Genomic DNA, 144,179 nt, shown 5'->3' on the forward strand with positions numbered 1-144,179 from the left:
GCTGCAAATTTGAGTGTGCTTGTGTGTGGCGCGAGTGGAAGCCTTTTTTTTTTTTTTTTAAAGGGGAGAAAGGGCTGAGAAAAGAACACACGGTGCACCCCGCGGCGTGACCTGTCGAGAGGCCATGAGTCGGTTGGGCTCCACAAAACACTGGATAATTATCAAAGACTCAAAGCCAGCCAAAGAAACGGCTTGTTTTAGCACGACGTTTTACTGCGTGTATTTATTTATCCAAGTGATTTGTAGAATATCAGCACATTTGAATTGAGTTTTAATCCCAAACTTTTTAATGGAATTTTATGGAACCATGAATGAGTGGGAGAAGTAGACTAGGGCCCTAAATAAAATAACCAACTACATTTGACGATTGCATTGGTTGTTCTAATTAAATAATTATTTCTTATTACCATTTTTTTTTTTTATCAGTTGATTGTGTTAAAGCCTTTATGGATGGATTATTCTAAATGTAAGAGGAAACGGGATTTTTTGGATTCCTTGCATAAGCCTGGTCTATATGTGAGGTGATTTTTATATTTCAATTGCTTTATCTCCATAAACGAGCTTTTCACACCTTTCCAGTTATGCACCGTTTCCCAAACTCGGCGTGAACGTTTGGTTTTTGCCCCAGCACTACGCAGCTGATTCAAATAATTATCTAATCATCAAGCTTTGATCATTTGATTCAGCTGTGTGTGGTGTCAGGGTGAAAACCAAAACGTGCACTGCTTGGGGTCCCGAGGACCGAGTTTGGAAAACGCTGCATTTATGGAAGGTGAATAGGGTTAGGTTTAGAAATATAAATCCATTTTAAATGTCAGTCTTCATAAGGAACTTACGCACGTTTTTTTGTTTTAGTATTTAGACCTATACGCCCCCCCCCCCCCCCCCCCCCCCCAAAAAAAAGAAAAATCTGTTCCCTGCGTTTTATTGGCTAAATTAAAAAATATATATAAAGCATTTATTTAGTTACCTCCTTGCGTCGTTTTTAGTTGACAGCTAAAATAACACTCCCAAACCAACCATAATAGCAGGTGAATGGTGGGGCCTTAATTTACATCAATGCACCCTCGGTCTGAGGATACAGGGGATCGGGGGGATGTGAGATGATGCCCTGCACCCTGCGTTGACCAGCAAAGTTAAGAATCAAGGTTGTAGGCCTCTCCTATGTTTTATGGTTAGAAAACGACCCCAATTCTACCACATTACTCAAGTCTTTGGCTAAGATGATATAATATTGTCTATTATAAATATAAGCGTATTACTAACACTATTTGAACGTTACAATACATAGCCTAATATTTATAGTTGTATGAAATTACTATTATATTTGCATGATTTTTATTATTAATAATGTTATGGTTCGTTTTTTTTTTTTTTTACCAATGTGTAAAACACAAAAACGTATTTCTCAAGTCTACTAAATATTACATAACAAAAAACCAAATATCTCAGAAAAAAATATTCAATTGTTTTTAAATTCACAACCATTAAATTTGTATTTCAGCCAAACTGCAGGCAAAGCTGGGTGATGGGGCTGGAGAAATATAACCACAATTCATAAATGGGCCTGTTGTCTGTCGGATATTTGTTAAGCTATACATCGTTGTACAAAAACATTGTTTAATCTTGTGTGTGTGCGTGCCTGTGTGACAGAGAGACCTCAAAAATGTTGATCTTCATATACAATCAAACAGGCATTGTGCAACTTATGAAGGCATGCTTATTTACCAGTTTTCTCATACACATTCAGCACTTCTCAGGATGTTGATAATAATAATTTATTTAAACGGATCTAAAACATCTTTAAATATACTTTTTTAACCAAACGTTTAATTTAGAAACTACAACTGACCGCCAAATTACGCCAAGGACTGTTTTACGTGATTCAAGTGTCATGCAACTAAATTCAGGCCAAGTGTTCTGGCCCCTAACGTCATCAAACGGTCCCTAATACTGGCATTCTACTGCTTTCTATCCAGCCAAACTCTCTTGACACCTAGTGTACTGCAAATCCATGGGTTTACAGTTGTGCAATCAACTATTATGTAAAGATTACAGGTCAGATTTGTTAGGTTTTAGGCCTATAGTTATATTTCAAACCAAATGAAAATAAGATATTCTACGATAATTAAAATAGGCTATATACCTATAAATCCTAGGCCTGCCCTAAAATATCGGAATTTATTTTGTAATTAGCGGTATCATTAAAAACACGATCATCCCTCTTGTAAAATGAGATCGTTTATGTTTACATAGTAGTTCGACAGTTCTGTAAATTATGCAAATAGCTACATAAACAAGACTGATACTTTGATACTAAATCATGTTTGATATTGCCATGATCAAAGACAACATTTTACTAGACTTTATTATGAGGATTATTATCTCAAAGATAATGGTTAAACCAATAGATTATTTTTTTAACTATAAAATAAATCAGGCCTGTTTCCTTGATTTACAGCAAACCGAAACCGTCGAAAGGTCAGGTTGCCCAGTGGCATAGTGAAGAAATAACTAATATCCAAACATTTTAGATGCAAGACCTTAGGATGGCTTGATCGTTTTAGCCATTTAATGATGTAGAGCCCTAAAGTCACCGTTCATTATTTTGATAACTTTTGTCCTTTGAATAGGCTAATTTTACAGATGACACGAATCTCTCGGAAGGCTTATGTGGCTAGTCAAGTAACTGCATTGTACAAATGGCCAAAGCACTCGATATATCCATGACTCCAATCGATAGTTGCCATTTAAAACAAACCGATTTAATTAGATTTTCGACTAAGTGTAACACCAATTGGTGGATCCATCGGGCCTACACAAAACATACACCAGGAAACATACAGTACATTAGTCAGTCATATTGGTTTTCTTCCCTTTATTGGCCCAACATAATCTCATATGTTTATATCGAATCAAACTCATATTAATCAGCTGAAAAATGGTGGATTATTCTTACCTGCAAATGAGACATTTTTATAAAATGGTTATATTTTGTTTCTTGAATGTTCTGGATTTTTCGTTTGGATAAAGCCGGGATGAATTTGAGTTTTCAGCAACAGATGTCCATGCACAATTCTTGGGGTTTCGTTTGATTTTGCACAAGAATTGCGTTTGGACAATCAGTCGCTAACACTCTAAAATGGCCTTCTTGGAAAAAACACATCCAGACGTTAATTCGATTCAACACAAATGCATATATTAGTATTAGGCCTACAGAATGCACATACTTCCATTTCAAAATGATTTGCTAAATGTATACATTCATTGTTGGAAAACAACCCATCATTTTCTAAAGACAAACGAGATAGAGGGAGAGTGGTTAAAAGAAAAGTTGCACTTGTGCATATTTTTGTTCCATTCCTTTCGCTGCGTTGTATATGGTCACATGCTTCCATGGTCCTGCCATGTTCAACCATCGGAGCCACAGATGAGCCCGAATTCAAGTTATAAATGTGTATTTCCAAACATTCAATAACAAATACAGTAGCCTGTAGCCAACTAAAAGCCTTCTAACTGAGCAAGTGTCTCGTTTCGATGGAAAATGTATATAGAAAGAAATACACATTATGGCATCAAAAGTTGAATGCACTTGCTGTTTTCATTCATTAATTCATTCCCATCGGTTGGAAAAGTAGGCTTCACAATTCAATGTTATGTGGTGGCCTAGGCCTAAAACTGTCACTACTCATATTTACCAGTCTACCACAGTTCAAACCCTCAAATACTTGCAGGTTGATTTTTCTTTCCTCGCAAAAAGGAGATTTGTGCGAGGCAATGTAAACGCACTTTGCCTTTCACTGATATTTTTTATGTGTCCCTAAACTGATAGAAACATCATTTACGAAATATCGCATATTCTCAATTAATTATATAATGAGTCATGTAAAATAGTTTTAAATTAACCAAGACACCATTCTACAAAGTCCGGGCTGTGTTGATACAACAAAAACGTTTTCGCCATCTCTGCTGCACCTGTTAAGGGCGCACATCCACGTAGTTTCCACACCGCGTCAGGAAAGAGTCCGAATCTTGATGGTCATCTTAAAAACAAATCTGCTGCAAACAAACCATTTCCAAAAATTCAAAATAATGAACAATATGAGGATTTGGAGTTGTAGTGTTTCTGTCCTCTGGCGATTGTGAGACGAGGTGATGAAATCGAGAAAACCACTCAGTCCTGCGTGCGTTCTCTCCTCTATTCCCACGACGTGCGCAGCCCAGCCTGGATCATCATTCCTAACGCTCTAGGCAAGATGGGAACGCGTGCAGAGGAAGAATGATGCTCCGAGCGGGTTTGCTGGTTGCATTAAGCTCGAGTCTCGGCTTGCAGTACCTCCGCAGCAATTGACTTTCTGGAACCGTTGCTCCTCTCCTGGCTCTTTTCTTAGACTGGCGTAACAATACGGACGGCGAGAGAGAGTGGGGATGCTCTTCGCTTGGTACTGAATTTGAATAACACCACAGGGTGGACGATAAATGTCCATTGTGCTGTAGAAGTAATGAATCTCAACCGTCTTCTATGGGCACACACACAAGCCAGCAGCTGCGAGCGAGGGGACCAGCAAGCTCTTAAAGACACAACAGCCCTATTTTCTAGCCAAAAGGGATTACAATTCGTACACTGTTTATTCAGCGCCAAACCACTCTGACAACTCTGCACGACGCTTGTTTGCTCTGTGCTCTCTGTTTTTTTTGTAAGAACACAAGTGCAATGCAGTATCCAGGCACTTGGACATAAAGCAGTCCCTTGAACGCATTTTGTAGCGTTTTGTTAAAGTGTAGAAGGCCAATATGAAGAATGGCATGCAAATGTATGAAAGGATGTGAATTAGTACAATTATTGGCTTTTAAATGTGACAACATTTACAAACAAAGTCAACTAGTTAAATACATATATTATAGATCACCCATAATCACATTCTGATTGCATTGTGAATGGGTTACGCCTTCATATTTAGTTTAAATCTTATATTATGAGTTATTTCAAAGGTTATTTGGAATAAAATCTGTTTTTTTTCAACTAGGTCTATGGTGTACCTCTAAGCCTATAGACTGACAGGGGTAGGTGAATCAATGAATAACATTCTATTATTGAATCTGAAAACATGTAGTAAAGTACTCTTCTACTTTTGACAAAGGATATAGATTTTACATGGGTAGCACTACAGTTATAGCATATTGTTTTACGGTAGTAATCGTGTAGAATTTAGATAGTACTGTTACGTAAACTTAAACCTTCATGACATTTAGCATAAGAGCCGTCTTAGCTGGTCCTTTCAAGTTGATCCAACTGAAACGCTTTCACATAATAATAGCAAGCAACACACAGTTAACCCTTATAGGTAGGCCTTCCACCTGCACCCCCTTCACCCGTGACAACTATTCCATCCACTTGTTCTAAACATCACCACATTAGCCAGGGGCGCGTTCAGGAGAATGCAACGTTACGGAACGTTCAGAAAGAAATGAGTTATGTAGAACAAACACGCCTCTCCTACACGTAGAACAAGGAATAATGTCGTCTCTATTCATGGCATTTCTATCTGTAACGCTCAACAACGTTTGTCAACTGAATGTGGCCCTGTGTGTGTGTGTGCGTGCAGCATATATGCTCAGTAACATGCTAGAGAAGGAACCCCAGCCAGCGCATAGCCACTCTCCTCTAGCAGATAAATCACTGGGCAGAACCTGCCCTCAGGCATGGGGGTCCTCCTCCTTAAAGTAAACCCTCTTCCTTTTCATTCGTCTCAAGGAGGAGAGTTAACCTCTCCTGATCGGCTGCTTGGTGGGCTCTCCTCTCTCTCTAACACACACACACACACACACACACACACACACACACACACACACACACACACACACACACACACACACACACACACACACACACACACACACACACACACACACACACACACACACACACACACACACACACACACACACACACACACACACACACACACACACACACACACACACACACACACACACACTCCCTGGACAAAGAGCTTGGGCCATTCCTACAGCATGTTCTCTCTGATCCATACCAGCAGCTGCTTCATGCCCCCCCATTTTCATGTTCTGACTAGAGAGAAGGAATCCTGAGAGGAAGTAGGCTAACAGTGGAGCCTCCTCAGGCCTGGTCCCAGATCTGTGTGTGCTGTCTGCAGTTGTCAAGTCATCACACAGATCTGGGACCAGTCTACCTCAGGCCTTGTTTATCACAACCATCTATCCTCTTTCAGAGACTAGTCTGTAAATAAATGTGACATTTTCCTCAATTCTCTTTTCTACTGAAAGGATGATTGGGTGGCTGAAGAGGTCAACTTCTATAGAAATGGAGTAAGCCCAGATGTGGTAGGACAGTTTCTGTCTGATATGAGGAGGGTTTTAATAAAGAATATGAACTGCTCCAGATTATCCTGTTTTAAACATCAGAGTTTTGAGGATTCATTTAGCCCTCTCATTGTTACCCTTCAGAAGTAGCCGACAACTTAGATCACAGACAATCCCTTATATGGTGGTTCATTTCCTTTTAATAATACAAAACAAATACCTAAAGGGACACAGATTAGGCCTAGTGTTTAGTGGGGGGACATCCCTTCCTCAGTGCCACTGGGCTCCTCTCCATTCACAAATGAATGTTCAGCTCACTGGCAGAAAGGAGCAGTGGGGGGGCTGAAGCAACAGGGTGGCCAATGAACTCATCCCTGGGGGAGATGGAGAGGAGGAAGGTAAAAGTGGAGGAGCGGAATCCTCTAATATTTTACTGAGAACATATTCTCATTTACAGCAACAACCATGATGGTATGAGGGACAGCTTGGGAATTTAGCAAAGGCACCAGGGTTAACACCCCTACTCTTACAATAACTGCCATGGAATCTTTAATGACCTCAGAGAGCCAGGACACCCATTTAATGTCCCATCCGAAAGACAGCACCCTACACAGGGCAATGTCCCCAATCACTGCCCTGGGGCATTGGGATATTTTTTTAGACCTGAGGATAGAGTGCCTCCTACTGGCCCTCCAACACCACTTCCAACAGCATCTGGTCTCCCATCCAGGGACTGAGCAGGACCAACCCTGCTTAGCTTCAGAAGCAAGCCAGCAGTGGGATGCAGGGTGGTATGCTGCTGGCTACTAATAATAATAAGCCTTTTCAGATGAAGGCATCTCTACCCTGCTGCTAACGCAATGTGATGCTAGTGCTATGTGCTGCTAGAACAATGTGCTGGTAGTGAAATGTGCATGGGGCAGACTGCAGTTTGAAACGTCTCTGCTCCTTTGCTGACCTGGTAGTTACTAGTAGTCAAGTAGTCTGATCTTTCTCAGCCCTGCTGCTAGTGCAATGTACTGCTAGTGCGATGTGCCGCTAGGGAAATGTGCTGTTAGAGTATTGCTCTGCTAGAGCAGGGGTACTCCAGTACTATTTGAGAAGGTCCAGTCACACATTTCCTAGGTGGCAAAGGTCCGGATGGATATTGTCATTTATCGGTGTATTAACAAACCCCCATCTCACAACCCATGCAGCACCAAACTGTTCATACCCTTCGAGTTGGCGGAGAGAAAATGTTGCTAATTTCCTATATTTCTACACATTTTGCAAGGGGCAGCTCATTGTTTTGCTGTTTTACAGCTAATCTACTACAATCCTACAAAGTCTTCTATGTCTTATTTGTGTTTACATGATACCACGACTGAGTCCCCCCCCCCCCCCCCCCCCCCCCGCCTGATGTCCACTAGTTGAGTGTGAGGGTTCTAGAGCTAGTAAAATGTGCCGCTAGTGAATGTACTGCTAGTAAATGTGCCCCTAGGAAAATGTGCTGTTAGAGCTATGTGCCGCTAGGCAAATGAGCCACTAGGTCTATGTGCCGCTAGTTCAATGTGCTATGTGTTGCTAGTGCTATGTGCCGCTAGTTAAATGTGCCGCTAGTGCTATGTGCCGCTAGTGCTATGTGCCGCTAGTTAAATGTGCCGCTAGTGCTATGTGCCGCTAGTTAAATGTGCCGCTAGTGCTAAGTGCCGCTAGTTAAATGTGCCGCTAGTGCTATGTGCCGCTAGTTAAATGTGCTGCTAGTTCTATGTGCCGCTAGGGCTATGTGCCGCTAGTTCTATGTGCCGCTAGGGCTATGTGCCGCTAGTTCTATGTGCCGCTAGTTCTATGTGCCGCTAGGGCTATGTGCCGCTAGTTCTATGTGCCGCTAGGGCTATGTGCCGCTAGTTCTATGTGCCGCTAGGGCTATGTGCCGCTAGTTCTATGTGCCGCTAGGGCTATGGTGCAACCAAATACCTTCAGAAGTCACATAATTAGTTAAATACAGTCCACCTGTGTGCAATCTAAGTGTCACATGATCTGTCACATGATCTAAGTATATATGCACCTGTTCTGAAAGGCCCCAGAGTCTGCAACACCATTAAGCAAGGGGCACCACCAAGCAAGGGACGCCAAGAACACCAAGGAGCTCTCCAAACAGGTCAGGGACAAAGTTGTAGAGAAGTACAGATCAGGATTGGGTTATAAAAAAACATCCAATACTTTGAACATCCCACGGAGCACCATTAAATCCATTATTAAAAAATTGAAAGAATATGACACCACAACAAACCTGCCAAGAGAGGGCCGCCCACCAAAACTCATGTACCAGGCAAGGAGGGCATTAATCAGAGACGCAACAAAGAGACCAAAGGTAGCCCTGAAGGAGCTGCAAAGCTCCACAGCTGAGATTGGAGAATTTGTCCATAGGACCATTTTAAGCCGTACACTCCACAGAGATGGGCTTTAAGGAAGAGTAGCCAGAAAAAAGCCATTGCTTAATGAAAAAAATAAGCAGACACATTTAGTGTTCGCCAAAAGGCACGTGGGAGACTCTCCAAACATATGGAAGAAGGTACTCTGGTCAGATGAGACTAAAATGTAGCTTTTTGGCCATCAAGGAAAACGCTATGTCTGGTGCAAACCCAACACCTCTCATCACCCCGAGAACGCCATCCCCACAGTGAAGCATGGTGGTGGCAGCATCATGCTGTGGGAAAACTGGTCAGAATTGAAGGAATGATGGACGGCGCTAAATACATGGAAATTCTTGAGGGAAACCTGTTTAAGTCTTCCAGAGATTTGAGACTGGGACGGAGGTTCAACTTCCAGCAGGACAATGACCCTACGAATACTGCTAAAGCAACACTTGAGTGGTTTAAGGGGAAACATTTCAATGTCTTGGAATGGCCTGCGGAGCCCATCCAACTTGAAGAAGCTGGAGAAGTTTTGCCTTGAAGAATGGGCAAAAATCCAAATGGCTAGATGTATCAAGCTTATAGAGACATACCCCCAAGAGACTTGCAGCTGTAATTGCTGCATCTTTAAAGTGGTAGGCATGTTGTGTAAATCAAATGATACAAAACCCCCAAAACAATTTTAATTTCAGGTTGTAAGGTAACAAAATAGGAAAAATGCCAAAGGGGTGAATACTTTCGCAAGCCACTGTACATACAGTACAGTGTGTGACATACATTAGTGTCCGTGTCTTTACATAGTAGGTGTTTGATTGCAGGATTGTGGTTGTTTTGCTTTGCCCTCAGGACTCTAAAAGACTCACTTCCTGTTCCCAAAGTGGTAACTTCATAGAATGTTTTGGGGACCTTGTCTTCAGTCCTTTTGGTCTCCTGCACTCCTAACCCCTGTACCCCAAATACCCCCCCCCCCACCCCCAACCATGCCACTGCCTAAATGTCTCTTGGAATACGTTGACATCACTGCTGAGTAAGAATGTAGGTGCCAGCCGTGGGAGTGTGAATGACAGTTATTGACCCAGCGAGCCCTGAGTCGTCAGTGTGAGAACGAGGTTATTGATTGTCGCCACGGCAATAAAGATTCCAGAGGATTTTCAGAGCATCCCGACTGGGGCCACCTGGAGGGATTGTGACTTGGGGTTGAAAAGAGAGAGAAGGAGATTGGTAGACAGTGATGGGGGGTGGGGGGCAGTATGTATCAGTAGGGGCCCTGGCTGGCAGACCCCCCACTACGTGTCACGTGTGTGTGTGTGTTGCGTGCTGGGTGCGTGTGTGTGAGCACATTTGTCTGTGAGTGAGGGACAAGGGCCCCTCAACCGAGTTCTCCCCTTTCCCCTCCACCCCTTCCATTCACTGAATAAATATTTAGTCTCTCTCCATCTAGCTCGGCTGTGAACCTATTGGCCCGGGACCCCTCGGCCCTCTCTCCACACCCTGCCACCCCACCACACCACATTACTGACCCTTAACCCTGACCTCTAACCCAGCAGTGAAAAGTTACTGAACTCTTCCAGACCTGCTACTGCAGAGGGTGCTGGGAAAGTGGCCACCGGGTCATGGGGGGTCAGGGGGTGTGACAGGGTGTCATGAATAGAGGTCCCTTTGACCTTCTTGGTCCCCTGTCCAGAGAGCAGGGCAACACTCGATTGTCCCTCCAAACAACCTGAGTGCTGTGCCTGGCCCTCCCAAAGCTTCCTAAATTCATTTTAGGTCGCTGTCATCCTTCCTTTCTTCTTCTCCTCTGATCTGTGCCATGGCGTTCTCTCTTTCTTTCTGTCTGTCTTTCACTCTCTGGCTCTGTTTTCTTTCCTGATTATACCTTCTTTCACGGTGTTGCTTGGTCTCTCTTCCTGTCCTTGAATAACTAACTGTTCATTGATTAACTGATTTTGGAATGTTAACTCAATGCTTCCCTCTACAGGCAATAAGCTGACATTTATAGAAACAAATATTGTTCTAAATTTGTAAATATAATTTCTCCCACATAGACAATAAGGAGTGTGTGCTGCTAGATTATGCCGACTATTCGGCTGTTAAATAATTCATATTCATACATTGTGTGTTGTAGCCTAAATTGTAAAGCTATAAAAATATGAAAGTGTGTATTCTTATTTAAAATGTATGTAATTCTGTACCTGTCTATTAATGCTATGTATTGTTATTTCATGTTTTTTTTTTCATTTGTCTTTATTCATGTAGATCTTTACTTGTGTATTCATGTATCGTGTGTTCATGTCATTTGATGTTGTTCTGTCCACCAGTTGTAAATGGTGGAGGCAAAATGGTGAACAAACATGTAAAGTATGATTTGCACATGTCAAACATGAGTTATGTAGTTGCAAAAGATATTTGCAAACGTGTAACTTCTTTGGAGAATAAATGCATCAACACTTGACAGCACATAGCGTGATGTGTGAATAAGTACAACACTTGACAGCACATTACGTGATGTGTGAATAAGTACAGCAACACTTGACAGCACATAACGTGATGTGTGAATAAGTACAACAACAATTGCAAACATGTAAGCTGATTTGGCAAAACACTCAGCCATTCGGCTGCATCTTCATCTAGCTCTTCAACAGCATCAGGTAAGATCGAGGGTCAAGTCTGCCACTCAACCATGACCCTGAATTAGCCTAGTGGTGCTTGTATAATGACTCACAAAGAAACACAAGTAATTCATTGATTATTAATGTGTAATTAACATTTATAACGAACAAGTAAATACCTACTAATTTCTTTAAACCAAGGTCAACTCGGCCTCTAAGCAAGGAGATGTAATCTGATTGATTGTTGAGTATTTTCTAAACATTTTATCGCACCAGACGTACTACATGTTTGGTTTCCTGTTCCTGGTGTTCATCATTTCCCTCCTCACCTGTTCCAAGGCCACCATGCGGCTGTGCTAGTTCCACTTGTGTGCACCCATACGTACACAGATCACAATAATGGCATGCTGTGCTCTCTCTCTCTCTTTGTATGTAAATGCGTTGTGTAATATTTGTAACACGTATTTCCAACATTTCCAGATTATCTGTGTCGGTATGTTTAACCACCAATTGTGAAGTCTTCGCGTCAACAGTAAATCTGTTTTAAGTTCTATGAAAACATTCTGAATGATGCAAATGCTTCTTTCCCATATCACTCAATTTATCTCTGCTCGTCGATCCAAAGCACTTAACACTGTGTTAACAAAATTGTATTGAGCCGAACCTAAAAGAGTGTTCTTTGCTTTGCATATAGGACTCGCTGGTGGTGGCACTCCTTCCTGCCCAGCCTCTTCATGGCGGTCTACCAGTTTGTCTACGACATGCGCTACTCCTTCTTCAAGCTGCCGGTCATCAGTGTGACCACTACCATCCTCTACTTCACCATGATCATGGTGCTCATATTCTTCCTCTTCACAAGGGAGCCAACAACAATGCCACACTACGCAAGGCTAGACTCTGTAACAGCTTTTTTTTGCAGAGGAGCTTAATTAAACAAATAGGGTATCACCTGATTTTCACTTTAAATCAAATCAAATCAAAATGTATTTGTCACATACACATGGTTAGCAGATGTTAATGCGAGTGTAGCGAAATGCTTGTGCTTCTAGTTCCGACAATGCAGTAATAACCAACAAGTAATCTAGCTAACAATTCCAAAACTACTACCTTATAGACACAAGTGTAAGGGGATAAAGAATATGTACATAAAGATATATGAATGAGTGATGGTACAGAACGGCATAGGCAAGATACAGTAGATGGTATAGAGTACAGTATATACATATGAGATGAGTATGTAAACAAAGTGGCATAGTTAAAGTGGCTAGTGATACATGTATTACATAAAGGTGCAGTAGATGATATAGAGTACAGTATATACGTATACATATGAGATTAATAATGTAGGGTGTGTAAACATTATATTAGGTAGCATTGTTTAAAGTGGCTAGTGATACATTTATTACATAATTTTTTCATTATTAAAGTGGCTAGAGATTTGAGTCAGTATGTTGGCAGCAGCCACTCAATGTTAGTGATGGCTGTTTAACAGTCTGATGGCCTTGAGATAGAAGCTGTTTTTCAGTCTCTCGGTCCCTGCTTTGATGCACCTGTACTGACCTCGCCTTCTGGATGATAGCGGGGTGAACAGGCAGTGGCTCGGTGGTTGTTGTCCTTGATGATCTTCATGGCCTTCCTGTGACATCGGGTGGGGTAGGTGTCCTGGAGGGCAGGTAGTTTGCCCCCGGTGATGCGTTGTGCGGACCTCACTACCCTCTGGAGAGCCTTACGGTTGTGGGCGGAGCAGTTGCCGTACCAGGCGGTGATACAGCCCGACAGGATGCTCTCGATTGTGCATCTGTAGAAGTTTGTGAGTGCTTTTGGTGACAAGCCAAATTTCTTCAGCCTCCTGAGGTTGAAGAGGCGCTGCTGCTCCTTCTTCACGATGCTGTCTGTGTGGGTGGACCAATTCAGTTTGTCTGTGATGTGTACGCCGAGGAACTTAAAACTTACTACCCTCTCCACTACTGTTCCATCAATGTGGATAGGGGGGTGTTCCCTCTGCTGTTTCCTGAAGTCCACAATCATCTCTAACAAACAGTGCTGGAGTTTTCGGCAGATTCATTGGCTGTTTCCAGCCACCCCTCTCAATAGGAATTTTATCCGTCTTTAATGGACAGATAAAATAGCGAGCCGAGTCAGTTGAGCCAGTTGAAAATATTGATGCCAGAGATATTTTTGGTGTCTGTGTGCTCTTTCATTCGTTTTGTGTTTCTATTCATTTATTTCCAGAACCCTCTTACCTGAGTTGCATGAGTCCTGTGTGGCATCGCACCGTTTCCATAGCTAGGACTAAAAGGGAGGACTTGTGAAGAGCAGAATCGACAACCTCTGCATAATCGAAACAGTTGCTTTGTGAGGTGTTAAAGTTCACAGTTGTTATGGAAACGCAGGCTAAAATGTACCGGTGGCCTGGCTTTGGCCCCAAGGGACAGCAGGTCCGCCGGAGCCATGGCCCAGTGAGACACTGAAATGTCTGAGCCTTTTGGGTTAAACACTGATGTACGGTCAGGTGGTCCCACCAGTCAATATAATTTGATTCATTATTGATCTCAAAGTAAAAAAGAAAAGTAAAAAACGAATCCTAGATCAGCAGTACTCTAAGATGCTTTATGAATATGGGTCCAGATAAGACAAGTTGACCTTAGCCCTCCCCCCGGCACATAAGCTATTGCAGAATACAAAAGTATGTGGACACCTGCACGTCAAACATCGCATTCCAAAATCATGGGAATTAATATGGAGTTGGTCTCCCCCTTTGCTGCTATAACAGCCTTCGCTCTTCTGGGAAGGCTTTCCACTTGATGTTGGAACATTGCTGCTGGGACTTGCTTCCATTCAGCCACAAGAGCATTGGTGAAGTCGAGCTCGGATGTTGGGCGATTAGGGTTGGCTCGCTGTCGGCGTTCCAATCCATTCCAAAGGTTTTCGATGGGGTTGAGGTCAGGGCTCTGTGCAGGCCAGTCAAGTTCTTCCACACCGATCTCAACAAACCATTTCTGTATGGACCTTGCTTTGTGCATGGGGGCATTGTCATGCTGAAACAGAAAAGGGCCTTCTCCAAACTACTGTCACAAATTTGGAAGCACAGAATCGTCTAGAATGTCATTGAATGCTGTAGCTTAAAGATTTCCCTTCACTGGAACTAAGGGGCCTAGTCCGAACCATAAAAAGCAGGTCCAGACGATTTCTCCTCCTCCACCAAACTTTACAGTTGGCACTATGCATTCGGGCAGGTAGCGTTCTCCTGGCATCCACCAAATCCAGATTCTTCCGTCGGACTGCCAGATGGTGAAGTGTGATTCATCACTTCAGAGAATGCGTTTCCACTGCTCCAGAGTCCAATGGTGGTGAGCTTCACACCACTCCAGCCGACGCTTGTCATTCCATTGGTGATCTTAGGCTTGTGTGCGGCTGCTCGGCCATGGAAAGCCATTTCATGAAGCTCCCGACGGACAGTTCTTGTGCTGACGTTGTTTCCAGAGGCAGTTTGGGACTTGGTAGTGAGTGTTGCAACTGAGACAGACGATTTTTACACGCTACGCGGTTCAGTACTCGGCGGTCCTGTTCTGTGAGCTTGTTTGGCCTACCACTTTGCGGCTGAGCTGTTGTTGCTCCTAGACGTTTCCACTTTAACAGCACTTACAGTTCACCGGGGCATCTCGAACAGGGCAGAAATGACTTGTTGGAAAGGTGGCATCCTATGACGGTGCCACGTTGAAAGTCATTGAGATCTTTAGCACGGGCCATTCTACTGCCAATGTTTGTGTATGGAAATTGCATGACTGTGTGCTCGATTTTATACACCTGTCAGTGTGGTTAAAATAGACAAATCCACTCATTTGAAGGGGTGTCCACATAGTTACTGGGGACTGAGACAAGGTGGTTGGGAGACACTGTGGCCCCGTCCAATGTCACCGCTGGACTGGGCCAGCCCGGAAGGCGGTCACCCAACCACTGAGGCAGTGGTGTGCTTAGCACATCCGAAAGAGAGGCACAACATTATTTGAATGGCAATTCAGTCGACTTGACAATTCAAACTGAATTCAGTATTCTTCATGCTGATGATTTCTACAACTTGAGACAGATAGCAATACGGTTTTAAAAAAATGTAATAAAACATAATACGGAATGTAACACAGGTACAGATGACGTGCGTGTGGCGGTTTCAAATAATATAATCACTACAGATAGCTAGAGCTCCATGCTTTTCCTGAAAATGGGTATCTGATATTATTGCTAGCTAGTTGATGTTGTTCTAGCTAGCTCACCCAAAAGCAGGCTTTTCCCCTCCTCGCTGGGATGGGCAACTTTGATGGGGCTGGGGGCCACAAAAAAAGTAACTCATCATGAGGGGCCACAGTGGCTCGTGGGTCTGCGTACACACAACTATACAATTTCCTGCAATTCTACACATTTTACCATGGGGTGGAGGCAAATGTTTGCAGTTTTTAATATGATTACTGATGAACAAACGGGCCTCACCCCAATCGGTAATTCGACCATGCTTACTACAAGTTTAGATAGCTGTCCGCTAGACTAATTTACTAATCTATTTTATTTTAGCTGACATGTGCTGATTGAGTGACTGCTGATGCACAACTACATTTCGAAATCGCACCTTGTATATTCTATTATTCTAATTCTCAACAGTAAGTTGAGACCACGACAGAGTTCCAAAAATGAAAACATTATTTACATGTTTTTTTTTTATTGGTCCACGGTCCAGTTGCCCATCCTAATCCATCTCTCAATTCAATTCAATTCAATTCAAGGGGCTTTATTGGCATGGGAAACATGTGTTACCATTGCCAAAGCAAGTGAGGTAGGTAATATACAAAAGTGAAATAAACAATAAAAATGAACAATAAACATTACACATACAGAAGTTTCAAAACAATAAAGACATTACAAATGTCATATTATATATATACAGTGTTGTAACAATGTACATAATGGTTAAAGCACACAAGGGAAAATAAATAAGCATAAATATGGGTTGTATTTACAATGGTGTTTGTTCTTCACTGGTTGCCCTTTTCTCGTGGCAACAGGTCACACATCTTGCTGCTGTAATGGCACACTGTGGAATTTCACCCAGTAGATATGGGAGTTTATCAAAATTGGGTTTGTTTTCGAATTCTTTGTGGATCTGTGTAATCTGAGGGAAATATGTGTCTCTAATATGGTCATAAATTCGGCAGGAGGTTAGGAAGTGCAGCTCAGTTTCCACCTGGTTTTGTGGGCAGTGTGCACATAGCCTGTCTTCTCTTGAGAACCATGTCTGCCTACGGCGGCCTTTCTCAATAGCAAGACTATGCTCACTGAGTCTGTATATAGTAAAAGCTTTCCTTAAGTTTGGGTCAGTCACAGTGGTCAGGTATTCTGCCACTGTGTGCTCTCTGTTTAGGGCCAAGTAGCATTCTAGTTTGCTCAGTTTTTTTGTTAATTCTTTCCAATGTGTCAAATAATTATCTTTTTGTTTTCTCATGATTTGGTTGGGTCTAATTGTGCTGCTGTCCTGGGGCTCTGTGGGGTGTGTTTGTGAACAGAGCCCCAGGACCAGCTTGCTTAGGGGGCTCTTCTCCAGGTTCATCTCTCTGTAGGTGATGGCTTTGTTATGGAAGGTTTGGGAATCGCTTCCTTTTAGGTGGTTATAGAATTTAACGGCTCTCTTCTGGATTTTGATAATTAGCGGGCATCTGCCTAATTCTGCTCTGCATGCATTATTTGGTGTTCTACGTTGTACACGGAGGATATTTTTGAAGAATTCTGCATGCAGTCTCAATTTGGTGTTTGTCCCATTTTGTGAAATCTTGGTTGGTGAGCGGACCCCAGACCTCACAACCATAAAGGGCAATGGGCTCTATGACTGATTCAAGTATTTTTAGCCAGATCCTAATTGGTATGTTGAATTGTATGTTCCTTTTGATGGCATAGAATGCCCTTCTTGCCACTCAGATCGTTCACAGATTTGTGGAAGTTACCTGTGGCGCTGATGTTTAGGCCAAGGTGTGTGTAGTTTTTTTGTGTGCTCTAGGGCAATGGTGTCTAGATGGAATTTGTATTTGTGGTCCTGACGACTGGACCTTTTTTGGAACACCATTATTTTGCTCTTACTGAGATTTACTGTCAGGGCCCAGGTCTGGCAGAATCTGTGCAGAATATCTAGGTGCTGCTGTAGGCCCTCCTTGGTTGGTGACAGAAGCACCAGATCATCAGCAAACAGCAGACATTTGAATTCAGATTCTAGTATGGTGAGGCCGGGTGCTGCAGACTTTTCTAATGCCCGCGCCACTTCGTTGATATATATGTTGAAGAGGGTGGGGTTTAAGTTGCATCCCTGTCTCACAGGTTTGTTTGATTGTCAATTAGGTTGTGCAGGGTGAATACATGGTCTGTTGTACGGTAATTTGGTAAAAAGCCAATTTGGCATTTGCTCCGTACATTGTTTTCATTATAATTATAAAATAATACTTATTTTCCACCATAATTTGCAAATAAATTCATTAAAAATCCTACAATGTGATTTTCTGGATTTTTTTTCTCATTTTGTTTGTCTTTTACCAAAAATATCTATTTTGGTTTCATCTGACCTGATCTGATCTGATCTGATGATATGACATTCTCCCGATCTTCTTCTGGATCATCCAAATGCTCTCTAGCAAACTTCAGACGGGCCTGGACATGTACTGGCTTAAGCAGGGGGACACGTCAGGCACTGCAGGATTTGAGTCCCTGGCGGCGTAGTGTGTTACTGATGGTAGGCTTTGTTACTTTGGTCCCAGCTCTCTGCAGGTCATTCACTAGGTCCCCCCGTGTGGTTCTGGGATTTTTGCTCACCGTTCTTGTGATCATTTTGACCCCACAGGGTGAGATCTTGCGTGGAGCCCCAGATCGAGGGAGATTATCAGTGGTCTTGTATGTCTTCCATTTCCTAATAATTTCTCCCACAGTTGATTTCTTCAAACCAAGCTGCTTACCTATTGCAGATTCAGTCTTCCCAGCCTGGTGCAGGTCTACAATTTTGTTTCTGGTGTCCTTTGACAGCTCTTTGGTCTTGGCCATAGTGGAGTTTGGAGTGTGACTGTTTGAGGTTGTGGACAGGTGTATTTTATACTGATAACAAGTTCAAACAGGTGTCATTAATACAGGTAACAAGTGGAGGACAGAGAAGTTAAAGAAAGAAGTTGTTACAGGTCTGTGAGAGCCAGAAATCTTGCTTGTTTGTAGGTGAACAAATACTTATTTTCCACCATAATTTGCAAATAAATTCATTAAAAATCCTACAATGTGATTTTCTGGAATTTTTTTCAAATTTTGTCTGTCATAATTGAAGTGTACCTATGATGAAAATGTACAGGCCTCTCTCGTCTTTTTAAGTGGGAGAACTTGCACAATTGGTGGCTGACTAAATACTTTTTTTCCCCACTGTATATAGTCTCTAAAAAATATATATAATTTACTATCATATTAAGGCTCACTATGCTTGTTTTGTGGCTCTTTTACTTGTTTTGGGCTTACATCTTATTGAGGTGCTTTTTAAATAAAATGTTTACTCAAAATCTCATTACCGTAATGTGCCCGGGTCAATTTTGTAGGACTTTACATGCATTTCATTTATGAAATTATGCTGAGTCATAATGGCTTCTGCTTTTATTAGCTACATTTGCTAAGGGCTTTTCATTACTGTAATGTCCAATTCTCATTACCATATGGTTGTTTGTTACTGTAATTGGAAGTTCAGTTACAGTAATCATAAAAACTTTCTGATGCATGTACAATCTAACTCCATCACACTATGTGCACAACAGACAACACCGCTAACCAATCATTGCTAGGTGCATGGACACTTGAATTAAAGGGTAACAACATTCAAAATGGTCTCCTGCTGTGGTTTAAGCCTTGTTAACACATCCAATTGTCTTGTTTTTCTAATAGAGAAGTGAGATTTTTCTCCCCCACAAGACATGCAATAAGGGGTCTCTTCACAGTCTCCAAGTCCAGAACAGTGGCTGGGAGGCGCACAGTATTGTATAGAGCAATGACTACATGGAATTCTCTTCCGCCTCAGGTAATTTAGACAAGCAATAAAATCTGTTTAATAAAACAACACCTCAAGGAACAATGCGGACAAACATACACACACACACACACACACGCACACATTCTTATTGTTATTTATGATTGTTTTCCTTTATTTTCTCTTGTTATTGCTTTTTAAAATAGTTGTATTGTTCTTTAGTGTTCTTAGTTAAAATGTTTGTTGCCGTTCCTGTCCATTAGTGTTCTGTATTTTTTCATGTTTTATGTTTTGTGTTGACCCCAGGAAGAATAGCTGCTGCTTCTTCAACAGCTAATGGGGCTCCCAACAAAATAATTTAAAAAAAAACTAAAAACCATTTAAGGTTCAGAAAGTATTCATGTCCCTTGACTTATTTCCACATTTTGCTGTGTTACAGTCAGAATTGAAAATGTATTAAATAGATATGGCCTTTCACCCATCTACACATTTTTTTATTTAACCTTTATTTGACTGGTGCAGCAGGTAGCCTAGTGGTTAGCGTGTTGGGCCAGTAACCGAAAGGTTGCTGGATTGAATCCCTGAACTGACAAGGTAAAAAGCTGTCGTTCTGCCCCTGAACAAGGCAGTTAACCCACTATTCCCTGGTAGGCCGTCATTGTAAATAAGAATTTGTTCTTAACTGACTTGCCTACTTAAATAAAGGTTAAAAACCTTTATAATTAACTAGGCAAGTCAGTTAAGAACAAATTGTTATTGACAATGATGGCCTACCCTGGCCAAGCCCTAACCTGGACAATTGTGTGAACCAGGGTCTGTAGTGACACATCTAGCACTGAGATGCAGTGCCTTAGACCGCTGTGCCACCCAGGAGACAAAGTGACAAAGTGAAAACATGTTTTAATTTATTGTAAATTAAATACAGAAATATGTAATTTACATAATCTACAAAACTTTGTAGAAGTACATTACAGCTGTGAGTCTTTCTGGGTAAGTCTCGAAGAGCTTTCCACACCTGGATTATACAATATTTGCCCATTATGCTTTAAGAAATTCTTCAAGCTCTGTCAAATGGGTTGTTCATCATTGCTAGACAACCATTTTCAGGTCTTGCCATAGACGTTCAAGTATATTTAAATCCAAACTGTAACTTGGCCACTTGGGAACATTCACTGTCTACTTGGTAAGCAACTCCAGTGTAGATTTGGCTGTGTGTTTTAGGTTATTGTCCTGCTGAAAATGGAATTCCTCTCCCAGTGTCGTGGAAAGCAGACTGAACCAGATTTTCCTCTAGGATTTTGCCTGTGCCATTCAGTTTATTTTTTTATCCTGAAAAACTCCCCAGTCCTTAACGATTACAAGCATACCCATAACATGATACAGCCACCTCTATGCTTGAAAATATGGAGATTGGTACTCAGTAATGTGTTGTATTTGCTCCAAATATAACACTTTGTATTCAGAATGTCAACGACTTCGCCAGTTTTTTTGTAGTATTACTTTAGTGCCTTGTTGCAAACCTGGAATATGTTTTATTCTGTACAGGCTTCCTTCTTTTCAGACTGTCAATTAGGTTAGTATTATGGAGGAATTACAATGCTGTTGATCCATCCTCAGTTTTCTCCTATCACAGCCATTAAACTCTGTAATTGTTTTAAAGTCACCATTGGCCTCAAGGATGAAATCCCTGAGTAGTTTCCTTCCTCTTCTGCAACTGAGTTAGGAAGGACTCCTGTGTCTTTGTAGTGACTGGGTCTCTTGATACACCACCCAAAGTGTAATGAATAACTTCACCATGTTCAAAGGGATATTCAATGTCTGCTTTTTATTTTACCCATCTACCAATAGGTGCCCTTCTTTGCGAGGCATTGGAAAACCTCCCTGGTCTTTGAGGTTGAATCTGTGTTTGAAATTCACTGTTCGACTGAGGGACCTTACAGATAATTAATTGTATGTGTGGGGTAGAGAGATGAGATCGTGTTTAACATGATTTATTTACGACTATTATTGTACACAGAGTCCATGCAACTTATTATGTGTCTTGTTAAGCAGGTTTTTATTCCTTATATAGGCTTGCCATAACAAAGGGTTTAATACTGGACTCAATATATTTAAGATTTTCATTTTTTATGAATTAGTAAAAATTCCCCTTTGACATTATGGGAAATTGTGTGTAGGCCAGTGACAAAAAAATGTACATTTAATACATTTTAAATATAGGCTGTAACACAACAAAACATGGAAAAAGTCAATGGGTGTGAATACTTTATGAAGGCACTGTAGCATGATGTTCTAATTGTTAGCATGCGATGTGGACATTACTTTTGAGGTCTGAAAACATCTGACAAACTTTGATATAAGCTGTATACCTCAACACCATCAGGAAAAGATTAACACCATATAATTTCCAGATCTTATTTGGTGCTTATTTTTTGGGGGGTGAACTGTTAGAATCGTAGATATAGAATGATTATTCTAATTCTATGGTTGGTGTTGTTTGGCATGATGATAAATTAAAATCCAGGTAGGATTTATGACAGGGTAGGAACCAAAGTGTTTCCCAGGGGACCCTAATCATATTTTAATAGCATTTAGACCAAGATTTTAGAATAGCCTATCTGATTCAGAACATGCTGTTGCCCAAACAACATGCTGATCTTCACCACCACTGTTAGAGCTAACATTTGCTTTGCCCTAGCTAGTGCATTTAGCATTATTGATTCATATTATTTTAGACAGGGGTTGTAAAACTGTAGTTAGCCTGAAGTAGTAACACTGTAATCATATTATTGCATTGTAATTGCATACTAATGCAGTTTAGCTGTTTAAGTAATTACATAAGAAGATCAAAAAAGACTGGCTATCATGAAATGTAATTTTATTAATTTCCAAATTTCACAGGTACCAAAAACGAAAGAGAAAGTCTGACAGACTTAACTCCTAAAGAACACAAAATAAACATGATTCAGTGGGAGGGAGGGGGAGATGTGGTGGAGCTGGGCAGTGGTGGGGAGTTAATGATTCATTTGTTGTTCTTAATGCTTCAGATGGTTAATATGTTTCAAATGATATGTTTTGCTCTTGATGAAGTACGTAACGCGGTCTCGCATCTACCAAAACATGTATCTAATTACCGAAATGCAGCAATGATAAAATATTCCTTGAATAATATTACAGAATTTAAAATATTTCAGCTGTGCATAAAATTTCGCTGTGCATAAAAATGTTATAACTTCTGTATTTTAGGCAATTCAAAACATTTGCAACATTTTCACGATGTTAAGTTTTTTTTCCCTTCTAACTTTATAAGTGTTATGGTAATTTGAGTTTTTTGTGCATGGTCTTGGGAAATACTTTTAAAAAATCATAAAATCTGAAAGGTTAAGATGATTGATTTAACAGTCAAAAATTTGAGATAGTATTTTATCCGTTACAAAATTGAAAAAAAGTGTGTCTTTTCAGTCTTTACCAAGAGCAATACCAAGTACGTTAGAATCACGGATGCGGATCTTATAACAAAATATTAAATGCACTTGTTACAATGGCAGTAATCATACACCACAGCTACTATTTCTACATTTTTAAATGCACACCAGTAGGCTATCAATTCCATTACATCTCAACATAAATAGTATAGTAGCAAATAGTTAGATTGTAACATGCCGTTCATTTCCAGTGTTGGGGAAGCTACTCTGAAAATATAGGTTACCAAGCTACCAATTACTTCACACTGGAAGAAGTTAAGATACACTAAAGCTACCCTTAAAGCTGCAATATGTAACTTTTGGGGCGACCTGACAAAATTCACATCTACATTTCTGTTATAGAGCTGTCATTTTCATTGAAAGGAAGTCTAAGAAGTGGTAGATCTGTTCTATGTGCGCTATTTCCATGCTTAATGTTTTTAAGTTTCGTTTTTGCACCTATTATTTTTTTTATTTTTTATACACCAAATCAAATTGTGTTAGTCACATGCACCGAATACAACAGCTGTAGGACCTTACAGTGAAATGCTTACTTACGAGCTCCTAACTAACAATGCAGTTTGAAAAAATTACGGACAAGAGATAAAAGTAACAAGTAATTAAAGAGCAGCAGTAAAATAACAATAGCGAGACTATATACAGGGGGGTACCGAAAATGACTATGCATAGATGACAACAGAGAGTAGCAGAGAGTAGTCTGGGTAGCCATTTGACTAGATGTTAGGGAGTCTTACGGCTTGGAGGCAGAAGCTGTTTTAGAAGCCTCTTGGACCTAGACTTGGCACTCCAGCACCGCTTGCCGCGCGGTAGCCGGAAAAACAGTCTATGACTAGGGTGGCTGGAATCTTTAACAATTTTTAGGGCCTTCCTCTGACACCGCCTGGTATAGAGGTCCTGGATGGCAAGAAACTTGGCCCCAGTGTTGTGCTGGGCTGTTCGCACTACCCTCTGTAGTGCTTTGCGGTCGGAGGCTGAGCAGTTGCCATACCAGGCAGTGAGGCAACCATGCTCTCGATGGTGCAGCTGTACCTTTTGAGGATCTGAGGAACCATGCCAAATCTTTTCAGTCTCCTGAGGGGGAATAGGTTTTATTGTGCCCTCTTTGACTGTCTTGGTGTGCTTGGACCATGTTAGTTTGTTGGTGATGTGGACATCAAGGAACTTGAAGCTCTCAACCTGCTCCACTGCAGCCCTGTCGATGAGAATGGGAGCGTGTTTGGTCCTCTTTTTCCTGTAGTCCACAATCATCTCATTTGTCTTGATCATGTTGAGGGAGAGGTTGTTGTCCTGGCACCACACGGCCAGGTCTCTGACCTCCTCCCTACAGTCTATCTGGTCGTTGTCGGTGATCAGGCCTACCACTGTTGTGTCGTCAGCAAACTTAATGATGGTGTTGGAGTCATGTTTGGCCATGCAGTCGTGGGTGAAGAGGGAGTACAGGAGGGGACTAAGTACACACCCCCGAGGGGCCCCTGTATTGAGGATCAGCGTGGCAGACGTGTTGTTGCCTACCCTTACCATCTGGGGGCGGCCCGTCAGGAAGTCCAGGATCCAGTTGCAGAGGGAGGTGTTCAGTCCCAGGGTCCTTCGCTTAGTGATGAGCTTTGAGGGCACTATGGGTTTGAACGCTGAGCTGTAGTCAATGAACAGCATTCTCACATAGGTGTTCCTTTTGTCCAGGTGGGAATGGGCAGTGTGGAGTGCGATTGAGATTGCATGCCAATTGCATGCTCCCTCAAAATTTGAGACATCTGTGGAATTGTGTTGTGTGACAAAACTGCACATTTTTGAGTGGCCATTTTTGTCCCCAGCACAAGGTGCACTTGTGTAATAATCATGCTGTTCAATCAGCTTCTTGATATGCCACACCTGTCAGGTGGATGGATTATCTTGGCAAAGGAGAAATGCTCACTAACAGGGATGTAAGCAAATTTGTGCACAGAATTTGAGAGAAATAAGCTTTTTGTGCTTATGGAAAATGTCTGTATAGGTTATGTTAAACTTGACAAAAAGAAGAATATATAAAAACAGATCAGATTCGTTAGATGCATTTGATATTGAAAATTCATGTTTTGTTTGTGTCTAACTTATGTCTTTCAGGTTGGTGTATTGGGGCGGCCTGTTCTGCACTCTATATTTCAAACCAAAGCAAGACCATGTTTAAAGCTCACTATGGATCTACAAACAGGTGAGCCTCTGTAATGTCTTTGGATGTATTTGCAGTGTGATGATGGTGTGTTCTGTGTTAATCCTTTGTCTATCCAAAACTAACTGAATGTTTGAATGAATGTATTTACTGTGTGATTATTGTTTGTTCTGTTAGTCCGATGTTTTGTCTATTCAAATACCAACCGAATGGTGAATGAATGTATTTACAGTCAATTAATAAATCAATCAATACGTTTAGATTATTGTGTCTTCTGTATAATTCCTTTGTCTTTTCCAATAGTGAATGGTGAATGAATGTATTTACAGTCAATCAATCAATACAGTACACTATGTAGACACCTCTTCAAATTAGTGGATTCGGCTATTTCAGCCACACCTGTTGCTGACAAGTGTATAAAATCGAGCACACAGCCATGCAATCTCCATAAACAAACATTGTCAGTAGAATAGCCTTACTGTGGAGCTCAATGACTTTCAACGTGGCACCATCATAGGATGCCACCAAGTGGTAGGCTACACAAGCTCACAGAACGGGACCGCCGAGTGCTGAAGTGCATATCGCGTAAAAATTGTCTGTCCTCTGTTGCAACACACACCACTGAGTGGAAGCAACGTCAGCACAAGAACTGTTCGTCGGGAGCTTAATGAAATGGGTTTCTATGGCCGAGCAGCCACACACAAGCCTAAGATCACCATGCGCAATGCCAAGTGTCGGCTGGAGTGGTGTAAAGCCATTGGACTCTGGAGCAGTGGAAACGCGTTCTCTGTAGTGATGAATCCTGCTTTACCATCAGGCTGTCCAACAGACAAATCTGGGTTTGGCGGATGCCAAGAGAACACTACCTGTCCCAATGTATAGTGCCAACTTTAAAGTTTGGTGGAGGAGGAATAATGGTCCGAGGCTGTTTTTCAAGTTTCGGGCTAAGCCCGTGAAGGGAAATCTTAACGCTACAGCATACAATTACATTGTAGACGATTCTGTGCTTTAAACTTTGTGGCAATAGTTTGGGGAAGGGCCCCAGCATGACAATGCCCCGTGCACAAAGCGAGGTCCATACAGAAAAGGTTGGTCGAAATCAGTGTGGAATAACTTGGATGGCCTACACAGAGCCCTGACCTCAACCCCATCAAACACCTTTGGGATGAATTGGAACTTCGACTGCAACCCAGGCCTAATCGCCCAACACCAGTGCCTGACCTCACTAATGCCCTTACGGCTGAATGGAAGCAAGTCCACGCAGCAATGTTCCGCCATCTAGTGGAAAGCTTTCCCAGAAGAGTGGAGGCTGTTATAGCAGCAAAGGGGGGAACAACTCCATATTAATGCCCATGACTTTGGAATGAGATGTTCGACAAGCAGGTGTCCACATACTTTTGGTCATGTAGTGTATGATTATTGTGTGTTCTGTGTTATTCCTTCATCTTATACCATCTGAATGGTGAAAGTCTGGTGTCATTTCATCTTCTTTTTGTATGTGAGAATAGAAATTGTTTCTTAGGAGGGGAAGGGAAATGTTTATTTTCCATTCTGTATTTTTGATCAAAATTCAACTCCAGTTTAACTGGGATAAGCTACAAAAGTAATAATTGAGGGGTAGGCCACATGTTATAAAGATGGTTATAGCTCTTAAACTGAATCATATTATCAGCATGTTTCCACTGTCCATATCTGCCTACACCTTTAACGCCATTGACAAAATGATTACTCCGTTTATTTGGACTGTTAAAAGGGCAAGGATGAAGCTATCGCAACTCCGGATATGACCCAGATGTAGACACAGGAGGTAGATAGTAGAGTTTTATCACATTTATTATACAGGGCAAAAGGCCAGGGCAGGTCGAGGGCAGGCAGAGGTCAGTAATCCAGGGCAGAGTCAATGACAGAACAGCATGCTCAGGGTCAGGGCAGGCAAAATGGTCAGAACCAGGAAGACTAGAAAACAGCAACTAGGAAGACTCGAAAAACGGGAAAACACGCTGGTAAGACTTGACGGAACAAGATGAACTGGCAACAGACAACAGAAAACGCTGGTATAAATACACAGGGGATAATGGGCACAAATGGGAGACACCTGGTGGGGGGTGGAGACTAGTACAAGACAAGTGAAACAGATCAGGGCATGACAGAACCTTCAGGCAAAGACTTAGACGAGAGGATTAAAGCTCCCTAACATGTCATTATATCAAGAAGCATTTATAACTGTCCGAAATGGGCTCTCTTTATTAAGAACTCCAATAGGCCAATTTGGGTTGACACGGAAGAAGAACGTAATGCCCCATTTGGCGCATCATATTATCTGAGTCAACACTTAAACGTGGGACTGCAGAATCCCATAATGTCCCATACTAAGAAATGTGGCGTCAGATAAGAGAGAGACATCTTCACCTTTCCTGACAAGCTCTGCTTCATTATGGAACAACCATAACTACAAATTAGGAGGACAGGTGGTGTGTCTAGAAAGAGTGGTGTAGGTTTTGTTTTAGCCTCAACACTAATACATTTCACTTTTGCTTTTAGTGTCAACTTGAGTCTGGCTGTGGAAGACTGGTCCCTTAATGACATCTGCAAGTGGCTGAGTAGCAATGATCGCCATGATTCCATCCCAAGGTTCACAATCTGTCTGAAGAATGTCAACTCTATTCGATTGTCCACTTTGCAACAAACATACTTTATCTGTGTCCAGACTACTCACACATACTGGCCTCTATCACCAGCATGAACCCCATTTTCTAATTATCTGTGGACTTAATGGGTGTGGAAAAACAAATAGATGTTTCAGCGCCTATCGGTCACACATCTGCCGAAACCACAGAGAGCTTTTAAGCTCCAAGTTAGATGAGAATTGGCCTCATGATGAATTTGAGACTGGGACTGATCCCATTGAAGATGACGTGAGCAATGTAGAGAGTCTGCCAGAGGCCGAACATGTTCAAGCCACAGAGATCAACACTGAGCAGCTAATTGAAGGTCTCAAAAATAATCTGTATTTTTATTTTGAAAATCAGGGTAGAACACTGAGAATGCTGTTCATTGACTAGAGATCCGCATTCAACACCATAGAGCCCTCAAAGCTCAGCACCAAGCTAAGGACCCTGGGACTAAACACCTCCCTCTGCAACTGGATCCTGGACTTCCTGACGGGCCGCCCCCAGGTGGTAATGGTAGGTAACAACACATCCACCTTGCTGATCCTCAACACCGGGGCCCCTCAGGGGTGGGTGCTCAGTCACCTCCTGTACTCCCTGTTCACTCATGACTGATGGCCAGGCACGACTCCAACACCATCATTAAGTTTGACGATGACAACAGTGGTAGGCCTGATCACCGACAATGATGAGACAGCATATAGGGAGGTCAGAGACCTGGTCGTGTGGTGCCAGGACAACCTCTCCCTCAATGTGATCAAGACAAAGGAGACGATTGTGGACTACAGGAAAAAGAGGACCGAGCTCGCCCCCATTCTCATCAACGGGGCTGTAGTGGAGCACGTTGAGAGCTTCAAGTTCTTTGGTGTCCACATCAAAAATAAACTATCATGGTCCAAACACACCAAGACAGTTGTGAAGAGGGCACGAGGAAGCCTATTCCCCCTCAGGAGACTGAAAAGATTTGGCATGGGTCCTCAGATCCTCAAAACGTTCGACAGCTGCACCAACCTGACTGGTTGCATCACGGCCTCCGACCGCAAGGCACGACAGAGGGTAGTGCGTACGGCCCAGTGGGCCAAGCTCCCTGCCCTCCAGGACTTTTATACCAGGAGGTGTCAGAGGAAAGCCCTAAAAATGGTCAAAGACTCCAGCTACCCTAGTCATAGATGACAAGCGGTACCGGAGCACCAAGTCTAGGTCCAAAAGACAGCTTCTACCCCCAAGCCATAAGACTCCAGAACAGCTAATGAAATGGCTACCCAGACAGTTTACACTCCCCCCCCCTCTTTTACACTGCTGCTACTCTCTGTTTATTATCTATGCATAGTCACTTTAACTCTACCTACATGTACATATTACCTCGACTAACCGGTGCCCCGGCACAGAGAGACATCAAAGATTGTAACTTTCTTTGTTTCACGGAAACGTGGCTCACTCGAGACACGCTATCGGAGTCGGTACAGCCACCTGGTTTCTTCACGCATCGCGCCAACATAAATAAACATCTCTCTGGTAAGAAGGGGGGGGGGGGGGGTATGTCTCATGATTAACGAGACGTGGTGTGATCATAACGACATACAGGAACTCAAGTACTTTTGCTCACCTGACCTAGAATTCCTTACAATCAAATGTTGACCGCATTATCTACCAAGAGAATTCTCTTTGATTATAATCACAGCCGTATATATCCCCCTCAAGCAGACACATCGCTGGCACTGAATGAACTTCATTGGACTCTATGTAAACTGGAAACCACATACAGTGGGGCAAACAAGTATTTAGTCAGCCACCAATTGTGCAAGTTCTCCCACTTAAAAAGATGAGAGAGGCCTGTAATTTTCATCATAGATACACTTCAACTATGACAGACAAAATGAGAAAAAAAATCCAGAATATCACATTGTAGGATTTTTAATGAATTTATTGGCAAATTATGGTGGAAAATAAGTATTTGGTCACCTACAAACAAGCAAGATTTCTGGCTCTCACAGACCTGTAACTTCTTCTTTAAGAGGCTCCTCTGTCCTCCACTTGTTACCTGTATTAATGGCACCTGTTTGAACTTGTTATCAGTATAAAAGACACCTGTCCACAACCTCAGTCACACTCCAAACTCCACTATGGCTAAGACCAAAGAGCTGTCAAAGGACACCAGAAACAAAATTGTAGACCTGCACCAGGCTGGGAAGACTGAATCTGCAATAGGTAAGCAGCTTGGTTTGAAGAAATCAACTGTGGGAGCAATTATTAGGAAATGGAAGACATACAAGACCACTGATAATCTCCCTCGATCTGGGGCTCCATGCAAGATCTCACCCCGTGGGGTCAAAATGATCACAAGAACGGTGAGCAAAGATCCCAGAACCACATGGGGGGACCTAGTGAATGACCTGCAGAGAGCTGGGACCAAAGTAACAAAGCCTAACATCAGTAACACACTACGCCGCTAGGGACTCAACTCCTGCAGTGCCAGACGTGTCCCCCTGCTTAAGCCAGTACATGTCCAGGCCCGTCTGAAGTTTGCTAGAGAGCATTTGGATGATCCAGAAGAAGATCGGGAGAATGTCATATGGTCAGATGAAACCAAAATAGATATTTTTGGTAAAAACTCAACTCGTTGTGTTTGGAGGACAAAGAATGCTGAGTTGCATCCAAAGAACACCATACCTACTGTGAAGCATGGGGGTGGAAACATCATGCTTTGGGGCTGTTTTTCTGCAAAGGGACCAGGACGACTGATCCGTGTAAAGGAAAGAATGAACGGGGCCATGTATTGTGAGATTTCGAGTGAAAACCTCCTTCCATCAGCAAGGGCATTGAAGATGAAACGTGGCTGGGTCTTTCAGCATGACAATGATCCCAAACACACCGCCCGGGCAACGAAAGAGTGGCTTCGTAAGAAGCATTTCAAGGTCTTGGAGTGGCCTAGCCAGTCTCCAGATCTCAACCCCATACAAAATCTTTGGAGGGAGTTGAAAGTCCGTGTTGCCCAGCAACAGCCCCAAAGCTTCACTGCTCTAGAGGAGCTCTGCATGTAGGAATGGGCCAAAATACCAGCAACTGTGTGTGAAAACCTTGTGAAGACTTACAGAAAACGTTTCACCTCTGTCATTGCCAACAAAGGGTATATAACAAAGTATTGAGATAAACTTTTGTTATTGACCAAATACTTATTTTCCACCATAATTTGCAAATAAATTCATTAAAAATCCTACAATGTGATTTTCTGGATTTCTTTTCTCATTTTGTCTGTCATAGTTGAAGTGTACCTATGATGAAAATTACAGGCCTCTCTCATCTTTTTAAGTGGGAGAACTTGCACAATTGGTGGCTGACTAAATACTTTTTTGCCCCACTGTATTCTGAGGAACCATTTCCCTGTTTGACCGCTAGGTTTTATGGGTATTATGACACCTCCACTGTGGGGCTCTATGTCCATTTTAATGTGCTGATCTAGTGATGGTTCTGTACCGATGCTGCTCATTTCATGGCAAAGTTTGCAAATAACAAATAACAGGTTTTGGGGAAAGTATTTCTGTCAACCCACAAGATGGTTATCACTGGTTACACACACAGAGTGATAGACAAACGCATGTACCACACAGACAGGGGTGGGATAATGTCAATGTTGCGTTGATTATATAGTAGCTGTGAGCGCATAATTGATTAACGCTTCGAACACACCGACTGCGTCGTCACATCAATGCTGCATAACATTTTGCGCAGCTACACAACTATACTGAATGCAGGTATCTACACCTGTGTTGCAGGCGGTTGCGTGCAGTTGGACACATGGAGGAGAGAATCATTTTCGCAGTCTCCTCAAAATCATGTCTTATTGGCAACGCCTGACAGCTACAGGGACTTAAACATAAAAAATGCTGCTTGGAGACAAGTGTCCATGATAGTTGTATTGCCAGGTCAGTTTAGTAGTGAGCTTGTGCTAGATGTGGCTAGTTAGCTAGCTAGCTAACTAGCTTGCTAACCTAGCCAATGAGGTGTGTGTGTGTGTATATATATATATGTATATATATATATGTGTGTGTGTGTGTGTGTGTGTGTGTGTGTGTGTGTGTGTGTGTGTGTGTAAGAAAAATAGTAATATAAATAATGCTAGTTACTACCCCTGATAACTTGGTCAGATAACCGTGTGTGTGTGTGTGTGTACAGTAGGTGACATGTCCATGATAGCTATCTAATAAGTATAGTTATGCTAGGTAATGATTTGGCGTATCATGTTCATGTCTGTGTAAAATAAGACTGTAGGAGGAAGTGGAGATGACTCAGGGACAGGTATCAGAGAGAGAGAGAAGGGAAGAGAAAGAGAAGAAGAGGTCTGGGTCAGCAGCTTCAGGCCAGCAGCACAGGAGCTTCTGCTACATTCTTTCTTTTCTGGATCCATTTATTTTGCCTAGGGCAGCGAGTGGCAATTTTACAGCCAGACCCTCTACTACGTCATCCACAAGTGTGGGCGCCACCGGTGCATCAAGACCCTCTATGTCATCTACTAGTGCGACCACCGCCTCCACCGGTGCAAGCAATGTCATCTACTAGTGCGACCACCGCCTCCACCGGTGCAAGCTATACCCTCTATGTCATCTACTAGTGCGACCACCGCCTCCACCGGTGCAAGCAATACCCTCTATGTCATCTACTAGTGCGACCACCGCCTCCACCGGTGCAGCGAGACCCTCTATGTCATCTACTACTGCGACCACCACCGGTGCAGCGAGACCCTCTGTCATCTACTAGTGCGACCACCGCCTCCACCGGTGCAAGCTATACCCTCTATGTCATCTACTAGTGCGACCACCGCCTCCACCGGTGCAAGCTATACCCTCTATGTCATCTACTAGTGCGACCACCGCCTCCACCGGTGCAAGCAATACCCTCTATGTCATCTACTAGTGCGACCACCGCCTCCACCGGTGCAGCGAGACCCTCTATGTCATCTACTACTGCGACCACCACCGATGCAGCGAGACCCTCTATGTCATCTACTACTGCGACCACCACCGGTGCAGCGAGACCCTCTATGTCATCTACTACTGCGACCACCACCGGTGCAGCGAGACCCTCTATGTCATCTACTACTGCGACCACCACCGGTGCAGCGAGACCCTCTATGTCATCTACTACTGCGACCACCACCGATGCAGCGAGACCCTCTATGTCATCTACTACTGCGACCACCACCGGTGCAGCGAGACCCTATGTCATCTACTACTGCGACCACCACCGGTGCAGCGAGACCCTCTATGTCATCTACTACTGCGACCACCACCGATGCAGCGAGACCCTCTATGTCATCTACTACTGCGACCACCACCGGTGCAGCGAGACCCTCTATGTCATCTACTACTGCGACCACCACCGGTGCAGCGAGACCCTCTATGTCATCTACTACTGCGACCACCACCGATGCAGCGAGACCCTCTATGTCATCTACTACTGCGACCACCACCGATGCAGCGAGACCCTCTATGTCATCTACTACTGCGACCACCACCGGTGCAGCGAGACCCTCTATGTCATCTACTACTGCGACCACCACCGGTGCAGCGAGACCCTCTATGTCATCTACTACTGCGACCACCACCGATGCAGCGAGACCCTCTATGTCATCTACTACTGCGACCACCACCGATGCAGCGAGACCCTCTATGTCATCTACTACTGCGACCACCGCCTCCACCGGTGCAGCGAGACCCTCTATGTCATCTACTACTGCGACCACCACCGGTGCAGCGAGACCCTCCATGTCATCTACTACTGCGACCACCACCGGTGCAGCGAGACCCTCCATGTCATCTACTACTGCGACCACCACCGGTGCAGCGAGACCCTCTATGTCATCTACTACTGCGACCACCACCGATGCAGCGAGACCCTCTATGTCATCTACTACTGCGACCACCACCGATGCAGCGAGACCCTCTATGTCATCTACTACTGCGACCACCACCGATGCAGCGAGACCCTCTATGTCATCTACTACTGCGACCACCACCGGTGCAGCGAGACCCTCTATGTCATCTACTACTGCGACCACCACCGGTGCAGCGAGACCCTCTATGTCATCTACTACTGCGACCACCACCGATGCAGCGAGACCCTCTATGTCATCTACTACTGCGACCACCACCGGTGCAGCGAGACCCTCTATGTCATCTACTACTGCGACCACCACCGGTGCAGCGAGACCCTCTACAACGTCTACATCATCCACAAGTATGACCACTGCTGCAGCCATGGAAGATGATGAAATGGAGGAAGCACCTCTGGATCTAGGACCCCCTGAGATTAAATCAAATCACATGTTATTTGTCACATACACATGGTTAGCAGATGTTAATGCGAGTGTAGCGAAATGCTTGTGCTTCTAGTTCCGACCATGCAGTAATATCTAACAAGTAATCTAACCTAACAATTTCACAACAACTACCTTATACACACAAGTGTAAAGGAATTAATAAGAATATGTACATAAAAATATATGAATGAGTGATGGCCGAACGGCATAGGCAAGATGCAGTAGATGGTATCGAGTACAGTATATACATATGAGAGGAGTAATGTAAGGTATGTTAACATTATATAAGGTGGCATTGTTTAAAGTGGCTAGTGATACATTTATTACATAATTTTTTCATTATTAAAGTGGCTAGAGATTTGAGTCAGTATGTTGGCAGCAGCCACTCAATGTTAGTGATGGCTGTTTAACTGTCTGATGGCCTTAAAAGCTGTTTTTCAGTCTCTCAGTCCCAGCTTTGATGCACCTGTACTGACCTCGCCTTCTGGATGATAGCGGGGTGAACAGGCAGTGGCTCGGGTGGTTGTTGTCCTTGATGATCGTTTTGGTCTTCCTGTGACATCGTGTGGTGTAGGTGTCCTGGAGAGCAGGTAGTTTGCCCCCGGTGATGCGTTGTGCAGACCTCACTACCCTCTGGAGAGCCTTACGGTTGTGGGCGGAGCAGTTGCCGTACCAGGCGGTGATACAGCCCTACAGGATGCTCTCGATTGTGCATCTGTAAAAGTTTGTGAGTGTTTTTGGTGACAAGCCGAATTTCTTCAGCCTCCTGAGGCTGAAGAGGCGCTACTGCGCGGGTGTGGGTGGCCCATTTCAGTTTGTCCGTGATGTGTACGCCGAGGAACTTAAACCTTCTCCACTACTGTCCCATCAATGTGGATAGGGGGCCCTCTGCTGTTTCCTGAAGTCCACGATTATCTCCTTTGTTTTGTTGACATTGATTGTGAGGTTATTTTCCTGACACCACACTCCGAGGGCCCTAACCTCCTCCTGTAGGCCGTCTCGTCGTTGTTGGTAATAAAGCCTACCACTGTAGTGTTTTCTGCAAACTTGATGATAGAGTTGGAGGCGTGCATGGCCACGCAGTCATGGGTGAACAGGGAGTACAGGAGAGGGCTGAGAACGCACCCTTGTGGGGCCCCAGTGTTAAGGATCACCGTGGTGGAAATGTTGTTACCTACCCTCACCACCTGGGGGCGGCTCGTCAGGAACTCCAGGACCAAGTTTCACAGGGCGAGGTCGAGACCCAGGGTCTCAAGCTTATTGACGAGTTTGGAGGGTACTATGGTGTTAAATGCTGAGCTGTAGTCGATGAACAGCATTCTTACATAGGTATTCCTCTTGTCCAGATGGGTTAGGGCAGTGTGCAGTGTGATTGCGTTGTCTGTGGACCTATTGGGGCGGCAAGCAAATTGGAGTGGGTCTAGGGTGTCAGGTAGGGGGGAGGTGATATGGTCCTTGACTAGTCTCTCAAAGCACTTCATGATGACGGAAGTGAGTGCTATGGGAGATCAGATCCTGAAAAGGTTTTACAGCTGCACCATCGAGAGCATCCTGATGGGTTGCATCACTGACACCGCCTGGTATAGAGGTCCTGGATGGCAGAAAGCTTAGCCCCAGTGAAGTACTGGACCTACATGTACATATTATCTCAATACTGGAGCCCCCCCGCATATTGACTCTGTACTGGTACCCCCTGTATCTATTTACTGCTGCTCTTTAATTATTTGTTATTCTCTTTTTTTGTATTTTCTTAAAGCGGCATTGTTGGTTAAGGGCTTGTAAGTAAGCATTTCACTGTAAGGTCTACCTGTTGTATTCGGCGCATGTGACAAATAACATTTGATTTGATTAAAAAGGGATTTTAAACTAACTTTGGGAAAAGTTAGTCATAATGAACATTCTGTAAAAGTACAGTACATCTGATGTCACATAGGGGTTATTAACTAGAGAGCCCTTTAGCTAGCTAGGTTGCACATAAAATATCAATCAATTATGGTATCAAAGGCTTTAAAAATGTACTAGAATGTAGCTTACCAGAGACAAATCGCCAGGCGTTAAACTGGGCTGATGGACTCCCGGTAGTTGGTATCCATCCAGGCGATCCTGGCTCCAACCATCTGGAGCAGGTGATCGAACTGGCTTCGGCCCAGATGAAAGTAACTTCGGAATTCCTCTACATACAGTCAAAGCTCTTGAATGAGACGGTGGAACTCCCCTGCCTGCTTTCGGGACTTCTACCATCTCTGGACCCACACAGAACTGCGCTTTCGGCGGGTCTGGTCCTGCCTGGCCCAACAGCGCGATCAAGACCACCTTTCTCAATGTTGGTCTTATTGTTTAAAGTGCCTACTCTCTACCACCTTGACTATTTCTTACTGCATTTCACACCAAAACTATGCATTTTGGAAGGAAATTATATTATAGGCTCTCACAATTAATTTTTAGATGTCAATCAAATAAATAATATGCTACTTGGCAAATAAATGAATAAAAAATGTAAAGAAATTCTACCGTCAAACTGTTTTGATGTAATCCCACATTTTGTTTTACTGGATATGTGTGCAACAAAAATTCAACATTAACATTTTGCTACTTTCTGTCAAGTCTACGCATACAATTTGATGCATACGTTGCACCACACAGAACGCACTGCAACTGCCTCTGCAAAGCAATGCCGCAAGGCACACGCAGCGCTCCATTGGAAATTAATGTACTTCTGGTGTACCAAAACGCAAGACACAGTCGGTGTGTTCGAAGCGCTGGAGTTGTTGAATGGGAGTGAGAAGTGTTTTGATATTTATTTTTTATTTAAACCTTTATTTAACTAGGCAAGTCAGTTAAGAACAAATTATTATTTACCATGACGGCCAACCAAAAGGCAAAAGGCCTACTGCGGGGACGAGGGCCTGGGTTTCAAAATTAAAAATAAATACAATATAAACATAGGACAAAGAGAGACAAAGAAACACTACATAAAGAGAGACCTAAGACACCAACATAGCAAGGCAGCAACACATAACACAGCATGGTAGCAACACAACATAACAACATGGTAGCAACACAACATAACAACAACATGGTAGCAACAACATAGTAGCAGCACAAAACATGGTACAAACATTATTGGGCACAGACAACAGCACAAAGGTCAAGAAGGTAGAGACAACAGTACATCACATAAAGCAGCCACAACTGTCAGTAAGTGTGTCCATGATTGAGTCTTTGAATGAAGAGATTGAGATAAAACTGTCCAGTTTGAGTGTTTGTTGCAGCTTGCTCCAGTCGCTAACTGCAGCGAACTGAAAAGAGCGACCCAGGGATGTGTGTGTTTTGGGGACCTTTAACAGAATGTGACTGGCAGAATGGGTGTTGTATGTGGAGGATGAGGGCTGCAGTAGATATCTCAGATAGGGGTGAGTGAGGCCTAAGAGGGTTTTATGAATAAGCGTCAACCAGTGGGTCTTGTGACAGGTATACAGAGATGACCATTTACAGAGGAGTATAGAGTGCAGTGATGTGTCCTATAAGGAGTATTGGTGGCAAATCTGATGGCTGAATGGTAAGTAACATCTAGCCGCTCGAAGGGCACCCTTACCTGCTGATCTATAAATAATGTCTCTGTAATCTAGCATGGGTAGGATGGCCATCTGAATCAGGGTTAGTTTGGCAGCTGGGGTGAAAGAGGAGCGATTACAATAGAGGGAACCAAGTCTAGATTTAACTTTAGCCTGCAGCTTTGACATGTGCTGAGAGAAGGACATTGTACCATCTAGCCATACTCCCAAGTACTTGTATGAGGTGACTACCTCAAGCTCTAAACCCTCAGAGGTAATAATAACACCTCTGGGAAGAGGGGCATTCTTCTTACCAAACCACATGACCTTTGTTTTGTAGATGTTCAGAACAAGATTAAGGATCTACCTTGTTGGACACTAAGGCTTTGTTATAGAGCATTTAACACAAAATCCTGTGAGGGGCCAGCTGAGTATAAGACTGTATCATCTGCATATAAATGGATGAGAGAGCTTCCTACTGCCTGAGCTATGTTGTTGATGTAAATTGAGAAGAGTGTTGGGCCTAGGATTGAGCCTTTGGGTACTCCCTTGGTGACAGGCAGTGGCTGAGATAGCAGATTTTCTGACTTAAAACACTGCACTCTTTGAGAGAGATAGTTAGCAAACCAGGCCAAAGACCCCTCAGAGACACCAATACTCCTTAACCGGCCCACAAGAATGGAATGGTCTACCGTCAAAGGCTTTGGCCAAGTCAATAAAAATAGCCGCACAATATTGCTTAAAATCAAGGGCAATAGTGACATCATTGAGGACCTTTAAGATAGCAGTGACACATCCATAACCTGAGCGGAAACCAGATTGCATATCCGAGAGAATACTATAGACATCAAGAAAGCCAGTCAGTTGATTATTTGACAAGTTTTTCCAACACTTTTGATAAACAAGGCAACATAGAAATAGGCCTATAACATTTAGGATCAGCTTGATCTCCCCCTTTAAATAAAGGACACTTTATTTAAACTGTGGCTGTCTTCCAAGCAATGGGAACCTCCCCAGAGAGGAGAGACAGGTTAAAAAGGTCAGAGATAGGCTTGGTGATGATAGGGGCAGCAACCTTAAAGATGAAAGGATCTAAACCATCTGACCCAGGTGTTTTTTGGGGGTCAAGTTTAAGGAGTTCCTTTAGCACCTCAGACTCAGTGGATGCCTGCAAGGAGAAACTTTGTAGTGGGGCAGGGGAAAAAGAGGGAGAAGCATCGGGGATAGTCGCATTAGAAGGGTTGGGAGATGAGAAAATGTTGGATGGGCAGGGAGGCATGGCTGAGTCAAATAGGAATCCTGACTTAATGAAGTAGTGATTTAAAAGCTCAGCCATGTGCTTCTTGTCAGCAACAACCACATCATCAACATTAAGGGACATGGGCAGCTGTGAGGAGGAGGGTTTATTCTCCAGGTCTTTAATAATTTTCCAGAACGTCTTGGGATTAGACCCACAGAGAGAGAACCGATCCTTAAAGTAACTAACTTTGGCCTCCCGGATAGCCTGAGTGCACTTATTTCTCATTCACCTGAACCGCAGCCAGTCAGCCTGAGTATGCTTGTGCCGAGCCTTTCGCCAAATGCAACTCTTGAGGTGGAGTAACTCTACAAGATCACGGTCAAACCAGGGGCTGAACCTGTTTTTAATTCTCATTTTCTTTAAGGGGGTGTGTTTGTTAACAATACCACTGAAAGGTCCAAGCACCTTCGACAGAGGGGATCAAGCTGATTCTATACCAATATACAGAGGCCAGTTCGTGAAGGAAGGCTTGCTCATTAAAGTTTTTTAGCAAGTGTCTATGACATATCAGGACAGGTTGTTTCACTGTGAAGCCATTACGAACACAGGCTGTAAAACAATGATGAGTAGGGTCATTGCAGAAAACACCATAAAAAGATAATACATATTATAAAAATCTCAACATGATACTGTCATTCAAATAAATGGTCAGAATTGGTTAAATAAGGTTTTGCATGCCAAATAAGAGTAGGCAAAGTTATCGTGTCAGGCGAAATGTGTAGCTATCAAACGTTTTACCATTGCAACATTTGATGTAGGCTACAATGACATTCACCATGGGAGTGCTTAGAGTTCACAGGTGGCGATGCCTCATCGCGATTGTTACAAATAGTGGGGAATAACCAATGTTATTGAGTGTCATCACTATCTTTCCTTTGCCTTACCTCAAACCGTTACGATTACCAGCTGAGAAACTTTTATGAGTTGATTTTACTCCTGATTCCGAGTTTGTCTGAGCAGTGTCTTAACATCACCCTAAAACCTACTCTGAGCTGGGAGTTGTTGTTGTCTGAAAACAGGTTAACAGGACCTTTTATCTAGCCTAGTTCACCCATATTTTATTTTTGCAACAAAAAAAAAGTAGTGTGTATTTCCAGTAGTTTGCTAACGTTACACTTGTACATAGAAACAAAAATATGAACTACTAAAAACCCTACTTAGATGAGAATTAAATGCAACTACCACTATGCCACTAGTTAAATTACTAGCTAGTTGCACTACGTGTGTAGTTCCTCGCCAACATTTCTGACAGATTTTGGTGCGGAAGCTGTAGAAGATGTAATTTAAAACCTTTCGCCGACACACGTCGGATTTGGGCACGGAAAGAGCCTCATCTGCTGCATTTTAAGGGGAGGGTTAAACATTTAGGAGAAAGACATTTTTTAAAACTTAGTGCTGACGCGGACTGGGAGCTGGAGCAGCCGACTGGGCTGTGAACTCCACCATGTTTCTTTGGGTTTTAGTTTTAGTGGCCTTCGTTTCTAGAACAGAATGTTATTTTTCGGAGGAAAAATATCAAGAAGAATCGAAAATTCAGCCGCCAACGATTATTATTGCGATCATTGCTCGGAACGCGGCGCACTCTTTGCCATACTACCTCGGGGCGTTGGAGAGGCAGAACTATCCCAAAAACCGCATCTCTGTATGGTAAGTGGCAGCCATCCCGCCAGCGCTGTTTCCCTGGACGCTATTTGTTCGAATGTATCAAACTCGCCGGCGATCAAAGGTCAATCGCATTTAGTTTAGATAAAAAAAATACCACCCCTCTTCTCCCCAGTCCCCACAATCCCTTTAGAACCCTCGATCGTTACCCGACTTATACAATAATGAGTGCTTCTGCTGCTGTAGGCTACTCCAACTTTGTTTTCCAAGTTAGTCTCTAATGCAGAGTTTATGAAAGTTAAATTGTAGGCTAGGCCGACTGTTACACTGCATTACGCAATTATATGATTTATAACAGCCTATACTTTACACTACTGTCTGCATGTTACTGTATGCTTTGCACAGATGACATTTCCATGTGATTCCACTGTAGCCCTAAAGGGATTTCCTCTTGTGCATATTATGTTTTTCATACGGAAATCTTTCTGCATATTCATGATCAACTCCTCATTAGGGCAAACGATGTGCGTGGCTTTTCTCGATTGCATGTGTAATGTTACCACATCGGTTTATCCGATTTGCAGTGTCTTTGATTCCTAGTTGTGTGGTGCTTGTATGCAAACCAAGTGGTCACGGTATACACTGTATAAGTGCCAGACAGTGTCTTTATTCCCATGTCTGCAGGGCAGCAACAGATCACAACGCTGACAACACTACAGCTGTTCTGAAAGAATGGCTGACCGTCATGCAGAAGTTCTATCACTATGTGGAGTGGAGGCCCATGGAGCATCCTACGTAAGTTCTGTTTCTGTTCAGCATTATCTTGTATTTTCCCCGAAAGTCTGTGAGATTGGAGACCTATAGAGCGTCCATCTTTCATGAGTTCTGTTCAGCATTATCATGAGTTCAACATTGTCACCCAAAAAGTGCATGTTGTTGATAGTTGTGCACCTCCCAGAACCTAAGGCCAAGGGCTTAAAAACATCTGGTCAACATCAGCCCCTGCTTTGTTGTAAAGCCTTACTAGCACACACAGAGTAATATTTAAAACATGCTGTTTAAGGAATGTAACTTTAAAAAAGGATGAAGAGAAAAGAGAGCTTCAAAAACAATGTTAGGTGGTTACAGAGTATACTGATACACAGTGCTACCTGACCTCAGTGGACTTCTAATTGTATCTCTCTAAGTACACTATACACACACACACACACACACACAACAGTATGTGGACACCCCTTCAAATTAGTAGATTTGGCCATTTCAGCCACACCGGTTGCTGACAGGTGTATAACCTCGAGCACACAGCCATGCAATCTCCATAGACAAGCATTGGCAGTAGAATAGCCTTACTGAAGAGCTCGGTGACTTTAAGGTGGCACCGTCATAGATTGCCACCTTTCCAACAAGTCAGTTCGTCAAATTTCTGCCCTGCTAGAGCTGCCCGGGTCAACTGTAAGTGCTTATTGGGAAGTGGAAATGTCTAGGAACAACGGCTCAGCCGCAAAGTGATAGGACACACAAGCTCACAGAACGGACCGACAGGTGCTGAAGCATGTAGTGTGTAAAAATTATTTCCTCGGTTGTAACATTCACTACCGAGTTCCAAACTGCCTCTGGAAGCAATGTCAGCACAAGAACGGTTCGTCGGGTTGGGTTTTCATTGCCAAGCAGCCACACACAAGCCTAAGATCACAATGCGCAAGGCCTCCCGAGTGGCGCTGCGGTCTAAGTCACTGCATCGCTTGAGGCGTCACTACAGACCCGGGTTCAATCCCAGGCTGTGTCACAACCGGCCGTGACCGGGAGTCCCATAGGGCGGCGCACAATTGGTCCAGCGTCGTCTGGGTTAGGGGAGGGTTTTGCCGGGGATGGTGGCTTTATTTGGCTCATTGCGCTCTAGCGACTCCTCGTGGCATGCCGGCCGCTTGCAGGCTGACTGCGATCGTCAGTTGAACAGCATTTCCTCCGACACATTGGTGCAGCTGGCTTCCGGGTTAAGCGGGCGGGTGTTAAGGAGCTCAGTTTGGTGGGTCATGTTTCGGAGGATGCAAGACTCCGAATTGCAGCGATGAGACAAGATCGTAATTGAAATTGGGAGAAAAAGGGGGTAAAAAAAACATTACAATGCACAATGCCAAGTGTTGGCTGAAGTGGTGTAAAGCTCACCGCCTTGGACTCTGGAGCAGTGGAAACACATTCTCTGGAGTGATGAATCACGCTTCACCATCTGGCAGTCCGACGGAAGAATCTGGGTTTAGCGGATGTCAGGAGTATGCTACCTGGTTCAATGCATTATGCCAACTGTAATGTTTGGTGGAGGAATAGTGGGCTGGTGTTGTTTTTCATGGTTCGATCTAGGCCCCTTAGTTCCAGTGAAGGGGAACCTTTACGCTATGGCATACAATGATATTCTAGACGATTCTGTGCTGCCAACTTTGTGGCAACAGTTGGATGAAGGCCCTTCAATGGTCATACAGAAATGGTTTGTCGAAATCAGTGTGGAAGAACTTGACTGGCCTGCACAGAGCCCTGACCTCAACCCCATCAAACACCTTTGGGAGGAATTGGAACACCGACTGCGAGCCAGGCCTAACAGCCCAACATCAGTGCCCGGCATCACTAATACGCTTGTGGCTGAATGGAAGCACGTTTCCGCAGTTTTTTCCCCCCAACATCTAGTGGAAAGCCTTCCCAGAAGAGTGGAGGCTGTTATAGCCGCAAAGAGGGGAACCAACTCCATACTAATGCCCATTATTTTGGAATGAGATGTTCGACGAGCACATACTTTTGGTCATGTAGTTGGTACCTCAAAGCCATGCAGGCGGGGGTAGTGGGTGCCCCCCCCACCCTAATTTTTACTCTGCTGCTACTCTGTTTATTATCTATGAATTGTCACTTTACTTCTACCTACATGTACATATTACCTCAATTACCTCGACCAACCTGTGCACCTGCAAATTGACTCATTGGCTTGTAAGTAAGCATTTCAATGTAAAGTTGTATTCGGTGCAAATTTGTTTTGATACTGTAGCACGTGTGCGCATGTGATTGATTGTGTGTGTCTTGTTTGGCCTGTGCAGGTCCTACCCAGGAGAGATGGGGCCTAAATACTGGAGCAACGGCAGATATGAATACCTGATGAAACTCAAACAGGCTGCTCTCAACTTCGCCAAGCAACGCTGGGCTGACTACATACTGGTACAGTCCCAAATGTCTACTCTGTCCACTGACTAGAAGTTCTAGGTTTATCGCATTAGCTTATCCACTGCCTAGAAGTTGAAATCAAGGGTTGTTGGGATAAATTCTATTTCAATTCGGGAAGTAAACTAAAATTGCAAATCTCCTCCATTGGTTTTCAATAACCCTGGCTCTCTTTTGAGATCATCTCGGACTCTTTACTCAAACCTGAATACTCACAAAAAACACACTCTCTCTCTCATACTTCTCTCTCATACTCCTTCAGTATGCAGACACAGACAACATCTTGACCAACCCAGAGACCCTCAACCTCCTGATAGCAGAGAACAAGTCTGTGGTCGCCCCCATGTTGGACTCCCAGGGAGCTTACTCTAACTACTGGTGCGGCATCACTCCACAGGTACGAGTGCGTGTGCGCACTTGGGTATGTGTCTGGTTACACATGCCCGTGTGAAAATTACACGTGTATAACATTGCACACTGGGTTTTGTTTGAATGACAGATTGATCTGTGTGTCTGTACTCAGGGTTACTACCGGCGTACGGCTGAGTATTTCCCCACCAGACACCGCCATCGGCTGGGCTGCTACCCGGTGCCCATGGTCCACTCTACCTTCCTGCTGGACATGAGGAAGACGGGTATGAAGAAGCTGGCCTTCCACCCCCCTCACCAGGACTACTCCTGGCCCTTTGATGACATCATCGTCTTCGCCTTCTCCTGTCGCGTCTCAGGTAGGGGCCTACAGTGCAGAATGTACAGTAAAGCACGCACACCTTCTCTCGCTCGAGTAACATATAATCGCAAACGTCGGCGAGTTCAAAGTAAGAGGCCAGATGGTTCCATTCACGTGTTGCTGGTACTCCCATGTTGACGTTAGCTGTTTTGATGACCGAGTTGACTGTGCGATTCCAGAGGTGCAGATGTACCTGTGCAACAAGGTGAGGTATGGATACCTGAACGTCCCAGCCAAGCCTCACCACACCATAGAGGACGACAGCATCAACTTCAGCCACCTCATCCTAGACGCCATGAGTAAGAAACTTTATTTCATATTCTACAGTGATTTGAGTTTAGGTGCTATATGCTGTATGTTTATTATGGTCTATAACTAACAGTGAGAGATCTGTAATACCTTTATGGTATTAACAACAACTCTGTTCTCCTTCCAGTTGACGGACCCTCCATGGCCCCCTCCAAATATGTCAGCCTCTTCCCCAAACGGAGAGACCTCATGGGCTTTGATGAGGTGACAGAGCCCAGGGGCGCCCAAACCTCTCAAGGACTAGAATAGAGCAAATAAGTAGAACTGGTTTGGGGGGAAACTGCTGTAGACGAATGGTGTTCTACTCGCTCACTCAATCTATGGATCATTGTGTCTTAGTTGACCTCTGACCCCGACTCTCCATTAATGTAGGTGTACCTGATCAACCTGCGTCGGCGTCAGGACCGTAGGGACAGGATGCTGTACTCTCTCAACGAGCTGGAGATCGACGTCAAAGTGGTGGACGCCATAGACGGAGGGTGAGAAATTAGCCTGATAATCCAGGCTGAATCATTCTAAACAGAGCTGAATTCAGTCTGATTTCCAGGATGGGCGAGGACGCAAAGCTTGGCAGAGCTATAGCACTGAGGGACATGTACTTACAAGAGAAAGACGGACACTGTATGCGTGTGTCTTACAGAGCGCTGAACAGCAGTGATATAAAGATCCTTGGAGTGGACATACTACCTGGTTACTATGACCCGTTCTCTCGCCGTACCCTGACCAAAGGAGAGGTGGGATGCTTCCTCAGCCACTATTACATCTGGAAGGAGGTGAGGATCAGACACAAATATACATCCACAACAAGAAACCAAGAATTGTTGCTCAAACAGAACAGGGAACTAACAAACAGTCACTAACAACAACCAAAACAAAACAGGTGGGATTCAAGGAGGGCTTCTCAAAGACACTCATGGGGGTGTCCACTGAATGTTGACTAGCAACAAGAATGACAATTTATGACTAAATGACAATGTACTAAATGTAACTGAAAGTGAGGCCTAAAAGACACCCACCATGTGTGCCCACAAAATTCGCCCCAGACCAGGCAAACCGAAATAAAAACCCACTCCAACTTATAATATGGAGTTAAGTGACGCAAACTAAACGAAGACAGAAAGGCTTTGTTTATCAACTTAAAGCCGCAAAGTTATATATCAAAAAAAAGGTGCCGCTCTTCCAACATCTCTCATGCCAACTGGAGCAGCCGCTCTTAAATATCACCTGGCTAACGAGATGACAAGCCAGCACAGGTGTAACACATACTGACTGACAAGGTGACACCAATCAGTGTTAATGTCCAACCTCGAAATATAAATGGACACGACAAAGCCTGTAATACCTTCCCACATATTTCTGTTGGATGAGTTTGCTCACAACCAACAGAAAATATTACATTTCACAAAATGGTTAACTTAAATGCGTTGCTACCTAAATGTTAATTGTTGGTCTCTCATACAAGACACAACAGCCACTTATTTATATACATATACACACTACCGTTCAAAAGTTTGGGGTCACTTAGAAATGTCCTTGTTTTTGAAAGAAAAGCACATTTTTTGTCCATTAAAATAACATGAAATTGATCAGAAATACAGTGTAGACATTGTTAATGTTGTAAATGACTATTTTAGCTGGAAATGGCAGATTTTTTTAATGGAATATCTACATAGGTATACAGAGGCCCATTATCAGCAACCATCACACCTGTGTTCCAATGGCACATTGTGTTAGCTAATCCAAGTTTATAATTTTAAAAGGCTAATTGATCATTAGAAAACCCTTTTGCAATTATGTTAGCACAGCTGGAACATTTTTGTTCTGATTTTAAAGAAGCAATAGAACTGGCCTTCTTTAGACAAGTTGAGTATCTGGATCATCAGCATTTGTGGGTTTGATTACATGCTCAAAATGGCCAGAAACAAAGAACTTTCTTCTGAAACTCATCAGTCTATTCTTGTTCTGAGAAATGAAGGCTATTCCATGTGAGAAATTGCCAAGAAACTGAAGATCTCGTACAACGCTGTGTACTACACCCTTCACAGAACAGCGCAAACTGGCTCTAACCAGAATAAAAAGAGGTGTGAGAGGCCCCGGTGCACAACTGAGCAAGTGGACAAGTACATTAGAGTGTCTAGTTTGAGAAACAGATGCCTCACAAGTCCTCAACTGGTAGCTTCATTAAATAGTACCCACAAAACGCACTACGAACACTCTAGGGTACTTTTCTGATAACCCATCAGGTTCCTCTTCTTTGGGTTCCTTACAAACGACAAGATTAAGCACAAATTTCCCTCAAGCCAAATCGTTGCCCAAAATGAACGAGACCTACTTCACCGGTAGGCTAGATCTCACTTGAGTTCCACATTATACAAAGGAACTTCCATGCACCCCATCTCCACACCTTAAACTAACAAGTTGCTGAAGTTTCAGACAAAGGCGAAACACCCTCCAATATTAAGGATTGGGCTGCCCCAGTGTCTCGCGGTATCCTCACATGCTGCTTAACAGCATCGCCACTCTGCAGAGACACGAACCCGTCTGAAACAATGGGTTCATACACATCTGAGATATCCCAACCAGATATTCACGGGTGTGCTCTCACAAGCAGAAGCTGCTTTCCCCCTCTCTCATCTTTCTGTTTAACTTAGGACACTGAGAGACCACGTGTCCTTTCTCACGGCAGTAATGACAAACTGCCGCATATGAAGAATCCGTTTTCTGCTGATCCTTGTCTTTGGTCACTAGGGGAAAAAGATTGAAACCTCACAGTATGAGGTGACGTCTCTGGATTGCTTTTGGGTTGGGGTAACTGCCGGGTGCTTTGTTTGTCAAAGACTCCAGCCACCCTAGTCATAGACTGTTCTCTCTGCTACTGCACGGCAAGAGGTACCAGAGCACCAAGTCTAAGTGGCTTCTAAACAGCTTCTACCCCCAAGCCATAAGGCTACTGAACATCTAATCAAATGGCTACCAGGACTATTTGCATTGCAAATAGTCTTTTATTCTGCCGCTACTCTCTGTTATTATCTGTGCATAAGTCACTTTAATAACTCTACCTACATGTATATATTACCCCGATTAACCAGTGTTCCCGCACATTGACTCTGTACCGGTACCCCCTGTGTATAGACTGTATAGGCTATTGTTATTTTACTGCTGCTCTTAATTTTTTGTTATTTTTGTAGGTATTTTTCTTAGCTGCATTGTTGGTTAAGGGCTTGTAAGAAAGCATTTCACTGTAAGCTCTACACCTATTGTATTCGGCGCCTGTGACAAATACGATTTGATTTTGAAGGTAGTTTTATGTGTCAACACTGCAGTTTTCTCAGGAGTGAGGTCCTTGTGCTCATAAATGTAGGTAGCAACCCTTTCGGGAAAAGGCAATTTCTTGAACTGTTTGAGTAGTAGGAGTGTCTTTTAAATCCTTGACCTCTTGAGAACCACACCACTGGTCAAAAAGACATGCTTGTTGCCTTGCGAAATTCAACACGGCTTTGTGATTCTGTCTTTTTTGTTATTTACGGAACTGTCGTCTCTATGCCTCTAGGAACAACTTGTAAGCCCGGAGGATAGAAGCTTGTAATCTGAACTCTGGTCAAGAGAGGAAGCGGCGTACACTTTTTTTTTCTCCAGCATTTCCCACAAGAACACTTTGGGAGGAGCAGTGACCAAATATCTCAAGCCATTTTAGGGACGTGTCAAGTCCTCTCAAATAGAGGAAAATATACGTCCACCTCCTTTTCGTTGGAAGGCGGTACAAGCCGCCTGTTCTGACCCAAATCAAACTCTGACGGTACAGGATGGGCCTGTCTTGATTCTGAGTACTTCCATCTCTTTTTGTCGAATCGCATGTTCACGTTCTTGCTCTAGTCTGGGTGCGCGTTCTCTCTTCCTTTCCTTGTGCTAAAGTTCCAATTTCTGTTGCTCCCGTTTTGCCTTGAGTTCCACCTCTCTCAGTTGCACGTCTACAGGGTGTCCTCTACCACCCGTAGAAACCCTTTTCATCATCCTCCCTCTCCAGGATTTCCTCCTCCACCAAAGCTGTAATGATTTAACTCTGACTACTAGCTTTTTGAATCTGCATGTGCCACTTTGATGTCATTATTCTTTGTTTGCATTGATGAGCAGATTCGCCTTCGGAAATGTATCTACCAACTCCCAAGTAAGGTTTTCCACAAATTCTTCCAACTTAAATTCCATGGCGTTAAATTTTAAAATGTTTTATTAACCTGTGTGTTTATGCAACTTTCTAACTGATCTCACCAATCCTATAACCCCTCTGAGTGGTTGTCAATGACACAAACTCTAACAAAAATATGTATTTTGAACATTAAAATATCTGGCTACAGTAGAGCTTCAGAATAGGTGATTAGAGCGACTGCTATACTCATGGGAAACAAGATCCCGGAGGAACACACACACACACACACACACAACAGACCTGGGGGTTATGTTAGCAGCAGCTTAATTGACTTGTTCAGTGAAGCAGAAATGCTTCTCTGGTCTGTCATTAGAGCTTTTCTTAACTATTAGTTATCACCCATTCTCATCCATCTCTGTCCCTCTCTGCTCTCATCTCCCCCTACTGTCTTTCCCTTGCTCCCCCTTTCTTTCTCCCCCTCTCTTCTCACCCTTCCATCTCTTCACCCCTCCATCTCCCCCCTCCCTCCCTCTCAGATGGTAGACCAGCAGATGGATAAGGCTCTGATCTTCGAGGACGACGTGCGTTTCCAGGCCAACTTCAAGCGACGCGTGCTCCGTCTGATGGAGGAGGTGGAGATGGTGGAACTGGACTGGGACATCATGTGAGTCAGTGTCACAGTCACTCAGGCGACAGCCGCCCACCCGCGTTGTCATGGAGACGGAGAGGAAAGGGCCGAGCTGCCCTGGAGTCATTTCGTACGATGAGCTAAACTCGGTTGAGAGGGGGGGGCGTTAATTGTTACATCTAATGTAATAATTGCATATTAAGTCGATTGTTTATTTTATTATTACGCAAGTGGAATAAAGAATAGTCCCGTTCCACAGCAGTTACTACACTAGCAATACGTCATCCTCTGCCTGACCTGCCTCTCTCTCCGTCCTCTGTCCGTAGTTACCTGGGCCGTAAGCAGGTGACGCCGGGTGACGAGGAGGAGGTGGTGGAGAACGTGAGGAACCTGGTGGTAGCAGACTATTCCTACTGGACCCTGTCCTACGCCATCTCTCTCCAGGGGGCCCAGAAGCTGCTCAACGCCGAACCCCTCTCCAAGATGCTGCCCGTCGACGAGTTCCTGCCCATCATGTACGATAAACACATCAAGTAAGTATTAATTTGACATTTCTTTATTTCTTCATTTCTTTAGCCGTTCGCAAGTCCTCCTTCAGTCAATGAGACCAAAAAACACCAAGTAAGTGGAACTGAAACCTGAAGAATTGTGTTAAGTACACCCAAAATAATCGCCCGACTTTAGCTCAAAGGGATAACAGTCTTGTGGATTGCGGAAGACCTGGGTTCAAAGACCTGGGTGAATTCTGAATATCTATCCAAGGATTGTTCAATAAGGTTGTGTTTTTAGGGAGTGATATTGATTTCTTGTACAATACATTTCATTTTCTTCCATATTGCCACAATTTATTCAACTTCATGACCTCTTTTTATCCCCAATTTCGTGATATCCTATGCGATCTTGTCTCGTCGCTGCAACTACCCAAATTTGCTGGATAGAGGCGCTTCGTTTAACACCATTCCGCTTAACCTGGAAGCCAGCCGCACCAATGTGTCGGAGGAAACACAATTCAACTGACGACCGCAGTCACCCCGCAAGCGCCCGTTCCGCCACAAGGAGTCGCTAGAGTGCGATGAGCCAAGTAAGTAGTGACGCCTCAAGCACTGCGATGCAGCGACTTAGACCGCTGCGCCACTCAGGAGGCGTTATAAATGCTGTTAATGTGCCACAATTTATTACATTTCATGACTCCTTTCTATGCGCACCAAAAGTACGATGTGCTTTACTGATTTTTCCCTGTGAATGCCTAACACTGTAAGATCATATTTTATAAGTTAGCTAGTCATGTTAGGAAATAGAACGAGCTTTCAAAGGATGCCCACCTGACCCAGATTGCGATTTATAATGGGCCGTTTTTGGATTGCGTAAACAACAACAGCAAGTGTGCTTTCTCTAGTTCCTCAATAGTTAAAATACTCTTCTTTCAATCATTAAAGCTCGCTGAAATTACGTAGGAACTGTGCACACTTTGGAGAGGTGTGTGTGTGTGTGGCCACTTGGAGACGCCAGTTAGTCCTCTCACTCAAACCCTTGTAATTTCTTTGTTTTATGTTGCGCCTACCCCACCTTTTCCGGGAATATTCTTATCATGTCACTGAATGTATGCGGTGAAAAGTACAGTCAAGCCCAATAGTGTAATGTTTGGCTTCAGTCTTGTCAGGTCAACTGTTTTGTCCTCAGCTTTGGTTTAGTTTTCCAATAATCTCCAAACGGTTCCTTTTCAATTGCTGCCATGCTTATGCATATGATTTTCACACTTCTTCTGAAGAAACATTTCAGTTTAGCCCTCTCCATATAGGCCAATTCACACATGTAGCGCATTCTCATTTAAGTTCAATGTCTCCAGGCTTTCTGCAGACTGACTTGGCTTGTCGTAACATTCCAGTTTCTTGTGGTCAACGCTCTCTCTCTCTTTCTCTCTCTCTCTCTCTCTCTCTCTCTGGCTCTCTGGCTTTCTGGCTCTCTCTCTCTCTGGCTCTCTGGCTTTCTGGCTCTCTCTCTCTCTGTCTCTCTCTCTCTCTCTCTCTCTCTCTCTCTCTCTCTCTCTGGCTCTCTGGCTTTCTGGCTCTCTCTCTCTCTCTCTCTGTCTCTCTGGCTTTCTGGCTCTCTCTCTGGCTCTCTCTCTCTCTCTGGCTCTCTCTCTCTGGCTCTCTCTCTCTCTCTGGCTCTCTCTCTGGCTCTCTCTCTGGCTCTCTCTCTGGCTCTCTCTCTCTCTCTCTGTCTCTCTCTCTCTCTCTCTCTCTCTGGCTCTCTCTCTCTCTCTCTCTCTCTCTCTCTGTCTCTCTCTCTCTGGCTCTCTGGCTGCTAGACCAAGTTAATAAAGCCAAGAGACTTTGTTCTGAGCCTTGGGAGAAGGCTGTTGGAATGCTTCGGTGTCCTTTTAAGAATGCCTTAGTGTTCCATCATGCGTGGAAACCTGGCCAGCTGCCATAAATCCCTATTCCCTGCTCCACCTTTCCCCTCTTCCCATTCTCCTTTTTCCCCTCAGTGGTTCTTCTGATTTGATAAGCTTGACTTGTCCTGAAAATAATTAACTAGAACCACATGGATTTGAATCTGGGCATTCTGACACACTGACTCATTTCTTCCAAAGAAAGTTGTCATTCCTACAGAAGCCTGATATATCCCCGGTACTTGTGTTATAATAACCTTGTTTCCACAAAATGTTGAGCGTGTTCTCACATGCTTGTATTAATCTCTCGGAATGTTCTTTTGTCATTTTTAGAGGTCACATTCAAAACTCTTATCCTGATTAAGATTATAGTTTTGTTTAGAGTAGCAGTGAATTGTGGCCGACGATAGGCTTCTATACTAAACAAAGTATGCCCCATGATCTTGTAATCTGGACAGTACTCTCAACCACGTAACTGCTAGTTTTCTAGTGGGATTTTACATTTCTCTACGTGTCATCATTGTCTATAGCCTGTGACCGCTGGTAACTCTCTCAATTAGAGGTTTTAATATGTTAATATTGCCATCTGACCTGATATCTAATCTCACTCTTCTGTTCCACAGTGAGGACTACAAGTCTCACTTCCCTAACCGTAACCTGCAGGCGTTCTCTACACGCCCCCTACTGGTGCAACCAGCCCACTACGCTGGGGACCCCGAGTGGGTGAGCGACACGGAGACCTCCACGCTGTGGGACGACGACAACGTGCGAACAGACTGGAGGGGTTCCCACAAAACCCTGAAGGGGGCACCTCAATCCGACATGCTGCAGGCAACGTATAAGGATGAGCTCTAGTTCAACCATATTAGTGCCTGATTCACACTGTCGGGCCAACTCAAACCGCACTGGGCTGACTTGGGATGTTGTCTTTTCACGCTGTTCTTTTCCAGCACGGTTCCAGAAACTAATGTAGCCAGCACAGATTGGATTGGTTTGGCTCCGTAGTGTGAAAAGTGTAATGGGTTCCTGGTTGTAAGTGCCACTGCTGACAGAGAGGAAGATCTCTGCTATTCACAAGTGCCTTCATTTCTGACTGTATATTTCTATTTCGCCATTTTGTACTGGGTCTGTCTGTCCGTAGTCACTGGGAATGACTGGATATGCATGCGGTGGTGACGCCGGCTGAGGCTCCAGAGACTTGGTCTGCTCACATCAAGTGACCCCAGATCTGTTTTCAAAGTGTTTGTGTGTGGCTTTGTCTGTGTACGGATGCTGACGTTTAAAAAAAAAAATTTGACTCATGAACATTGTCCTTGGCTGTCCATCTGTGCATCCACTGAACATTCCAGGGTCTGGACTCACCTCTCTGTACACTTAGTCCCCGGGGGTCGGCCGACAGAAATGACCGGAGGGGGAACCCATTGTCTTTTATATCACATTTCACTCTTATTCAGTGTATTGTGAGAACAGTCTTAAAAGGTTTTTCTTTACTTTAGCAAAGTAACTATACTATACAAGTATACAACATACAAGTTGAACTGCGAGCCCTCGCACAAGGTAAGGATCCTGTAGCTAGCAGTGTGACTGATCTACGACAGGAGCAGTGTCTCTCTCTCTCTCTCTATGCCTGACCTCGTGGTAGAGTCTCTCACTAGAGCAGACCGAAGTCAACAGACCAGAGAGAAGCCGGCCAACTTAGGTGTTGTTAATGGTGCCAATTGCTACAGCGATCGTGTTAGTCTGACTGAGCTCATTGGTGTCGGTTTGTGTTGGTGTTTTATAAATGCATACAAGTTCCATTATTTGTACAATTCTTATATACAGTTTTCCTAATTTATTTTTTAGCATTATATTGTGATTTTTGAATGCACAACATTAAACCCAGGTGCAATGTCTTAAGGGTAGTGAAATTCCCTTTTTTTGTTAAAGAAATGCATGTACACTCAGTGTACAAAACATTAGGAACACTTAGTATTGAGTTGCACCCCCTTTTGCCCTCAGAACAGACTCAATTTGTGCGGGCATGGACTCCACAAGATGCCGAAAGCGTTCCACAGGGATGCTGGCCCATGTTGACTCCAATACTTCCCACAGTTGTGTCAAGTGGGGTGGACCATTGTTGATACACACCGGCAACTGTTGGGCGTAAAACCCCCCCCAGCAGGGTTGCAGTTCTTGACAGATTCAAACCGGTACACCTGGCACCTACTACCATACCCTGTTCAAAGGCACTTAAGTCTTTTGTCTTGCCCAATTGTCTCAAAACTTAAAAAATCTTTCTTTAACCTGTCTCTTCTCCCCTTCATCTACAATGATTGAAGTGGACTTAACAAGTGACATCAATAAGGGATCATAGCTTTCACCTGGTCAGTCTGTCATAGAAAATGTTTTGTTCACTCAGTGTTTATGTCAAGCAAAAGTAGCACATTTGGCAGGAGCCTTGCCTGTGCCAAAAGTGTTAAAAATGGATGTGACAATTATGTAACTTAATTGTTTATACATTAATAAAAATCTACACCATTTTGTTTATTATGCGTTGATAGAAATGTACCCTTTAATTTTGAAGATACATTATGTGCTGACATGAAAGCACCACAAGAGGGCATACCCCTTTAACCAATCAACATGTAGGCCATTTAAAAAAAAGAAGTTTAAAATATTGATTTAATCTGTTACTTATTAAAACTTTGCTGTGCAGTGATGGTATTCTGTAAACCTTGACTGGAATTTTGAAAAGGGAAATTCTCTTTTTCCCTTTGTAGGAAGTGTCATTTTTAGGGAAGTGTAGTAACTCTGAAATAAGAGTCTTCTACTCCCACCCAACTTGGGCAGGAGCTGGAAAATAAATAAATAAATATATATATTAAATGTCCACTCACTGTTTGCTGTTTCCACAAGAGCTAGCTCTCTCTCTCTCTCTCTCTCAAACACTAACCACGCTGTGGAACAAGTTTGTCTATCCATCCATGTCACAATATTACCCCCCTCCCCCCTCTAGATAACAAGACTTGCCTAAGCTGAGCAGAGATGGTTCTGAAATAGGCGGGTACATTCCTGGGACTCCCCACACGCATGCATGGTAACCTATATGCCAGGGTTCACTGAACTGCACACATGCATAGTAACCTTTTAGTTAGGGACATTCTGTCAACTGCATACGATTCTGTGAACTCGATGACCTAATTTCTCCAGTGCCGATAGTTGGCAGAAGGTCCCGGAATAACATCTTCAAACGTTCTATAATTGAATAGAAAATAACTGTTCTTCAGGAGGAACTTGAGTGTTCACCGGGGGGGGGGGGGGGGGGGGGGGGGGGGGCAATACCTACCAGTTTAGGTGTGCGTGGGACGTGGCACAGTTTCCCACAACCTCCTCTCGTCATACACCCTCGCCTCTATGCTGTATCTTACTCGTGCATGTGTGTTTATTCAAGTGCGTGTGTGTGTGTGTGTGCGCGTGGCACAGTTTCTATGTTGCAGCCAGTTCAGAGCTGCGAGTTCACTGCTTTACACTGCTCTTTCATATCTGGCTAGAGGCTGTCTGGACTGGAGAGAACCCGCTTCCAGGGGTGGGGACATCACCAAGCTCTCCAATTGGTTCTGAGGGGAAGGTAGGGTTCCTTGAGGTCACAGAAATATGGGGCGGCATAAGGCAACTTTCTCCTTATATGATCACTGCAGAAAAATAATGCCTAAGCATAATGGTACTGTAGTATAGGTGATCCACATACCTTTGGAGGTTGTGATTGCAGGTGTGATCCGTACCATATATTTATATACGTTTATATAATACACCTGCATATATACAGTCAGGTCCATAATCATTGGCACCCTCGATAAAGATGCAAAATAATAGAAATACTGAGCTATATTGTATGCTCAAAAAAATTGGGAAATTACATTTTATACTAATACAATTGCTCAGAGAAAGTCATTTTGTTGACTTTCTGGGGAGGAAATGAAAAAGATAGGGGTTGAAATTATTGGTATGGGGGCACCCCTGTTGTCAATACTCTAGCACGTCCCCTTGCGAGGATGACACTGATCCTTTTTGCTAAAATGTTTTATGAGATTGGAGAACACGTTGGGAGGGATCTTAGTCCATTCCTCCATACAGAATCTTTCCAGATCCTTGATATCCTTCATCTGCTCTTATGGACTTCCCCTCTTCAATTCAAACCACAGGTTTTCAATGGGGTTCAAGTCTGGAGACTGAGATGGCCATTGTGTATTGTTAATTTTGTGGTCAATTAACCACTAATTTGTGGATTTTGATGTGTGGTCGGGGTTTTTGTCTCGCTGGAAGATTCACTTGTTGCTAAAGGTCAGCCTCCTGGCAGAGGCAACCAGGTTTTGGGCCAAAATGTCCTGGTACTTGGTAAAGTTCATGATGCAGCTGACCTTAACACGGGCCACAGGACCAGAAGAAGCAAAATAGCACCATAACATAAAAAAATGGACTACTATATTTTACTGTAGGTTTGAGGTACTCTTCTGCATATGTTTCCGTTTTTCGACACCAAACCCAACACTGGTGTGCGTGGCCAAAGATATCTATTTTCATGTCATCTGACCATAGCCAGTGCTTGACTTGGACATAAATAGGTACTGGTACTCATTTTGGCATCTGGTACTGTTTATATTTAGGTGCAGGAGTGCCAAAATACTTTTGAGCTAATATTCTACAAGAGGAACAGGAGCTCAAGCAGTAGGACATTTTGAGGTGCCGCTACTCATCTCCGGTGAGCTCCTGCCCAAGTCAAGCATTTACCATAGCACCGCCTAGAGTTTGATAAACGGCATTGGTACTTGGATTGGAACCGGTCCTATGGTCAGAGGACTTGAAAAAAATATATATATTTTTTAAACAAATAATTTCAAATTAAAAGCTGAAAGGCCTTGAGTCTATCAATATTGGCTTAACAAGTCACATAATAAGTTGCATGGACTCTTGTGCAATAATAGTGTTTAACATGATTTTTTAATGATTACAGTACCTCAATTCTGTGCCCCACACATACAATTATCTGTAAGGTCCCTCAGTCGAGCAGTGAATTTCAAACACAGATTCAACCACAAAGACCAGGGAGGTTTTCCAATGCCTCACAAAGGAGAGCACCTATTGGTAGAGGGGTAAAAAAAAAGCAGACATTGAATATCCCTATTAATTACACTTTGGCTGGTGTATCAAGAGACCCAGTCACTACAAAGATACAGGCGTCCTTCCTAATTTCTCCATGAGGCCAATGGGGACTTTAAAATGGTTACAGAGTTGAATGGCTGTGATAGGAGGAAACTGAGGATGGATCAATAGCAATGCCGTTACTCCACAATACTAACCTAATTGACAGTGTGAAAAGAAGGAAGTCTGTACAGAATAAAAATATTCCTGTTTGCAACAAGGCACTAAAGTAATAGTGCAAAATATTTGTCAAATCCATTAATATTTGGTCCTGAATACAAAGTGTAATGTTTTGGGCAAATCCATTACAACACATTACTGAGTATCACTCTCCATATTTTCAAGCATAGTGGTCGCTGCATCATGTTATGGGTATGCTTGCAATCGTTAAGAACTGAAATTGGCTTGCTGACTACAGGAATGTCCACCAGAGCTGTTGCCAGATAATTTAATGTTAATTTCTCTGCCATAAACTGCCTCCAACATCGTTTTAGAGAATTTGGCAGTCAGTCCAACCGGCCTCACAACCGCAGACCACATGTAACCACGCTAGCACAGGGCCTCCACATCCGGCTATTCAAACTGATCCACCTTCTACCATACCCTGTTTCAAAGGCACTTAAATCCTTTGTCTTGCCCATTCACCCTCTGAATGGCACACATACACAATCCATCTCTCAAAAATCTCAAGGCTTAAAAATCCTTCTTTAACCTGTCACCCAAAGTGGATTTAAAAAGTGACATCAATAAGGGATCATAGGTTTCACCTGATCAGTCTTGGTCATGGAAAGAGCAGATGCTCCTAATATATACAGTGCCTTGCGAAAGTATTCGGCCCCCTTGAACTTTGCGACCTTTTGCCACATTTCAGGCTTCAAACATAAAGATATAAAACTGTATTTTTTTGTGAAGAATCAACAACAAGTGGGACACAATCATGAAGTGGAATGACATTTATTGGATATTTCAAACTTTTTTAACAAATCAAAAACTGAAAAATTGGGTGTGGAAAATTATTCAGCCCCTTTACTTTCAGTGCAGCAAACTCTCTCCAGAAGTTCAGTGAGGATCTCTGAATGATCCAATGTTGACCAAAATGACTAATGATGATAAATACAATCCACCTGTGTGTAATCAAGTCTCCGTATAAATGCACCTGCACTGTGATAGTCTCAGAGGTCCGTTAAAAGCGCAGAGAGCATCATGAAGAACAAGGAACACACCAGGCAGGTCCGAGATACTGTTGTGAAGAAGTTTAAAGCCGGATTTGGATACAAAAAGATTTCCCAAGCTTTAAACATCCCAAGGAGCACTGTGCAAGCGATAATATTGAAATGGAAGGAGTATCAGACCACTGCAAATCTACCAAGACCTGGCCGTCCCTCTAAACTTTCAGCTCATACAAGGAGAAGACTGATCAGAGATGCAGCCAAGAGGCCCATGATCACTCTGGATGAACTGCAGAGATCTACAGCTAAGGTGGGAGACTCTGTCCATAGGACAACAATCAGTCGTATATTGCACAAATCTGGCCTTTATGGAAGAGTGGCAAGAAGAAAGACATTTCTTAAAGATATCCCTAAAAAGTGTTGTTAAAGTTTGCCACAAGCCACCTGGGAGACACACCAAACATGTGGAAGAAGGTGCTCTGGTCAGATGAAACCAAAATTGATCTTTTTGGCAACAATGCAAAATGTTATGTTTGGCGAAAAAGCAACACAGCTGAACACACCATCCCCACTGTCAAACATGGTGGTGGCAGCATCATGGTTTGGGCCTGCTTTTCTTCAGCAGGGACAGGGAAGATGGTTAAAATTGATGGGAAGATAGATGGAGCCAAATACAGGACCATTCTGGAAGAAAATCTGATGGAGTCTGCAAAAGACCTGAGACTGGGACGGAGATTTGTCTTCCAACAAGACAATGATCCAAAACATAAAGCAAAATCTACAATGGAATGGTTCAAAAATAAACATATCCAGGTGTTAGAAAGGCCAAGTCAAAGTCCAGAGCTGAATCCAATCGAGAATCTGTGGAAAGAACTGAAAACTGCTGTTCACAAATGCTCTCCATCCAACCTCACTGAGCTCGAGCTGTTTTGCAAGGAGGAATGGGAAAAAATGTCAGTCTCTCGATGTGCAAAACTGATAGAGACATACCCCAAGCGACTTACAGCTGTAATCGTAGCAAAAGGTGGCGCTCCAAAGTATTAACTTAAGGGGGCTGAATAATTTTGCACGCCCAATTTTTCAGTTTTTGATTTGTTAAAAAAGTTTGAAATATCCAATAAATGTCGTTCCACTTCATGATTGTGTCCCACTTGTTGTTGATTCTTCACAAAAAAATACAGTTTTATATCTTTATGTTTGAAGCCTGAAATGTGGCAAAAGGTCGCAAAGTTCAAGGGGGCCGAATACTTTCGCAAGGCACTGTATATATATAGCTCTAGATCATTATGGTAACTGTAGTAATGGTAAGAACTTGATGGGCCATGTTCAGTGGGTAGATGCTGTGGAACGTTGTGGATAGAAACTTCATGAATAGAGAGGACACGATCCCTTAATCTACATGTCAGCGAACATAAACTCAGCAAAAAAAGAAACGTCCCTTTTTCAGGACCCTGTCTTTCAAAGAGAATTCGTAAAAATCCCAATGACTTCACAGATCTTCATTGTAAAGGGTTTAAACACTGTTTCCCATGCTTGTTCAATGAACCATAAACAATTAATGGACATGCACCTGTGGAACGGTCGTTAAGAGACTAACAGCTTATAGACGGTAGTCAATTAAGGTCACAGTTATGACAACTTAGGACACTAAAGAGGCCTTTCTACTGACTCTGAAAAACACCAAAAGAACGATGCCCAGGGTCCCTGCTCATCTGCGAGAATGTGCCTTAGGCATGCTGCAAGGAGGCATGAGGACTGCAGATCTGGCCAGAGCAATAAATTACAATGTCCGTACTGCGAGAATCCCAAGACAGCGCTACAGGGAGACAAGACGGACAGCTGATCATCCTTACAGTGGCAGACCACGTGTAACAAAACGGTACAGGATCGTGTAAATAGGTACAGGATCGGTACATCCGAACATCACAGGTACAGGATGGCAACAACAACTACCCGAGTTACACCAGGAACGCATGAGAGATGTGAGTGCTACAGGGCGATAGTCATTTAGGCAGGTTACCTTGGCTTTCTTGTGCAGGGGGACTATGGTGGTCTACTTGAAACAAGTTGGTTGTCACACCCTGATCTGTTTCACCTGTCTTTGTGCTTGTCTCCACCCCCCTCCAGGTGTAGCCCATCATCCTCATTATCTCCAGTGTATTTATACCTGAGTTCTCTGTCTTTTGCCAGTTCGTTTTGTTTCGTCAAGCCTACCAGCGTTTTTTTCCCGTGCTCCTTGTTGTCTGTAGTTCCTGTTTTCTAGCTTTCCTGTTTGTTTTTTTACCATTCTGTCTGCCTTGTCCCTGAGCCTGCCTGTCATGCTGTACCTTGTCACACCACCCTGGATTACTGACCTCTGCCTGCCCTTGACCTGTTGTTTGCTTGCCCCCCTGTTTTTGTAATACACTTTTGTTACTTCAAAACTGTCTGCATCTGGGTCTTCTCCTGAGACTTGACATTGGTATTCCAGACCGGGTCAGGGATAGGTTGAAATGTCAGTAAAGACAGTTGGTCAGAACATGTTCTGAGGACGTGTCCTGGTATTCCATCTGGCCCCGCAGCATTATGAAGTTTAATCTGTTTAAAAGTCTTGATCATATCGGCTACGGAGAGTGAGATCACACAGTCGTCCAGAACAGCTGGTGCTCTCATGCATGGTTCAGTGTTGTTTGCCTCGAAGCAAATATAGAAGGCATTTGGCTCATCTGGTAGCCTTTGCTTATTACATTTTTTTTAGAATAGAAAATGGTGGGAAAATGTATATATGCCTTATGTAAAAAAAAATATAGACTCTTAGCTTTCATTTGATAGACTATTTGACATGCTCCTGTGAACATGTTTTGTGCTCATGCGTCCTTTCACACTGAAGAAAAATATAAACGCAACATGTAACAATTTCCAAAATTTTACTGAGTTTCAGTTCAAATAAGGAAATCAGTCAATTGAAATAAATTAATTAGGCCCTAATCTATGGATTTCAGATGACAGGGAATACAGATATGCATCCGTTGGTCACAGATATCGTTTAAAAAAATGTATGGCCGTTGATCAGAAAAGCAGTCAGTATCTGGTGTGACCTTTGCCTCATGCAGCTCGACACATCTCCTTCACATAGAGTTTATCAGACCTGTGGAATGTCGTCTCATGCCTATTCAATGGTTGTGCGAAGTTTCTGGATATTGGTTTGAACTGGAACGCGCTGTTGTACACGTCGATCCAGAGCATCCCAAACATGCTCAATGGGTGACATGTCTGGTGAGTATGCAGGCCATGGAAGAACTGGGACGTTTTTAGTATCCAGGAATTCTGTACATTACCATGCTGAAACATGAGGTGATGGTGGCACGACAATGAACCTCAGAATATCGTCACGGTATCACTGTGCATTCAAATTGCCATAGATGAAATGCAATTGTGTACGTTGTCCATAGCTTATGCCTGCCCATACCATAACCCCACCACCATGAGGCACTCTGTTCACAACGTTGACATCAGAAACCACTCACCCATACAACGCCATCTGCCATCTGTCTGCCATCTGCCCGGTACAGTTGAAACCGGGATTCATCTGTGAAGAGCACACTTCTCCAGTGTGCCAGTGGCCACTGAAGGTGAGCATTTGATAGCATCATGGTATCATGGTACACTCATTTCCAATGGAACGCTCCGTTTGCCTTTGTGTTGCCAATGTGTGCAGAGGCAGTTGCAGTGCGTTCTGTTGCTGAGGTCCTTGATGATCTTCTTGGCCTTCCTGTGACACCAGGTGCTGTAGTCAGTGTGCCTTGGTGAAACATTAGGGTGTCTGCACCACCCTCTGGAGAGCCTTGCAGTTGCGGACAGTGCAGTTGCTGTGCAGCCCGACAGGATGCTTTCAATGGTGCATCTGTAGCAGTTTGTGAAGGTTTTACACCTTGATCACACCAATAGTGTCATTGAGCAAAATGGTACGCAGTATCATCTGGATATAGGTGCAACAAAAGTTCAACATGCTACCATTTCTGTCAAGCCGTCTACGCACACAGTCTGATGCATACATTTGATTAATCCAACGTATGCGCCACACCCGAGCCATGGCCTGTTCACCCCGCCACCATTTAGAAGGCAGAGAGAGTACAGGTGCATCAAAGCTGGGACCAAGAGAATGAAAAACAGCTTCTATCTCCACACCACCAGACTGTTAAACAGTCACCACTAGCTGGCCTACACCCAATACCCTGCCCTGAACTTTAGTCACTGTTACTAGACGGCTACCACCCGGTACTCTACCCTGCACCTAGAGACTTTTGCCTTGTGTACATAGTAATTGAACACTGGTCACTTTAATAATGTTTACATACTGTTTTACCCACTTCATATGTATATATTGTATTATAGTCCAGGCCCATCCTATATAACTACTGCCGTACACACCTTTTCAATTAATTTACTGCCCATAATGTCTATACACACCATCATATAGGTTACTTTTATATTTATATTCTGGACTCTGACATTGCTTGGTCTAATTTTGGGATTTGCATGTGTTGTTTTGTATGGTCAGGTATTACTGCACTTGTTGGAACTAGAAACATAAGCATTTTGCTACACCTGCGATAACGTATGCTAAATACTGTATCTGTACTCGACCAATAACATTGCATTTGATTTATTTCTATTTGATATCCACAACTCTGGAGGGTACACACCTTGTGTAAACATCTCCCAATAATCTCCCGTATTCACAATACTGGTGTACTAAATACAATACACTATAGCCTACACCTTTAGCCTACACATTGCATTTGATTTATTTCTATTTGATATCCACAACTCTGGAGGGTACACACCTTGTGTAAACATCTCCCAATAATCTCCCGTATTCACAATACTGGTGTACTAAATACAATACACTATAGCCTACACCTTTAGCCTACACAATAGAGGTAATACAATGCACAATACACTATGGTCTACACAAAGCAGGTAATACAATGCACAATACACTATACCCTATACAATACAGGTATTACAATACACTATAGCCCACACCTTTAGCCTACACAATACAGGTAATACAATGCACTATAGCCTACACATTACAGGTAATACGATGCACAGTACACTATAGCCTACACAAAACAGGTAATACAATACACTATAGCCAATACAAAACAGGTAATACAATGCACAATACATGATAGCCTACACAAAACAGGTAACACAATAAACAATACACTATAGCCTACACAAGTACACAAGACAGGCAATACAATAGACAATACACTATAGCCTATACAATACAGGTAATACAATATTTCCATTAGTTCTATGCTTCAACTACGTCCCTAGGTCTTAGCATATTCAGCCATTTTGTTATGATTATTCAGTCATGTTATGAGAGTGGCTGATGGTTTGGTCCGGGCTCTGCATGATTTGGTCCAGGCTTTGAGAAGAGGGGGGGAGAAGAAACAGCTGTGGCCCCTGCTGGGGGCTTCTCCTGCCATGTGCAGGGTTAACCCCATCTCTCATCAACCACACACACACTGCTCTGCTCAGCAAAATTTGTTTTAATTAAAAATATTTATATATATAAATATATATATGTTTTATGGTCACATGCAGTGAAATGTGCTGTTTTACAGGGTCAGCCATATTATTACAGCGTCACTGGAGCAAATGATGGTTAAGAGCCTTGCTCAAGGGCACATCAACAGATTTTCACCTTGTAGGCCAGGTATTAAAACCAGCAACATTTCAGTTACTAGGGACCTACCTGAATTTGTCCAAAAGAAACTCGTCTTGCTCTGTTTGCTTCCGTTTGGTTCATAAACGATAAACGGTTTCTGTAATGAATACACCCCAGGAGCCACAAATTATCCTGGCTCTAACAATCAACCTTTATTTTTAGACGGTTACTTAGATGGTCAAATAAGGTGTACAAAATGTTAAGTGTATTTAAGTGACAACTACATATTTCAAGATAGGCGATAAAAGGCAAATATGAATGAAAAAGCTGGTTGAAATAATGCAAAAGTGTTTCAGCAGTTGGTGCTCTCAGCGGACAACATTGTATCTTCATCCTTACTTCTTGTCATCGAATGTTTCAGTGCTGATTACCCAATATTCTCCTCCTGAAGTTGTCTGTGATGAACTAGCCTCTACTGAGATATTAGAGAAACGAGACAGGAATCCCATTGCAATGAATGACGAGCATATAACGCTTCACCCAGCAGACTGTAGAATCGCTTTCAATCCCTTTTCAAAATCAGTCGAAAATAAAATATTTGTAATGTTGAACTTGTTGTTGACGAAATTTATGCTAATGTTGGGTTTTTGAGCTAACGCCCAATTGAGTATGGTTACATACACAAAATAATGTGATTATTGTAGATAGTCTGATTAATATGATAGTTCTATTAAAACGTTTAGATGCTTTGCAAGAACGATTTCCCTAATAATCCTGTTTACATGGTCACATCTGAAAGCAGGCTACCTGATGGCACTCTAATAAAATGCAGAAAATAAACGTTCTACTACAGCGACCATGTTATTTTTGGAAGTATATCTGATTTTGAGTTCGGACATATAAAGTTTGTATGTGAAAAGTACTTCAAAGACTCATACACGGGTTCCAAACTCACTCCACTCATGCTAGAGGCTCACCGAGCTGCAAATATATGATAGAACGCTCCAATAGGATCTCGCTAGCTCGTGCTTGGCTCTGCCAACTTCCTCTTTCTTCCGGTCACTATGATTAATTTGCTCCCATTGGAAACGACAGGCAGTGGTCTATCATGGGTTAGTTCTAAAAAATCTTTGTTATAACAAGGCGACACTCAATTTGAACCCCTCCTCCACATTTACTGGATTGGTTGAACAGTGCAGAAGACGATCTCCTCGAAAGTTTTTTCTTCTCCTCATCGTCAGTACCTAGTGGATCTAGTTCCAGGCGTTTATTTTACGCCTGCTTCGTTTTAGGTTAGGGATGATCAAGCTGCTGCTGCCAGCGATAACCACACTTTGAGCTCGGGCTCAGACACCACACGGCCATTTTCGAGTGAGCTTCATATAAACGGTCTCCGGCTGTATGCTTTTCCCCTGCTATTGCATTTTTGGGGGTCAACTTTAACCAAGAACAGAAGCGTATAGGAGTAAAGTAAGTGTTTGCGTGTAGGGGAGCACACAACACAGTTAACTAACTTTTTATATTACACAACGGGTGGGTCTAATCCTGGATGCAGATTGGTTAAAACCGCTTTCCAGCCTCTGTCTATTCCACAAATTACCACCGGCTAAAACTATGAAGTTGAAATGCCTATGTCCTCTTCGATTTGACTGGGTAATCAATTGTCATATCAACCAAACTAGACAATTTGTGAGCTTGGTCTCCAGTGTAAAACGCATCTAGACATATTCTCCCATTTATTTTAGACTAGCACTTGGCTTTCAATAGCGGAGATTTGTATAAACAAATGTTGTCGAATGTTTAATTGGCATGACACGGAGTATAAGGAAAACCGGTATCAGATTTCAGGCTAACAAATTCAGTCAACATTGGTAAAAATATTTACTGTTTATTTGCGAAGGCCTATGTGGCTAATAACACATCAAACTCAAGTGGAACATTTTCACTAGGCTATTCCATTTATACTAAAGTGAATGTTTTTTCTGTGGATGCACGATGCAGTGCTACAGGTTCTCCCATTAGAGCCCAGGTCAAGTATTGGTAGCTGCCCTCTGTTTAAATCAAACATGATTTAAAGTGAATTTTAAAACATAACACACTTTACAGTAAAAAAACAACAACATTAAGGAGAAAGAAGAAAAACGTTATGTATTTATTTCACCTTTATATGTATGATGGCTGTGATGTCACTACTGTTACATTGCAAAGCATGATCATTGCAGCACCTTGTGCTGGGGACAATAAAATGCCACTCTAAAATGTGTAGTTTTGTCATACAACGCCACAGATGTCTCAAGTTTTGCGGGAGCTTGCCATTGGCATACTGACTGCAGGAATGTCCACCAGAGCTGTTGCCAGATAATTTAATGTTCACTTCTCTACCATAAGCCGCCTCCAACGTCATTTTAGAGAAGTTGGTAGTACGTCCAACCGGCCTCACCTGCAGACAATGTGTATACACGCCAGCCCAGGACCGCCACATCTGGCTTCTTCACCTGTGGGATGGTCTGAGACTAGCTACTCGGAGAGCTGATGAAACTGTGGGTTTGCACAAAATAAATAATTTATGAAGAAACTGTCTCAGGGAAACTCATCTGCGTGCTTTTCGTCCTCACCAGGGTCTTGACCTGACTACAGTTCGGTGTCGTAACCAACTTCATTGGGCAAATGTTCACCTTCGATGGCCACTGGCATGCTGGAGAAGTGTGCTCTTCACAGCTGAATCCCGGTTTCAACTGTATCGGGCATCGTGTTGGCAAGCGGTTTGCTGATGTCAACGTTGTGAACAGAGTGCCCCGAGGGGGTGGGGTTATGGTATGGGCAGGCATAAACTACGGACAACAAACACAATTGCATTTTATCAATGGCAATTTGAATGCACAGAGATACCGTGATGAGACCCTGAGGCCTATTGTCGTGCCAGTCATCTGCTGCCATCGCTTTATGTTTCAGCATGCTAATGCACGGCCCCATGTTGGAAGGATCTGTACACAATTCCCTGAAAATGTCCTAGTTCTTCCATGGCTTGCATACTCACCAGACCTGTCACCCATTGAGTATGTTTGGGATGCTCTTGGTCGACGTGGACGACGGTGTGTTCCTCTTCATGCCAAAATCCAGAAACTTCGCACAGCCATCGAAGAGGAATGGGACAACAGGCCACAATCAACAGCCTGATCAACTATGTGAAGGAGATGTCTCACTGCATGAGGCAAATGATGGTCACACCAGATACTGAATGGTTTTCTGATCCACGCCCTTATCTTTATTTTAAGGTATATGTGACCAACAGATGCATATCTATATTCCCAGTCACGTGGAATCCATAGATTAGGGCCCAATGAATTCATTTCAATTGACTGATTTCCTTTTATGTGCTGTAACTCAGTAAACTCTTTGAAATTGTTGCATGTTGCGTTTTATGATTAGTGTAATTGGTATTAGCTTTAAAATATTTTCCATGTGTTTTTTTTTGTAACAGAATGACAAGACACTAGACAATATTTCTTAAATTTACAGAAGGCAAAACTAAATATAAATGTTTTTGTTTGCAGGGGTCTTTACTTCAACATTATTGTGCAATACCCTTTTTGGACTTTTTCCAAGACCCCTTTTCCATCTGTTTGACCATAAATCAAAGCGTTTAATTATTCCACATTTTTAGGATGGAAATGTACATATGCTTTAATTTCTAAATAAATATATAGTCTCTTGGCTTCCAGTAATGTTTTTTTTGGCCAAGGTCTCGATTTTCAGAGTTTGGTGGATGTGTAACTTGGTTGAGTAATAAAATATATGGCAATCGTTAAGCCCCCCCCCCCCCCCCCGCCATTTCGTGTCTGTCAGTCAATGGTGGTTTTGGTCTCAGTCTCATGTAACCAGACAAGGATGTCTCTGAATATTGAGGAAGCACCCCTTACCTCTCTGATTCAGAGGGGTTGGGGTAAATGCGGAAGACACATTTCCGTTCTACAACTGACTAGGTATCACCCTTTCACTAGCTGTACGTCTGACATAAGAGATTGATCTATGGCTATAAGGTTTGTTGACATCGAGTATTGAGGATGCTTTAAAAAACGGCATCCTATTCCCTACATCGTGCACTACTTTTGACCAGAGCCGTATGGAACCCTTGTCAAAAGTATTACACTACATAGTGAATATGGTGACACTTGGGATAAAGAATAACACTTTTTCTTCCCAGATATGGGTAGTCAATGCCATGCAGCACAAAGAGAATCGGTGAAATGGCTTTGGCCCCGTGGCGTTTGTTTTACATGCTGTGCCTCACATCGAGACTCGCGTGATGGTTGTCATGGCACAAGGTTCAGGAGCAGGTTCCGGCTCAGGTTGGCTCTGTGGTATACGAGTCAGATATCTGTATTGTCTTGCACGGATGACTAGGACTCGTGCGCGCACACTGTTGCTCCACCGTTCCTGCAATAGTGTGTGGGTCCTGTTCATCTCCCTATTTGTTTTCCATAGCCTAGAACGACCCCCTAAAGCACAGGCGTCACACTCATTCCGCGGAGGGCCGAGTGTCTGCGGGTTTTTTGCTTTTCCCTTGTACTTGATTTGAATTAAAGTCACTAATTAGTAAGGAACTCCCCACACCTTGGTTGTCTAGGGTTTAATTGAAAGGGGAAAAAACAAAAACCTGCAGACACTAGGCCCCTCCATGGGATAAGTTTGACACCTTAAAGGGATGTGATTTTTGACTATATTTGACTGTTTGCAGGAGGCATAGCCCTGGTAGCTGTGTAGCCAGGCCAGAATCAGACCGATATGTGTCTCTGTGTGCAGGGGCCATGGCCTTCCTGGGGACAGCAGTGCGGAAGGTGGCTAGCTGCCGTCCGGCCCTCTCCCCGCTGTGCCGCTCTGCCACCACCTCCCGTCGCTACAGCTCCAGTTCAGAGCCCACCACGGAGAAGAGCGTCCCCTACGAGAACGTACTCAAGGTCTGTGTGATGGTTTTTGTGTCATCTTCTATGGTTATGTCCGAAAATGGTACCCTAATCCTTAGTCCCTATCGGCCCTGGTCAAAAGTAGTGCATTTACACTGATTAGACCAAACATTAGGAATTAGGAACATTAGGAGTTGCCCCCCGTTTTACCCTCAGAACAGCCTCAACTGATCATCCCTAAAGCCAACACCTCATTTGGCCGCCTTTCGTTCCAGTTCTCTGCTGCCTGTGACTGGAACGAATTGCAAAAATCGCTGAAGTTGGAGACTTTTATCTCCCTCACCAACTTCAAACATCTGCTATCTGAGCAGCTAACCGATCACTGCAGCTGTACGTAGTCTATCGGTAAATAGCCCACCCAATTTACCTACCTCATCCCCATACTGTTTTTATTTATTTACTTTTCTGCTCTTTTGCACACCAATATCTCTACCTGTACATGACCATCTGATCATTTATCACTCCAGTGTTAATCTGCAAAATTTTCATTATTCGCCTACCTCCTCATGCTTTTTGCACACAATGTATATAGACTCTCTTTTTTTCTTTTTTTCTACTGTGTTATTGACTTGTTTATTGTTTACTCCATGTGTAACTCTGTTGTCTGTTCACACTGCTATGCTTTATCTTGGCCAGGTCGCAGTTGTAAATGAGAACTTGTTCTCAACTAGCCTACCTGGTTAAATAAAGGTGAAATAAAAAAATACAAAATAAAATTTGTCGGTGCATGGACTCTACAAGGTGTCGAATGCGTTCCACAGGGATGCTGACCCATGTTGACTCCGATGCTTCCTACAGTTGTGTCAAGGCTGGATGTCCTTTGGGTGGTGGACCATTCTTGATACACACGGTGAAAGAACGGCTAGCAGGAGCTCGTCTGAGCGGTTGGCTTCTGAGCCCTCACCTGCTATGTCCAGTACTTAGTGCTGATTCAGACCCTCTACAGCAGCGTTTCCCAAACTCGGTCCTCGGGACCCCAAGGCGTACACTTCTTGGTGCACTACACAGCTGACCCCAAGGTGTACACTTTCTAGCACTACACAGCTGACCCCAAGGTGTACACTTTCTAGCACTACACAGCTGATTTAAAATAATCAAAGCTTCATGATGAGTTGATTAGTTGAATCAGCTGTGTAGTGATATGGCAAAAACCAAAACGTGTTCCCCTTTTGGGTCCCCAGGTCCAAGTTTGGGAAACGCTGCTCTACGGGATGTTTTTATTACCTTTCTTCCTCACCACCACAAATTAGGCACACACACACTTCAGGTATTTACGATGGATCTTGTAATAACTTGGGATCTTACTTGTTGTGGTTATTTCGATGTTCGCACAACATTGACATTCGTGTTACTGTCGACAAAAAAAATCCTCAGAAACCGTACTCTTTTCAGATGATGATAACACTCTGACCTGAGTGGGCGGTGCAGTGTCCAGATGCACATTTCCAAGCGCTCTGATTGGTTTGGAATAGCAGTACTATGATTTTTGAGTGACCACTAAGTTAGACTGAGCAGCCAAACTAATAGCATTGCAGTTCTTCACAAACCGGTGCACCTACTACCGTACCCCGTTCAAAGGCACTTAAATCTTTTGTCTTGCCCATTGAATGGCGCACACATACACAGTCCCTGTCCTGGCTTAAAAATCCTTCTGAAACTTGTGTCCTCTAGAGGTTGACAGATTAATCGGAATGGCAATTAATTAGGGCCGATTTCAAGTTTTCATAACAATCGGCATTATTGGACACCGATCATGGCCAATTACATTGCACTCCACGAGGAGACTGCATGGCAGGCTGACTACCTGTTATGCGAGTGCAGCAAAGAGCCAAGGTAAGGTGCTAGCTAGCATTAAACCTATCTTAACATAATCACTAGTTAACTACACATGGTTGATGATATTACTAGTTTATCTAGCTTGTCTTGTGTTGCATATAATCGATGCGGTGCCTGTTAATTTATAATTGAATCATAGCCTACTTTGCCAAACAGGTGATTTAAGTGCTTTTGTGAGAAAAAAATCACTGTTGTTGCATCAACACCTTCAACACTTCAACACCTTTCTTAAAATCAATAAATTCAATAAATTCACACAGGACACAAATTATTAAATATTAGTATTTAATATTTAGTTAATAATTTTGTTTTTGTTTTTTTTGTTTGAATTTTACCCCTTTTCTCCCCAATTTCGTGGTATCCAATTGTTGTAGTAGCTACTATCTTGTCTCATTGCTACAACTCCCGTACGGGCTCGGGAGAGACGAAGGCTGCGTCCTCCGATACCCAACCAGCCGTACTGCTTCTTAACACAGCGCGCATCCAACCCGGAAGCCAGCCTCACCCATGTGTCGGAGGCTACACCGTGCACCTGGCAACCTTGGCTAGCGCGCACTGCGCCAGGCCCGCCACAGGAGTCGCTGGTGCGCGATGAGACAAGGAGATATATAGTCCTTCGTACATCAGCTGATATCTCAAAGTGCTGTACAGAAACCCAGCCTAAAACCCCAAACAGCAAGCAATGCAGGTGTAGAAGCACGGTGGCTAGGAAAAACTCCCTAGAAAGGCCAAAACCTAGGAAGAAACCTAGAGAGGAACCAGGCTATGTGGGGTGGCCAGTCCTCTTCTGGCTGTGCCGGGTGGAGATTATAACAGAACATGGCCAAGATGTTCAAATGTTCATAAATGACCAGCATGGTCAAATAATAAGGCAGAACAGTTGAAACTGGAGCAGCAGCACGGCCAGGTGGACTGGGGACAGCAAGGAGTCATCATGTCAGGTAGTCCTGAGGCATGGTCCTAGGGCTCAGGTCCTCCGAGAGAGAGAAAGGAGAGAATTAGAGAGAGCACACTTAAATTCACACAGGACACCGAATAGGACAGGAGAAGTACTCAGATATAACAAACTGACCCTAGCCCCCCGACACAAACTACTGCAGCATAAATACTGTATTTCACTGAAAGAATAAACATTTTGTTTTTGAAATTATAGTTTCTGGATTTGACCATATTAATGACCTAAGGCTCGTATTTCTGTGTGTTATTATGTTATAATTAAATCTATGATTTGATAGAGCAGTCTGACTGAGTGGTGGTAGGCAGCAGCAGGCTCGTAAACATTCATTCAAACAGCACTTTTGTGCATTTGCCAGGAGCTCTTCACTGTGCTTCAAGCATTGAGCTGTTTATGACTTCAAGCCTATCAACTCTCGATTAGGCTAGTGTAACCGATGTGAAATGGCTAGCTAGTTAGCGGGGTGCGCGCTAATAGCATTTCAATCGGTGACGTCACTCGCTCTGAGACCTTAAAGTAGTTGTTCCCCTTGCTCTGCAAGGGCCGCGGCTTTTGTGGAGCAATGGGTAACGCTGCTTCGAGGGTGGCTGTTGTCGATGTGTTCCTGGTTCGAGCCCAGGTAGGAGTGAGGAGAGGGACGGAAGCTATACTGTTACACTGGCAATACTAAAGTGCCTATAAGAACATCCAAAAGTCAAAGGTATATGAAATACAAATGGTATAGAGGGAAATAGTCCTATAATTCCTATAATAACTACAACCTAAAATGTCTTACTTGGGAATATTGAAGACTCATGTTAAAAGGAACCACCAGCTTTCATATGTTCTCATGTTCTGAGCAAGGAACTTAAACTTGAGCTTTTTTTACATGGCACATATTGCACTTTTACTTTCTTCTCCAACACTTTGTTTTTGCATTATTTAAACCAAATTGAACATGTTTCATTATTTATTTCATAAGTGTTCATTCAGTATTGTTGTAATTGTCATTATTACAAATAAATATATTAAACTTTTTAGGCTGTCCAATTATCGGTATCGGCGTTGAAAAATCATAATCGGCCGACGTCTAGTCCCCCCCGCCATCATCTACACTGATTGAGGTGGATTTAACAAGAGGCATCTATAAGGGATCATAGCATTAACTTGTATTTACCTTGTATTCACTTTGTCAGTCTGTCATGGGAAAGAGCAGGTGTTTAAGGTTTTCTATCCTAGTGTATACCGTTTTATTTATGTACGTTGCAAGGCCGTCATTGTAAATAAGTATTTGTTCTCAATTGACTAGCCTGGTTAAATAAATACATAAGTTAAATGAGGACCACAATGGTAATGTCTCGAACGTATGTGTTTACAGCTTCTGCCCCAAGCATTAGAGTCCTGAACATCTAATCAAATGGCTCCCAAACTATTTCCATTGCCCCCCCCCCCCCCCCCCCCCCCCCTATGCTGATGCTACTCTGTTATTATCTATGCGTAGTCACTTTACCTCTACCTACATGTACATATTACCTCGACTAACCTGTGCCCCCGCACATTGACTCTGTACCGGTACCCCCCTGTATATAACCTCGCTGTTATTTTACAGCTGCTCTTTAATTAGTTATTTCTTTTTTACTTAACACTTATTTTTCAGTAAGCATTTCACTGTAAGGTCTACACAAGTGCCAAATAACAATCTGTTGCTTGTAAAAAAATATAAACATTTCATAAAGAAAAAATCTAATAAGAAATGTAGTTTTACTATATGTACCTTTTAAAAAAACAACAACATTTAAACAAATCTCATGGTAGGTGGAGGAGGGTGGCAGTGGGCCTACCAAGCCCCTTCCCAAGTCAGCAGAGGCTGTGGTAATCGGAGGGGGAAGCCTGGGATGCCAGACAGTCTACCACCTAGCCAAGATGGGCATGACCAACGTGGTGCTGCTGGAGAGAGACCGACTGACTGCCGGAACCACCTGGCACACAGCAGGTAGGTCGTACCCACCTAACCACCTAGAAGCCTATCCGGGCTGTGGCTTTTGCTACTATGGATTCATTCATGTGTAGGGTTGTTTTTGTAAATGGATCCGTAATGCATATCAGTGTTTTTTTTAAATCCTGGTCCTGGGGACCCAAAGGGTAATATGGAGGATGCATTCAAGGTAATGTCACATTAAATGCCGATAGAAAAATAAATGCATAATGACCACTGACCACTTTTAGGGTGTACCCTTACCATGCTTACAGATTTTTTTTCATTTTTGGTTACTTGACCTAAATCGCATACTCTATGAAAATAACCATAGAGCATGATTTATAGCCTCTGGGGGGGTGGTGACAGGGGCATTCTTATGACATTGCCAGCTAAAAATTTGAGCTCAATTTCCAAAAAGATAAGTTCTGTAGCTTTCGTGTTAAATGCCACTGATATTGACGCACTGCGGACCCGAGACTGGGTCCAAAACAACCACGCAGTTTAACAGGTTTTAAAGGAGAAAAATATAACCTCTGGGATTGTTAAAGGGGAGTCTAATTGGCCGGGAAACACATTTACTTACATATTAGTCCCCCCCCCTCTCTCTTCGTCTATCTTTCTCTCCCTTTTGGGTTCTTTTTCGCTCTCCTTCTCCCTCACTAATCGTCCCTATCTCTGTCCCAGGTCTGCTGTGGCAGCTGAGGCCCAGTGATGTGGAGGTGGAGCTGCTAGCCCACACCAGACAGGTGATCAGCCATGACCTGGAGCAGGAGACCGGTCTAGAGACTGGCTGGATCCAGAACGGAGGCCTCTTCATCGCGTCCAACAAGCAGAGGCTGGACGAGTACAAACGCCTCATGTCGGTACGCTCAATACAGGACCAGACTACACTGGGGTCTTAGGTTAGACTGGTTGGGGTAGAGGTGTCCCTCTCTAACAAGCAGAGTACAAACTCCTCACATCGGTACGTATTGTAGACTGGGCCCTGCTGCTCAAGACTAGACGACACAATTGGGTGAACTTGTATAACTTGTTGGGGTAGAGGCTGGGTACTGTACCTATGTGCCAGACTAGACTGAGTCACCTACCTCTGGTCTATTTACTGAATTCGCTGGAGAGTTAACTTGTAGTGTGGGTGTGAGATGAAATGCCCAGTTTGATTTGATTTAAGATCCCCTTTAGCCGACGCCAATGGCGACAGCTAGTCTTACTGGGGTTCGACATATATAGTGAAAAAGACATTTGACAAAAGGCTTTACACAATGTTTTTAAATGTACGCAAATTGTATCTATCAGTTACACATGTCGGCACATACAGACAACGAGTAGGTCACATGGGGAAGAGGTTGCTTTATTTGTTTTTTGAAACCAGGTTTGCTGTTCACTTGTACTCATGGCCCTGTAAAATACCGTAGGTGTCCTTGAATTTGTTCTGGACCTGGGGACTGTGAAAAACCCTTGGTGGAATGTCTGGTGGGGTAAAGTGTGTGTCTGTAAGTTGACTATGCGAACAGTTTAGAATTTCCAACACTTTTGTTAATGTTTCTTATAAAAACAAGCAATGACGCACCCAGTCAGTCTTTCCTCAACTCTTAGCCAAGAGAGACTGGCATGCATAGTATTTATATTAGCCCTCTGATTACAATGAAGAGCAAGACGTGCCGCTCTGTTCTGGGCCAGCTGCAGCTTAACTAGGTCTTTCTTTGGAGCACTTGACCATTTTGATTATTGCACAAATAATCTAGAAATCAAATCACACAACTCCCATATGGGACAGGGGGAGACAAGTTAGCAAATAGAGGATTTATGAAATGTAATATTGCGGCGTCAACATTTCAGTCTTTGAACTAGGGAAATTCCATGGTAACAGAATTATGCTGAGACTTAGATTTTTCACTTTTAAAATGTATGCCAAACAAAATAATTATTGCAAAGTTAGTCCTACTCCAGTCTCCTTCGTCACCTGATTTACTTAAGGCATAGCTCAATAGGTGGTCCAGGTATTCTCATGACATAGCAGATTTTTCTTCAAGCAAGGGGAGGCCGATGACATCCCAAATGCCCTAATCCTTGAAGTTAGCAGTTGTGTATAAAAAAAAAAACACAACGTTGTAGCAAGCTCAAGAGTGTGAGGTTTCCACGTCAAACAAGTTCAACAACAACAGGCACCAGTAGCCCAAATAGAAGGCAAGGATTTTGGTACATGGGGAAAGAAGGGGGAATTCACCAATCACCTCACCGGTCTCTTTGTATGGAACACAAAGGGGGGGGGGGGGGGGGGGGGGACGTAGTCCAACAGTCCAGGTCACAACGAGAAATCACACAGATTTTGCTCTCACTCTTCATAGCTCTCGTTTCTCTCACCTCCTCTGCCCCTTTGTCCCCAAACACTCCCTGGAATAATGAGTCAGTCTTGCCTCATTTGGGCAGGAAGTCCATATAAGGTTTGGGGGTTGAGCCAGCAAGATCTCTCTCCTCAATTATAACAAAATTACAGCTTTTTGTTTTTAAGCCCTGCATTTCTAGGCCCCTGATTATTATTGTTGGATCTGATTTTAATAGATAACATTTTGATGACCATAATGAATAGATACAGTGCCTTGCAAAAGTATTCGGCCCCCTTGAACTTTGCGACCTTTTGCCACATTTCAGGCTTCAAACATAAAGATATAAAACTGTATTTTTTTGTGAAGAATCAACAACAAGTGGGACACAATCATGAAGTGGAACGACATTTATTGGATATTTCAAACTTTTTTAACAAATCAAAAACTGAAAAATTGGGCGTGCAAAATTATTCAGCCCCCTTAAGTTAATACTTTGTAGCGCCACCTTTTGCTGCGATTACAGCTGTAAGTCGCTTGGGGTATGTCTCTATCAGTTTTGCACATCGAGAGACTGACATTTTTTCCCATTCCTCCTTGCAAAACAGCTCGAGCTCAGTGAGGTTGGATGGAGAGCATTTGTGAACAGCAGTTTTCAGTTCTTTCCACAGATTCTCGATTGGATTCAGGTCTGGACTTTGACTTGGCCATTCTAACACCTGGATATGTTTATTTTTGAACCATTCCATTGTAGATTTTGCTTTATGTTTTGGATCATTGTCTTGTTGGAAGACAAATCTCCGTCCCAGTCTCAGGTCTTTTGCAGACTCCATCAGGTTTTCTTCCAGAATGGTCCTGTATTTGGCTCCATCCATCTTCCCATCAATTTTAACCATCTTCCCTGTCCCTGCTGAAGAAAAGCAGGCCCAAACCATGATGCTGCCACCACCATGTTTGACAGTGGGTATGGTGTGTTAAGGGTGATGAGCTGTGTTGCTTTTACACCAAACATAACGTTTTGCATTGTTGCCAAAAAGTTCAATTTTGGTTTCATCTGACCAGAGCACCTTCTTCCACATGTTTGGTGTGTCTCCCAGGTGGCTTGTGGCAAACTTTAAACAACACTTTTTATGGATATCTTTAAGAAATGGCTTTCTTCTTGCCACTCTTCCATAAAGGCCAGATTTGTGCAATATACGACTGATTGTTGTCCTATGGACAGAGTCTCCCACCTCAGCTGTAGATCTCTGCAGTTCATCCAGAGTGATCATGGGCCTCTTGGCTGCATCTCTGATCAGTCTTCTCCTTGTATGAGCTGAAAGTTTAGAGGGACGGCCAGGTCTTGGTAGATTTGCAGTGGTCTGATACTCCTTCCATTTCAATATTGTCGCTTGCACAGTGCTCCTTGGGATGTTTAAAGCTTGGGAAATCTTTTTGTATCCAAATCCGGCTTTAAACTTCTTCACAACAGTATCTCGGACCTGCCTGGTGTGTTCCTTGTTCTTCATGATGATCTCTGCGCTTTTAACGGACCTCTGAGACTATCACAGTGCAGGTGCATTTATACGGAGACTTGATTACACACAGGTGGATTGTATTTATCATCATTAGTCATTTAGGTCAACATTGGATCATTCAGAGATCCTCACTGAACTTCTGGAAAGAGTTTGCTGCACTGAAAGTAAAGGGGCTGAATAATTTTGCACGCCCAATTTTTCAGTTTTTGATTTGTTAAAAAGGTTTGAAATATCCAATAAATGTCGTTCCACTTCATGATTGTGTCCCACTTGTTGTTGTTTCTTCACAAAAAAATACAGTTTTATATCTTTATGTTTGAAGCCTGAAATGTGGCAAAAGGTCGCAAAGTTCAAGGGGGCCGAATACTTTCGCAAGGCACTGTATGCCAATAGTGGACAACCTTGCTTTACTCCTCGACAGTTTAATGCTTTCTGAGAAGTAGCCATTATTTACTGTTTTACTCCTGGGGTTACTATACATAACTTCAACCCATTGTATAAGAGATTCTCCCAAATTAAAATAGTCCAGGCATTTATATATACATTTCAGTCATTCATACTTTATCAAAAGCCTTTTCAAAGTCAGCTATGAATACCAGGCCTGTTTCCCCAGATTTTTCATATTGTTCTATTGTTTCCAGTACTTGTCTAATATTATCTCCAATGTATCGTCCATGTAAGAAGTATTGTCTGATTTAGGATGAATAATATCCGACAATACCTTTTTTTTTTTTCTATGCATTTTGCTACATTTTTGGCGTCATAACACGGAAGTGTAAGGGATCTCCTGTTTTTTAAGTGGACTGTATCTTTATATTTACCATCTGGGTCCTGTTTCAGTAATGTTGAAATCAGACCTTCTTGCTCAGTATCTGATTGTCTAGCATTTTTAAGAGAGTGGTTAAAACATGTTAATAACAGACCTTTTGAGTGGAATTGCCCACAGTGAGAATAACCTGTATTTAATAGAGGTTCCATGCAAAATGGAAGTGTGGTGCTGTCTCACGAGGATGATGTCATTTATTGTTTTTCTCTCCAGTTGGGGAAGGTGTACGGTATTGAGTCCCACGTCCTGTCCCCCGCTGAGACCAAAGACCTGTACCCACTGATGAACGTAGATGACCTCTATGGCACGCTGTACGTCCCCAAGGATGGCACCATGGACCCCGCTGGCACCTGCACCACCCTGTCCAGGGCAGCCACTGCCCGTGGTGCCACGGTAAAAATAACACGCATGCATGCATACACAGGCTCATGGTCTTGTGATGAGTAAGCCTGGCCTGCGACTTCAGAATCAGTGTCACCCTCGGCCCAAGAGGGGAATCTCCTATTGGGCTAACGGTTTAAGACGTTAGTTTCTCCCATGGGAGACCAGCGTGACACGCACTCACACAAATATGCCAAGTTACTTAAGCGTTACATGGCTTGAGTATTGACAGTTATTTGCTTAATTATTCTCTTCCCACTTGTGTACTATTAAAGATGGAAACATTATCTTGACACCGGTGTACAGTTGCACATTTTAATGGTCAGTAAAAGACATTGAGTGGGCTATAAATCTGCAGTTCCTTAAGGTATGTTTTTTTTCTAAACGGCTCAGGGGGCAGAGCTTCTGTCCAGTTTATCTGTGTAGTGTAGGGAGGTCGGTGAAGCCTGAGCATCAACTCGTGCAGGCTCCAGCCTACTGTTCCATATTCTCTTTTCTGCTATTAGTGATACTAATGAATATTAGACAGTAAAGCCTTTAGGTGGCCAGCGATAGATACCAAACTATGGCACTTTATACTCCGTTTTCACTACTGTTGGCATTGCTCCTGTAACACCTACCATAATTGCTGGACTATTAAGCGCACCTGAATATAAACCGCACCCACTGAATTATTAAAAAATATGTATTTTGTACATAAATAAGCCGCAGGTGCTTACCGGTACATTGAAACAAATGAACTTGGTCACTATCTTCCTCCACCTGTGCACTGAAACTACTGAAGTCATCTCCTTCGGTGTCGGAGTTGAATAGCCTCAGAATTGCTTCATCCGATGTTGGATCGTTTTCATTGTCGCTCTCGTCACTTTCATCCGGAGGCAAATTCCCCGCTGAGCTCATGCTGCCCCTTCAACACGCAGCAGTCCAGCCTTTCGAAACCCGTTGATGATAGTGGATTTTTTGACAATGCTCCACGCTGTCAGGACCCACTGGCAGACTTGAACATAAATTGCTCTTCGCATGCGGCCCATTTTAGTGAAGGATTTCTCCCCACTTGTCATCCAAGCCTCCCACTGAACAAGGAGCGCCACCTTAACTGCACGATTTACACTGATGTCGAGTGGCTGAAAATACTTTGGGCCATCTGCTTTTCTTCCCTCTGAAAGCTTTTGTTGTATTTTTGCACTGAGTCAGTTCCTCACGCTGCTGTTTCCAACGTCTTATCATCGACTCATTAAGGCCAAGCTCCCATGCAGCAGCTCTATTTCCTTTTCCAACAGCCAGATCGATCGCCTTCAACTTGAAAGCTGCATCATATGCATTTCTCCGTGTCTTTGCCATGATGAGGGTGACAAAATGACTACCGTATTCAGAATGATGGGAAGTTTGAGCGCGCTCGATTTACGTCACATTATGTGACGGTGCTCAGTTTTTTGGCGGCATGAATCTTGTGAAAGCGGGAAAAATCCATAAATTAGCCGCGTCATTGTATAAACCGCGAGGTTCAAAGCGTGGGAATAAAGTAGCGGTTTATAGTCCGGTACCCTCAATGGCACAAAAAGCTCCTGAAGAATTCACCTCTATGCTATTATGGTTTTACCATGTAACTATTATGTGATTGTATGTTATAACCAATGTTCCCTCTAAGCGGTGGCTGTAGCTCCCCAGAGACTGCCATGCAGAGTGAAAAATCAGCCCACGCAGAGAAGCACGAGATTGAACTTCACTCAACTTTCTCGAGTTTTCCCCGTTTAGGTAACACTATCAACTTTTCCCTTTTACTGTGGGAATTGTGATCGAATCAATGCAATATTTTGCCACTTTCAATGCAACATACCAAAACAAAACAAACTATGCAAGAGATTTTGTTGTAGGCAGAGCGTATCGGTGTATGATTCTATTGTATTGACAAGCAATACACAGACCGGTGCGCCATAACCAATCAGAGCTGCAGTAGGCCTATAAGCAAATAGACCATTGCCATATATGGATTTGTGCCATTCACTTTAAACTGGACTGTTTTACAGCATGAGCATCATGATTATTATGCATTTGTTTTCAGATCAAAGCGAGAGCAGCATGTAGCCTGCCACGTGTGCTCATGTGTTTACATTCTTTGCTAGTTAATGATTTAGTAGCCCAGTTATTGCTAATTTGTAGTCAGCAATGTGGGAGTGATTGCTTCCTACAAGACACAAAACGTGTAGATTTCTAGCCATCTCTGAAAAGCTAGTCTGGTAAATGCAATAAAAGGTATCTTAAAGGGGCAGTGTTTTATTTTGAGACAGGCTTGAATAAGCTAAGTAGCCAGGAGGCAGAGGGGAGCATCATTTGTCTGAGCCTCTGTAATAATGGTATGGAAATAATAATGAATTGTGGTTTCTTGCATCAAACAACACAACAAAATGTTCAGTCACCTCTTTGTCTGATAAACTGGTTAATGTCTTCACGCATGCCTGAAGATGCACAGAAATTTCACAAGGTTCAAGTTTGCGCTCAGCAGACCTGAAATTGGCTCTGTGCTTAGAAATATTAGAGGGAACATTGGTTATAGCATAATGGATCGTACCTGGCTCCACCAGGGGACTAAAAGGGGATTAGCCCCCTCAGTTCAAACTTTTGCACCCCTAAACTATATATATTTTTTATCCCTATATAAAAATGGCAAAAAAAAGTTCAAATGATTTGAGTGACAGGTTGGCATAAAAAAACAAAAATCTCCACTGCGCTGTCAGCACAATGGACAGAGCACGCCATGGTGTGTGTAGGGGGGCTATGGAAAGCCACTGGGGTGGTTATGCATGATTCCTTTGGGTTTCCATAAAAGCGGGACAAAATGCTTCTCATCTCATCTGGTAGGCTAAATGAGTAACGTGATACTCCTCTGCTTGTAATATTTGATTTAGATTTTTTTTAAGGGCGGGGTCGAACGGTCTCCTTTCTGCTCCTCTGCTGTTCCTATGGGCGGTGCTCTGCAGGAGTGTCTGACCTATGATGGGATGTGTAAGGTTTTCAACTCAACATTGATTGACACTGAATTGATTATGACTGAGCTCTCTTCGGTGCCTGGAGAGGTGTGCCGTGTCCCTTTCCCAATGCTTGGAGAGAAAATAACTCCACCGCAAATGTCCCTGGGTGTGGAACTTGTCACTGCTGGGGGGCGTCAGGAGACAACCCCAGTGTCCACTGTGCATCGTTTGGTTAGAGAATGCTCCCTTACCTGCTTCGACAAAGGCCCATACGGGGAGGTTTGGGCCCTAACATTGCCAAAAGGTTAGTGGACAGTGTTTAGGGCCTGGGCAAAGTGTTAATCTGCTATGGTGTTCCTTTATTTGCGCTACCAACATATGGACATACCATGTTGGTCAATATGTATAATGTACCCATTGCTCGGTTGGAATGTGACATTCTGCCCTGCTGATACATGTCTGTTAGTTTGTATAGTGTGCCTTTAACGGTGCTGGGTAGAAATACTGAGCTGTAATGATTTCAGTTAAAGGGAAAATGACCACTGCTACGTCCTGACAATGTTTTGAGGTTGCTGCTTATGAGTGAAGAACATGTCTCGAGCATCGTTAATAATGTCGAGACCAGAATAAGGGGAGGGGTATGTGGTGAAGACACACTATAGGCACGTCTCTCTCTCCACTATTGGGCACCGACCCCTGCCAATTTGTTTCATTGTGTCAATTTTTTTTTGGGACAAGTCTGGTGAGTTGGGGTGATGAGGTTATGGTGGCGGATTACTTGCACGACAATGGGCCTCAGGGTCTCATCACGGTATCTCTGTGCATTCAATGCAGTTGTGTTCGCTGTCCGTAGCTTATGCCTGCCAATTCCCTAACCCCACCACCACGGGGCACTCTGTTCACAACGTTGATGTCGGCCAACCGCCAGCTCACACGACACGGTACACGCTGTCTGCCATCTGCTAGGTACAGTTGAAACCGGAACTCATCCCTGAAGAGCACACTTGCACACAGCGTGCCAGTGGCCTTCGAAGGCGAGCAGTTACGACACCGAACTGTAGTCGGGTCAAGACCCTGGTGAGGACAACAAGCATGCAGACGAGCTTCCCTGAGACGTTTTCTGATTTGTTTATTCAGATATTCTTCAATTGTGCAAACCCACAGTTTCATCAGCTCTCCGGGTGTCTGGTCTTAGACCATCCCACAGGTGAAGAAGCCGGATGTGGAGGTCCTGGGCTGTTGTGGTTACAGATGGTCGGTGGTTGTGAGGCCGGTAAGATGTACTGCCAACTTCTCTAAAACGCCTTTGAGGCAGCCTATGGTAGTGAAATGAAAATGTAATTATCTGGCAATGGCTCTTGTGGACATTCCTGCATTCAGTCATGCCAGTCAGCATGCCAATTGCACTCTCCCTCAAAACTGGAGACATCTGTGGCATTGTGTTGTGTGACATAACTGCACATTTTAGAGTGGCCTTTTATTGTCCCCGGCACAAGGTGCACCTGTGTAATGATCATGCTGTTTAATCTGCTTTTTGACATGCCACACCTGTCAGGTGGATGGATTATCATGGCAAAGGAGAAATGCTCACTAACAAATGTGAGAGAAATGTTTTTTTTTGGGGGGGGGACCACCACTTTACGTGTTGCATTTTATATTTTTGTTGGGTGTATATATTTGTCATTATCACCGTCATCTTTGAAACACCAGCGCTGTGAAAGTAATCCAACACTCATTTGCACCTCTACCTGCCTGCCTCCTGATTAATCTTTTATCCTTACAACTGCTAGAAGGACCCTATTTTATGCTGCCACAGCGCAGCGGAGATGCATTAGGCTACAGATTCCACGCCTACCTGTCACTTCAAAAGCACTCAATGAACTTTGTTTATTGTGGTATGGCGTGATATAAGCAGAATTAAATTCCAATGCAGGAACAACCCCCCCCCCCCCCAGATTTGTGCCCCCTCACCGTTTTCAACTGCCCTCTTAGTCACTTTAACCTGACTCCGGGTCTGGTATGAATTTGGATCGTTTCTGGTCAAGTCACACAGTCAGAAAAAACTCCTGCCGATAACTATAGATACGTATGGGTATACAGTACATGGGGTTGTCTTTCACCTCATCTCTGATTGGCTCACTCTTCTGTCAGGTGATAGAGAACTGTCCAGTGACGGGGATCCAGGTGAGCACAGACGACATGGGAGTGAAGAGGGTCAAGGCTGTGGAGACCTTCCACGGAACCATCCAGACCCCCGTGGTGGTAAACTGTGCAGGTTAGTCAGTCGTCTATCACAGTGATTCCCAACTATTTTTTTTTAATGGTTACTGTACCCCAAATTACATTTTGCTCTGTCTGGAGAACCCACAAAGTACCCCTCTTGTGCATTTTACCAGTAGGCCTATGTTCTGGCCTCCTATTTAAGCATCTGGACGCTATTCAAGATGACTGAACCATTACAAAAAGCCCTTAACAAGAAGTAAAATTGATTTGGACGGCTCATTGATGAGTGGTTATTTAGGGTTGCAAGGTGATTTTGTAGGTCAGGGATTCTGCACAGTCGGACTGCAACGTGGAGCTTAAGCACGCACGGTCTCTCTTTGCCCCGTCAGGAGTGTGGGCCGCTAAGCTGGGTGAGATGGCTGGAGTCAAGGTGCCACTCGTCGCCATGCACCATGCCTACGTCGTGACTGAGAGGATCGAGGGCATCCAGGTACGTCCGTAGGCACTCATGTTGCACTCGTGCCGCACACACACAGAAACACACACACACACACAGCACCATGCAGACATAGGGATCGAGGGCATCCAAGGAAAAGGAAGAGCCCGTCAGTATTCATTTATTGATCCCAACTTGGGAAACTGATTTATCACCACAAACATATGCTCTGCCAGAGGGTAAGTCCAGGTGACACATGCTATTTGACGGGAACTTTGATCTGCAATATTATCCAGCTTGCTCATGCATGTCGTACTGCTGACTAGAGGGCCAGCTGAGGCTCCAGTCGGCTCTCTGTTGTCACTATCGGGCCAAGCTGCAAAGCTGGAGGTTCTACAATTTATCTTCTTAAAATGTTCAACCTAACCATAACCCCAACCACACTGCTAACCTTATGCCTAACCTTAACAAAAATACATTTGTCTTTAATTTTTCATACATTTGTTTTACGATATAGCCAATTTTGACTTTGCAGCTTGGCCATATAGTGTGAACCAGTCCTTTCCTCTCTCACCACCACCAGGTCTCCCCAGCAGGGGGCACTGTGACACTGCAGGCCCCTGTCTTACTACTTCCCTTCAGTGTAGAGCCAGTATTCTCAAACTGGGGTATGTGTACCCACAGTACATTAGTGTCTAGTTTGAGAAACCGATGCCTCCCAATTCCTCAACTGGCAGCTTCATTAAATAGTACCTGCAAAACACAGGTCTCAACAGTGAAGAGGTGACTCCAGGATGCTGGCCTTCTAGGCAGAGTTGCAAAGAAAAAGCCATATCTCAGGCTGGCCAATAAAAATAAAATATTAAGATGGGCAAAAGAACACAGACACTGGACAGAGGAACTCTGCCTAGAAGGCCAGCATGCTGGAGTTGCTTTTTCACAGGTTTTTATTTTTTACCTTTATTTTACTAGGCAAGTCAGTTAAGAACAAAATCTTAAATTTCTTATTCTTACTGTTGACATTGAGACTGGTGTTTTGCAGGGACTATTTGTCACGAAACCGGCTCATAGTCCGTAACAAAAAGGGAGACAACGTGGAGATCAGTTAATAAATATTTTGTTGTCCTCTAAGTCAACTAAATACAATTTAACAATGGTGTGTGTAATCAGTAGTGTGAGTGGTTGTGTGCATAAATGTGATAATGAGGGGTGTTGAAAGGTGCCAAAGCAAAGAAACGGACAGAAAAATTAATGGGGAAGTGGTGCATTTATCCTGGGATACACCCGGGCCCAGGTGTGTCCCATGTCGCTGACGACCCTCCCAGCTCCGCCCGCCGAAAACAAGAGCAAAGAGAGAATACGGCAGACAGAGTGGGAGGGTCTCTTCCCCCCCACAAACAAATTGACCCCGCCTCTGCGTCCCAAATTGATGAGGGGCTTCGTGTTCACACTTTCACTTGCCCCAGCCAACCTCGTCCTCCCCAGACCTCAGCAACCTTTGTGCATTGGAAGCAACCTTTAAGAGGAAATAAGAAAATGGGAACAGACAGGAGCGACAGTACAGAACAATACCAAACAATGGTCAGTCACGTAGACATTCAGGAACAGGACAAAACCAAACAATGGTCAGTCACGTAGACATTCAGGAACAGGACAAAACCAAACAATGGTCACTCACGTAGACATTCAGGAACAAGAGAACGCGTCAGCAACAAGCTCCAACAAAAATAACATCTCAGGGTCCTTCTCATTACATTTTGGCAACATCAACATAACTGATTTAAACATCAATGTTTTTTTTATTTTAATTTTATTTTTATCACTCATTTCAATCTTGTAGTGTTAAACGATCTTCAACAGCTGTTCTTTAGTACATAAATCGAACAGTTCCTCTGATGGAAAGCGAATGAACTCGTCTACATTAGACACCATAGTCAGAAGTAAATTCATGCTCTTCCCCTCTGCTGAGCACACCAAACCGGACCACAACAAGAGAAATGACAATCACACTGGGCACCACAGAAGAGAGATGAGATCTATATATGGGGGGGGGAGAAACACCCAGCACACTGGCAGATTCCCCCAAGCCACGGATGTGCCCCCGAGACAACTGCTCAGTCCAGACACCACACAAAAATAAACAAAATAACGATGCCCAACGTATTCCAAAGTGAAACACGTCGCTAAGCCTAACAGGGGGGAAAAAGAAAGGCTATAGCTCCGGGTAGCAAGGGTAGCACCCTACCCAAATATCCCACTGAGGTACACAGCAGATTGTATTCACCTCAGACCGATGTCCCAACAGCGAGTAGAGCAAGAGTTTCCAGCCTGGGCAGGGGCCTGAATACTAACCAATGTTACTCTCTCCAACGCAGCACACAACCAACCATCCACCGCAGTGGCAAGTTTACCAAACAGGCAACCAACCATCCACCGCAGTGGCAAGTTTACCAAACAGGCAACCAACCATCCACCGCAGTGGCAAGTTTACCAAACAGACAACCAACCATCCACCGCAGTGGCAAGTTTACCAAACAGGCAACCAACCATCCACCGCAGTGGCAAGTTTACCAAACAGGCAACCAACCATCCACCGCAGTGGCAAGTTTACCAAACAGGCAACCAACCATCCACCGCAGTGGCAAGTTTACCAAACAGACAACCAACCATCCACCGCAGTGGCAAGTTTACCAAACAGGCAACCAACCATCCACCGCAGTGGCAAGTTTACCAAACAGGCAACCAACCATCCACCGCAGTGGCAAGTTTACCAAACAGGCAACCAACCATCCACCGCAGTGGCAGGTTTACCAAACAGGCAACCAACCCACACTGGGCCCACCAAACATTACAACTCAAAAAGCTGTAACAAAAGATACAAACAAAGCACTTAGAGTCCTCAAACATTAACTCTACGTTTTCTCCCAAACACAATACAAGCCCCAACAACACTAGTATTCGGCCCACTGGCATACGCTACCAGACAACACACTTGGTTCATGACGTCACCGGACCACTGATACGTATCTAAGGCACTGTACCAAACCACTTTAGAATATGCCGTGAAGACCAACCAAAGCACATTCCAATAAGCATTAACCCATCAATATGCAACAAAATACTACACACCAAAATGTCTAGCAAATCAACATTATGATCCCGGGTGACTCGCCCCACACAGCGAGAAACGCAGACGAGACCCCACTTGTCACGAACCGGCTCAAAGTCCTTAACAAAAAAGGGAGACGATGTGGAGATAAGGAATAACAAAAATATATTTATTAACAGAAGTAAACTAAATACAATTAATGGTGTGTGTTTGTGTGGTCAGTAATCAGTAGTGTGAGTGTTTATGTGCATAAATGTGATAATGAGGGGTGTTGAAAGGTGCCAAAGCAAACAAACAGCCACAGAAAAAGCCACAACCAAAATCTAACAGTGTGTCTGCATGGAGAGAGTCTCCTCAATGACAACAAGATGACTATACTTTGTCTGTCAAATGTATATAGTATGTATGAGCTGGAAGTAGAAGCCTAAGTGTTATTGTTTATTAGTTTACTCCAATTAGGGGAAGGGTGGTAGGCTTAGGGGAAAAATGTGTGTGTATACAGTACTAGTCAAAAGTTTGGACACACCTACTCATTCAAGTGTTTTTCTTTATTTTTACTATTTTCTACATTGTAGAATAATAGTGAATACATTCAGACTATGAAGTAAAGTATGGAATCATGTCGTAACAAAAGAAGTGTTAAACAAATCAAAATATATTTGGTATTTTAGATTATTCAAAGTAGCCACCCTTTGTCTTGATGGCAGCTTTGCACACTCTTTGCATTCTCTCAACCAGCTTCAAGAGGTGGTCACCTGGAATGCGTTTCAAGTAGCAGGTGTTTAACTTGGTAAAAGTTAATTTGTGGGCTTTCTTTCCTTCTTAATACATTTGAGCCAATCCGATGTGTTGTGACAAGGTAGGGGTGATATACAGAAGATTTGTTTAAAGACCAAGTCCATATTATGAACTGCTCAAATAAGTAAAGAGAAATGACGGTCCATCATTACTTTAAAACATGGTCAGTCAATGCAGAAAATGTAAAGAACTTTGAACGTTTCTTCAAGTGCAGTCGCAAAAACCATCAAGCCCCTATGATGAAACTGGCTCTCATGAGAACCGCCACAGGAGAGGAAGACCCATAGTTACCTTTGTTTGAGAGGATAAGTTCATTAGAGTTACCAGCCTCAGAAATTGCAGCCCAAATAAATGCTTCAGAGTTCAAGTAACAGACACATCTCAACATCAACTGTTCAGGAGACTGCATGAAGCAGGCCTTCGTGGTCGAATTACTGCAAAGAAACCACCTACTAAAGAACACTAAAAAGAAGACTTGCATGGGCCAAGAAACATGAGCAATGGATATTAGACTGGTGGAAATGTGAGATTTCTGGTTCTAACCACTGTCTTTGAGACGCAGAGTAGGTGAACGGATTTTCTCTGCATGTGTGGTTCCCACCGTGAAGCATGGAGAACAAGGTGGGGGGGGTGCTTTGCTGGTGACACTGTTATTTATATAGAATTCAAGGCACACTTAACCAGCAGGCTATCACAGCATTCTGCAGAGATACGCCATCCCATCTGGTTTGCGCTTAGTGGGACTATCATTTATTTTTCAACAGGACAATGGCCCAACACCTCCAGGCTGTGTAATGGCTATTTTACCAAGAAGGAGAGTGATGGAGTGCTGCATCAGATGATCTGGCCTCCACAATCACCCGACCTCAACCCAATTTGAGATGGTTTGGAATGAAGGAAAAGCAGCCAACAAGTGCTCAGCATATGTGGGAACACCTTCAAGACTGTTGGAAATGATTCCTTGTGAAGCTGGTTGAGAGAATGCCAAGAGTGTGCAAAGTTCTTCAAGGCGAAGGGTGGCTACTTTGAAGAATCTAAAATCTAAAATTATATTTTGATTTAACACTTGGGGTTATTACATGATTCCATATGTGTTATTTCATAGTTTTGATGTCTTCACTATTGTTCTACAATGTAAAATAAAGTAAAACCCTTCACTGAGTAGGTGTCCAAACTTTTGACTGGTACTCTGTTTGACATTTTTTTCATAATTGAGTAATAATGAATTGGAGTTGACTGATTTTATTAAATAAAGGCCTTACCAACGCCTCTAAGACTCCATATTGTTTCATCTGTAGGTGCTACAAAAATTGGTGTCATAATGAAGCTTTACTGCTTACTCTATAATATGAGTAGTATTTTGATTTCAATAATATAAACATTTTAAACAATATTATAACAACATTATAAACAACATATTTTTTTACATTTGGGCAAAAACAAAATCTATATGGTTGAACATAATATATACTCTACCGACAGAATGGGTCTGCTAGTTTTGTTTTATAGACAATTTAACCAATCACAGTCCTCCTTTTACTTGTATCATTGCACATACTGCAAATCACCAGCAAAGTGAGACCATTTTTGAATCAATTTTCACATTCACTCTGTTGGTAATGCTTGTTTTCATGTTATTTGATCAATATATTGTTTTTAATTTGGCATCTTTGCCTATAGCTTTGCACCTTTTTGATGTAAATGTTTTGAGGACTGGGTTTTTATCTTTCTGTATTCCATTAGAATGACAGTCGCAGAGGAAGGGACAGGGCAACAACTTTTTTACAATTCCAACTGTTGAATCCTGCAAGATAATGTTGTTAATTATACAACTACCTTTTATAGCAAAACGGAGATGCTGGAAATGTTTTTTGCCCACGCTACAGGTCTATATTGGTCTGCTAATACTAGTAAAGGCCCAGTGCACTACTTTTGATTATTTAACCCTCACAATGGTGAAAAAAGTAGTCAAAAGTCATACATGAGTAAAAGTAAAGATGCCTTAATAGAAAATGACTCAAGTGAAAGTTACCCAGTAAAATACTATTTGAGTAAAAGTCAAAGTAGTTGGTGTTAAATATACTTATATACTTATGTATCAAAAGTAAATGGAAATGCTCAAATGTACTTAAGTATCAAAAAGAAAAAGTATAAATAACATAATTCCTTTATATTAAGTAAACCAGGTGGCACAATTTGTCATTTTTTATTTTTTTATTGACGATAGCCAGGGGCACACCAACACTCAGACATAATTTACAAACAAAGAATTTGTGTTTAGTGAATCCTCCAGATCAGAGGCAGTAGAGATGAGCAGGGATGTTCTCTTGTGTGAATTGGACCATTTTCCTGTCAAAATGTAACAAGAATTTTTGGGTGTCAGAGAAAATGTAAGGAGTAAAAAGTAGATTATTTTATTTACGAATGTAGTAAAAGTTGCCAAAAATATAAATGGTAATATACAGGAACGACACCCCACCCCCCAAAAAATAGTACTTTATAGTAATTTTTACTTAAGTACTTTACACCACTGCACCCCTACTTCCCGCGGCTATGGGCCTGGGTAAGGCCAGTATGTCATAAATATGCCAATTTACTATAAAATATTCATCATTCTGGTTGTGTCGGTTCAGTCTCCGTCTTTATTTTATTTTGATCATAGTTGTAATTTATTTTATGGCTAAACATTTTTGTAAAGTGCATTCGAATGGTTGACTTGGCTACTGGCAGACTTGGCTACAGCAATTGGCCAACTAGTGGACTTTTGGGCAGTTTTGTAGCGTTTTTCATCTGCGTTATGTTTTGCTCCGGTATCCATGGAGACCAAACTGCCACTAGTCAGCCAGCCAGTGATTGTGAACCTTCTGCCTACTAGTAGGTCAGTAGTGACCTCCCGTTTTGATTCATATCCTCGGATTTCTGATGACTGTTCTCTATTGTATAGACTGATTGGGTTCTGCATGGGGAGAGCGAGGCTAGCTAGCTACTTCTATCGTCGATGAGGGACAATCGTGACCATTTCCAGACCATAATCAGTACAGGGGAAGAGTATCGGCAGATGCTCACATGGACGGGCATGCCGCTGCTCCTCTCTACGGCGGGGCATGTCTTTTGATGAACTATTATCGGGCAAGTCTGAGACATAACTATAAGACTGCCCAGAATGCTGTTTTGGAGCCTGATGATCGCTGATCTACTGTTTTGTTAAGCGTTAGATGTGAAATCCAAGTATGCTATGTAAGTAGGCTATGCAAGTTGGCTATGTCTGCCGTGTTTTATAGTCCTGTTTGTTGTTCTAAGATGATCATTGTGCCTGTGATCTGTTTGGAGCATACCGTTTTGAAGATCTAAAGAATGTCTCTCTTCCTGCCACCCTTCTAGAACATGCCCAATGTGAGGGACCATGATGCATCAGTTTACCTTCGTCTCCAAGGTGACGCCCTCTCCGTGGGGGGTTACGAACAGAACCCGGTCTTCTGGGACAAGGTATTGTGTGTGTGTGTGTGTGTGTGTGTGTGTGTGTTTTCACTGTGTTGACATACTGTGAATGGGATGTCATTGGTGTTTGTGACACAGGAGGTTGGTGGCACCTTCATTGGGGGGAACGGGGATGGGTTTGTAAGGATGACTGGAGCAGAATGGGTGGAATGGTATCAAACACACGGTTTCCATGGTTTCCAGGTGTTTGATGCCATTCCATTTGCTCCGTTACAGCCATTTATTATGCACCGTCCTCCCCTCAGCAGCCTCCTGTAGTTTGTGTGTATTGGGTTGTGTACTATACGGGTGCTTGTGTGAGTGATTGTGTGTACAGTATTTGACCTCTCTCTGTGAGAATCTTTATGTTTGTGTGGTTGTCCATGTGTGTTTGCTTATATTGCGCGCTGCAGTGAAGCTCGCAGAGAGGCATGCTGCTTGTCTATGTCTCACTTTCACAGGCCAGTTAATTGCCATGCTCTGTTCCTCTGGCGTGTCAGTGGATTGTTGTATCCGCTCCCTACTCACACAGCCTGAGGAGAAGCTCCAGCAGGATGTGCACAGATAAGCGCGCACACACACACACACACACACACACACACACACACACACACACACACTCATTACTTCACCAGCCGCTGAGTGTCTGTGGCTCTCTTTCCCCTTTACCGCACTTTTATTCCCTCTCTCGCTCACTTTTAGCTAGGGGGTATGCAGCCTTATGAGGTTACAGCAGGACACAGATTGAGATCTGAGTGTTTTGTGTTGGTCTAGCTGGAGTGTTGTGTTCTGTCGGCGCACACTGGCTCTGACCGGCTCAATGTCAATATGCCCTCCTCACTCCTCTCTGTGGCGCGTGCTCAGTTGGTGTGGTTCCTGTTCAGTCTGCAGGTACCGTACTAAATGTGCTTTTTAGTCTCACACACCGCCTCTGACCCCCAACTCTGAAGCCGGAGACCACGTCACACAAGTCCGTTTAACATTCACATCCAGCCAAACAATTCAACAGCGCTAAATTACCTAACACCTCAACCCGGATAAAGGAGCGTTTTTGTCCTTTCCGCTCTGTCAGCACGAGCTTTCAAGAGTTGGAAACGAAGCGAGAAAAGGAAAATGCATTTAGTACAGAGAGGGAGAAGCTGGGTCTGTGGATCAATATGTTAGAGAAGTTTAGGAGAAGTTGAAAGTTTAATCTGGTGTTGGGAGCTCCCTAGGGGCCAGGCCTCGACTGGTAATGAGGGGCTGTTGTGACGGAAAATCACTGTGTGCGTACGTGCATTCTTGCGGGAAAAGGTCACAGTTACTTCGCTGGCCCTGCAGCCTCCCAATTTTTTTTTTTCTTTCTTTAAATCTTGATCCCCGTCTTCTCTTTACAGCATCAGTTCCTCCACTGTGGCATATGCACACTGTTTCATGTGTTCAGCATTTCCCTGCTGAGTGCTCTGCATCATCTCTCTCGCTCTCTCTCTGTCTGTTTGTGACATTTGAAAGATGGGTTGAACTGTGTGTGTGTGTGTGTGTGTGCTTCCATAACTGTTCACCGATGTGTACTAAATGTTTGCGAAAGCCGTGTCTTGTTGAAGATGGCACAAGTGCAGCGCAGCATTGTTGTGTCCTTGGTTGAGTTAACACTGGTGGGGGTTGTTGTGTCCTTGGTTGGGTTGATGTGTCCTTGTTAACAACCTCCTCCCAGCTGCCCACTGCACTGATGCTAGGAAACACTTTCACCACCGATTAAATCTATGATAATAAGCATTTTTCTACAGCTGGCCATGCTTTCCACCTGGCTACCCCTACCCCGGCCAACAGCTCTGCACCCCCTGCCGCAACTTGCCCAAGCCCCCCTCCCTGCTTCTCCTTCACCCAAATCCAGACAGCTGATGTTCTGAAAGAGCTGCAAAATCTGTATCTCTACAAATCAGCTGGGCAAGACAATCTGGACTCTCTCTTTCTAAAATGATCTGCCGAAATTGTTACAACCCCTATTACTGTTCAACACACTTTTGTATCGTCTGAGATCCCCAAAGATTGGGAAGCTGCCGCGGTCATCCCCCTCTTCAAAGGGGGAGACACTCTAGACCCAAACTGTTATAGACCTATATCCATCCTGCCCTGCCTTTCTACAATATTCGAAAGCCAAGTTAACGAACAGATCACCGACCATTTTGAATCCCACCATATCTTCTCCACTATGCAATCTGGTTTCCGAGCTGGTCATGGGTGCATTTCAGCCACGTTCAAGGTCCTAAACGATATCATAACCGCCATCGATAAAAGACATTACTGTGCAGCCGTCTTCATCGACTTGGCCAAGGCTTTCAACTCTATCAATCACCGCATTCTTATCGGCAGACTCAATAGCCTTGGTTTCTCAAATGACTGCCTCGCCTGGTTCACCAACTACTTCTCACATAGGCCTGTTGTCCGGACCTCTGGCAGTCTTTATGGGGGTGTCACAGGGTTAAATTCTCGGGCCGACTCTTCTCTGTATATATCAATGATGTCGCTTTTGCTGCTGGTGATTCTCTGATCCACCTCTACGCAGGCGACACCATTCTGTATACTTCTGGCCCTTCTTTGGACACTGTGTTAACAAACCTCCAAACGAGCTTCAATGCCATACAACACTCATTCTGTGGCCTCCAACTTCTTTTAAATGCAAATAAAACTAAATGCATGCTCTTCAAACGATTGCTGCCCGCACCCACCCGCCCATTATCACTACTCTGGACGATTCTGACTTAGAATATGTGGACTACAAATACCTAGGTGTCTGGTTAGACTGTAAACTCTCCTTCCAGATTCACATTAAGCATCTCCAATCCAAAATAAATCTAGAAATTGGAGTATGCCCAGGAGTATGCCCAGGCGTTGTAGGGAGGTCATACAGGCACGTGGAGGCCACACACACTACTGAGCCTCATTTTGACTTGTTTTAAGGACATTACATCAAAGTTGGATCAGCCTGTAGTGTGGTTTTCCACTTTAATTTTGAGTGTGACTCTAAATCCAGACCTCCATGGGTTGATTAAATTTGATTTCCATTGATCATTTTTGTGTGATTTTGTTGTCAGCACATTCAACTATGTAAAGAAAAAAGTATTTAATAAGAACATTTAATTCATTCAGATCTAAGATGTGTTATTTTAGTGTTCCCTTTATTTTTTTGAGCAGTGTATACATATCCCACTTAAGATGCTCCTCCTTCTCTCCAATCCTTACATCTTATGCTTCCGCAGGAAGAGGGTAGTAAACCTTTATTGCTCCCTTCAGGGGAGCTGACCTCATCTCCTGACCTCACTGCCTCTTCCTTCTAGTCCACAGATGTCCATCTGCCTCCCCTTTAGCAATCCCCTGAGCTCCTTCCGGCCACCCAGCACATTTCCACAGCCACTCTTGTCTTTCTGCAGATCTCACTCCTTAATATGCTATGCGTCTGATCTGTCATGTCTTTTCATATCTCAATGTTCAAAATGTCGACTCCAACACAGGTGTCAGATAAGTTTGGTTGAGTAAACACTGTATTGGTTGTTGTCCTTGTGTTGCAGGTGTCTGATATGTTTGGTCGAGTGAACACTGTTTTGGTTGTTGTCCTTGTGTTGCAGGTGTCTGATAAGTTTGGTCGAGTGAACACTGTTTTGGTTGTTGTCCTTGTGTTGCAGGTGTCTGATAAGTTTGCTTTCAGCCTGTTTGACCTGGACTGGGATGTGTTCATGCAGCACATAGAGGGAGCTATCAACAGAGTCCCTGCTCTGGAGCAGACTGGCATCAAATCCACTGTCTGTGGACCAGGTATGGACATGCAATACACACACCCACTATGGTTCCCACTCCCGTAATAACTCCCTCAGTCAGTCGTTTCCAGTGCCCTCAGAAAGTATTCACTACCCTCGACTTTTACCACATTTTTGTTGTGTTACAGCCTGCATTTTAAAATGGGTTAAATTGAGATTTTGGCACTGACTACTCACACAACCACACAGTGTCAAAGTGGAATGATGTTTTTAGGAATTTTCCCACATGAATAACACATGAAATGCTGAAATGTCTTGAGACAATAAGTATTCAACCCCTTTTGTAATGGCAAGCCTACGTAAGTTCAGGAGTCAAAATCTGCTTAACAAGTCAAATCAAATAAAATTTATTTATATAGCCCTTCGTACATCAGCTGATATCTCAAAGTGCTGTACAGAAACCCAGCCTAAAACCCCAAACAAGTCACATAATCAGTTTCGTAGACTCACTCTGTGTGCAATAATGGTGTTTAATAAGATGATTTTGGAATGACTACCTCATCTCTGTGCCCCAGACATGTTGTACAGTTATCTGTAAGGTCCCTTAGTCGAGCAGTGAATTTAAAACACAGATTCAACCACAAAGACGAGGGAGTTTTCCAATGCCTCACAAAGAAGGGCATCTATTGGTAGATGATGATGATGATGATGAAGCAGACATTGAATCTCCCTTTGAGCATGGTGTTGTGTCTTTGGCATCATTAAAGTGAAGACTGTTATTTTATCAAATCAATTCTCTGTAATTATTATTATGTGATTAAACTAATCATGTAATTGTAATTAACTAGGAAGTCGGGGCACCAAGGGAAATCTTCAGATTACGAAGTTATAATTGTCCTGATACAACTCTTCAGATATTTGACTATCTAATCAATTAGTCTTCTAATTAATGAATTATTCTTTACCTCATGTTAATCTCATTCCAAACGTTGTAAATTGTTGGTTATCTGCACGAACCCAGCCTTCACTATGAATCATCCATACATCAATTGTCTTAATCATTTATTTACTAACTAACTAACAAGGAAATGATAGGGGATGTTCCCTAGTGGGCTAAGCCGATATGATGGCTTGGTGGACAAAGGGAAGTGGGTGTGGACTGAGAATGGCGGGAAAGACAAAATGAGTCACCACACAGTTGATAATTATATTCATTGAAATGCTAATCCTTTGCACTCACTCATTCGGGATTAATTGCAATAAATATATATATATTTTCGCCCAGTGTGTCATCGTGATCTCTGTTGGGATCGTCCGTCCTGTTGGAGAGTCAGTTCATCATCGTCTCTCTCTCTGCTTCCGTTGTCTTTCGTTGTTAGAATGGATACTTCAGAGTACCATTCAGAAATGCTCTTATAGTGTAGATGTTGTCTGTCTTCGCATCCCAGGTTGACATAATTTCTAGCTGCAGACTAATAATTAGTATCTAAGATTTGCTCTTATTCTGTCGGGATCGATCGTCTCAGAGTTGAACCATTTCCCGCCGTGTAGCCAATGTGCCACGTGGTATGGTTAGGAATTCCACAACCATTCCAACCTTCGCTTATACTGAGGTTTTTGTGGTCTGAACTCAACCTGCGCCCATCGAGGTACACGTGGTCTGAAGAGGATTTCTTCAGGTGGGTTTTTTATTCATAACAGTAGAAAAGGGTTGTTCCATGATGCCAGATCATTTAGGAGTTCGCCATGTGAAATCCTTTGATCTCGCTGTCTCTTTCTGCATGGCCATGGGGGGAGAGTCTCCTCCAGGAATTTATGACTTGAGATAACAGAACCTGGGTGTAGGAGGGATCATGACAATGATGAAGTTAATAATTACACTTTGGTTGGTTTATCAATGCACCCAGTCACTACAAAGATACAGGTGTCCTTCCTAACTCAGTTGCCGGAGAGGAAGGACACCGCTCAGGGATTTCACTGTAAAACAGACACTGGGAGACACATTCACCTTTCAGCAGGACAATCACCTTAAACACAAAGCCAAATACAGTTAATTCTAAAAGTGTTCAGACCCCTTCACTTTTCCACATTTTGTTACATTACAGCCTTTTTCTTGTGGATTTAAATAAATTATTTTCCTCATCAATCTACACACAGTACCCCATAATGACAAAGTGAAAACAGGTTTTTAGAAATAAAAAAACAAACAAGTACCTTATTTACATACGTATTCAGACCCTTTGCCATGAGACTCAAAATTGAGCTCAGATGCATTTACTTTGATCATCCTTGAGATGTTTCTACAACTTGATTGGAGTCCACCTGTGGTAAATTCAATTGATTGTACATGATTTGGAAAGGTACACACCTGTCTATATAAGGTCCCACAGTTGACAGTGCATGTCAGAGCAAAAACCAAGCCATGAGGTTGAAGAAATTGTCAGTAGAGCTCCGAGACAGGATTGTGTCGAGGCACAGATCTGGGGAAGGGTACCAAAAAGTGTCTGCGGCATTGAAGGTCCCCAAGAACACAGTGGCCTCCATTCTTAAATGGAAGAGGTTTTGAACCACCAAGACTCTTCCTAGAGCTGGCTGCTTGGCCAAACTGCAATCGGGGGAGAAGGGCCTTGGTCAGGGAGGTTACCAAGAACCCGATGGTCACTCTGACAGAGCTCCAGAGTTCCTCTGTGGAGATGGGAGAAACTTCCAGAAGGACAAGAAACTCTGCAGCACTCCACCAATCAGGCCTTTACGGTAAAGTGGCCAGACAGAAGCCACTTACCAGTAAAAGGCACATGACAGCCCTCATGGAGTTTGCCAAAAGGCACCTAAATGACTCTCAGACCATGAGAAACAAGATTCTCCGGTCTGATGAAACGAAGATTGAACTCTTTGGCCTGAATGCCAAGTGTCACATCTGGAGGAAACCTGGTACCACTCATCACCTGGCCAATATTATCCCTACGGTGAAGCATGGTGGTGGCAGCATCATGCTGTTGGGATATTTTTCAGCGGCAGGTACTGGGAGACTAGTCAGGATCAAGGGAAAGGTGAATGGAGCAAAGCACAGAGAGCTCTTTGTGCTCAGGTCATCATACTGGGGCAAAGGTTCACCTTTTAACAGGGCAACGACCCTAAGCACACGTCCCAAAGCCACTCCTGCATTGTCTTGGCTAAGTCTCTGAATGTCCTTGAGTGGCCCCACCAGAGCCCGGACTTAAACCTGATTGAACATCTCTGGAGAGACCTGAAAATAGCTGTGCTTGAGAGGATCTGCAGAGAAGAATGGGAGAAACTCCCCAAATACAGGTGTGCCAATCCCACCGTCACACCCAAAAATATTTGAGGCTGTAATTGCTGCCAAGGTGCTTCAACAAAGTACTGAGTAAAGGGTCTGAATACTTATGTAAATGTGATATTTCCATTTTTAAAATATTTTTTAATACATTTGCTAAAAATTATTATGGTGTGTTGTCTAGATTGATGAAGTGTGGGGAAACAATTTAATCAATTTTAGAAGAAGGCTGTACCATAACAAAAAGTGAAGGGGTTTAAATACTTTCCGAATGCGCTGTATACACTGGAGTTACTTACCAAGACGACATTGAATGTTACCGAGTGGCCTAGATCAAGTTTTGACTAAAATCGACTCTGAAGTCTATGGCAAGACTTGAAAGTAACTATCTAGCAATAACAAATAAGTTGACAGCACTCGATAGACTAAATAAATAATCATGTGCAAACGTTTCACAGTCCAGATGTGCAAAGCTCTTAGATTTACCCAGACAGACTCACAGCTGTAATCACTGCAAAGGTGATTTATAATATGTATTTTCTCAGGGGTGTGAATAATTATGTAAACAAGATTTCTGCATGTCATTTTCAATCAATTTGAACAAAAACTACAATTGAATGCATTTAAATCAGGCTGTAACACAACAAAATGTGCATATCTGAAGGCACTGTATTACAATTCAATTAATTACGACACTCCTAAAACACACTTCTTTGCTGTACAACATTCTTTCACACACAATTACCAACACTGACAGACATCAATACTCATTTAATATATAGTCCTTCACAGATGGAGAGATGTGGAAAATATCTTTTATATCATTTAATCCCCCCCTACAGTTTTTAATGATTTGTCTGCGTCCATTCTGTGCTGTGGCAGCCAACCCCAATAGGTCCCCCTTTGTCATATTTGTATTCCTCATCTCTGTGGCCTCTCATTTGGATTAGTGTTGACCTTTTACCGTAGTCTGGTGACTTGGGGCAGACGGTACCTGAACTGATCGAGGTTGGTTTCTCTGAGACTGGAGGATATCACTGCTCCAGGCCCGTTGCCTGTGAGAGGCTTGAGTCTATGTGACTCCAGGGAATACTGTCTGATATAAGAGCTGACAGGTGTGAAACGTTGTGACTTTCTCTCTTGGGAAGAGAGGTGACAGACTGGTAAGAGACTGACTGTCTGGTGGTCTCACCTCTAGTGGTAGACGGGGTCTCCGGGCATGCGCACTCACACTTAAGCTCCCTTGTTGTCTGGATGGTCTGTCGGCTTGTCCCTCGCGCGCTCTGTCTCTCTTTCGCTCCATCCTTCTGTATTTCTGTCAATGGTTGGATTTTAATCGATGGCGACCAGTGTTTAATTAGCGTCTGTTAGAATCATGCTAGTTCGTTAACGGTCATCTGTCTGGTCCTGACTCACTGGAAATGGACATGATGAGAGGATGCCAGCAGATACCCGTAGACTTTGCCATTGCGCTAATGCTAGTTAGCTTTTGTGCTGGACACAGACATTAAAAATGGTATCCACGAGTTCATCTGACTCTGGGGAAGTAGATAATTAAAGGGCCTCCATTGTCAAAATCCCGAAGTATCCCTTTAAATGTTTTTAACGTTTAAACATACACTCCCTCAGTGCACGTCTGTGTTCATGTGCGCTCCTTGTGGACCTCTGCCTTTTTAGACTAACTGATGAGCTTGTGTGCGTGCGTGCGCCATTTTTAATGCGCTTGTGTGTAGTACGTGTGCGTTTTCGACGAGCCTCCTAATGCATGTCCAAAATACAAAATGTATGTTGTGTTTTTAAGACGGCGTGGCTGCTAACTCCCCAGCGAGAGGGTCGTGTATCTCGCCACCACAAAACAAACACAAGCCTGTTATCTCAACTGTGTTTTTGTTTGTTAGTGGCGAATGAATGCCTTTTATAGGCACTTACACGTCTCCCTAGAGAGGCCAGTGTAGATGTGACATCTACCTCCAGACTTGATTTTACAACAGGCATACGTGTTTATTTTTTTCTTAAGGGGTCCAAGTGAAATCTGACCTTGTGGGAAGCCCAAAAAGGACTAGTAGAGCAATGAGTGGGAAAGTCACTGATTTTTGGTAAAGGTACCTTTTTTAGTTTGAGGAGCTGTGCATAAGCTGCGACGCTATTCTGCCTTGTTCTGTTCCGGGAGACTCCCTACTTATTGGAGAGGCGAGCTCTGTGTGCTCTTGTACTTCATTACTCATCCCCCCGTGTGTAATAATGGCAAAGGTGTGTTCCGATCTCCCGTCTCTCTTTCCTTACCCTCTTAACGCTCTCGCTCTCGCTTGATTTGATCCCTCACTCGCGTGATAAGATGGAGCTCGTAGTAGAGTAGCGTTCGGCTCTACTAGCTGAGAGTGGAGAAGACATGTTTATGGGGGTGGTAATACTTCTTTGTAATTAGATGGACAAATGCCTTGTCCTCCGCATTGTGATTGGATTAGACTCTGGAGACTGTAGATATTCACACTGTGGTGACCAGAGCCATACAGTATCAGTCAAAAGTTTGGACACCTACTGTACTCATTCCAGGGTTTTTCTTTATTTTGACTTTTTTCTAGAGGGGAATAGTAGTGAAGACATAAAAACTAACACATAGGGAATCATGTAGTAACCAAAATAAAAATGTTAAACAAATCCAAATATACTTGAAATTCTTCAAATTAGCCACCCTTTGCTTTGACAGTCTTGCACACTCTTGGCATTCTCTCAACCAGCTTCATGAGGTAGTCACCTGGAATGTATTTCAATTAACAGGTGTGCCTTGTTAAAAGTTCATTTGTGAAATTTCTTTCCTCAATGCGTTTGAGCCAATCAGTTGTGTTGTGACAAGGTAGGCATGGCATACAGACGCTTGCCCTATTTGGTAAAAGACCAAGTCCATATTTTGGAAAGAACAGATCAAATAAGCAAAGAGAAACGACCGTCCATCACTTTAAGACATGAAGGTCAGTCAATTGGAAAATGTCAAGAACTTTGAAAGTTTCTTCAAGTGCAGTCGCAAAAACCACCAAGCGCTATGATGAAACTGGCTCTGAGGACCACCATAGGAAAGGAAGACCCAGAGTTACCTCTGCTGCAGAGGATAAGTTCATTAGAGAGTTACCAGCCTCAGAAATTGCAGCTCAAATAAATGTTTCACAGAGTTAAAGTAACAGAAACCTCTCAACATCAACTATTCAGAGTAGACTGCGTGAATCAGGCCTTCATGGTCGAATTGCTGCAAAGAAACCACTACTAAAGGACACCAATAAAAAGAAGAGATTTGCTTGGGCCAAGAAACACGCGCAATGGACATTTGACCGGTGGTCCGACATTTGACCGGTGGAGTCCAAATTTGAGATTTTTGGTTCCAACCACTGTGTCTTTGTTGAGACGCAGAGTAGGTGAACGGATAAGCTCTGCATGTGTGGTTCCCACCGTGAAGCATGGAGGAGGAGGTGTGATGGTGCTTTACTGGGAACACTGTCTGTGATTTATATAGAATTCAAGGCACACTTAACCAGCATGGCTATCACAGCATTCTGCAGCGATACTCCATCCCATTTGGTTTGCACTCAGTGTGACGATAATTCGTTTTTCAACAGGACAATGACCCAACACACATCTAGGCTGTGTAAGGGCTATTTGACCAAGAAGGAGAATGATAGAGTGCTGCATCCGATGACCCAACCTCAAATTGAGATGGTTTGGGATGAGTTGGACCGCAGAGTGAAGGAAAAGCAGCCAACAAGTGCTCAGCATATGTGGGAACTCCTTCAAGACTGTTGGAAAAGCATTCCTCATGAAACTGTTTATGAGAATGCCAAGAGTTTGCAAAGCTGTCATCAAGGCAAAGGGTGACTACTTTGAAGAATCTAAAATATATTTGGATTATTTTAACACTTTTTTTGGTTACTACATGATTCCATATGTGTTATTTCATGGTGTTGGTGTCTTCGCTATTATTCTACAATGAAGAAAATAGTAAAAATAAAGAAAAACCATTGAATGAATAGGTGGGCCCAAATGTTTGACTGGTACTGTATATACATCTCTGTACTGTACATGGCTCTGATGGTGGTTCAGAATGGATGGAATGTTCCCTTAACACTACGTGCATCGTTTTTACCCAGAATCATTCACAGCGGACCACAAGCCCCTGATGGGTGAGGCTCCAGAGGTCAGGGGATTCTTCCTGGGCTGCGGGTTCAACAGTGCAGGTGAGTGACTAATGTTATTTATACATACATACATACATACATACATACATACATACATACATACATACATACATTTAATTGACTGTAATATTATACATACACACAGTCAATTAAATAGAGCAGTGAGTGGCAAAGTAAATCAATTCTAATAAATTCCTTATTAGGCAAACCCGACAGCACAATTTTCTTTTTTTTACAGATACATACATACATACATACATACATACATACATACATACATTTTACGGTTAGATATATACATACATTTTACGGTTAGATATATACATACATTTTACGGTTAGATATATACATACATTTTACGGTTAGATATATACATACATTTTACGGTTAGATATATACATACATTTTACGGTTAGATATATACATACATTTTACGGTTAGATATATACATACATTTTACGGTTAGATATATACATACATTTTACGGATAGATATATACATACATTTTACGGTTAGATATATACATACATTTTACGGATAGATATATACATACATTTTACGGATAGATATATACATACATTTTACGGATAGATAGAAACATACATTTTACGGATAGATATATACATACATTTTACGGATAGATATATACATACATTTTACGGATAGATATATACATACATTTTACGGATAGATATATACATACATTTTACGGATAGATATATACATACATTTTACGGATAGATATATACATACATTTTACGGATAGATATATACATACATTTTACGGATAGATATATACATACATTTTACGGATAGATATATACATACATTTTACGGATAGATAGAAACATACATTTTACGGATAGATATATACATACATTTTACGGATAGATAGAAACATACATTTTACGGATAGATATATACATACATTTTACGGATAGATAGAAACATACATTTTACGGATAGATATATACATACATTTTACGGATAGATATATACATACATTTTACGGATAGATGTATACATACATTTTACGGATAGATGTATACATACATTTTACGGATAGATGTATACATACATTTTACGGATAGATGTATACATACATTTTACGGATAGATATATATACATACATTTTACGGATAGATATATATACATACATTTTACGGTTAGATATATATACATACATTTTACGGATAGATATATATATACATACATTTTACGGATAGATATATACATACATTTTACGGTTAGATATATACATACATTTTACGGATAGATATATACATACATTTTACGGATAGATATATACATACATTTTACGGATAGATATATATACATACATTTTACGGATAGATATATATACATACATTTTACGGACAGATATATATATACATACATTTTACGGATAGATATATACATACATTTTACGGATAGATAGAAACATACATTTTACGGATAGATATATACATACATTTTACGGTTAGATATATACATACATTTTACGGATAGATATATACATACATTTTACGGATAGATATATACATACATTTTACGGATAGATATATACATACATTTTACGGATAGATATATACATACATTTTACGGTTAGATATATACATACATTTTACGGTTAGATATATACATACATTTTACGGATAGATATATACATACATTTTACGGATAGATATATACATACATTTTACGGATAGATATATACATACATTTTACGGATAGATATATACATACATTTTACGGTTAGATATATACATACATTTATACATTTTACGGATAGATATATACATACATTTTACGGATAGATATATACATACATTTTACGGTTAGATATATACATACATTTTACGGATAGATATATACATACATTTATACATTTTACGGATAGATATATACATACATTTTACGGATAGATGTATACATACATTTATACATTTTACGGATAGATATATACATACATTTTACGGATAGATATATACATACATTTTACGGATAGATATATACATACATTTTACGGATAGATATATACATACATTTTACGGATAGATATATACATACATTTTACGGATAGATATATACATACATTTTACGGATAGATATATACATACATTTTACGGTTAGATATATACATACATTTATACATTTTACGGATAGATATATATACATACATTTTACGGATAGATATATACATACATTTATACATTTTACGGATAGATATATACATACATTTTACGGCTAGATATATACATACATTTTACGGATAGATAGAAACATACATAGTGCAGGTGAGTATTGGAGGAACCCAAAAAATATTTCTCTATTTCCGTACAGTCCACAGAAATGTGTCTTTTTGCTTTTAACCCAAAACCCCAGGACACGCACAGACACAGGGGTTGAATGTACATGGTCAGAGGGAGGAATGGATGTTGGTGGGTATATGGGATGTACATGGTCAGAGGGAGGAGTGGATGTTGGTGGGTATATGGGATGTACATGGTCAGAGGAAGGAGTGGATGTTGGTGGGTATATGGGATGTACATGGTCAGAGGGAGGAGTGGATGTTGGTGGGTAAATGGGATGTACATGGTCAGAGGGAGGAGTGGATGTTGGTGGGTATATGGGATGTACATGGTCAGAGGGAGGAGTGGATGTTGGTGGGTATATGGGATGCACATGGTCAGAGGGAGGAGTGGATGTTGGTGGGCATATGGGATGCACATGGTCAGAGGGAGGAGTGGATGTTGGTGGGTATATGGGCTGCACATGGTCAGAGGGAGGAGTGGATGTTGGTGGGTATATGGGATGCACATGGTCAGAGGGAGGAGTGGATGTTGGTGGGTATATGGGATGTACATGTCATGGATGTAGGTTACAGCTGTTTAAACCTTCATGGAACCACCATATGCTTGCCAGCACACGCCAAAACAGACTAACTTATAGTGAACCCAAACTACGTGTACACACACACACACACACACACACACACACACACACACACACACACACACACACACACACACACTCTCTCTCCATCAATGGTTATCTTAAGGCCGCTGTGGTTACAGTGGTGTGTAGAGACATAGGACAGAGTGCAGGGATGAGTGAAGAGAGGCCTGCCTCGCTGCACCACACCGATAGGGGCTGTAACTCTCTCCACTCCCCACGGAGTCCAGAGAGACCACACACACACACACACACACACACACACACACGGGCACTCCTGTCACACTTCAATAGTCCACCCCCCCCCCACACCCTCACATATCAGTGCATCATGGGAGGTTAAACGAACCCTGTTTATGGCAGATCAGGTACTTCCACCACCAGCTACGTTCTCAGTGCTGCTGCCTGCTCTGTTCTGTTTCTCTCCCTCTCCTCTCTCGCTTTCTCTGAGGTAATGCAAAAAATGTCATGCCTCTCCCTTGCGTCCCACTCCTCGCCCTCCTCCTCTCTCTCACACACACACACACACACAGTACCGCTCTGGCTGTGTCTGAATCATTTGCACACTTAACACATAGCATGTGTCCCAAATGACACTGTATTCCCTTTCTAGTGCACTACTTTTGACCAGGGCCCTTAGGGAATTGGGTGCCATTTGGAACGCACAAATGGCCTTTTTGCCCGCTGGCTCAGCTGGGGATTCATATATTTCTATACATCTCACTCACTCACACACACAATAGCCTTCCTTTTACCAGGAGCCTTTTAAAGAGGGGGGAAGATGGAAGTGGGGAGGAGAAAGACTGAGTGGGACAGAGAAATAGACTGGCGGGGACAGAAATAGATTGAGAAGGGAGAGAACAGAAGACAGAGCGTAGCGAGCGGTGTGAAAGACGCTGAACCCGGAGGCAGCAGACGACCGTGGCATAGTGGTTCTCGTGCTCTGTCCTCCTAGTGTTGTGCTGATGTGTCCCTGAATACGTCCCCAACGCTGGGTCACTCCTGCACCCATTACCCTCCATGTGTCACCTTCCTCTTCTCCCCCACAACCGGCTGTAGCTGTGTCACCTTCCCCCTCTCCTCTGTTCTCCATTTTACCTTCCCCCACTCATTTTTAAATTGTCATTTTGTAGACACTTTTATCCAGAACGACTTACGTGAGCAATTAGAGTTAAGTGCGTTTCTGAAGGGCACATTGACAGATATTTCACCCAGTCGGCTCAGGGATTTGAACCTGCCCTTAACCACTAGGCGATCTCCCCCCCCTCTCTTCTCTGTGTCACCTTCCCCCTTTCCCCTCCCTACCAGCTTTTGCAATACCAAATAATCCCCTAAACCCTGCAACCTCTGCACTCGTCGATTTCAGGTGCAATCAATCTGGTAGTAGCTCCACATTGCCCTCTGATAGGCTGGTTTCCCCCATGTTGCCTATACCAATCCAATCCTCTCAGATTTCCACAAGTGTTTTCAGGGGATGATTTGGGATTGGGTCACTGTCTGTGTGTCCCCAAGGCCAGGTCACTAGTTCTGCCCCCCCCCAATAATTCTGATTGGGTTTCACCTTTCCTCTCTCATCTGCACTGATCTCTAATGACAAAGCATCATGACAGGCCAGATGGGAAAGAAAACGTCCTGTCTATGTATATTGGTGCAGATGAAGGAAAGGAGATGGAGGAAGAGAAGTAGACTGGATTAGACGGTAGATTACACACCGAAATTGTTGCAGTTCCACTTCTCATGGTTGGAAGGGTGGAGCGAAACACCAGTCTCAACGTCAACAGTGAAGAGGCGACTCTGGGACGCTGACCTTCTAGGTAGAGTTGCAAAGAAAAAGCCATATCTCAGACTGGCCAATAAAAATGAAATATAAAGATGGGAAAAAGAATAGAGACACTGGACAGAGGAACTCTGCCTAGAAGGTCAGCATCCCGGAGTCGCCGCTTCACTGTTGACATTGAGACTGGTGTTTTGTGGGTACTATTTAATGAAGCTGCCAGTTGAGGACTTGTGAGGCTTCTGTTTCTCAAACTAGACACTCTAATGTGCTTGTCCTCTTGCTCAGTTGTGCCCCGGGGCCTCCCACTCCTTTCTATTCTGGTTAGAGCCAGTTTGCGCTGTTCTGTGAAGGGAGTAGTACACAGCGTTGTACGAGCTCTTTAGTTTCTTGACAATTTCTTGCATGGAATAGCCTTCATTTCTCAGAACAAGAATAGACTGACGAGTTTTAGAAGAAAGTTCTTTGTTTATGGCCATTTTGAGCCTGTAATCAAACTTTCTCTCTCTTCTCCTCTCTGATTCAGATGTTCCTTTGAAAGGAGAACCGAGAACAGTCAGACCCCGTCGCTCGCTTTCGGTCCCCTCCCTCCCTCTCTTTGTGCTAAAGCAGAAGGCTGTGCGGACCTCGTTGGCACCCTCACACCAATATAAACTAGTAACAAACAAAGCTATGCCGCTGCTTCTAACTCAAGTCAATCCGTTTGGCCCCCTTGGGTGTATATGGAGAATTTCAGAGGCAGCACCAAACACTCTCTGAGAGCTGCCAGGTTACTTTACCCAACCCATACCTCTCCAGCTGTCTTAAGAGTTAGCCAACAGCAGTGGTGGGAAAAGTAGCCAATTGTCATACTTGAGTAAAAGTAAAGATGCATTAATAGACAATGACTCAAGTAAACGTTAACGTCACCCAGTAAAATACTACTTGAGTAAAATGATTAGGTTTTTAGATGTATTTTAAGTATCAAAAGTAAATATAATTGTTAAAATGTACGTTATCAAAAGTGAAAGTATAAATCATTTCAAATTCCTTATTAGGCAAACCAGACAGCACAATTTTCTTTTTTTTTAAAACGGAAAGCCAGAGGCTTTAACTCCAACACTTAATTTAAAAACAAAGCATGTGTGTTTCGTGAGTCTGCCAGATCAGAGGCAGTCGGGATGACCAGTGATGTCTTGGTAAGTGTGTGAATTGGACCATTTTCCTGTTCATCTAAGCATTCAAAATGTAACATCATATTGGGTGGCAGGGAAAATGTATGGGGTTAAAAGTACATTATTTTCTTTAGGAATGTGGTGGAGTAAAAGTTGTCAGAAATATAAATATTAATGTACAGAGTTTACAATAAACTACTTGAAGTAGTACGTAGTATTTTGCTGTTCTATGAGTGTCGAGGCATAAAGGACCACATTAGCTCTACAAAGTACTCTGGAAACTCACCCCCGTTAAGTGTCATCTACCCCGCCTTCTCCGGCCCTGTTTGGTTCTGCAGGGGGTCCCAGATTTGTCGGAGAGGGACAGGTGAGGGTTGGAGTTGGACAGGTGGGCAGGATGATGGCGTTAGTTAATTAGCGAGGCTGTGTTGCGAGTGTTTCGCTGAGTCGGTCTTGTCTGTCTGCTAACATGCAAAACGTCCTTCAGAGACACTGCTAGCCGGGCCACCTAGCTAGACTGCTGTGCTATACACACAGCCCCTCTCTCTCGGTCACTCGCTCTCTCTCTCCCCCCTTGCCACATCTCACCCCGTATTCTAATCTACACCATTCTCTCTCTCCTTCCTTCTCCACCTATTCCCATTTCCGATGTCTGTGTTGAGTGATCCTCTACCTCCTTCCCTGTCACCTGGCCCTTTTTTGACGTTACATCTGTGACGTGTGTGTGTGTGTGTGTGTGATACCAGACATGGGAGAGGATATAGTGGGAGATGGAAGCCAACCTATCTAGCTGTCTCTAAGTGCCTGTGATACTGATCTCTCTATCTGTATGTGTGTTGCAGGTATGATGCTGGGAGGAGGCTGTGGCAGGGAGCTAGCCCACTGGATCATCCATGGACGTCCTGAGAAGGACATGTACGGCTATGACATCAGGTATGGACCCACACACCACACACACACACGCGCAGAGAGATGGTTGTCAAAGCTCTCGTTCTCCTCAACAGGCGGTTCCACCACTCCCTGACAGACAACAATAAGTGGATCAGAGAGAGGAGTCATGAGTCCTATGCTAAGAACTACTCTGTAGTGTTCCCCTTTGATGAGCCTCTGGCCTCTCGCAACATGAGGACAGACCCCTTCCACAAGGTATTGCTTGGTCACCACAAGTCATTACTCCCCCTCTTATCCACTTCCTGACTGCCTGGTCTCTTTCTTCTCCAGCTCTTTTCTCACCACACCCCTTTTTCCCTCCCTCCTCCTCTACATTTTCGTCTTTCCTTTTCTGTAATTTGTTCATGTGAAGCTGCAGTCTACCTCTCTCTACCTCTCTCTATCTCTCTCTCTCTACCTCTCTCTCTCTACCTCTCTCTCTCTCTCTCTCTCTCTCTCTCTCTCTACCTCTCTCTCTCTACCTCTCTCTCTCTCTCTACCTCTCTCTCTCTACCTCTCTCTCTCTCTCTACCTCTCTCTCTCTCTACCTCTCTCTCTCTCTACCTCTCTCTCTCTACCTCTCTCTCTCTCTCTACCTCTACCTCTCTCTCTCTCTCTCTCTACCTCTCTCTCTCTCTCTACCTCTCTCTCTCTCTCTCTACCTCTCTCTCTCTCTCTCTCTCTCTACCTCTCTCTCTCTCTCTCTCTCTACCTCTCTCTCTCTCTCTCTCTCTCTACCTCTCTCTCTCTCTCTCTCTCTACCTCTCTCTCTCTCTCTCTCTCTACCTCTCTCTCTCTCTCTCTCTCTACCTCTCTCTCTCTCTCTCTCTCTACCTCTCTCTCTCTCTCTACCTCTCTCTCTCTCTCTCTCTACCTCTCTCTCTCTCTCTCTCTACCTCTCTCTCTCTCTCTCTCTCTACCTCTCTCTCTCTCTCTCTCTCTCTACCTCTCTCTCTCTCTCTCTCTACCTCTCTCTCTCTCTCTCTCTCTCTACCTCTCTCTCTCTCTCTCTCTCTCTACCTCTCTCTCTCTCTCTCTCTCTCTCTCTCTCTCTCTCTACCTCTCTACCTCTCTCTCTCTCTACCTCTCTACCTCTCTACCTCTCTCTCTCTCTCTCTCTCTCTACCTCTCTCTCTCTCTCTCTCTCTACCTCTCTCTCTCTCTCTACCTCTCTCTCTCTCTCTCTCTCTCTCTCTCTCTCTCTCTCTCTCTCTCTCTCCCTCTCTCTCTCTCCCTCTCTCCCTCTCTCCCTCTCTCCCTCTCTCTCTCCCTCTCTCCCTCTCTCCCTCTCTCTCTCTCTCTCTCTCTCTCCCTCTCTCCCTCTCTCCCTCTCTCCCTCTCTCCCTCTCTCCCTCTCTCCCTCTCTCCCTCTCTCCCTCTCTCCCTCTCTCCCTCTCTCCCTCTCTCCCTCTCTCTATCTCTACCTCTCAAATTCAAATTCAAGCTGCTTTATTGGCATGAAAAACATTGTGTCAATATTGTCAAAGCAACAATGTATACAATATACATTGTAACAAAATTGTAAATGATAGCAAATAATAATATAAAATGGTAGTAAATAATAATACAAAATTAAATACAAAAATAATAACAATAAAATGGTAACAGTCAATAGTAGAAATGCAATAAATATAAAATCAAATTATGGAAAATGAAACTATAACTAACTTATAACTAAATAACGGTCATCTTCTTCTTTATATCAGTACTACAACTACAATCATCATTACTACGACTACTACTACCATCACTAAACTGTTATCACTACCATTACCACCCATATTTGTAATGATAAACATTTAATAATTATAGTAATAATAGTAATAATAAGTAAGTTACTGTTTACTATGCAGATGTTATTATTCAGTGTCCCTCAGGCTATGGCAGGAAAATACATATTTGGCTGCAAGAGGAGCCATTGCTCCTTCGCCCATGAGTATTCTTAGTTTTTCCTCTGGGTTCAATTTGTAAAAATTTGGAATATATGTAGTCATTTCTGTGAATAATGAATCTCTTTGTGAGGAATATTTATCACAGTAAAGGAGAAAGTGCATCTCTGTCTCTACCTCCCCTGTCATGCAGTGACCACATACACGCTCCTCTTTGGGTAGCCATGTCTTTTTATGTCTGCCGGTTTCTATTGCCAATCGGTGGTCACTCAGCCTGTACTTGGTAAGGATCTGTCTCTGCTTCGTATCTCTGACAGAGTAGAGATAATCAGCCAATTCATATTCTCTGTTTAGGGTCAGATAGCAATTTAGTCGGCTTTGGGATTTTGTTTCGTTTTTCCAGTATTGTAAATATGATTCCTTTGATTGGTTCATGATTTTGTTTATTGGAATTCTTTCTTTTGAAGCAGTGCTGGTGTCAGCTTGGTTGGTGAGGTCCAACACCATCTGACTGAGAGGGCTCGTTTCTGGGCTCAGCTCTTGGGCTTGAAGTGCTTTAAATTGCAGACTCGAATTTGGACTTGAATTTAGATCTAGCCAAAATTTTAATGATCTTTTCTGTATTTTCATTATTACTGGACAACGGCCCAATTCTGCCCTACAAGCATTAGTTGGTGTATTTCTCTGGACTTGTAGAATTTTCCGACAGAATTCTGCATGTAGGGCTTCAATTGGATGTTTGTCCCACATTTTAAAATCCAGTTTATTGAGTGGCCCCCAAACCTCACTTCCATAAAGTGCTATTGGTAGGATTACACTGTCAAATATTTTAGTCCAAATTCTAATTGGGATGTTGATTTTGAACAATTTCATTTTTATTGCATACATTGCTCTGCGGGCCTTTTCTTTGAGTGCATTCACTGCCATATTAAAGTTTCCCGATGCAGATATGGTCAGACCAAGGTAGGTGTAATTTTTAGTGTGTTCAATTAAGGTGTTGTTCAGGGTGAATTTACATTTGTGTTTCTGACATCTGTTTTTTTTTTTTGGAAAATCATGATTTTAGTTTTTGGGAAATTTACTGCCAGGGCCCAATTATGGCAATATTGCTCCAGAATATTCATGTTTTGTTGAAGACCTTCTTTGGTTGGTGATAGAAGTACCAAGTCATCAGCATATAGAAGGTATTTCACCTCTGTGTCAAATAGTGTGAGTCCTGGGGCTGGAGATTGGTCCAACATGTCTGCTAATTCATTGATATAAATGTTGAAAAGATTTGGACTCAAATTGCAGCCTTGTCTCACACCTCGACATTGTGTGAAAAATTCTGTTCTTTGGTTTTTGATTTTTATTGCACACTTGTTTTCTGTGTACATACATTTTATTAAGTCATACACCTTACCACCAAGCCCACTTTGTAGAATTTTGTAGAATAGCCCTTCATGCCAAATCGAATCAAATGCTTTTTTAAAGTCAATAAAGCAAGCAAAATCTTTTTTTTGGTGGACGTGTTTATTAATTAGTGTGTGTAAGGTGTATATATGGTCAGTAGTGCGATGGTTAGGGAGAAAGCCAATTTGACATTTACTTATTACATTTTTTTCTTGAAGAAAGGTTTGAATTCTTGAATTCAAAATGCTACAGAAAATCTTTCCCAAGTTACTGTTGACGCAAATTCCCCTGTAATTATTGGGGTCTGATTTGTCTCCACTTTTGTGGATAGGGGAGATGAGCCCCTGGTTCCAGACATCAGGGAAGCAGCCAGAAGTTAAAACCATGTTGAACAATTTAAGCACAGCATTTTGCAACTCAGGTGTGCTGTTTTTCAGCATTTCATTTCTGATGTTGTCTACACCACAAGCCTTTTTTGATTTAATAGATTTTAGCTTTTCATTTAGTTCTTGTTGGGTTATTGGGTAATCTAATGGATTTTGGTTGTTTTTAATGACTGATTCCAGGATGTTCAATTTTTCTTTAATTTCTAATTGGTTCTGTTGTAAGTCTTTTTGTGGGATGTTTTTGTATAGATTATCAAAGTAAGTTTTCCAAATTCCTACATCTTGTATGGCTAATTCTTGTGGCTTTGTTGTGCTTAAATTGTTCCACATGTCCCAGAACTGATTTTGGTCAATTGCGTTTTCAATTTCATCAAGCGTCTTGCTGGTATAATTCAATTTCTTGCATTTCAGTGTTTGTTTATACTGTTTCAGAGCTTCAAAGTATTCATATCGTAGCTCTGGGTTGTTTTGCTGCTTATGTTTTTTGTTTGACATTTGTCTTAGGTGTTTTCTAATTGTTTTACATTCATTATCAAACCATTTGTCAGAAACATTTTGATTTTTGCTTCTGATGTTGCATTGCTTTGGTTTTCTCAAATTTGCTTTCGATGCTGCTTTTTGGAATATGCAGTTGATGTTTTGGGTAGCTGAATTGACACCATCTTTATTGTTTTGGTACTGTGAGTTATTGAAAAACTGTATAGAGTTCATCATTTCATTTGAGTTCAATGTTTCAATGAACTGCACTGTTTGGAGCCCATCTGTACAATTGGTTTATGTTGTAAAGTTTATTGGGCTGTTTTTTTGAATGAATATTGCCAGTTAATTTCTTCAGAAACACGTTGATCTGACTGTGATCTGACAATGGTGTCTGTGGTCTGACAGTGAATGCACTAATGGAGGAGGGGTCAATGTCAGTGATGGCATAATCGACTACACTTGTCCCAAGAGCTGAGCAGTAAGTAAACTGACCTAAAGAGTCCCCTCTGATTCTACCATTAAGCATGTACAGGCCTAAGGCTCGACAGAGATGTACTAACTCTTTTCCATTTTTGTTCAGTATTTGGTCAGGACTGTTTCTATTATTTATAATAGGGCTACTGTACAAGGAGGGGTGTCCAAATATGTGGTGGTTATCTCCCGCATCAGTGTAGTCAGGCTCAGAACCTGTTCTTGCATTGAAATCTCCACAAAGAAGCACTTTACCCTGCACCTGAAATGTAATGATTTCTGTCTGGAGATTGTCAAAAAACTGATCATCATAATATGATGAATCTGAAGGAGGAGCATAAGCTGCACATATGTATACATCATTGTCACAATAGATTGTACCTTTGTTAAGTTTTAGCCAAATGTGAGTGGTACCTTTTTTAATTTCATTCAGTGCTAAGTCCTGCTTATGCCAAATGATGATTCCACCTGAGTCTCGGCCCCGTTTAACATGTTTATGTTTGATTGATGGTAGTAAACTTTCTCTATAGCCTGAGGGACACTGAGTATCTATGTCTCCACGACACCATGTTTCCAGTAGGATTATGATGTCCTGTCCCTTGATTTTTTTATTTTTATTTTACCTTTATTTAACCAGGCAAGTCAGTTAAGAACAAATTCTTATTTTCAATGACGGCCTGGGAACAGTGGGTTAACTGCCTGTTCAGGGGCAGAACGACAGATTTGTACCTTGTCAGCTCGGGGGTTTGAACTCACAACCTTCCGGTTACTAGTCCAACGCTCTAACCACTAGGCTACCCTGCCGCCCTTGATGTTTTTAATCAATTCTGGATTTGTTGTTTTATAACCAAAATGTGAAGAGTATAGGCCCTGGATATTCCAAGAGCTGATAGTTAATGATCTCATTTATAATAAGTGATATTCACTGGTTTGAGTAAAGTACATCGAAAAAAAAAAGAAAAAAAAAATACTTATATATACACATACCTACATATATACATACACATATATATTAATATATATATATATATACACATATACACACGCGCGCACACACACACACACCATTACATATAATAATAATTATAATACCGGTGTCAATACATTTAGGAATATTTGTAAACAAATTAATAAGAATGGAATAAGATTGCACTGTACTTATTTTATGTGCAATCTGCAACCGTGTGTGTGTGTGTGTGTGTGTGTGTGTGTGTGTGCGCGCGCGCCCGTGTGTGAATTGAAGGGACTGTCTAGCTCAGTAGTCTGCATATTAGTTGCAGTAGTTGGCGCACATCTCCTATCTCTGATTGTTCTAGGGGTCTTCTGCCAGAGGTTACCTCAGCATATGTAGGCTGACGATCTGACTGATACATGGTGTGGACTGCGTCATGTGGTCTACTTCCCTGAAGGGCAGTGTTCTGACCGACCCTGGAGTAGTGGTCAGAGCTGTGTTGTGATGGGCTGGGTCTAGTAGAGCTGTGTTGTGATGGGACAGGTCTAGTAGAGCTGTGTTGTGATGGGCCGGGTCTAGTAGAGCTGTGTTGTGATGGGCCGGGTCTAGTAGAGCTGTGTTGTGATGGGCCGGGTCTAGTAGAGCTGTGTTGTGATGGGCCGGGTCTAGTAGAGCTGTGTTGTGATGGGCCGGGTCTAGTAGAGCTGTGTTGTGATGGGCCGGGTCTAGTAGAGCTGTGTTGTGATGGGCCGGGTCTAGTAGAGCTGTGTTGTGATGGGCCGGGTCTAGTAGAGCTGTGTTGTGATGGGCCGGGTCTAGTAGAGCTGTGCTGTGTTGGGCCTGGTCTAGTAGAGCTGTGCTGTAATAAGCCATGTCTGGCTCTTTTCTCCTCGGGATGGTGGAGGTACTGTTGTTTCAGAAGGTGGGGCGGGGGACCTTTGTTGCTGGGGTGATGGGTGTGTGGGTCCCTGCCAAGTGTTGCATCTTTTAGGTCCTTGGCAAAGGTTCTGATACTGTCCTGATCAAGATGTATATTATCATATAAGTGTTGACATGTCAGAGTGGGGTGGTGAGCCGTTCTGACGTTGAGCAGTGAGGCACAGTCCACAGTGATCTGTTGATTTATTTTGTCGATCAACTTTCCTGGGAAGTCTTTTCTTGGTAGGAGGGTGGACACAACTATATTGGTTGTTGGGAACATAGCCTGTGCCCGTTCTGCCACTCTTCTCACTGCCCCAGATGCATTTTCACCTTTGGCATGAAGGTCGTTTGTGCCAGTGTGGATGATGATGTTGTCAGGGGTGTCTATCCTGGTCTGACTGAGTAGCTGCATTGCACTCTCAGTTGTAGGACACCAGAACTTATACACCTGGTGTCTAGGGAATAATCTTTCCTGGACTAAGAACTTCCCATTTGAATCAATTAGGATTGCAGTTGTGGGTGATTGTCTGGGTTGAGCAGACTGGGAGGCTGGTATTCTGACCTGGGCTGGAGCAGACTGGGAGGCTGGTAGGTTAACCTGGGCTGGAGCAGACTGGGAGGCTGGTAGGTTAACCTGGGCTGGAGCAGACTGGGAGGCTGGTATTCTGACCTGGGCTGGAGCAGACTGGGAGGCTGGTAGGTTGACCTGGGCTGGAGCAGACTGGTAGGCTGGTGCAGTGTAATCCGGCTGTGTAGTGGAGGCCATGCTGGTCTCAGGTTCTGCTTGTGTTGTACCAAGCTGGTGGACATGTTCTCTAGATGCAGAGGACACAATGACTCTCTGCCGGTTGAGGGTGTCAATGTACCTCTCTTTTTGTTCGAGCTCCTTTCTTGTTGTGCTCAGATGGTCTCTGAGGTCATCATTTGTCTGACTCAGCTTGTCCATTCTGCTTTCTAATTTAGCTATAGATGCTCTGCTCTCCTCCCTGAACTGTTTCATCTCTTCTTTGAGTTTCTGGACAGTGTCCTCCTCTTGAAGCTTGTTCTCTCTGAGTTCTATGACCCCTGCTTCGACTAGAGAGAGGGTGTTGTGGAAACGTTGCATAGCAGGTGTTCTTATTGAAATTGACATGTCCTTGACTCTGTCTGCTGCAGGTGAGGTAGGTAAAGGGACATTGAGGGCTTCCTGCTGGGCCACAGAGACCATTGGGGTCTGCTTTTCTCCATCTCCATCTCTCTACCTCTCTCTCTACCTCTCTCTCTCTCTCTACCTCTCTCTGTCTCTCTACCTCTCTCTCTCGCTACCTCTCTCTCTCGCTACCTCTCTCTCTCGCTACCTCTCTCTCTCGCTACCTCTCTCTCTCGCTACCTCTCTCTCTCGCTACCTCTCTCTCTCGCTACCTCTCTCTCTCGCTACCTCTCTCTCTCGCTACCTCTCTCTCTCGCTACCTCTCTCTCTCGCTACCTCTCTCTCTCGCTACCTCTCTCTCTCGCTACCTCTCTCTCTCGCTACCTCTCTCGCTACCTCTCTCTCTCTCTCTCGCTACCTCTCTCTCTCTCGCTACCTCTCTCTCTCTCTCGCTACCTCTCTCTCTCTCTCGCTACCTCTCTCTCTCGCTACCTCTCTCTCTCTCGCTACCTCTCTCTCTCTCGCTACCTCTCTCTCTCTCGCTACCTCTCTCTCTCTCGCTACCTCACTTTCTCTCTCTCTCGCTACCTCTGTTTCTCTCTCTCTCTCTCTCTCGCTCTCTCTCTCTCTCTCTCTCTCTCTCTCGCTCTCTCTCTCTCTCTCTCTCTCTCTCTCTCTCTCTCTCTCTCTCTCTCTCTCTCTCTCTCTCTCTCTCTCTCTCTCTCTCTCTCTCTCTCTCTCGCTACCTCTCTCCTCTCTCTCTCTCGCTACCTCTCTCCTCTCGCTACCTCTCTCTCTCTCTCTCTTGCTACCTCTCTCTCGCTACCTCTCTCTCTCGCTACCTCTCTCTCTCGCTACCTCTCTCTCTCGCTACCTCTCTCTCTCGCTACCTCTCTCTCTCGCTACCTCTCTCTCTCGCTACCTCTCTCTCTCGCTACCTCTCTCTCTCTCTCTCTCGCTCTCTCTCTCTCTCGCTCTCTCTCTCTCTCTCTCTCTCTCTCTCTCTCTCTCGCTACCTCTCTCCTCTCTCTCTCTCGCTACCTCTCTCCTCTCGCTACCTCTCTCTCTCTACCTCTCTCTCGCTACCTCTCTCTCGCTACCTCTCTCTCTCGCTACCTCTCTCTCTCGCTACCTCTCTCTCTCGCTACCTCTCTCTCTCGCTACCTCTCTCTCTCGCTACCTCTCTCTCTCTCTCTCTCGCTACCTCTCTCTCTCTCTCTCTCGCTACCTCTCTCTCTCTCTCTCGCTACCCCTCTCTCTCTCTCTCTCGCTACCTCTCTCTCTCTCTCTTGCTACCTCTCTCTCGCTACCTCTCTCTCTCGCTACCTCTCTCTCTCGCTACCTCTCTCTCTCGCTACCTCTCTCTCTCGCTACCTCTCTCTCTCGCTACCTCTCTCTCTCGCTACCTCTCTCTCTCGCTACCTCTCTCTCTCGCTACCTCTCTCTCTCGCTACCTCTCTCTCTCTCGCTACCTCTCTCTCTCTCGCTACCTCTCTCTCTCTCGCTACCTCTCTCTCTCTCGCTACCTCTCTCTACCTCTCTCGCTACCTCTCTCTCTCTCTCGCTACCTCTCTCTCTCGCTACCTCTCTTGCTACCTCTCTTTCTCTCTCTCTCGCTACCGCTCTCTCTCTCTCTCTCTCTCGCTACCGCTCTCTCTCTCTCTCTCTCTCTCGCTACCGCTCTCTCTCTCTCTCTCGCTACCGCTACCCCTCTCGCTCTCTCGCTACCTCTCTCTCTCTCGCTACCTCTCTCTCTCTCTCGCTACCTCTCTCTCTCGCTACCTCTCTCTCTCTCGCTACCTCTCTCTCTCTCGCTACCGCTCTCTCTCTCGCTACCGCTCTCTCTCTCGCTACCGCTCTCTCTCTCGCTACCGCTCTCTCGCTACCGCTCTCTCGCTACCTCTCTCTCTCGCTACCGCTCTCTCTCGCTACCGCTCTCTCTCTCGCTACCTCTCTCTCTCTCGCTACCTCTCTCTCTCTCGCTACCTCTCTCTCTCTCTCTCTCGCTACCTCTCTCTCTCTCTCTCTCGCTACCTCTCTCTCTCTCTCTCTCGCTACCTCTCTCCCTCGCTACCGCTCTCTCTCTCGCTCTCTCTCTCTCTCTCTCTCTCTCTCTCTCTCTACTGCTCTCTCTCTCTACCGCTCTCTCTCTCGCTACCGCTCTCTCTCTCGCTACCGCTCTCTCTCTCGCTACCTCTCTCTCTCGCTACCTCTCTCTCTCTCGCTACCTCTCTCTCTCGCTACCTCTCTCTCTCGCTACCTCTCTCTCTCTCGCTACCTCTCTCTCTCTCGCTACCTCTCTCTCTCTCGCTACCTCTCTCTCTCTCGCTACCTCTCTCTACCTCTCTCGCTACCTCTCTCTCTCTCACTACCTCTCTCTCTCGCTACCTCTCTTGCTACCTCTCTTTCTCTCTCTCTCGCTACCGCTCTCTCTCTCTCTCGCTACCGCTCTCTCTCTCTCTCTCTCTCGCTACCGCTCTCTCTCTCTCTCTCGCTACCGCTACCCCTCTCGCTCTCTCGCTACCTCTCTCTCGCTACCTCTCTCTCTCTCTCGCTACCTCTCTCTCTCTCGCTACCTCTCTCTCTCTCGCTACCGCTCTCTCTCTCGCTACCGCTCTCTCTCTCGCTACCGCTCTCTCGCTACCGCTCTCTCGCTACCTCTCTCTCTCGCTACCGCTCTCTCTCTCGCTACCGCTCTCTCTCTCGCTACCTCTCTCTCTCTCGCTACCTCTCTCTCTCTCGCTACCTCTCTCTCTCTCTCTCTCGCTACCTCTCTCTCTCTCTCTCTCGCTACCTCTCTCTCTCGCTCTCGCTACCTCTCTCCCTCGCTACCGCTCTCTCTCTCGCTCTCTCTCTCTCTCTCTCTCTCTCTCTCTCTCTCTCTCTACTGCTCTCTCTCTCTCTACCGCTCTCTCTCTACTGCTCTCTCTCTCTCTACCGCTCTCTCTCTCGCTACCGCTCTCTCTCGCTACCGCTCTCTCTCTCGCTACCTCTCTCTCTCGCTACCTCTCTCTCTCGCTACCTCTCTCTCTCTCGCTACCTCTCTCTCTCGCTACCTCTCTCTCTCTCGCTACCTCTCTCTCTCTCGCTACCTCTCTCTCTCTCGCTACCTCTCTCTCTCTCGCTACCTCTCTCTCTCTCGCTACCTCTCTCTCTCTCGCTACCTCTCTCTCTCTCGCTACCTCTCTCTCTCTCGCTACCTCTCTCTCTCTCGCTACCTCTCTCTCTCTCGCTACCTCTCTCTCTCTCGCTACCTCTCTCGCTACCTCTCTCTCTCTCTCACTACCTCTCTCTCTCGCTACCTCTCTTGCTACCTCTCTTTCTCTCTCTCTCGCTACCGCTCTCTCTCTCTCTCTCTCTCTCGCTACCGCTCTCTCTCTCTCTCTCTCTCGCTACCGCTCTCTCTCTCTCTCTCGCTACCGCTACCCCTCTCGCTCTCTCGCTACCTCTCTCTCTCTCGCTACCTCTCTCTCTCTCTCGCTACCTCTCTCTCTCTCGCTACCTCTCTCTCTCTCGCTACCGCTCTCTCTCTCGCTACCGCTCTCTCTCTCGCTACCGCTCTCTCGCTACCGCTCTCTCGCTACCTCTCTCTCTCGCTACCGCTCTCTCTCTCGCTACCGCTCTCTCTCTCGCTACCTCTCTCTCTCTCGCTACCTCTCTCTCTCTCGCTACCTCTCTCTCTCTCGCTACCTCTCTCTCTCTCTCGCTACCTCTCTCTCTCTCTCGCTACCTCTCTCTCTCTCTCGCTACCTCTCTCTCTCTCTCGCTACCTCTCTCTCTCTCTCGCTACCTCTCTCTCTCTCTCGCTACCTCTCTCTCTCTCTCGCTACCTCTCTCTCTCTCTCGCTACCTCTCTCTCTCTCTCGCTACCTCTCTCTCTCTCTCGCTACCTCTCTCTCTCTACCTCTCTCTCTCTCTCGCTACCTCTCTCTCTCTCTCGCTACCTCTCTCTCTCTCTCTCGCTACCTCTCTCTCTCTCTCGCTACCTCTCTCTCTCTCTCGCTACCTCTCTCTCTCTCTCGCTACCTCTCTCTCTCTCTCTCGCTACCTCTCTCTCTCTCTCTCGCTACCTCTCTCTCTCTCTCTCGCTACCTCTCTCAAATTCAAATTCAAATTCAAGCTGCTTTATTGGCATGAAAAACATTGTGTCAATATTGCCAAAGCAACAATGTATACAATATACATTGTAACAAAATTGTAAATGATAGCAAATAATAATATAAAATGGTAGTAAATAATAATACAAAAATAAATACAATAAAATGGTAACAGTCTACAGTAAACATTAATAATTATAGTAATAACAATAATAGTAATAATAAGTAAGTTACTGTTTACTATGCAGATGTTATTATTCAGTGTCCCTCAGGCTATGGCAGGAAAATACATATTTGGCTGCAAGAGGAGCCATTGCTCCTTCGCCCATGAGTATTCTTAGTTTTTCCTCTGGGTTCAATTTGTAAAAATGTGGAATATATGTAGTCATTTCTGTGAATAATGAATCTCTTTGTGAGGAATATTTATCACAGTAAAGGAGAAAGTGCATCTCTGTCTCTACCTCCCCTGTCATGCAGTGACCACATACACGCTCTTCTTTGGGTAGCCATGTCTTTTTATGTCTGCCGGTTTCTATTGCCAATCGGTGGTCACTCAGCCTGTACTTGGTAAGGATCTGTCTCTGCTTCGTATCTCTGACAGAGTAGAGATAATCAGCCAATTCATATTCTCTGTTTAGGGTCAGATAGCAATTTAGTCGGCTTTGGGATTTTGTTTCGTTTTTCCAGTATTGTAAGTATGATTCCTTTGATTGGTTCATGATTTTGTTTATTGGAATTCTTTCTTTTGAAGCAGTGCTGGTGTCAGCTTGATTGGTGAGGTCCAACACCAGCTGACTGAGAGGGCTCGTTTCTGGGCTCAGCTCTTGGGCTTGAAGTGCTTTAAATTGCAGACTCGAATTTGGACTTGAATTTAGATGTAGCCAAAATTTTAATGATCTTTTCTGTATTTTCATTATTACTGGAAAACGGCCCAATTCTGCCCTACATGCATTAGTTGGTGTATTTCTCTGGACTTGTAGAATTTTCCGACAGAATTCTGCATGTAGGGTTTCAATTGGATGTTTGTCCCACATTTTAAAATCCAGTTTATTGAGTGGCCCCCAAACCTCACTTCCATAAAGTGCTATTGGTAGGATTACACTGTCAAATATTTTAGTCCAAATTCTAATTGGGATGTTGATTTTGAATAATTTCATTTTTATTGCATACATTGCTCTGCGGGCTTTTTCTTTGAGTGCCTTCACTGCCATATTAAAGTTTCCCGATGCAGATATGGTCAGACCAAGGTAGGTGTAATTTTTTGTGTGTTCAATTAAGGTGTTGTTCAGGGTGAATTTACATTTTTGTTTCTGACATCTGGGTTTTTTTTGGAAAATCATGATTTTAGTTTTTTGGAAATTTACTGCCAGGGCCCAATTATGGCAATATTGCTCCAGAATATTAATGTTTTGTTGAAGACCTTCTTTGGTTGGTGATAGAAGTACCAAGTCATCAGCATATAGCAGGTATTTCACCTCTGTGTCAAATAGTGTGAGTCCTGGGGCTGGAGATTGGTCCAACATGTCTGCTAATTCATTGATATAAATGTTGAAAAGATTTGGACTCAAATTGCAGCCTTGTCTCACACCTCGACATTGTGAAAAAAATTCTGTTCTTTGGTTTTTGATTTTTATTGCACACTTATTTTCTGTGTACATACATTTTATTAAGTCATACACCTTACCACCAAGCCCACTTTGTAGAATTTTGTAGAATAGCCCTTCGTGCCAAATCGAATCAAATGCTTTTTTAAAGTCAATAAAGCAAGCAAAGATTTTGCCCTCTTTTTTTTGGTGGACGTGTTTATTAATTAGTGTGTGTAAGGTGTATATATGGTCAGTAGTGCGATGGTTAGGGAGAAAGCCAATTTGACATTTACTTATTACATTTTTTTCTTGAAGAAAGGTTTGAATTCTTGAATTCAAAATGCTACAGAAAATCTTTCCCAAGTTACTGTTGACGCAAATTCCCCTGTAATTATTGGGGTCTGATTTGTCTCCACTTTTGTGGATAGGGGAGATGAGCCCCTGGTTCCAGACATCAGGGAAGCAGCCAGAAGTTAAAACCATGTTGAACAATTTAAGCACAGCATTTTGCAACTCAGGTGTGCTGTTTTTCAGCATTTCATTTCTGATGTTGTCTACACCACAAGCCTTTTTTGATTTAATAGATTTTAGCTTTTCATTTAGTTCTTGTTGGGTTATTGGGTAATCTAATGGATTTTGGTTGTTTTTAATGACTGATTCCAGGATGTTCAATTTTTCTTTAATTTCTAATTGGTTCTGGTTTAAGTCTTTTTGTGGGATGTTTTTGTATAGATTATCAAAGTAAGTTTTCCAAATTCCTACATCTTGTATGGCTAATTCTTGTGGCTTTGTTGTGCTTAAATTGTTCCACATGTCCCAGAACTGATTTTGGTCAATTGCGTTTTCAATTTCATCAAGTGTCTTGTTGGTATAATTCCATTTCTTGCATTTCAGTGTTTGTTTATACTGTTTCAGAGTTTCAAAGTATTCATATCGTAGCTCTGGGTTGTTTTGCTGCTTATGTTTTTTGTTTGACATTTGTCTTAGGTGTTTTCTAATTGTTTTACATTCATTATCAAACCATTTGTCAGTAACATTTTGATTTTTGCTTCTGATGTTGCATTGCTTTGGTTTTCTCAAATTTGCTTTCGATGCTGCTTTTTGGAATATGCAGTTGATGTTTTGGGTAGCTGAATTGACACCATCTTTATTGTTTTGGTACTGTGAGTTATTGAAAAACTGTATAGAGTTCATCATTTCATTTGAGTTCAATGTTTCAATGAATGCCTCTGCACTGTTTGGAGCCCATCTGAACGATTGGTTTATGTTGTAAAGTTTATTGGGCTGTTTTTTTGAATGAATATTGCCGGTTAATTTCTTCAGAAACACGTTGATCTGACTGTGATCTGACAATGGTGTCTGTGGTCTGACAGTGAATGCACTAATGGAGGAGGGGTCAATGTCAGTGATGGCATAATCGACTACACTTGTCCCAAGAGCTGAGCAGTAAGTAAACTGACCTAAAGAGTCCCCTCTGATTCTACCATTAAGCATGTACAGGCCTAAGGCTCGACAGAGATGTACTAACTCTTTTCCATTTTTGTTCAGTATTTGGTCAGGACTGTTTCTATTATTTATAATAGGGCTACTGTACAAGGAGGGGTGTCCAAATATGTGGTGGTTACCTCCCGCATCAGTGTAGTCAGGCTCAGAACCTGTTCTTGCATTGAAATCTCCACAAAGAAGCACTTTACCCTGCGCCTGAAATGTAATGATTTCTGTCTGGAGATTGTCAAAAAACTGATCATCATAATATGATGAATCTGAAGGAGGAGCATAAGCTGCACATATGTATACATCATTGTCACAATAGATTGTACCTTTGTTAAGTTTTAGCCAAATGTGAGTGGTACCTTTTTTCATTTCATTCATTGCTAAGTCCTGCTTATGCCAAATGATGATTCCACCTGAGTCTCGGCCCCGTTTAACATTTTTATGTTTGATTGATGGTAGTAAACTTTCTCTATAGCCTGAGGGACACTGAGTATCTATGTCTCCACGACACCATGTTTCCAGTAGGATTATGATGTCCTGTCCCTTGATGTTTTTAATCAATTCTGGATTAGTTGTTTTATAACCAAAATGTGAAGAGTATAGGCCCTGGATATTCCAAGAGCTGATAGTTAATGATCTCATTTATAATAAGTGATATTCACTGGTTTGAGTAAAGTACATCGAAAAAAACAAAAAAAAATAAAATATGTATATATACATATATATACATACACATATACACATATATACATACATATATACACACATACATACATATATACATACACATACATACATATATATATATACATACACATACACATACATACACATATATACATACATATACATATACACACATACATACATACATACATACACACACACACACACACATACACACACACACACACACACATACATACATACATATATATATACATATATATACACATACACATACATATATATATATATATATATACACACATACATGCACATACACATATACACACATACATACATACATACACACACACGCGCACACACACACACACACACACACCATTACATATAATAATTATTATAATACCGGTGTCAATACATTTAGGAATATTTGTAAACAAATGAATAAGAATGGAATAAGATTGCATTGTACTTATGTTATGTGCAATCTGCAACCCTGTGTGTTTGTGTGTGTGTGTGTGCGCGTGCGTGCCCGTGTGTGAATTAAAGGGACTGTCTAGCTCAGTAGTCTGCATATTAGTTGCAGTAGTTGGCGCACCTCTCCTATCTCTGATTGTTCTAGGGGTCTTCTGCCAGAGGTTACCTCAGCATATGTAGGCTGACGATCTAATTGATACATGGTGTGGACTGCATCATGTGGTCTACTTCCCTGAAGGGCAGTGTTCTGACCGACCCTGGAGTAGTGGTCAGAGCTGTGTTGTGATGGGCTGGGTCTAGTAGAGCTGTGTTGTGATGGGACAGGTCTAGTAGAGCTGTGTTGTGATGGGCCGGGTCTAGTAGAGCTGTGTTGTGATGGGCCGGGTCTAGTAGAGCTGTGTTGTGATGGGCCGGGTCTAGTAGAGCTGTGTTGTGATGGGCCGGGTCTAGTAGAGCTGTGTTGTGATGGGCCGGGTCTAGTAGAGCTGTGTTGTGATGGGCCGGGTCTAGTAGAGCTGTGTTGTGATGGGCCGGGTCTAGTAGAGCTTTGTTGTGATGGGCCAGGTCTAGTAGAGCTGTGTTGTGATGGGCCAGGTCTAGTAGAGCTGTGTTGTGATGGGCCAGGTCTAGTAGAGCTTTGTTGTGATGGGCCAGGTCTAGTAGAGCTGTGTTGTGATGGGCCGGGTCTAGTAGAGCTGTGCTGTGTTGGGCCTGGTCTAGTAGAGCTGTGCTGTGTTGGGCCTGGTCTAGTAGAGCTGTGCTGTAATAAGCCATGTCTGGCTCTTTTCTCCTCGGGATGGTGGAGGTACTGTTGTTTCAGAAGGTGGGGCTGGGGGACCTTTGTTGCTGGGGTGATGGGTGTGTGGGTCCCTGCCAAGTGTTGCATCTTTTAGGTCCTTGGCAAAGGTTCTGATACTGTCCTGATCAAGATGTATATTATCATATAAGTGTTGACATGTCAGAGTGGGGTGGTGAGCCGTTCTGACGTTGAGCAGTGAGGCACAGTCCACAGTGATCTGTTGATTTATTTTGTCGATCAACTTTTCTGGGAAGTCTTTTCTTGGTAGGAGGGTGGACACAACTATATTGGTTGTTGGGAACATAGCCTGTGCCCGTTCTGCCACTCTTCTCACTGCCCCAGATACATTTTCACCTTTGGCATGAAGGTCGTTTGTGCCAGTGTGGATGATGATGTTGTCAGGGGTGTCAATCCTGGTCTGACTGAGTAGCTGCATTGCACTCTCAGTTGTAGGACACCAGAACTTATACACCTGGTGTCTAGGGAATAATCTTTCCTGGACTAAGAACTTCCCATTTGAATCAATTAGAATTGCAGTTGTGGGTGATTGTCTGGGTGGAGCAGACTGGGAGGCTGGTATTCTGACCTGGGCTGGAGCAGACTGGGAGGCTGGTAGGTTAACCTGGGCTGGAGCAGACTGGGAGGCTGGTATTCTGACCTGGGCTGGAGCAGACTGGGAGGCTGGTAGGTTGACCTGGGCTGGAGCAGACTGGGAGGCTGGTAGGTTAACCTGGGCTGGAGCAGACTGGGAGGCTGGTATTCTGACCTGGGCTGGAGCAGACTGGGAGGCTGGTAGGTTGACCTGGGCTGGAGCAGACTGAGAGGCTGGTAGGTTGACCTGGGCTGGAGCAGACTGGTAGGCTGGTGCAGTGTCATCCGGCTGTGTAGTGGAGGCCATGCTGGTCTCAGGTTCTGCTTGTGTTGTACCAAGCTGGTGGACATGTTTTCTAGATGCAGAGGACACAATGACTCTCTGCCGGTTGAGGGTGTCAATGTACCTCTCTTTTTGTTCGAGCTCCTTTCTAGTTGTGCTCAGATGGTCTCTGAGGTCATCATTTGTCTGACTCAGCTTGTCCATTCTGCTTTCTAATTTAGCTATGGATGCTCTGCTCTCCTCCCTGAACTGTTTCATCTCTTCTTTGAGTTTCTGGACAGTGTCCTCCTCTTGAAGCTTCTTCTCTCTGAGTTCTATGACCTCTGCTTCGACTAGAGAGAGGGTGTTGTGGAAACGTTGCATAGCAGGTGTTCTTATTGAAATTGTCATGTCCTTGACTCTGTCTGCTGCAGGTGAGGTAGGTAAAGGGACGTTGAGGGCTTCCTGCTGGGTCACAGAGACCATTGGGGTCTGCTTTTCTCCATCTCCCTCCTTGACTTTTTCCTCATTTTCTGAGATGATGTCAGCGTCTTCTTTTAGGGTAGCAAACCTATTCTCAAAAGCCTGGAGGCTTGAATCATTGCCTTGTATCAATACAGTTCCATTATTATATAAGTTTACTGTTTGATATGTGTTGCTCTGGTCAGCTTCTTCAAAAATGCTGATCTGACATCCTTGGCTGATGCCCCTCTTTTTTGAGAAAGGGAAATGGTTGCAAATAACCTTTTTCCATATGTTCCCTCGATTGGTATTAAAAATTAAATTTGCTCTTGTTTTGTAACTGGTAAGATCTGCAAACAGGCATTCATGGTTCTGTCCCATCAACAAACCTTTGAAACTTTTCTTAGCTTTCTCTGTTTGGATGTCTGGTGGGTAAACAATTTCCATAGCAACGCTGGTGATGTTGGCTACAATGTTGCAATAGAAGTGCTGTTTCTTGTATAATGCTCTCTTGTTTCTTCAGAGGACTGTTTCACTTTGTTGTCCTTTTTTCTTTTCCTTTTTCTTCTGTCCTTATTTTGTCCTTATTTTGTCTTCCTTTCTTCTGTTAACTAGATATTTTTTTTGTTATTCTTTGTAAGCTAGCTAGCTTCTTCCAGGAGAGTCCCTAGCAACTGCTTAGCAACATGTAAACAATTCAGCTAACAATTCAGCTAGCTAAGATAACTGTATAATTTTATGAAAAATAGTTACTTTTTCAAAATCCTGTCTTTTTGGTTTGTTGCTTGTATTGTCTTCTATTGAGTCTTGCAGTTTTCTTTTGATTTTTTCGATGTACTTCACTCTAAAAAAACCATTTAAATCTCAATATATACAGGAGCTCATTTTTTCAGCAGCTGCTCAATTTGGAACTCCGGAACTTCTCTCTTTCTCTCTCTCTCTCTCTCGCTACCGCTCTCTCTCTCTCTCTCGCTACCGCTCTCTCTCTCTCTCGCTACCGCTACCCCTCTCGCTCTCTCGCTACCTCTCTCTCTCTCTCGCTACCGCTCTCTCTCTCGCTACCGCTCTCTCGCTACCGCTCTCTCGCTACCTCTCTCTCTCGCTACCGCTCTCTCTCTCGCTACCTCTCTCTCTCTCTCTCTCTCGCTACCTCTCTCTCTCTCTCTCTCGCTACCTCTCTCTCTCTCTCTCTCGCTACCTCTCTCTCTCTCTCTCTCGCTACCTCTCTCTCTCTCTCTCTCGCTACCTCTCTCTCTCTCTCTCGCTACCTCTCTCTCTCTCTCTCGCTACCTCTCTCTCTCTCTCGCTACCTCTCTCGCTACCTCTCTCTCTCTCTCGCTACCTCTCTCTCGCTACCAATTTCTCTCTCTCTCTCTCGCTACAGCTCTCTCTCAATTCAATTCAATTCAAGGGCTTTATTGGCATGGGAAACATGTGTTAACATTGCCAAAGCAAGTGAGGTAGACAACATACAAAGTGAATATATAAAGTGAAAAACAACAAAAATTAACAGTAAATATTACACATACAGAGGTTTCAAAACAGTAAAGACATTACAAATGTCATATTATATATATATATATATATCTCTCTCTCTCTCTCTCTCGCTACCTCTCTCCTCTCTCTCTCTCGCTACCTCTCTCCTCTCGCTACCTCTCTCTCTCTCTCTCTTGCTACCTCTCTCTCGCTACCTCTCTCTCTACCTCTCTCTCTCGCTACCTCTCTCTCTCGCTACCTCTCTCTCTCGCTACCTCTCTCTCTCGCTACCTCTCTCTCTCGCTACCTCTCTCTCTCGCTACCTCTCTCTCTCGCTACCTCTCTCTCTCGCTACCTCTCTCTCTCGCTACCTCTCTCTCTCTCGCTACCTCTCTCTCTCTCGCTACCTCTCTCTCTCTCGCTACCTCTCTCTCTCTCGCTACCTCTCTCTCTCTCGCTACCTCTCTCTCTCTCGCTACCTCTCTCTCTCTCGCTACCTCTCTCTCTCTCTCGCTACCTCTCTCTCTCTCGCTACCTCTCTCTCTCTCGCTACCTCTCTCTCTCTGCGCTACCTCTCTCTCTCTCGCTACCTCTCTCTCTCTCGCTACCTCTCTCTCTCTCGCTACCTCTCTCTCTCTCGCTACCTCTCTCTCTCTCGATACCTCTCTCTACTCTCTCGCTACCTCTCTCTCTCTCTCGCTACCTCTCTCTCTCTCCATACCTCTCTCTCTCGCTACCTCTCTTGCTACCTCTCTTTCTCTCTCTCTCTCTCTCGCTACCGCTCTCTCTCTCTCTCTCGCTACCGCTCTCTCTCTCTCTCGCTACCGCTACCCCTCTCGCTCTCTCGCTACCTCTCTCTCTCTCTCGCTACCTCTCTCTCTCTCTCGCTACCTCTCTCTCTCTCTCGCTACCTCTTTCTCTCTCGCTACTCTCTCTCTCTCGCTACGCTCTCTCTCTCGCTACCGCTTCTCTCTCGCTACCGCTCTCTCGCTACGCTCTCTCGCTACCTCTCTCTCTCGCTACCGCTCTCTCTCTCGCTACCTCTCTCTCTCTCTCTCGCTACCTCTCTCTCTCTCGCTACCTCTCTGTCTCTCGCTACCTCTCTCTGTCTCTCGCTACCTCTCTCTGTCTCTCGCTACCTCTCTCTCTCTCTCGCTACCTCTCTCTCTCTCTCGCTACCTCTCTCTCTCTCTCGCTACCTCTCTCTCTCTCGCTACCTCTCTCTCTCTCGCTACCTCTCTCTCTCGCTACCTCTCTCTCTCTACCTCTCTCTCTCTCTCGCTACCTCTCTCTCTCTCTCGCTGCCTCTCTCTCTCTCTCGCTACCTCTCTCGCTACCTCTCTCTCTCTCTCGCTACCTCTCTCTCTCTCGCTACCTCTCTCTCTCTCGCTACCTCTCTCTCTCTCTCTCTCGCTACCTCTCTCTCTCTCTCTCGCTACCTCTCTCTCTCTCTCTCGCTACCTCTCTCTCTCTCTCTCGCTACCTCTCTCTCTCTCTCTCGCTACCTCTCTCTCTCTCTCTCTCTCTCGCTACCTCTCTCTCTCTCTCTCGCTACCTCTCTCTCTCTCTCTCGCTACCTCTCTCTCTCTCTCTCGCTACCTCTCTCTCTCTCTCTCGCTACCTCTCTCTCTCTCTCTCGCTACCTCTCTCTCTCTCTCTCTCTCTCGCTACCTCTCTCTCTCTCTCTCTCTCGCTACCTCTCTCTCTCTCTCTCTCGCTACCTCTCTCTCTCGCTACCTCTCTCTCTCTCGCTACCTCTCTCTCTCTCTCGCTACCTCTCTCTCTCGCTACCTCTCTCTCTCTCTCTCGCTACCTCTCTCTCTCTCTCGCTACCTCTCTCGCTACCTCTCTCTCTCTCGCTACCTCTCTCTCTCTCTCGCTACCTCTCTCTCTCTCTCGCTACCTCTCTCTCGCTACCAATTTCTCTCTCTCTCTCTCGCTACCGCTCTCTCTCAATTCAATTCAATTCAAGGGCTTTATTGGCATGGGAAACATGTGTTAACATTGCCAAAGCAAGTGAGGTAGACAACATACAAAGTGAATATATAAAGTGAAAAACAACAAAAATTAACAGTAAATATTACACATACAGAGGTTTCAAAACAAATGTCATATTATATATATATATATATATATATATACAGTGTTTTAACAATGTACAAATGGTTAAAGGACACAAGATAAAATAAATAAGCATAAATATGGGTTGTATTTACAATGGTGTGTGTTCTTCACTGGTTGCCCTTTTCTCGTGGCAACAGGTCACAAATCTTGCTGCTGTGATGGCACACTGTGGAATTTCACCCAGTAGATATGGGAGTTTTTCAAATTTGGATTTGTTTTCGAATTCTTTGTGGATCTGTGTAATCTGAGGGAAATATGTCTCTCTAATATGGTCATACATTGGGCAGGAGGTTAGGAAGTGCAGCTCAGTTTCCACCTCATTTTGTGGGCAGTGAGCACATAGCCTGTCTTCTCTTGAGAGCCATGTCTGCCTACGGCAGCCTTTCTCAATAGCAAGGCTATGCTCACTGAGTCTGTACATAGTCAAAGCTTTCCTTAATTTTGGGTCAGTCACAGTGGTCAGGTATTCTGCCGCTGTGTACTCTCTGTTTAGGGCCAAATAGCATTCTAGTTTGCTCAGTTTTTTTGTTAATTACTTGACACATTGGAAAGAATTATCTTTTTGTTTTCTCATGATTTGGTTGGGTCTAATTGTGCTGTTGTCCTGGGGCTCTGTAGGGTGTGTTTGTGTTTGTGAACAGAGCCCCAGGACCAGCTTGCTTAGGGGACTCTTCTCCAGGTTCATCTCTCTGTAGGTGATGGCTTTGTTATGGAAGGTTTGTGAATCACTTCCTTTTAGGTGGTTGTAGAATTTAACGGCTCTTTTCTGGATTTTGATAATTAGTGGGTATCGGCCTAATTCTGCTCTGCATGCATTATTTGGTGTTCTACGTTGTACACGGAGGATATTTTTGCAGAATTCTGCGTGCAGAGTCTCAATTTGGTGTTTGTCCCATTTTGTGAAGTCTTGGTTGGTGAGCGGACCCCAGACCTCACAACCATAAAGGGCAATGGGCTCTATGACTGATTCAAGTATTTTTAGCCAAATCCTAATTGGTATGTTGAAATTTATGTTTCTTTTGATGGCATAGAATGCCCTTCTTGCCTTGTCTCTCAGATCGTTCACAGCTTTGTGGAAGTTACCTGTGGCGCTGATGTTTAGGCCAAGGTATGTATAGTTTTTTGTGTGCTCTAGGGCAACAGTGTCTAGATTGAATTTGTATTTGTGGTCCTGGTGACTGGACCTTTTTTGGAACACCATTATTTTGGTCTTACTGAGATTTACTGTCAGGGCCCAGGTCTGACAGAATCTGTGCATAAGATCTAGGTGCTGCTGTAGGCCCTCCTTGGTTGGTGACAGAAGCACCAGATCATCGGCAAACAGCAGACATTTGACTTCGGATTCTAGCAGGGGGAGGCCGGGTGCTGCAGACTTTTCTAGTGCCCGCGCCAATTCGTTGATATATATGTTGAAGAGGGTGGGGCTTAAGCTGCATCCCTGTCTAACCCCACGACCCTGTGTGAAGAAATGTGTGTTTTTTGCCAATTTTAACCGCACACTTGTTGTTTGTGTACATGGATTTTATAATGTCGTATGTTTTACCCCCAACACCACTTTCCATCAGTTTGTATAGCAGACCCTCATGCCAGATTGAGTCGAAGGCTTTTTTGAAATCAACAAAGCATGAGAAGACTTTGCCTTTGTTTTGGTTTGTTTGGTTGTCAATTAGGGTGTGCAGGGTGAATACATGGTCTGTTGTACGGTAATTTGGTAAAAAGCCAATTTGACATTTGCTCAGTACATTGTTTTCATTGAGGAAATGTACGAGTCTGCTGTTAATAATAATGCAGAGGATTTTCCCAAGGTTACTGTTGACACATATTCCACGGTAGTTATTGGGGTCAAATTTGTCTCCACTTTTGTGGATTGGGGTGATCAGTCCTTGGTTCCAAATATTGGGGAAGATGCCAGAGCTAAGTATGATGTTAAAGAGTTTTAGTATAGCCAATTGGAATTTGTTGTCTGTATATTTGATCATTTCATTGAGGATACCATCAACTCCACAGGCCTTTTTGGGTTGGAGGGTTTTTATTTTGTCCTGTAACTCATTCAATGTAATTGGATAATCCAGTGGGTTCTGGTAGTCTTTAATAGATGATTCTAAGATCTGTATTTGATCATGTATATGTTTTTGCTCTTTATTCTTTGTTATAGAGCCAAAAAGATTGGAGAAGTGGTTTACCCATACATCTCCATTTTGGATAGATAATTCTTGTTGTTTGTTTAGTGTTTTCCAATTTTCCCAGAAGTGGTTAGAGTCTATGGATTCTTCAATTGCATTGAGCTGATTTCTGACATGCTGTTCCTTCTTTTTCCGTAGTGTATTTCTGTATTGTTTTAGTGATTCACCAAAGTGAAGGCGTAGACTCAGGTTTTCCGGGTCTCTATGTTTTTGGTTGGACAGGTTTCTCAATTTCTTTCTTAGATTTTTGCATTCTTCATCAAACCATTTGTCATTATTGTTAATTTTCTTCGGTTTTCTATTTGAGATTTTTAGATTTGATAGGGAAGCTGAGAGGTCAAATATACTGTTAAGATTTTCTACTGCCAAGTTTACACCTTCACTATTACAGCGGAACGTTTTACCCAGGAAATTGTCTAAAAGGGATTGAATTCGTTGTTGCCTAATTGTTTTTTGGTAGGTTTCCAAACTGCATTCCTTCCATCTATAGCATTTCTTAATGTTACTCAGTTCCTTTGGCTTTGATGCCTCATGATTGATTATTGCTCTGTTTAAGTAGACTGTGATTTTGCTGTGGTCTGATAGGGGTGTCAGTGGGCTGACTGTGAACGCTCTGAGAGACTCTGGGTTGAGGTCGGTGATAAAGTAGTCTACAGTACTACTGCCAAGAGATGAGCTATAGGTGTACCTACCATAGGAGTCCCCTCGAAGCCTACCGTTGACTATGTACATACCCAGCGTGCGACAGAGCTGCAGGAGTTGTGACCCGTTTTTGTTGGTTATGTTGTCATAGTTGTGCCTAGGGGGGCATATGTGGGAGGGAATGCTGTCACCTCCAGGCAGGTGTTTGTCCCCCTGTGTGCTTAGGGTGTCAGGTTCTTGTCCGGTTCTGGCATTTAGGTCGCCACAGACTAGTATATGTCCCTGGGCCTGGAAATGATTGATTTCCCCCTCCAGGATGGAGAAGCTGTCTTCATTAAATTATGGGGATTCTAGTGGGGGGATATAGGTAGCACACAGGAGGACATTTTTCTCTGTTAGGATAATTTCCTTTTGAATTTCTAGCCAAATGTAAAATGTTCCTGTTTTGATTAATTTAATGGAGTGAGTTAGGTCTGCTCTATACCAAATTAGCATACCCCCTGAGTCCCTTCCCTGTTTCACACCTGGTAGTTTGGTGGATGGGACTACCAGCTCTCTGTAACCTAGAGGGCAACCAGTGGGTCCGTCTCCTCTATACCAGGTTTCTTGCAGGATGACAATGTCTGTATTACCGATTTCTTTGGTGAAGTCCGGGTTTCTGCTCTTTAGGCCAAAGGCAGATGACCTCAGGCCTTGGATATTCCAGGATAATATAGTGAAGGCTTTTTGTTCCATAGAGTGTCCAATGTTGTTGGTCGTGGTTTGGCCTCAGGCCAGTAAGTGTGAGCAGAGCCTGCTGAGCATCTGGTACATGCCATTGGCATTGCCATCTCTCGCTACCGCTCTCTCTCTCGCTACCTCTCTCTCTCTCGCTACCGCTCTCTCTCGCTACCTCTCTCTCTCTCGCTACCTCTCTCGCTACCGCTCTCTCTCTCGCTACCGCTCTCTCTCTCGCTACCTCTCTCTCTCTCGCTACCACTCTCTCTCTCGCTACCGCTCTCTCTCTCGCTACCGCTCTCTCTCTCGCTACCGCTCTCTCTCTCGCTACCTCTCTCTACCTCTCTCTCTCTACCTCTCTCTCTCTACCTCTCTCTCTCTACCTCTCTCTACCTCTCTCTCTCTCTCGCTACCTCTCTCTCTCTCGCTACCTCTCTCTCTCTCTCGCTACCTCTCTCTCTCTCGCTACCTCTCTCTCTCTCTCGCTACCTCTCTCTCTCTCTCGCTACCTCTCTCTCTCTCTCGCTACCTCTCTCTCTCTCTCGCTACCTCTCTCTCTCTACCTCTCTCTCTCTACCTCTCTCTCTCTCTCTCTCTCGCTACCTCTCTCGCTACCTCTCTCTCTCTCTTTCTACCTCTCTCTCTCTCTACCTCTCGCTTCCCCTCTCTCTCGCTACCTACCTCTCTCTGGCTGGGAGACTAACCAATGTTAACACATAATAATAAACAGACAGTCGTCTGGATTTAATTGAAGTGAGAGAGATAAAGGAGAGTGATTCCTCGGGAGGAGAGGAGGAGAAAGGTGCCTCTGGTTGTTTTATTCTATTAGCCTCTCTCACCTCACCATGCGATTTGGCTAATTGACAAGAGTAATGTGACGACAGAACAAATGGAAATTGTGTGCGTGCTTTTGTGTTGCGGGTGGGGGTAGTGGTCTGTGTGCCCGCACTCCTGTCTCTTTGTTTTACTCTGAGTGAGCCGTGAAGCCATACTCTACAACCACTGCATACAGTAAAAAAGTTACCATATTTTCTCATAGTATGCCTCAATTGACATCTCAGCCCTTTGAGACAATTACCGTACATCATTAACAGATAGTGGAATCATTTAAAACCCCTCGCCATGTCATTTGAAGAAAGTGACACTCGATTAAAAAAAAATGATAGATCATGATCGTGTGCCTGAGGTAAGCGGTGTGTGCGTGTGTAGGACTTGTTGCTAAGCTACTGAATAAAGAGATGGTGCACTGCTTAAATGTTCCAAAAATACCTCCTAACTGGCAGCCAGCCCTCTCCATTAATCTAGTGAGCAGGTCACTAGATAGTTAGCAATAAAGTTGCTAGCTGCTCGTTTGTTACACGTGCGATCCCTGCTAAGATGGCTCCTAAACGAGACACTTCAAATATCGAGGTTATCTCCGTCTTATAAGAAAGAACGCTTCTCTCTCTGGGTTGAGTGTTGTGTGACTGTTGATCAAGGGTGTTGTGCTGTGCGCATGCATGCGTGCGAGAGAGTCTTGTTCATATCGATTGAGCTTCAGTCACGTACTATGACTACTTTGCATGAACAGAAACACACACGCATACACACCAATGTATTGTGTTCTCTTTTTCAATTTGGTTGTGCTGTTCTGTCCTCATTACAACACACTCGAGGTTCAAAACACACTCACCGTAACACAAGGTTTTATCTGTGTTTCCAGCTGACTGTTTATCCATCTGCAGTAAAACGATCATATTGGATTAAATCAATGCTGCCCTCAGCCAACTGAGCTCCCAACTCAAAGTAATGGAAGGGCTCCATTGGCATGGCAACGGCAATCAAAACAGCTGCTATTATTTTTGGAACTATATGTACTGAACAAAAATATCAACACAACATGTAGTGTGTTTCATGAGCGGAAATAAAATATGTATCTTAAATGTTGTTTTCATCCCTGTTAGTGAGCATTTCTCTTTTGCCAAGATGATAATCCATCCACCTGACAGGTATGTCATGAAGCTGATCAAATAGCATGATCATTACACAGGGGCACCCTGTGCTGGGGACAATAGGGCCACTCTAAAAGGTGCAGTTTTGTCACACAACACAATGCCACAGATGTCTCAAGTTTTGAGGGAGCTTGCAATTGGCATGTTGACTGCAGGAATGTCCACCAGAACTGTTGCCAGAGAATTTAATGTTAATTTCTCTATCATAAGCCGCCTCGACGTCGCTGTAAAGAATTTGGCAGTAGGTCCAACAGGCCTCACATCCGCAGACAACGTGTAACCACGCCAGCCCAGGACCTCCACATCCGACTTTTTCACCTGTGTCATCGTCTGAGACCAGCCACCTGGAAAGCTGATGAAACTGAGGTGTATTTCTGTGGGTAATAAAGACCTTTTGTGGGGAGAAACTCACACTGATTGGCTGGGCCTGGCCCAACCATGGCTGCGCCCTTCCCAAGTCGTGTTAAATCCATAGATTAGGGCCACAGATGATGTCATCGCTATTGCACTCTCCACTGCCCTTTCCCAGCTGGACAAAAGGAACACCTATGTGAGAAGGCTATTAATTGACTACAGCTCAGCTTTCAACACCATAGTTCCCACAATAGTGGTGCCCACAAGGACCCTGGGACTAAACAATAGTGCCCACAAGTACCCTGGGACTAAACACCTCCCTCTGCAATTGGATCCTGGTCTTCATGACGGACTGCCCCCAGGTGGTAAGGGTAGGTAACAACACATCCACCATGCTGATCCTCAACACCGGGGCCCCTCAGGGGTGAGTGCTCAGTCCCCTCCTGTATTCCCTGTTCACTAATGACTGATGGCCAGGCACAACTCCAACACCATCATTATGGTTTGCCGATGACAGAGCAGTGGTAGGCCTGAACACCAACAACGGTGAGACAGCCTATAGGGAGGAGGTCAGTGACCTGACCGTGTGGTGCCAGGACAACAACTTCTCCCTCAACGTGATCAAGACAAAGGAGATGATTGTGGACTACAGGAAAAGGAGGTTCGAGGACGCCCCTATTCTCATCGACAGGGTTGTATTGGAGCAGGTTGAGAGCTTCAAGTTATTTGGTGTCCACATCACCAACAAACTAACTAGGTCCAAGCACACCAAGACGGTCGTGAAGAGGGCACGACAAAACCTATTCCCCCTCAGGAGACTGAAAAGATTTGGCATGGGTCCTCAGATACTCAAAGTTATACAGCTGCACCATCGAGAGCATCCTGTCCTGACTTGTTGCATCACCGCCTAGTATAGCAACTGCTCGGCCTCCGACCGCAAGGCACTACAGAGGGTAGTTCGTACAGGCCTAGTACATCACTGGGGCCAAGCTTCCTGCCATCCAGGACCTCTATACCAGGCGGTGTCAGAGGAAGACCCTAAAAATTGTCAGACTCCAGCCACCCTAGTTATAGACTGTTCTCTCTGCTAACACACGACAAACGGTACCGTTTGCGCCAAGTCTACGTCCTAAAGACTTCTTAACAGCTTCTACCCCCAAGCCATAAGACTCCTGAACAGCTAATCAAATATTTACCCAGACTATTTGCATCTCCCTCCCCTCTTTTACACTGCTGCTGCTGTTTTATTATCTATGCATAGTCACTTTAATAACTCCACCTACATGTACATATTACCTCGACTAACCAGTGCCCCCGCACATTGACTCTGTACCGGTACCCTCTGTATATAGCCTCGTATCTATCTTTTCTTAACTGCATTGTTAGCTAAGGGCTTGTAAGTAAGCATTTCACTGTAAGGTCTACACCGGTTGTATTTGGTGCATGTGACAAATTCAAATTAGATTTAATGAATTTATTTAAATTGACTGATTTCCTTTATATGAACTGTAACTCAGTAACATCTTTGAAATTGTTGTATGTTGCGTTTTAATATTTTTGTTGGGTATAATTATGATACGGCAGCATTATTATCGTTATGAAAGCAGGAAAATACATGTTTTCTGGTTGAGAAGACAGCAGCCTGTGACTCAGACTTTGCCTACCTCTCCGCTCCTGGCCAAGAGCCTTCCTTCAGAATCTCAGAATGAGGGGGATCGCTTAGCAACCAGGGTTCTAACTGTTAAGAGAGAGAAATGACTCATTTCTAGGCACTTTAAATATTGGAGTCCATTAGTGACCAAAGAAAAGTAATGATTATGGTAATTGTTCAATAATAAAGACTGACACTATGGTATTTAATGTTAATAGGAACTTTACAATACAAGTTATGATAATGCCTGATGGTGTCGTGATTTTGCTTTTAACTTGAATCTGATGACTGTTATTTTATCTAATCAACTAACTATGTTTAATTGTTACCCCATTTAGATTAATCCTGTAACAATTTACTCATTAAGAATTGGGGCACCATGATAGCGGTTCATTAAAGAGTTACCATCTCCCAAATTAAAGTCAAGGCTCATCATGGGTCTGAGCTAGTATTAGGATATCTTTCTGCGATATTGCACAGTGTTTCACCAGTCGGGTCAGTGGCAGGACTGACGCCGTTAGTTTCATTGTTAGGGGTTTCAGTCCCCCTCAAAGCGGAAAATATATCATCGGAAGCAGAGTCCACTCTGAACGTTGATGCTTTGTTTCCTGAAGACGGACGTGGTGCTTGCGGAAGTGTCTGAAGGACAAGGGGAAGTTAATCTTAGCTACAGTATGGCATGACTCCAAGAAGGAGTGAAGTTGTTCACTCACAGAGAATGCTGGCTTGCAATCATGAAAAGAATAGTGACGAGATATCGTGATATCTGCTTGAGTCACATTCTGCACCAAGAGGTGTCGAAACGCTTGTTTCCCAAGGGGTCCTGTCCACAGATATTCTTTGTGGATGACTGTGTTGCGGCCAGCATCCGGAGGAGACCTTACGGTCAGTTGAGGCGGCATGGCTACTTGTGACCACAATTGGTTGTTTTTCCAATCCATCAGTGGGACCAAATGATCCATCGAGTCTGCTCCGAGTAGCAGGGGTTCCGTTTTGAGGCTGGTAACATACACAGGGTGAACAAGCCTGAAGTGTAGTTTCAGCATGGGTCGCATTTTGAGAGGCGAGGTAGTCTTGAGTGAAACCTCAAGTTTAGTGTCGCATCATTCCGTTTTTTTTAACCAACGTTTAGCTGGGTTCAGACCTTTTTGAAATCATTGAACAGTGTTTGAGAGATGAGCGATATTGTCGAGCCTGAATCAATTAGCGCATCACAGCTTAAGCAGTCCTCCGACGACTGTTTTGAGGTATGGCCTCTGAGTTTTGTTTTCTGGTTATATTCTTCACAAAGTGGATTGAGTGATCGCAACGGGGTGATGGGTCATTTGTGTTCATGGTGAAAACGAATCGATTTATCGGAGTTTGAGTGGAATTGGCTGTTATCATGTGGGTTACCTTGTGCGTCACAACATTTCTATCGGAGTCTATAGCCAAAGCCCGTGGGCTTGTTTCCTGATTGAGTGGGCCCTGGATAGGGTTTTGAGTGAGAGCGGGGGTAATTTGATCGTTTACGTCCTCGCTAGTGGTGTTTAACTTCTTGCGACTCGAAACCCGTATCCGGGAGCGTAATCATAGCCTCAAGCTCATTACCATAACGCAACGTTTCCTATTCATGAAAATCGCAAATGAAATCAAATGCATATATTGAAACACAAGCTTAGCCTTTTGTTAACACTGTCATCTCAGATTTTCAAAATATGCTTTTCAACCAAAGCTACACAAGCCTTTGTGTAAGAGTATTGATAGCCTAGCATAGCATTAAGCCAAGCATTCAGCAGGCAACATTTTCACAAAAACAAGAAAAGCATTCAAATAAAATCATTTACCTTTGAAGAACTTTGGATGTTTTCAATGACGAGACTCTCAGTTAGATAGCAAATGTTCATTTTTTCCAAAAAGATTATTTGTGTAAGAGAAATAGCTCCGTTTTGTTCATCACGTTTGACTAAGAGAAAAAAATAAATAAATGCAGTCACTTACAACGCCAAACTTTTTTCCAAATTAGCTCCATAATATCGACAGAAACATGGCAAACGTTGTTTAGAATCAATCCTCAAGGTGTTTTTCACAATTCTATTCGATGAAAAATCATTCCTGGCAGTCGGTTTTTCATCAGAGGCAAACGGAAAAATACTGCAGCTGGAGATTACGCAATAATTGCGACGGAGGACACCAAGCGACCACCTGGTAGATGTAGTCTCTTATGATCAATCTTCCAATGATATGCCTACAAAAACGTCACAATGCTGCAGACACCTTGGGGAAAACGTGGAAAAGGTAAGCTGACTCCTAGCTCCTCCACAGCCATATAAGGAGTCATTGCCATGAGGCGGTTTCAAAAAATGCGGCACTTCCTGATTGTATTTTTATCTGGGTTTTTTCTGTAACATCAGTTCTGTGGCACTCACAGACAATATCTTTGCAGTTTTGGAAACGTAAGTGTGTTTTCTTTCCAAAGCTGTCAATTATATGCATAGTCAAGCATCTTTTCGTGACAAAATATCTTGTTTAAAAAAACGGGAACGTTTTTCATCCAAAAATTAAAAGAGCGCTCCCTATATCGAAGAAGTTAATTTTGGCGGACCTGTTCTCCGGCAATTCCACGCCTAGTCATGGTGACTTATCATTAACCTCTCGCTAAAAAAAATTGTGCTTTTTTTTTTAACGTCTCTTAGCATATCTTCTAGAGCAGGTATTCCCAAACTGGGTGTCGGGGGTTCGCCAAATAGAAATGTGTACATTTATATTTTCCAATGGGGCTATACATTTTGGTGAGGTTATCTCTCCTGAGTAGCCTCATTTCACTGCCTAAAATAAAACCATCTAGTGTTCAGCGAAATAACAACACAATGTCAAATACAGGTAGCCTAGTCAAATAATTTACATTTAAACGTTACTCTAGGCCAGACATTTAGAAACAAAACATGACAATTTTGAAAAATAAGTGAGCGAGAATAAAGATGACTTTCGACTAGTAAGACATGTATAAAAGCAACAGATACCATTAATAAGAAGGGGCTAGACGCATCTTATATGGTGAGCTACCGAGTGTCAAGGACAAGCAAGCCCCATACTATTGTGGAGGATGTAATACTTCCTGCTGCCATGGATATGTCTGGGACAATGCTTGGGGAAAAGGCCAAAAAAACAATACAGACAATGTCTTCATCAAACAACACTGTTTCACGACACGTCGGTGACATGGCAAGGGATGTTTTGAAACAATTACTGCTTCGCATACAAGCCAGTGAATTCTATGCGTTACAGCTGGATGAGTCAACAGACGTGGCTGGCCTGGCACAGCTCCTAGTATGTGTCCGTTACGTTTATGGGGGGTCAATTAAGGAAGACATCCTCTTCTGCAAACTACTGGAAACCAGGACATGAGAGGATATTTTTAAAGTACTGGACAGCTTTGTGACATCAGATGGACCTTGGTGGTGAAGATGTGTTGGTATCTGTACTGATGGCGCAAAAGCCATGACAAGGAGACATATTGGAATGGTAACGCTCATGCAAGAAGTTGCTCCCGACGCCACTTGGGTGCATCCACAGAGAGGCTCTTTCTGCCAAGGGAATGCCTGACAGCTTGAAACATATTTTGGACACCACAGTGAAAATTGTTAACTTTGTTAAAGCAAGGCCCCTGAACTCTCGTGTATTTTCTGCATTATGCAATGATATGGGCAGCGACCATGTAACGCTTTTACAACACACAGATGTGAGCTGGTTATCAAGGGGCAAAGTATTGACACATTGTTTTGAATTGAGATACAGGCTTAGTTTTCTTTACTGACCATAATTTTCACTTGTCTGACCGCTTGCATGATGAATAGTTTCTCACACGGCTGGCCTATCTGGGTGATATTTTACAACATCATCAAACACATTGATATGTTCTTAGCAGACAGAGGACGCATTGGGTGGCTACCCGGACACAACGGAAACTAACAGGCTTTACCTGTTGAAGTGAATGTCTAATAGTTCGGGGGACCGGCCATCCCCCTAATGGCAGCGCTTTTTTTTTTTCTTGGGATTTCACATTTCCCTTCCCGATCTGATATCCCCAGTACTCCACTTCGGTGTAGCCCAGCTTGCACTTGTGGGGGTTCACGGGCAGACCTGCATCCCTTAGCGCATCAACCACGGCCTGTAACTTACACAGATGTGACTCCCAATTGTCACTGTGCACAATTATGTAATCCAGATAAGCCACTGTGTACTCACTGTGTGGCCGCAGGACTCCATGAGTCGCTGAAATGTTGCTTGTGCCCCGTGGAGCCCGAAAGGCAGAACCCGGAAGTGGTATAGCCAATATGGCTGCTTGTTATAAAAGGCATAGAGGGACAAAGACCCTTTAACGTTAGTACATTTTAGAAACTACTCTCACTTATACTTTGCACACGAACCGCCGCCTGCTTGGAGTAAGAAAACATGAATGTATTTATGTGAAAATGCCTTGGTTTACTGTGTATCTCTCCGAACCAGCCGCCTTGGAAAGGGGGTTGGGCTTTTTCGCTGCGCGCTTGTAAGGCTTGTATTGTTCAAAAGGGGTTTCTCTGTTTTTCTCCTCTGCAATCATCCGGTATCCTGTGACTTGTTGTGTAGTCCTGAACAGAAATAGTTTATTCTACTTCCATTCACTCTTGAAGATGCTTATTTGAAGATGGGCTAGCCAGCCGTGTCGATGGTTCCCAGTGGGGGTGATGAGAGTAGCGGAATACAATGGTTTGAAAAGAGTAGTAAAATGGTCACACTATTCAGCCGTACCAGTGATTGTCCGGAAGGTGACTCAAAATCATGCCCCTCTTAACAAAAACACTTTAATAATTTTTCATATTTCATGTGCAAAGATTCGGCTGGAAACTTTGTATGTGTAGTGTGTATACTTTCCAAGTTACAGTATTTCCTTTATAACATTTTTAATGACATCACAAAATAACACACACATTGGTGTTCTTTAGATCGCCTCTGACCATTCCCCACATTCTATGTTTGAAGACGTCGGTATCCGCGACGTGGCTGGTTTTCCCTTTGTAGTCCGCGATTGTCTGTAGACCCTGCCACATATGTCTCAGACACGTGGGCAATTTTTTATAACTTTGGCAAAGCATCAAGTCTCTAAAATGTAGTGTTCGTAACATATTGTCGTTTTGGGAACCGACAAAATGTATTGAGATCCGATGTTTATCCGAGAGAATTTGCTTTGTCGGCCTAGTTTCACCTAGCTCCATCCTCCTTCCTCCTCCATCCTACTTCCTACTCTGACTACCATATTTGGTGGTGAGAAAATGTTGTAGCCCCTGT

The 144,179-nt window shown here is 43.4% G+C and overlaps 3 protein-coding genes across 3 annotated transcripts in view; all 3 read left to right on the forward strand.

Annotated features, from left to right (window-relative positions):
- The first annotated feature begins 12,081 nt into the window (after positions 1 to 12,081).
- Positions 12,082 to 37,899, forward strand: LOC118964713 (dynein heavy chain-like). Its single transcript, XM_036979046.1, has 4 exons — positions 12,082 to 12,246; positions 32,582 to 32,871; positions 32,921 to 33,865; positions 37,881 to 37,899. Exons 1-4 carry the CDS (start codon positions 12,082 to 12,084, stop codon positions 37,897 to 37,899), a joined length of 1,419 nt encoding a protein of 472 aa, XP_036834941.1.
- A 2,174-nt stretch (positions 37,900 to 40,073) lies between these two features.
- LOC110523940 (procollagen galactosyltransferase 2) lies at positions 40,074 to 54,375 on the forward strand. The gene is made up of 12 exons (XM_036977674.1): positions 40,074 to 40,487; positions 41,127 to 41,237; positions 43,523 to 43,640; positions 43,906 to 44,040; positions 44,167 to 44,371; positions 44,553 to 44,672; positions 44,810 to 44,886; positions 45,055 to 45,161; positions 45,323 to 45,455; positions 49,363 to 49,490; positions 49,781 to 49,987; positions 52,470 to 54,375. The coding sequence occupies exons 1-12, from the start codon at positions 40,285 to 40,287 to the stop codon at positions 52,699 to 52,701; spliced, it is 1,776 nt and encodes a 591-aa protein (XP_036833569.1). The 5' UTR covers positions 40,074 to 40,284; the 3' UTR covers positions 52,702 to 54,375.
- A 10,592-nt stretch (positions 54,376 to 64,967) lies between these two features.
- The window catches only part of sardh (sarcosine dehydrogenase), a 126,730-nt gene continuing 47,518 nt past the window's right edge, over positions 64,968 to 144,179 (forward strand). Inside the window, exons 1-12 of the mRNA XM_036977676.1 lie at positions 64,968 to 65,331; positions 68,665 to 68,819; positions 73,411 to 73,588; positions 74,258 to 74,436; positions 78,454 to 78,633; positions 83,742 to 83,865; positions 84,203 to 84,303; positions 91,538 to 91,642; positions 95,296 to 95,425; positions 102,799 to 102,885; positions 109,572 to 109,662; positions 109,734 to 109,875. Of these exons, the coding sequence (XP_036833571.1) occupies positions 68,670 to 68,819; positions 73,411 to 73,588; positions 74,258 to 74,436; positions 78,454 to 78,633; positions 83,742 to 83,865; positions 84,203 to 84,303; positions 91,538 to 91,642; positions 95,296 to 95,425; positions 102,799 to 102,885; positions 109,572 to 109,662; positions 109,734 to 109,875 (1,467 nt within the window). The 5' untranslated portion in view covers positions 64,968 to 65,331; positions 68,665 to 68,669. The remainder of the gene's footprint in view (positions 65,332 to 68,664; positions 68,820 to 73,410; positions 73,589 to 74,257; positions 74,437 to 78,453; positions 78,634 to 83,741; positions 83,866 to 84,202; positions 84,304 to 91,537; positions 91,643 to 95,295; positions 95,426 to 102,798; positions 102,886 to 109,571; positions 109,663 to 109,733; positions 109,876 to 144,179) is intronic.

The sequence above is a fragment of the Oncorhynchus mykiss genome, chromosome 5, assembly GCF_013265735.2.
Source record: "Oncorhynchus mykiss isolate Arlee chromosome 5, USDA_OmykA_1.1, whole genome shotgun sequence".
Classification (NCBI taxonomy): Eukaryota; Metazoa; Chordata; class Actinopteri; order Salmoniformes; family Salmonidae; genus Oncorhynchus; species Oncorhynchus mykiss.

Coding starts and splice junctions, on each gene's coding strand:
- LOC118964713 (XM_036979046.1), top strand. CDS start 12,082: ATGGCGGTCTACCAGTTTGTCTACGACATGCGCTACTCCTTCTTCAAG. Junction 12,247..32,581: donor ACTACGCAAGGCTAGACTCT/GTAACAGCTTTT, acceptor GTCATCTACTAG/TGCGACCACCGCCTCCACCG. Junction 32,872..32,920: donor TACTACTGCGACCACCACCG/GTGCAGCGAGAC, acceptor CCACCGGTGCAG/CGAGACCCTCTATGTCATCT.
- LOC110523940 (XM_036977674.1), top strand. CDS start 40,285: ATGTTTCTTTGGGTTTTAGTTTTAGTGGCCTTCGTTTCTAGAACAGAA. Junction 45,456..49,362: donor ACTATTACATCTGGAAGGAG/GTGAGGATCAGA, acceptor CCTCCCTCTCAG/ATGGTAGACCAGCAGATGGA. Junction 49,988..52,469: donor ATGTACGATAAACACATCAA/GTAAGTATTAAT, acceptor TCTGTTCCACAG/TGAGGACTACAAGTCTCACT.